This window comes from Rhineura floridana, chromosome 3 (genome assembly GCF_030035675.1).
Source record: "Rhineura floridana isolate rRhiFlo1 chromosome 3, rRhiFlo1.hap2, whole genome shotgun sequence".
NCBI classification, from domain to species: Eukaryota; Metazoa; Chordata; class Lepidosauria; order Squamata; family Rhineuridae; genus Rhineura; species Rhineura floridana.
In genome coordinates, this window is record NC_084482.1 from 218,016,449 (window position 1) to 218,147,646 (window position 131,198).

At 43.7% G+C, this 131,198-nt stretch overlaps 3 protein-coding genes across 3 annotated transcripts; all 3 read left to right on the forward strand.

Moving 5' to 3' along the window:
* The first annotated feature begins 39,610 nt into the window (after positions 1-39,610).
* LOC133378977 (vomeronasal type-2 receptor 26-like) lies at positions 39,611-48,553 on the forward strand. The gene is made up of 6 exons (XM_061613591.1): positions 39,611-39,757; positions 42,211-43,020; positions 43,843-44,070; positions 47,029-47,155; positions 47,643-48,213; positions 48,445-48,553. Exons 1-6 carry the CDS (start codon positions 39,611-39,613, stop codon positions 48,551-48,553), a joined length of 1,992 nt encoding a protein of 663 aa, XP_061469575.1.
* Positions 48,554-59,841: 11,288 nt separating this feature from the next.
* Positions 59,842-84,675, forward strand: LOC133378978 (vomeronasal type-2 receptor 26-like). The gene is made up of 8 exons (XM_061613592.1): positions 59,842-60,113; positions 61,353-61,547; positions 74,155-74,342; positions 75,589-75,880; positions 79,965-80,192; positions 83,151-83,277; positions 83,765-84,335; positions 84,567-84,675. Exons 3-8 carry the CDS (start codon positions 74,272-74,274, stop codon positions 84,673-84,675), a joined length of 1,398 nt encoding a protein of 465 aa, XP_061469576.1. The 5' UTR covers positions 59,842-60,113; positions 61,353-61,547; positions 74,155-74,271.
* Positions 84,676-95,567: 10,892 nt separating this feature from the next.
* LOC133378979 (vomeronasal type-2 receptor 26-like) lies at positions 95,568-120,416 on the forward strand. Its single transcript, XM_061613593.1, has 8 exons — positions 95,568-95,839; positions 97,080-97,271; positions 109,902-110,089; positions 111,336-111,627; positions 115,712-115,939; positions 118,892-119,018; positions 119,506-120,076; positions 120,308-120,416. Exons 2-8 carry the CDS (start codon positions 97,140-97,142, stop codon positions 120,414-120,416), a joined length of 1,647 nt encoding a protein of 548 aa, XP_061469577.1. The 5' UTR covers positions 95,568-95,839; positions 97,080-97,139.
* The last annotated feature ends 10,782 nt before the right edge of the window (positions 120,417-131,198 follow it).

Sequence of the window (131,198 nt, forward strand, 5' to 3'; positions counted from 1 at the left end):
TAGAATCCTAAACAAACACAACCCACAGAAATCTAAACATCTTTATGGTGCCAGTACTAAAAATCAGGGCTCGGAGATGCCTTTGTGAATAGATATGGTACAACCAGCTGGTGGAAAACCATTACTGTAGGTGCCATCAGGGCACACACAGTTCTACTCACAGCTAACATCAGCAAAGGAGCAGCACAAGGGACTGTGCTGAGTAGACCCTTTGCTTGGTTTAAACACCTGAAAGGAGGTGGTTCCAGATTGTTTGTTGTTGTTATGTGCCCCCAAGTCAATTACGACTAATGGCGACCCTATGAATCAGTGACCTCCAAGAGCAGCTGTCATGAACCACCCTGTTCAGATCTTGTAAGTTCAGGTCTGTGGCTTCCTTTATGGAGTCAATCCATCTCTTGTTTGGTCTTCCTCTTTTTCTACTCCCTTCCGTTTTTCCCAGCATTATGGTCTTTTCTAATGAATCAGGTCTTCTCATTATGTGTCCAAAGTATGATAACCTCAGTTTCATCATTTTAGCTTCTAGTGACAGTTCTGCTTTGATTTGTTCTAACACCCAATTATTTGTCTTTTTCGCAGTCCATGGTATGCGCAAAGCTCTCCTCCAACACCATATTTCAAATGAGTTGATTTTTCTCTTATCTGCTTGTTTCACTGTCCAACTTTCACATCCATACGTAGAGATTGGGAATACCATGGTCTGAATGATCCTGACTTTAGTGTTCAGTGATACATCTTTGCATTTGAGGACCTTTTCTAGTTCTCTCACAGCTGCCCTCCCCAGTCCTAGCCTTCTTCTGATTTCTTGACTATTGTCTCCATTTTGCTTAATGACTGTGCTGAGGTATTGATAATCCTTGACAAGATCAATGTCCTCACTGTCAACTGTAAAGTTACATAAATCTTCTGTTGTCATTACTTTAGTCTTTTTGATGTTCAGCTGTAGTCCTGCTTTTGTGCTTTCCTCTCCAGATGATGTGGAAACCTGCAAATGTGAAAGCTCACCCTTCCCTTCAGAGTCGAGTGGGACACTTACATTTCATCAAAAACAGTACACGGTTTTGCATAAAATTTGAATGTGCTAATTTATGGGTATAAATGCAAATTTAGAACCAGTCACTGTGATTCAAATAGAAATACAGGACATCTCATCACAGAAGGGAAGACTGTGACCAGGAGCCCTGTGTGCCTGCCCAATCTATGATCCAGGTGCTTACTATTGATGGGCAACTTCAAGAGCCAGCAGAAACAGAAGGGGAGGTGAAGAGAGTCCAGCTTCCAGCTTCAGCTAATGCTGGCTCTCTCTCAGACAGGATCAACGTATTGGTTCCACTTTGTATCGCATTCCATTGAATTGTCCATATTTATGTGTTTCCTAATATTTCTGATTTGATCAACAGCAATATTCAAAACAATACTTTTATTGTTAACATTGTTTTAATGTCCCCACAATGGCAGGAAGAGTGGCTGAAAGGAAAAGAGGTGTGTGCATGCGTGTCATTGCAGATAAGGTGAGTGAGGAGGGGAAAGGAATGAGATTCTTTAAAGGACAATCTTAACTTTGGGCATCTCTTCCTGGGCTTGCTGGGATGATGGAAGGACATTTAAAGGGCTAATACTGTAGACTAGATTAATGGGCAAGCCTAGAGAGCCTCCCCAACTTTGCCATTGACTCAATTCCCAGGTTAAGATGATATTTTAGCCTTGACTGTTAATCTCTGCTGTTAACCCTTTGAAGTTCTGAGCAGGCGTGTATAGGATTGCACACAATAATCTGGAGATTCATCTCAAAGCTTGGAAAAGTTACTATTTTGAACTACAATTCCCATCAGCCCAATCCAGTGGCCATGCTAGCTGGGGCTGATGGGAGTTGTAGTTCAAAAAAAGCAACTTTTCCAAGCTGTGATTCATCTGTAGTTCTCAGCATGGCAGAAACCAAAACCATTACCCTTCCTTTGCAGGCAATCTCTCTTTCTCCCTCTCTGCCTCCCTTGTTAACTAATACAATATGAGTTTCAAATCAATAAACCAATGTTTTTCCAGCCTTTCTTTTTCTCAGACTCAACAGAGCAAAGATCAACCCCTCCACACACCCCTTGCCTCCTCTCTGAATCCTATTTGGATTAGGGTTGCCAGGTTCTTGGCCTGAGACTGATCCTGTTACGCCAAAAGGCTCTTTACATCTGGAGGAAGCTTCAATAATCACCAGATGAGAAACCAGAGATATAAAACAACACCTTTATTGATTACCAAACATCTTTTGCAAAAGAGAGACGAAGTATTCGGCTAACGCCAGAATCCTGGTCTGAAAGCATAGCTACACAGATTACATTGATATATGGCTCCAAATCCTCCTCACACATAGCCCCTCCCTTATTGCTTGTTAGCAACACTTGTCAGCGACTCTATTGTCTTTGCATTTAGAGCGTTCTAATCTTGAGCGCTCCCTGTGCTGTTCCTACCTCCCCCAGGCACAGCATATTCTAGCTTAGTCCCTATCTTCTTGGAAGGTGTCCCGTTACATGAGAAAAGCAAGCTAACATTTTAAGTATCAAACAGCAACTGAGCATTTAGCCTTCACAGAGACTGTTAGAAATTTATTTTCTGCTTCTATGTGGATCAAGTTAACTCATTTTCTGCTGTGCCAAATCAACACTACATACTATAGTTCCCAAACTATATATCTCATTTATCACAATCCTGTATCTTTAGGAGAAGAGAAGATCAGCCAAGTGCAGGTGTTCTTGCAACCCTTTAATGGAAAAAACCACAAGGTGGAATTCTCCCTCCCCCCTCCACAACTTTTAAAGATACAGAAGACCTCTTTGAGGCTGGGCCTGGCAACCAAGAGGTCTTCTGTATCTTTAAAAGTTGTGCAGGGGGAAGGGAGAATTCCACCTTGTGGTTTTTCCCATTACAGGGTTACAAGAACACCTGCACTTGGCTGACCTTCTCTTCTCCTAAAGATACAGAATCAGTCTCAGGCCAAGAACCTGGCATCCCTAATTTGGATCCCTCTCCCCACACTAGCAAAGCAAAAACCTGGCACCTCTTGTCTTCTGATGCTGAATGGACTCTGGCTTTTTTCTTTCTCTCTTTTCCTCTCTGACTCGGCCCCCCATCCTGCCAGCTAATATTTGACTTCCCCCCCAAAAAACACGCTAGTCAGCTAAGCAAGACATTAGTTCAATTTTACATTCACGGTGGGATTTTTTTTTATTTAAAAAAAATCAGATCTCAGGGTTGAGGAACAGTCATGGAAACTCACAGCATAAAGATCAGCCACAATAGATGGCAAATGTGCAAACCTCCTGGGAATCTGGCACAAAATTCAACTTAAGAGAAATTTGCAGCCCACCATACGCTCAGGGTACCAGGGAGGAATCCCTGGAAGTGGAAGCCTTCTGACATAACCATAGTGGGCAAAATGGTTGACCTCTACCAACGTCCTTGCAAAATTGGTTTTGCCTCACAAATTAGCAACATTTTTGCCTCACTGCAATATTTGAGTCTGGACCCAGGATAATGACTCCTGAGTTAAAAAAATGAATTGCAGTTTGCAAAAGGGAAAGGAAATACCTGCCATGGCTGCAGCCTTTGAAGTTCCAGTCCTTCTCTTCCGTGCATCCACATCCGTTTTGATCTGGATGAATATGCAACGTTTAAGGCCTGAGCCACGAGTTGGACACTGTTGTAGGTGCTGTAGCTGTCCTGAGACAGCACTCTCTCAAGCTCTTCTTGGGACAGCGGCTCCAGTTTCTCCTTCTCTGTGCATCTTGTCCAACCTCTCACAGACAACACATGCTTTGAATATGAACAATTAAATGCTTCCTCCCAAAACCGTCTAAGAGCAGGTGAAATTGGACTATAATAATCATGTTTTGTTCTTATTTGGGCCTTCAGTACAAATGACAAAGAACCATGGATGTACTGGAAGCCCTTAGGAAGAATAGACAGATTCAAGTTGATCTCCTGAAAAGCTGTTGAGATCCAGACTTTGGCCTCAATTTCTTTCTCAAGCCTATGTTGTAGTGTGATGACTGGGCCCCATCCCATCTGAGCAATTTCGTAGTAAACAAATACATTAACTTGTCTCCATGTGACATTTGGTTTAATGGAGATGAGCATTTGGTACAGATTCTTTTCAGGTAATCTTATTGATAAGGCAATGCAAATGCCATTGTTGATCATCAGAGATGTCAAGGCATTAATGAACCTCTCTCCATTGTCATTGTCTGGAGCAATGAGACCAATCCACGTCCAACTAAAATGTAGGAGCAGTTTGACAATCCCCGGGTACTGAGATTCTTCTTTGGGGACCATCCGGTAGACAAAAGGGAAGTGAGTTTTATCATCAAGACCCTGAGTAATAAAGCCATAACTCATCTAGTGAGGAAAGTAAGAGATCTGTGTTTTGTTGTGCTTTCAAGGTAAAGCTCACATACCAGGATAAAGAACTTTTTGGTTGCACATTTACAGTGGATTAAATGGCTTTTTAACATCTAAGTTGAAAAAATGTTAGTTTTGCAATTTGCAAAGTGGAAGGGAAATACATCAAAAAGTTTGGGAATGAATGACTAATAGGAAGACTGTTCTGCAAGCGAACCAGGAACAAATGTGGACAAATGCTCATTGTCATATAACCGCCTTGTAAACAAATCAGAATGGATGCTTAATCAAGAGCAGTAATAGTCAAAACTCTCACTTTTGCAAGCGTCAAGCATGCTATAATAATAAATAATAAAAAATAATAAAATTTAATTTATGTGTCGCCTATCTGGCCGATGGCCACTCTAGGCGACGTACATGTAAACAGTTACAACACAATGGGATAAAATACATTAATACAATATATAAACAATACAGCAGCAACAACAATGCTAGTGCAGGATAAGAGGCATTTCAGTCATAGAAGTTAACCCTCCCCGGAAATCCCAAAGGCCTGTTGAAAGAGCCAGGTCTTTAAGGCTTTACGGAATACATTTAGGGAAGAGGCGTGCCGTAGATCTTGTGGGAGGGAGTTCCAGAGGGTGGGGGCCGCCACTGAGAATGCCCTCTCTCTAGTTCCCGCCAATGCTGAATAAACAGGTTGCCTGGAGGTGATGTTAAACATGTTTGTTTTTCTCTGCCCTCACCAATTGCAAAAAAGGGTCTCTCTTCTGTTATTTTTTTTCAAAATCCCAAACACCAAAGGAACAACAATAATAATATTAAGAATAGCTATTAAATCATTAATAGCTACATATTTATAAAGAAATAATTATCTCCTTGTAAAACTTTCAGGTACATATCAGGTGTACAGAATATTTATAAAGCCTTACCAATAGTCTAGTTTAAAAAATAATATCTGCATAGTAATTTGCTTAATTAATCTGAAAACATAGGTATGGTCTTTCAATGAGTTTAGAACAGTCTGTGGTAACATCTCACTAAATCATATTTAGAGTAGACCCATTGCAATAAGTGGATCTACTGAGAGAGTGATTAACTTTGGATATCACCCACTGATTTTTCTGATGTTCATAAATTTATCCAATTTTTGATGATGCCCCTAGTTCCTATGAATATGGACATTGCTACAAGGCCCCACATCTTTCACAAAGGTCTTTCATTATTAGCAGCTGTAACTATTTCATGTAAATCAGTTGTTGCTGTTGGACGGCCTTCAAGTCGATCCTGACTTTTGGCGACCCTTTGAATAGGTTTTTCATGGTAAATGGTATTCAGAGGGGGTTTCCCATTGCCTCCCTCTGAGGCTGAGAGGCAGTGACTGGCCCAAGGTCACCCAGTCAGCTTCATGGCTGTGTGGGGATTCGAACCCTGGTCTCCCAGGTCCTAGTCCAACACCTTAACCACTACACCACACTGGCTCTCTGCCAATTCTCTACATTCTTTTCTTAAGTCATTTGCATTAGTTAGAACAGCTTTTCCAGCCTGACACCCTCCAGATGTTTTGGACAACAGCTCTCATCAGCCCCAGTTGATGGGAGTTGTGCTCTGACACATCAGGAGGATGCCAGGTTGGCAGAGAGTGGGTTTATGAGAAAGAGAACCTGAATTCCAGTCTTATGACATAGTTCAGGATTTTCTCACTTTTTCTTGATTTCTCTTACTGACTCCCTCAGGAGAGAAACTGGAAGGTTATGCAGCTGAAGTTCTCCTTCGCCCCCTACACCCCCCTTCATACCTGTGGCATTTTGTAGATGCTCGAAATGGTTGAAATCTCTTTTGAGATCACAGAATCAGCTCCTTCAAGAACAGACAGCAATTTGTTCTGATTTCCACAGTTATAGTTTGGAATATTGCTTCCCCCGCCTGCAAGCAGGTCTATCATGGCATCAGAAGTCATCCTTGCATCAAAATCGTTCTCATAGAGGTTGTAGCCCAGAGTGATGTTGGGTAAGAGCCTGGGATCCCGGTTGATTTCCTGGATTGTGATCAAGAAGGACAAGATGTGCCAGTAGGTCCTAGATGAAAATCTAAAAAGGAAAAGGGGGGAATGTCATACTGCCATTCATCATTCAGTGGAAACAGAATGCCAGACTCTTTTATCAATCTAAGGGACTTTCCAAGCAATATAAATCTCACAAAAGCTGGTCCCCACCGGGGGGGGGGGGGGACAGGGAGGACATAACCTTGCTGCAAAGTCAAGATCCATTTGCCATGTAAAGAACAGAAACGGGGAGATGTATGCTCCATTGCCAGAGAGGAGAAGCACATGGCCTTCTAATACCAAAATCAAAGAAAAATATTTTTTCACAGTTTCATGAAATGCTGTGTTCTTTCCTTGAGATTCCATTCCATGAATGAAATCAGCTGAGGGGCCCAGCAGTGAGGAGGAGATGTTAGGGATGTGGTGAGCTTATGGGGGGGGGGATCTGAGAAAAAGTATCTGGAGCCAAATTGCCTCCCCCAATCCACCAGATGCATTGCACTTAGACAACTGCATGCATGATTTTGGACCTGGGAAATATTGAGCTGCAAAGTGCCTGTTGAAAAAATGTTCTCTACAACTGTCATTGCATCCAGCTATGAAGGAGATACATGCAGAAGAAGAGTTGCCTTGTCTTTATTTTTTCTCCCTGAGGGAATCACTCTCCTCAGACTCAAGGCAAGGACAGTGCCAGACCTGGGACATTAATTCTGCCAATCCCTTCTTAGGCTCCCCACCTCTAAAATAGGGGCTCCCCTGGTAACTAGGAACTAACCAAGATTCTATTCCCAGTTTCTATCTGATTTGAATTTGTTTTTATGTGTCTTTTCATGTATGTGATGTATTTATATTGATGCATTTATTATGTTTTCATTATTAATTGGTTTGGGATGTTTCAAAGGAAGCGAATGATAACAAAAATTGGGGTAAGAACATAAGGCCAATGGCCCATCTAGTCCAGCATCTTGTTCTCACAGTGGCCAACCAGATGTCTATGGAAAGCCCACAAGCAGCAGCTAAGAAAAGGAGTACTCACCTCTCCTGTGGTTTCTAGCAACTGGTATTCAGAAGCCTCCAACTGTGGAGCAAAGTCATCATGGCTAGTAGCCTGTGGAATTCCCTCCCCTTGAATATTAGGCAGGCGCCATCTCTGCTATCTTTTCGGCACCTTTTGAAGACTTTCCTCTTTCAACAAGCCTTTTAAGTAGAGACCTATCCCAGTCTGCATCTGTGTCAGAATTGCTTGTTAAGATGTTTTTTAATAACGTTTTAACCCTTTTTTAAAAGATGTTTTTAAAGCTTTTTAAAAATGTTTTTAACGTTGTTTTGTTTTTATGTAGCCAGAGTGGTGTAGTGGTTAAGGTGTTGGAGTAGGACCTGGGAGACCAGGGTTTGAATCCCCACACAGCCATGAAGCTCACTGGGTGACCTTGGGCCAATCACTGCCTCTCAGCCTCAGAGGAAAAATGTAAAGGTGTCCCCGCACTTGTAGTGCGAGTCATTTCCGACTCTTAGGGTGATGTCTTGCGACGTTTACTAGGCAGCCCGTATATATGGGGTAGGATTGCCAGTTCCTTCCCTGGCCTTTCTTTACCCCCCAGCATATGCCGGGTACTCATTTTACCGACCACGGATGGATGGAAGGCTGAGTGGACCTCAACCCCTTTTACCGGAGATTCGACTTCCTCCTTCCGTTGGAATCAAACTCCGGCCATGAGCAGAGCTTTGACTGAGTTACTGCCGCTTACCATTCTGCACCATGGAGGATCTTAGCCTCAGAGGAAGGCAATGGTGAACCACCTCTGAATACCGTTTACCATGAAAACCCTATTCATAGGGTTGCCATAAGTCAAAATTGACTTGAAGGCAGTCCATTTCATTTAAAAAGTGTTTTTAGTGCATCTGTTTGCAGCCCTGGGCTCCTGCTGGGAGGGTGGGATATAAATCAAATAATAAATAAATAAAATAAAATAAATAGCCATTAATAGCCTTATCCTCCATGTATTTGTCTAGTCCTCTTCTAAAGCCATTCAAGTTGGTGGCCATCACTGCCTCCTAGAGGAGCAAATTTCATAGTTTATACATTGAATGAAGTACTTTCTTTTGTCCTGAATCTTCCAACATTCAGCTTCATTGGATGTCCCCGAGTTCTAATGTTATGAGAGAGGAAGGGGGAAAAAAGTTCTGTATCTACTTTCTCTATGCCATGCATAATTTTATACAGTTCCATCATGTCACATCTTACCTTTTCTCTAGACCACTGTTCTTCAACCTTGGGTCCCCAGATGTGGACTACAACTCCCATCAACCCCAGATAGCATGGTCAATGGTCAGAGATGATGGGAGTTGTAATCCATCAACATCTGGAGACCCAAGGTTGAAGAACACTGCTCTAGACTAAAGAGCCCTGAATTCTGCAACCTTTTCTCACAGGGGATCGCTTCATCCCCTTTATCTTTTTGGCTGCCCTTTACTGAACCTTATCCAACTCTACAATCATTTTTGAGGTGAGGTGACCAGAACTGTGTTACTGTCTCTGGCATGGAGTTTGCCTTTTTCAGAGCTGCCACACAGACATCTTTGTTGACCTATCCACTATGAACCCAAGATATCATTCCTGTTCATTCACCGCCAGTTGAGTCCCCATGAGCATATGAATGAAATTAAGATATTTTGCTCCAATATGCATAACTTTACACTTGTTCACTGAATTGCATTTGTCATTTTACCACCCATTCACTCAAACTGGGAAGGTCCTTTCGGAGATCTTTACAATCCCTTTTTTGCTTTAATGACCCCGAACAATTAAGTATCATCAGTACAGGTGAAGAAATATAGCACTGATCTGCATATAATTACTCACTTCTCAACCCTGGTTAAAGGAGTCTTGGAAAAGACATATGGATCTTGTTGATCAAAGTATTTTGGAGATACAATCCCACTAATAAGGAAGTCTCCGGGTTGGTAGTATTTCTGTGCATCATTTTGGTCCCTGATCAGATTCAAGGGGCATTTTGCCTTCAGCATCCCACAGGCTCCATGAGACACTATCAGCAGCAGCAGCAAAAGCAGCAGGGAGATCATTCTGGTTCTTTCTGCTAGCATGAAACCTCTCTTGTGCCAGCTAATAAAGAGAAGCCAAAAACTCTTGCAAAATCAAATCTGCAGCAGCTTTAGGTGGTGGTGTCCCACTGTGGCTTCAGAGCCAGAGGGGATCCCATTAAACATCAGACAAACATATCCCACCCGCCCCTAGCCAACTTTCACCTGCTCTGAATCTTGGTGCAAACTATCTTTGGCACAGAAGATATTCTGTGAACTAATCCTTCCAAGGCACCGAGTGCAATAATTCTCTCATACTGCCCTTGATCCTGATGTTTAGGTTATAAGTCTCAAAGTTGATCTCCAGAAATATCTCTTGTGCTTTGACAAGAATAAATCACTATGATTTTGATAATGATATGGAGGAGAAAGTTCATCTGTGTCACCGGTTGGAGTCTCTGTGTGGTTTGAGGGGCAGGGGCAGAACTGGAGAAAAACATGTTTGTGACAAATCACAGATGCGACTCCAGAGTTTGACATGAGACACAAGGAGGGGGGAGAGGTTTGGCCTGAACTTTGCTGACAAGTGCGTTAGAGAAGCTGCACAGCTGGATCACGCCAAAGTCCCATCTAGTCCAGCATCATGGTCAATCAGACACCTCTGGGAAGCTCACAAGCAGCAGGGCATGTGGGCAATAGCCCTCCCTGAGAGTTCTTCCTCATCAGCTGGCATTCAGGGATGTACTGCCTCTGACATTGGAATTCTCTTTTATGGCAATCTAAATTGGTGGTGATCCCCACATCTTGTGGCAGCAAATTAATGCGTTCTGTGAAGTGATGCTTCCTTTTATCCATTGGAATTTCCCATCATTCAGCTTCAGTGGACGGCCTCTTTGGGTTCCAGTAATATGAAAAAAAAGCCTTTCCCTATCTACTTTCCCCACACTGCCCATAACGATGAAACGGAGGTTATCATATTTTGGACACATCCTGAGAAGACATGATTCACTCAAAAAGACAATAATGCTGGGAAAAACAGAAGCAAGTAGAAAAAGAGGAAGGCCAAACAAGAGATGGATTGATTCCATAAAGGAAGCCACAGACCTGAACTGAGCCACAGATCTGAACAGGGTGGTTCACAACAGATGCTACTGGAGGTCACTGATTCATAGGGCCACCAGCGGGGTTGGGTAAAATCCTTCTCGTCTTGGAAACTCTGGCAGTTCCTGTCTGTCAGAATAGGCAATATCAATCTTGGCAGTTCCATGTTCTGACTCAGTAAAAGGATGTTTCAGGTGCTTAGCCTCTGAATGTTCACAAGTAACTTTTCCAGGGATGGGAGAACTTTTCTGGCCCAGTGTGGGTTAGATCCTCATCTCCCCACCCCTACTGGTCCAAATTTGACCTGTCAGTCTCTGACATCACTATTGGATTGACTGTCAGGACTTCAAAGCACAGCCCTTTTACCAACAGGCCTATGCTGCTCTTTGGACCTTGAGTTTCCATGGAGGATAAAGCTTTCAGTGGCTACTAGACCTGATGGCTATGCTCCGCCTCCATCATTGAAGCTTCCGAATACCAGTTGTTGGACACCACAGGAAGGGAGAATGTTATTGTGCTTAGCTTCTTCTTGGGGGCTTCCCATTGGGGCACTGTGAGAACAGGATGTTGGACTAGATGGGCCACTGGTCTGATCCAGCAGAACTCTTCCTGTGTCAGTTCATAGAGCAGCACTGGGAGGTAGATGAGGTTTCCATTCCAAAATTGACACTGGTTTTTGTTGATGTTGTTCTTTTGCCTCCTGGAGCAAGTTGCACTGCCACAGCCACCATCAGCCTGTGGGAGGTGGGTGCATGCTTTGCTCCAGCAAGGGAAGCTCACTTTAAGCTCCCCATTGTCCCTTTGAAGCCCTACCCTTATCTGCCCCATCATGTATGGCAAGTGGGTGTGGTCTGCCTGAAATAACCTCACAGACCAAATTGCTTCCCAAGGCCTCCCCTTCCTTTTTCCATTGTGCATTGCAGGAGACTCTTTTCTGTTGCCTGCTACATTCATTCATCCAGCAATAACATTGCCTTGTCCTCCACTGACCTAAAATCCATGTGGCTGTTTGTTCTTCTGGTAGAAGCAGTCTTTCCCCAGCCTGGTGCCCGGCAGATGTGTTGGGCTACAACTTCCGTCAGGGGGTTTCTCACCCCTAAAATACTCCATGTTGTGTGCGTATCATCACATATATCCTAAAAGAATAGCTTGGTATTCCTGGGGCCATGAAGGTGCTTTATCAGTAAAAAACAGGCCAAGCTGACCTTTCCCCCCATGCTGACTTATGTCAAGACCAGGGAGCCACTTCCATGAGTTCTTGTAAACATGTTTTCCTATAGAGCTGTGTGATGTTCCTGCTTATATTGTAAATATGGTAAGTGCTGGTTATATAGAAGACATATGGTAAGTGGAGTGAAAGAGGAGGGGGAGTACATGAGCAGTAGAATGCTGGATGATTGGCTGAGCGTTTGAATGGCTGGGAGTATAAATGGAAGAATGACAGTTGAATCTGGGTGGTGAATTAAGGTGGTGAATTGTGAGGTGGATGTTGGAGAGAGGTGTTGTTGAGAGTGAGTCGGAGTTCTGAGGCAATTAGTAAGAAGTCAAGTACATAACAGAATATAGATGAAACCATAAGCTTGTCAACAAAGTAATTAAGTAATCTTGTTATTTCTAATTCTTAATAAATTTTTCTTGGTTTAATAAAAGCCTGATTCCTTCAGCTGGGATACACATACCAGGGGGAATAGCAAAGTAACCAAGGCTGAACAGTTTGTATCGAATGGTGACAGCAGCGGATCAGAGGAAAGTGTATCCAGTCCCACAGAGAAACCCAGGGCTGTATGCTTCAGAGCCAAGAGGCTGCAGGGGGGGGTTGGGAATTACCTATACCCATAGACACAAGGTATCGAGATAGCCAGGCAGAGACTAGGCACAGTCTAAAGGTTATAAGAGATACAGAGTGTTGGGTAATAAGGCCTAGCAGTGGGATTTGTTGAAATCTGTGCTAGAGCTGTATAGGGTAAGAAGAAAACCTGACGTTCCTGTCTTCTGGTAGCCACAAGTGAGAGCTTCACAGGTGGTGCTGGGGAAGGACATCACAAGCTGCACCTGCATGACACAGAGACTCCAGGATGTTGCAACAGGTGATGCTTCTCCCCTTAGAATAATTCTTGTTCTTGTGAAAGGTCCAGGGATTCACCCAAAGATTGTCTGTGAGAGCAATTGCCAAAACATCAGAATTATGTGTGTGGTGATTCTACAACAAAGGCTCTTACCATATATGGAGCGAGAAATGCCAGACGTCCAAGCTGGATTTACAAAGGGAAGTGGCACCAGAGATCATATTGCAAACATACGTTGGATAATGGAATGGAGCAAGGAATTTCAGAAGAAAATCACCCTGTGCTTTATAGACTACAGCAAAGCCGTTCACTGTGTAGATCATGAAAAACTATGGAATGCTTTAAAAGAAATGGGGGTGCCACAGCATCTGATTGTCCTGATGCACAACCTATACTCTGGACAAGAGGCTACTGTAAGGACAGAATATGGAGAAACCGATTGGTTCCCCATCGGAAAGGGTGTGAGACAGGGGTGTATTTTATCACCCTGTTTGCTTAATCTGTACGCAGAACATATCATACGGAAAGCAGGATTGGACCAAGATGAAGGAGGTGTGAAAATTGGAGGGAGAAACATCAATAATTTAAGATATGCAGACACTATACTCTTAGCAGAAGCCAGTAATGATTTGAAACGAATGCTGATGAAAGTTAAAGAGGAAAGCACAAAAACAGGACTACAGATGAATGTCAAGAAGACTAAAGTAATGACAACAGAAGATTTATGTAACTTTACAGTTGACAATGAGGACATTGAACTTGTCAAGGATTATCAATACCTCAGCACAGACCTTAACCAAAATGGAGGCAATAGTCAAGAAATCAGAAGGCTAGGACTGGGGAGGGCAGCTGTGAGAGAACTAGAAAAGATCCTCAAATGCAAAGATGTATCACTGAACACCAAAGTCAGGATCATTCAGACCGTGGTGTTCCCGATCTCTATGTATGGATGTGAAAGTTGGACAGTGAAAAAGGCAGATAAGAGAAAAATCAACCCATTTGAAATGTGGTGCTGGAGGAGAGCTTTGCGCATACCATGGACTGCAAAAAAGACAAATAATTGGGTGTTAGATCAAATTAAACCAGAACTATCACTTGAAACTAAAATGTTGAAACTAAGGTTATCATACTTTGGACACATAATGAGAAGACATGATTCACTAGAAAAGACAATAATGCTGGGAAAAACAGAAGGGAGTAGAAAAAGAGGAAGGCCAAACAAGAGATGGATTGATTCCATCAAGGAAGCCACAGACCTGAACTTACAAGATCTGAGCAGGGTGGTTCATGACAGATGCTCTTGGAGGTCGCTGATTCATAGGGTCGCCATAGTAATCGACTTGAAGGCACATAACAACAACAATTATGTAATTTATTGTCCAGTGCCTAAAAATCCCCCTTTGGCTCTGAAGCCACAGCTCGGGGCTGGGGAAGTGGATCTGCCTGGAGGGGAGGGCCCTCCACAGACCACTTATGTGGTGTCAGGGGATACAACTTTAAACCAGATGATGTTTGCTTAACCCTGCAGGCTTGTGATGAGGTATTTGTGTCATGTTTCTCTCTTTTCCATTCTCCAGAGCCGCCGCCACCCCAGATACCTGTAACTTCATCTGTGAACTGAAAGTTCCTGCCGTAATACAGGGGTTGCCACTGTGGTGACTGTCTCAATAAGTATCCCCTGAAAAAGCTGCACACATCCATGCACAAAACATGTATATATGCACAAAATCCATGCACAAGAGATTTTTGCTCTTTCTGCTCAATTCCTGTTTGCATTGGCTCAGCCTCTCCTACACTGAACATGCCCACATTGCATTGGATGCCGGGATTCAACACCCCCCAACCTCCCTCCTTTTCATTTGGAACAGAGGAGTTCCTCAATACAAGATTTTATGGGAAAAATTTAAAAAACGATAAAATAAACTCAAAACAAGGAGTGCAGACAAAAATGCCACTAGCATTAGGCAATCTAATATATGCATGTGCATTAGATTATAATTAACACTAGGTGATCTATGGGCAGAAACATGGGATTTCATGGAGATCTCTCCCACCCTGCACACTGTGATGTTGAAGTGGTTGCTGGGGGGCGGATAGGATTTTTTTAGTTCCCTATAACCCCAATAAATACATGCATTCATAGCCCCAGTCCATAGACCCATTCCACAGCTGTAGTGGTGTTTCAGGGCAGAAAAATATGCACAAAGACACAGAATAGAACACAAAGAGAAAAATCTGAGGCTAGAAAGAAAGTTGTTGAAAGCACAACATGGTGAATTAGGCTGTGATATTAAAAAAAAATGCATGTAAATACATTAAGCCCAAAAGGCCTGTGGCCATTCATTTGAAAAATTCATTTTCATCATCCGTCGAATGACATTTGCAGAGGATATTCATGTGATTGATTTTTTTTGAGCTCACACTCAAGTATTAATACACTAAACTGAAATTACACTTTTTATAAATGCTAGCGGTAGTCTTTCTGGTTGCACTTAATTCTTCAGGCTTAAGAACATAAGAAGAGCCTGCTGGGTCAGGCCAGGGGCCCGCCTAGTCCAGCATCCTGTTCACATATGGCCAACTAGATGCCAAACGGAAGCCTGCAAGCAGGACCTGAGTGCGAGAGCACTCCCCCTTCCTGTGCTTTCTGGTAACTAGTATTCAGAAGCATACTGCCTCTGACTATGGAATCAGAGCATAGCCATCACGACTACTAGTCATTAGGGATGGGTGAGAATTTTTATTCAGTTCACATTTCAAGCTGAATTTATCAAATTGCAATTTCTGAAACAATATGAGAATTGAAACACAGCCATCCTTCGAAATTCGCATTCATTAGAATTTTGGGATGCAGATTGCCAACTAAACAACATTTACAAAAATGCATATATTAGGGGAAAATGTGCATAAAAAGGAGTACACGAGTGAAAATAACATGCAAAAAGGCATGAAATGATGAGAAATTGTTTGCAAAAATGTGCACCTTTGTCAAAACTGCCTACAAAAATGTGTTTATTTGGAGAGATTCCCACTACAATGGTGGAGAATTTTCATCAGGATTTAAAAAAAAAATCACAGATTGCTATAGAAATGTAGAGAACTGAATTTAACATTGGAAAAACGAGAGACTGGGAGAAGCGAAACAGACAGATCTTTCCATTCCTAGTAGCCATTGATATCCTACTTGCATTTGTCTAATCCTGTTTTAAAGCCATCCTAGTTATTGGCCATCACTGCCTTTTCTGGGAGTAAATTCCATAGTTTAACTATGCACTATGTACGGAGGTACTTTCTTTTGTTTCCCCTGAATCTTCCAACATTCAGTTCACTGGATGTCCATGAGTTCTAGAATTATGAGAGAGACTGCATCCAATCAGTTTGACACCGCTTACATCTCACACCAGGTCCTGGGCTCCTCTTAAGATTAAGTCCAGGGTTGACACCCCTCTGGTTATTCCCATAGGTTTAGGCTAGTATATGTGCTGCCAAAGCAAGCTATGAGCTAGAACATCAAACTCTGGGACAGTCAGGCTGATGGTCACCTTGCTTCAGAGGTATACTGTCCATGGAGGTTTCCATGGAGATGCACTAGGTCTGAATGCAAATGCATAATTATGACATCATGCATGATGTCACAAGCAGTATAAGAGCAAAGTGAGAGACAGATAACAGTCAGGCCCAGGCTTAATGCTCCCAAGATGGTCCTTCATGACAGAAAAGGAAATGGTAAAAATTTGAGGCTATATTAACTTTTACCATAGAGGAAAGATTTTGGAATCATCTTCAGGGAGGGCTCATATGATCCTTGTCTGGATATCTTTTTAAGGAAAGTGCAGCCACCTCTACATTTGGGTGCCTTTCACATACCGTGTTAACTTTGTGTAATTTTGTAAATGAAACATCAGAGGCAAGCCATAGAAACTGCAAGGTAATGAAAGGAAGATGTAGTCATGACACAATGTATGGCACAAGCCATTTAGGACTCTTCTTACTAAGATCAGAACTTCAAAGGAAACATGTTGCCCTCTGGGGGGGGAGGACATGCACATTGGGGCAATATGGGTCTGATGACACAGCGCTGTCAGCAGGGGAGTCTCTCTATTTTGTACTAGTCATAACCTCTGAAGACTCCTCAGGAGCATTCCTTCCTGCCAAAAAGCCATTGCATCCATCAAGTCATGAGGTTCTTAAAACATGAGAGTATACCTGTAATGAAAGATGCTCCTGAAAATAGTCAGTCACTGATGAAACATTCAGAGCCAGGAGTGGGGAGATAAGCGTCTTGCCCATGGCCAGCAAGAAAAGGTCCTCCACCCCTGGAGTAGTTGCTTCTGAACATTCTGAGCACATGGAACTTCCTCTCACTGCATCAGAACATGGAACCGCCAAGATCAATATTGTGTGTTCTGACTCCGACAGACAGGAACTGCCTGAGATCTAAAGCTGAGGAGGATTTTCCCCAGCTTCACTCCCATGTCCTGACCTTCTCAATTGTACCTCTGTTGGAGGTGCAATTGGGAAAAATGATGCCAGAGAAGCAGAAATACTGCTGAACAAATCTCCGCCTAGTAGCATGACTGGTGGGCTTATCAAAATCTTTCTTGGGAAAGGGAAAGAAAAGCCCTGCTGGATCAGATGAAAGGCCACTCTAGATCCAGGATTCTGCTCTCACAGCAAGGCATGAGGACAATAACAAGCAACTTCCCAAGCAACTATTATTCAGAAGCCTGCTATCTCTGATTGAGGAGGCAGAACATATCCATCTTGGCTAGCAGCCATTGTTTTCAGTGAACTCCAAGAGCATCTGTCATGAACCACCCTGCTCAGATCTTGTAAGTTCAGGTCTGTGGCTTCCTTGATGGAATCAATCCATCTCTTGTTTGGCCTTCCTCTTTTTCTACTCCCTTCTGTTTTCCCAGCATTATTGTCTTTTCTAGTGAGTCATGTCTTCTCATTATGTGTCCAAAGCATGATAACCTCAGTTCCATCATTTTAGCTTCTAGTGACAGTTCTGGTTTAATTTGTTCTAACACCCAATTATTTGTCTTTTTTGCAGTCCATGGTATGCGCAAAGCTCTCCTCCAGCACCACATTTCAAATGAGTTTATTTTTCACTTATCTACTTTTTTCACTGTCCAACTTTCACATCCATACACAGAGATCGGGAACACCACGGTCTGAATGATCCTGACTTTGGTGTTCAGTGATACACCTTTGCACTTGAGGACCTTTTCTAGTTCTCTCACAGCTGCCCTCCCCAGTCCTAGCCTTCTTCTGATTTCTTGACTATTGTCTCCATTTTCATTGATGACTGTGCCGAGGTATTGATAATCCTTGACAAGTTCAATGTCCTCATTGTCAACTGTAAAGTTGCATAAAACTTCTTTTTAACGTTCAGCTGTAGTCCTGCTTTTGTGCTTTCCTCTTTAACTTTCATCAGCATTCTTTTCAAACCATTACTGGTTTCTGCTAATAGTATGGTATTGTCTGCATATCTTAAATTATTGATATTTCTCCCTCCAATTTTCACACCTCCTTCATCTTGGTCCAATCCCTCTTTCTGTATGATACGTTTTGCATACATATTAAAAAATAGGGTGATAAAATACACCCTTGTCTCATACCCTTTCCGATTGGGAACCAATCAGTTTCTCCATACTCTGTCCTTACAGTAGCCTCTTGTCCAGGTTGCACATCAGGGCAATCAGATACTGTGGCACCCTCATTTCTTTTAAAGCGTTCCATAGTTTTTCATGATCTGACAGCATTGGCTACTTAATTCTCTCTTTGTAGGGAGGTTAGATGATGTTGCATCAAGCATTATCCAGCACTTTGAAGTCCATATTCTCAGCACTTCTCTTACCACAAAAAGTCTGATATGTGTGTGTGGGGGGGCGGGGACACAGGTTTGCTATGTGTGCTTGAACCCCACCCCAAAATAGCAATAGTCTGGTATTGCACTTTGTTATACATTGATAATTTCAGGTTAATAACAACCCAATCTTAATCCTGAAAGCAAAACAAAACACTAGTCTCTTCCTTTCCTTGCAAGATCAGTTATGGCTTTACTTCTCAGGGTCTTGATGATAAGACCCAGTTCCCTTTTGTCTACCGGATGGTCCCCAAAGAAGAAACTCAGTATCTGGGGATTGTCAAACTGCTCCTACATTTCAGATGGACGTGGATCGGTCTCCTTGCTCCAGACAATGACAATGGAGAAAGGTTCATGAATGCCTTGACATTTCAGGTGAACAGGAGTGGAATTTGCATTGCCTTATCAAAAAGACTACCAGAAATGAATCTGTATGAAATGCTCATGTCAATCAAACCACATGTCATATGGAGACAACTCAATGTATTTGTTTACTATGAGCAGATTCAGCGTGGATGGGCTCCAGTCATGGCATTACAACAAACACTTGAGAAACAAATTGGGCCCAAAGTCTGGATCGCAACAGCTTTTCAGGACATCAACTTGAACCTGTGGTTTGATCCTAATCTCTTCCAGTACATTCATGGTTCTCTGTCCTTTGTCATGAAGTCCCAAATAAGAGCAAAGCATGAGTACTATGATCCAGAGACAGCTGCTCTCAAACAGTTTGGAGAGAAAACATTTAGTTGTTTATATTCAAAGCATGTGCTGTCTGTGAGAGGGTGGACAAGATGCACAGAGAAGGAGAAACTGGAGACTTTGCCCCAAGAGGAGCTTCAGAGAGTCCTGTCTCAAGACAGCTACAGTGCTTACTTCAGTGTCCAAGCCGTGGCACTTGCCATAAGTGCTGCATATTCATCCAGATCAAAGTGGATGTTGATGGTGGGTGAAGGAGACAGGCTGGAATCTCAAAGGCTGCAGCCATGGCCAGTATTTCCTTTTCCTCTTTGCAAACTGCAGTCCATTGTTCCAACTTTGGAATCATCATTATCCTGGATCCAAACTGAAATATTGTAATGAGGCAAATCCAATTTGTGAGGTTCCTGGTGGAGGTCAACAGTTTTGCCCTGCAGGGCTATGTCAGATGAGTCTTCAGCTTTCCAGTGCTTCCTCCCTCATGCCCTGAGACTTCAGCTTCTTAGCTGAAGTTGGACTCTCCTTCTCTCCCCTTCTGTCTCTGCCAGACTTCAAAGTTGCCCATCAACAGTTAAGCACCTGAGCAAGCAACAGGGCTCCTGTTCAGTCTTCCCCACTTCAGTGAGATGTACTACATTTCTATTTAAATCACAGTAGATGTTTCTAAATTGGCATTCTTACTCATCAATTAGTATATGGAAATTTAATGCCAATACATTATGTTTTGTCCCCCTTTTTGGTGAACTGTAAGTGGCAACCTTTGTCTGGGGGCAGGGAGAGACTTCACATTTCCATGTTTCCACACTGAAAGGTGGTGTATAAAATGTTTAATGACTACAACAGAATGCCTGAACAGGGCTTATGAGGCCAAATGAGATACGCACTGGTCCCAATTTGGAGGAGATTAATGCTCAACATGAAAAGGGCTGAGATATCCAACCTGGTTTCATGTTTCCTTAATGCTGGGGTTTTCCCTGTCATTTCAGCTTCACCCTTTCTTAAGAGAAAACCACTTTTCTAATACTTCAATCAGCGGACTGCATTGTGATGAGAATGGGGAGCTGCCATCCAACTATGATATTGAGAACTGGGTCATGTTTCCCAATGAGTCTCGTATTAGAGTGATAATTCGGCATATAGAGAGAGAGGCATCCACTGGCATAAAGCTCACCATTAACCTGGAGGCCACTGTCTGGCCCAAGTGGTTTAACAAGGTAAGGTAAAAGGTAAAGGTGTCCCCGCACTTATAGAGTGAGTCATTCCCGACTCTTAGGGTAACATCTTGCAACGTTTACAAGGCAGACCGTATATATGGGGTGGGATTGCCAGTTCCTCCCTCGGCCTTTCTTTACCCCCCAGCATATGCCGGGTACTCATTTTACCAACCACAGATGGATGGAAGGCTGAGTGGACCTCGACACCTTTTACTGGAGATTCGACTTCCTCCTTCCATTGAAATCTAACTCCAGCCGTGTGCAGAGCTTCGACTGCGTTACTGCCGCTTACCACTCTATATTCCACATGACATCTGTTAAGTTCTAATTATTTTGTTGAACAATTCAACTACAGTCTTTTGCATATTTAGGAGAGAGTAAGTCCTGTTGACTTTATTATTATTATTATTATTATTATTATTATTATTATCCCTCCCTTCCTCCCAGCAGGAGTCCATATAGTGCAGGGGTGGGAACTGGCAGTCTAGGGTGCCTCCTCCTCTACATGCTGAAGATGAATTTTGGAACCCTGGTTTGCAGCTGGCCAGGCTGCATGGTAGGCCATGGGCAGAAGGCTCAGAAGCTCAAAAGGGCTCCCCACTAGCCCTACGCAGCTTTATCACCCTCAATATCAACCTCGCTGATAGCTTTTTAGTGTTGCTTGGGCAGTGCTACTGAACGGGAGCCCAGTGTGGCTCCAATCCACAGCAGCTGTCTGCCATTTTAATTTACCCAACATGCAACACCCTGCCCCACAGAGGTATGATATTTTAGGCCACTGGTAAAATTGGGAGGGAGGATGCATGGTAACAATCAATTCATGTTTCACACATGTGCATCCCAGTTGGATTTTATTTTCAGCTTGAAAGCTGTGGAATGTTCTGGGTGTTGTGGTATCTGATATAAAAAGTCACTCTTCCAGTCCTCTGCCTACCCCCACTCTTATTAATAACATTCTGATGTTGACATCCCCTTGATGCTCCAAAAAGAGGTTTCCCTGCCATGATGTTCTCCATCAGAAGTGATTGACTGAAAAAAATAGAGTCTGGAGCAACTTGGGGTCCCTGGAACTAAAGATCCTATTCAGTCTTTTTGAAACTCTATGAACCATTTCCATAGGCACAAATGCTCTTAACAATTTCCCCTTCATGCACCTTCTTCTCTTTATGATTAGACTGTGCCTCAGTCCAGGTGTACCGAAAGCTGTCGCCCTGGATATGTCAAGGTGGCTAAAGAAGGAGAGCCAGTATGCTGCTATGCTTGCTCTCCATGTGCCAAAGGGACCGTCTCCACTCAGGAAGGTGGGTGACCCCAAGTCAAGGGGGATTCCATGGGAGAACAGAAATAGGACAAAGGTTTACTTTCTTGGCTACTGCGTATTTAATTCACAAGACCAAAAAGGGAGAGGGTTTGTTGGATGCTACCCATACCTTACACTGCTTGTGTGGTTTTAATCACAGCCTCCATACTCTGCTTTACATGTGACTGGGACATACTAATATTTAAATACCTACGTCTGATTCTACTCTGGTTATTCTGGACCATAAGCTTACATTCCTCAGTAATGAATTTGCTAGGCACTTCCAGGATAAAATTTCTAGCATCCACCAGGACTTAGACTCCAGTGTTATAGCAGGTGAATCAAGCGAGGTATCCAGAGCACAGCCTTGTCCCGATTTCTTGGATGAGTTTTGGTTGGTACAGCTTGAGGATGTTGACAAGGTTCTTGGACAGGTTCATGCAACCACTTCTGTGCTGGATCCTTGCCCTTCTTGGCTAATAAAAGCTAGCAGGGAAGGAAGAGCCGGCTGGGCCAGGGAAGTGATTAATGCCTCTCTGTGAGAGGGGGTGGTCCCTGGCTGCCTGAAAGAGGCAGTAGTGAGACCACTCCTGAAGAGGCCCTCCCTGAACCCAGAAAATCTTAATAACTATAGGCCGGTAGCAAATGTTCCATTCCTGGGCAAGGTCCTGGAACAAGTGGTGGCAGGCCAGCTCCAGACACTCTTGGATGAGACTGATTATCTGGATCCATTTCAGTCAGATTTCAGGCCTGGTTTTGGCACAGAAACAGCCTTGGTTGCCCTGTATGATGACCTTTGTCAGAAGAGAGACAGGGGGAGTGTGACTCTGTTGATTCTCCTTGATCTCTCAGCAGCTTTCGATACAATTGACCATGGTATCCTTCTGGGAAGACTGGCTGAGTTGGGAGTAGGAGGGACTGCATGGAGGTGGTTCCGCTCCTACTTGGCAGGTTGGCTCCAGAAGGTGGGATTTGAGAACATTACTCGGCACCCTGGACTCTCCAGTAAGGGGTTCCGCAGGGGTCAGTTCTGGCCCCCATGGTGTTCAACATCTACATGAAACTGTTGGGTGCAGTCATCCAGAGCTTTGGAGTGCAGTGCCATCAGTATGCTGATGACACACAGCTCTATTTCTCCTTTTCATCTTCTTCAGGAGAGGCTGTCAATGTGCTGAACTGGTGCCTGGCTGCAACAATGGACTGGATGAGGGCTAATAAACTGAGGCACAATCCAGACAAGACTGAGATGCTGCTAGTGGGTGGTTCTTCTGACCAGATGGTGGATGTTCAACCTGTCCTGGATGGGGTTGCACTCCCCGTGAAGGAGCAGGTTCGTAGCTTGGGGGTTCTCCTAGAACCATCTCTGTCACTTGAGGCTCAGGTAGCCTCGGTGGCATGGAGTGTCTTCTACCAACTTTGTTTGGTGGCCCAGCTATGCCCCTATCTGGACAGGGATAACCTGGCTTCAGTTGTTGATGCTCTGGTAACCTCCAAGTTAGATTACTGTAATGCGCTCTACGTGGGCGTGCCTTTGAAGATGGTTTGGAAACTGCAGCTTGTGCAAAATGCAGCAGGCAGATTGGTAATGGACCAGATGGTTCCAACATATAAAACCAATTCTGGACCACTTGCATTGGCTCCCTGTATGTTTCCAAGCTCTATTCAAGGTGCTGGTTTTAACCTATAAAGCCTTACACAGCTTGATGAGGTGCACCTGGCACCAAGCCTCTTATCTTTTTGGTGCCAGGTTAAGACTTTCCTCTTCTTCCAGACATTTTAGTATTTTAGCATGTGTTTTTAAAATTGTTTTTAAAAATGTGTTTTTAAATTTGTATATTTGTTTTTAATTGTTGTAAACCTCCCAGAGAGCTTTGGCTATGGGGCGGTATGCAAATGTAATAAATAAATAAATTCCTAAGCATCTCTTTTATGGAATGCAGCACAACACAGAATGTTATGGTTATCAGCTTGAAATTACTGAAGGCCTCTCCTCTTCTTTTCAGATGCAGACCACTGCACCAAATGCCCAGAAGATCAGCATCCAAACAAGGACCAAGGTCAATGTATCCCCAAGACTATCACCTTCCTGGCCTGTGAAGACTCTTTGGGGACCCTCCTGGCTTCCTTTGCCTTCTTCTTGTCCTTAGCCACAGGCTTTGTGTTAGGAATCTTCATTAAGTTCCTAGAAACTCCCATAGTCAAAGCCAACAACCAGTACCTCTCCTACATCTTCCTTGTCTGCCTCCTCCTTTCAATTTTGTCTTCATTCCTGTTCATTGGCCGGCCAAGGAAAGTGACCTGCCTTCTTCGACAAACAGCCTTCAGCATCATCTTCTCAGTTGCCATCTCTTCTGTGTTGGCAAAAATCATCACTGTGGTGCTTGCCTTCCTGGCCCCAAAGCCAGGGAGCAGAGTGAAAAGATGGCTGGGAAAGGGTCTGGCTAACTCCATTGTCATTTCCTGTTCCAGTGTCCAAGTTGTCATCTGCACCATTTGGCTGGATGTCTCTCCCCCATTCCCAGACTCTGACATGCATTCCCAGCCTGAAGAGATCATCCTCCAATGCAACGAAGGGTCCACTGCCATGTTTTATGTTTCCCTTGGCTACATGGGCTTCCTGGCTGCCATCTGCTTCACCGTGGCTTTCCGAGCCAGGAAGCTGCCTGGGGCCTTCAATGAAGCCAAGTTAATCACCTTCAGCATGCTGGTCTTCTGCAGTGTTTGGGTCTCCTTTGTGCCCACCTACCTGAGCACGAAGGGGAAATACATGGTAGTTGTGCAGGTCTTCTCCATCTTGGCCTCCAGTGCTGGGCTTCTGGGCTGCATCTTCATTCCCAAGTGCTATATCATTATACTCAGGCCTGATCTGAATACAAAGGAGCATTTAACAACAGAAAGTAAAGGTGGCATCTGATTCTTACAATATTCCGTTATGAAACCCACATACTTGTCTTGGGAATACAGCTCTTTACATATAAATCTCTCTGCATTTTGCATACATTATGAATGATGAAAATGCATAATAAGCTTGCCACGATCACAGCCTTTTGAGATGCAATGTTTTAGACGTGTTGCTTTATCACAGTCTTATCCCACTAGATATTTCATCAGCCACACTGGTGTCATGATGATAATGTTCATCCGGGGTCACCCTGACTGTATTTGGGCAGTCTTAACTTCTAGCAAATATTGTGCACTATCAGCATTGTGTTAACATCATCATCTTGTGTTCAGTTGCATGACACTTTTACACAAAATTGTGCCCAATGCGGATCATGGATGCAGAGAGTGGAAAAAGCGGCACAAAGTATCAAACTAAAGAGAACAGGCCCCAGTGCTTCCTGGTGAAAGGCTTTTATTTGAACTCAGAGTGAAATACTCCTTCTTCAGAAGCTATAAAAAGAGATCATAGACAACATAAATATAATGACCGGATAATATTCACTCGTGCAAAGATGTTTACATAACATGAATCCAAATAAAATAATAACACAAAGTGTAGGTCATCATAGACTGTGGCTGTGTTTTGTTGTTGTTATGTGCCTCCAAGTTGACTGTGACTTATGGCGACCCTATGAATCAGCGACCTCCAAGAGCATCTGTCATGAACCACCCTGCTCAGATCTTGTAAGTTCAGGTCTGTGGCTTCCTTGATGGAACCAATCCATCTCTTGTTTGGCCTTCCTCTTTTTCTACTCCCTTCTGTTTTTCCCAGCATGATTGTCTTTTTCTAGTTAATCATGTCTTCTCATGATGTGTCCAAAGTATGATAACCTCAGTTTCATCATTTTAGCTTCTAGTGATAGCTCTGGTTTAATTTGTTCTAACACCCAATTATCTGTCTTTTTCACAGTCCATGGTATGCGCAAAACTCTCCTCCAACACCACATTTCAAATGAGTTGATCTTTCCCTTATCCGCTTTTTTCACTGTCCAACTTTCACATCCATAAATGGAGATCGGGAATACCATGGACTGAATTAATGATCCTGACTTTAGTGTTCAGTGATACATCTTTACATTTGAGGACCTTTTCTAGTTCTCTCACAGCTGCCCTCCCAAGTCCTAGCCTTCTTCTGATTTCTTGACTATTGTCTCCATTTTGGTTAATGACTGTGCCGAGGTATTGATAATCCTTGACAAGTTCAATGTCCTCATTGTCAACTTTAAAGTTACATAAATCTTCTGTTGTCATTACTTTAGTCTTCTTGACATTCATCTGTAATCCCGGTTTTGTGCTTTCCTCTAACTTTCATCAGCATTCATTTCAAATCATTACTGGTTTCTGCTAGTAGTATCGTATCGTCTGCATATCTTAAATTAAAAGAATCCTGGGAACTGTAGTTTTCCCCTCACAGAGCTACAACCCTCAACACCTTTAACAAACTACAGTTCCCAGGATTCTTTTTTGAGGGGAGGGGATATACTTTAAATATATTCTATGTATGCGGCCTGTGTCAACACTTTTTATCAAATAAAAATGAAGGAATATTCAACCATTGCACTCGGTTTTGGACGTAATTGTGAGAACGCTACCGAGCGGCCTTGAAGATCATACTGCAGCTGGGGATTTGAGTTTCAACTTGCTCGCAAGCTTAGAGCTGTGTTTGCAACTGAAAAGCAATTGTAACTGGAAGCAACTTAAAAGGAGCATTACAAGGAGTATCTCAAGTGATAGGACAAGATTATTAGTCATAATGACAACTACAGTTATAGCATTTGAGAAATAAGACAATATAAGGTTGCTATTCACCTTTTGACTCTTGAACTATTCCTGTCCTCTGAAGTAAACATTTCTGTCCTCTGAAGTAAACACTGCCGGTGAATATCTGTGAGAAAATATATGTGAGAAACTTTTCAGTAAGCCTGTATTTTATCATCTATGACTCAGCAACTCTGAGTTGAAGAGGAAGCCAATTTAATATTACCCAACAAGAGAACTGACACAGGACAGCTGTGTTGCTTTACGGCGGCCATTGTTTGGCTGGGTTATATTAGTGAGATTCTGTGGAAAACCTGCTCTTCCTCTGCTTCAGCTGATACTGGCTCACCATTACAAATTCAGGCTTTAAGAGATATAACCATCTACAGATATTCGAGAACATCTGTAAGGAGAGATACCCATCAAATAACATCTATATATGAGAGATACAGCTAGTGGATATTAATCATCTAACTGGAACCACGAAATTGCCCTGTTTTTGGCATCTCCACGACTGGCCAGGCTACTATGAGGATTGTATTATCATATTTAGAGCAGCGCAGGCCCCTAAAGACAGCTGCCACACCATGAATTGAATCTGGTGGTGGCCAGGAAGAAGGTGACATCCCCAGCAGGTGAAACCCTTTCATTGGCTGCTAGTCAAAAAAACCGCTACACAGGAATTTCCATCTACTGCTCCGACCTACCAGCTGGAGAGAAGTGACTTGTAGCGGAGAATTGGATGCCTGTTGGACTTAAGATATTCTGGTGCTGTTTTGGGGTGGGGGGCTTGCCTGATTGGCGGATAAGGAAGGGGCATGTGCAGACCAGAGGGGGGTACCGTGGGGAGGGTGGGGAGCCACAATATTAAAAGGCTAGGTGGCAGATCCTGGAAAGGTGCGGGTGGCAGGCCGTGCCAGTTTAGGGGAACAAGGGATAGATGCATAATATCCATTCCGGGCCTGTCCATAACCAGAAGATAACTGGGGGACGCAGGACTCCATCTGACCTTCGACTGCTGTTATGTAACGCCAGGTCTGTGGCCCAAAAAACAACGCTCATCCATGATATGATTCTGGATGAGAACGCAGACCTGATGTGTATTACGGAGACCTGGCTGGATGAGGCCTCAGCTCCTACGCTTGAGGCCATGTGTCCAGCTGGTTTCCGATACGCATAGCAGCCGAGGGTTGGTAGGCGGGGAGGGGGAGTGGCAGTCATCTATCGGGGGTCCTTGGTTTTCGTCAGACCCCCTCTCCATGAGACCAAGTTTGTTGACTGCATGTACTTCCCTGAATGTATTCCGCCAAGCTTTGAAGACCTGGCTCTTCAGACAGGCCTTTGGGACTTACGGGGAGGGTTAAATTTTTACGACGAATAGCCTACTACTCTGTACTGGAACTGTTTTATTGTTTTATTGTTATATTGTATTTTATGATGTATTTTATTATGATGTAATGTATTGTTGTTAAATTGTACGTCGCCTAGAGTGGCCATTGGCCAGATAGGCGACCCACAAATTAAATTATTATTATTATTATTATTACTGGAGGTTGGGCCCAAAGGGCAGTTTAGGGATTCTACTTGTGTACCGCCCACCCCGCTGCACAGCAGACTCCCTGACCGAGGTGCTTGAGGTGATCTCGGGCGTGTGGATGCTCTCCCCCAGCCTACTGGTTTTGGGGGACTTTAATGTGCACGCCGAGGCCGTCCTCACTGGAGCCCCTCGAGATTTCATGGAAACCATGACTTCCTGGGAACTGCACCTCAGTAATACGGGGCCCACCCATGTAGCTGGTCATGCTCTTGACCTTGTGTTTGTCTTGGGAGGGGAGGGAAATGATCTGGAAATGGGGACTGTTGTTTCCAACCCCGTGTCATGGTCAGATCACTACCTGGTGAATATGGACCTCTTAATGCCACACACCCTCCGCAGGGGACAAGGATCTATTAGGATGGTCCGTCCCAGACGCCTGATGGATCCTAAAGGATTCCTGAATGCGCTGGGAGATTTGGAGCCAGCTGAAGGTGATGGAGTGGAATAGGGAGATCACTAGGGCAGTAGACCGGGTGGCTCCGAAACGTCCTCTCCCCCTGAATAGAACTCAGATAGCACCCTGGTATACACCACGGTTGCGGGGTCTGAGACAGGAGGTGAGACAACTAGAGCGCCGGTGGTGGAAATCTCGCTCTGAAGATGATCGGACACTGGTTAGAGCAGCAATAGCTGCCTACCAGGTGGCCACAAAGGCAACAAAGAGGGAATTATTTACTGCCTCTATTGCGTCCGCAGAGTGCTGCCCCAGGAGGTTGTTCCAAGTGGTCCGAAGCCTGGTCGGTCCAGTTGCTCAGGAACCCATGGAACACTCTAAAGCCTTCTGTGACACATTTGCTAAACACTTTGCCGATAAAATCGAGCGCCTGAAGAGCATGACTCCATATGCCGTGGATACAGGAAGTGAGCCAGAGTCGGCCAGTTGCATTCCGGTTAAATGGTGGGATCGCTTTCAGCCTCTTCCCTCTGAGGAAGTGGACAAGGTGCTCTCTACTGTGAAGCCAACCACCTGTCTGTTTGATCCTTGCCCTTCATGGCTCATTATGAGCTGTAAAGAGAAGCTGAGCGAAGGGATCAAGGCAGTGGTAAATGCATCCTTGGAAGAGGGTGCAATGCCATCAGCCCTCAAGGTGGCAGTAACAAAGCCTATCTTGAAAAAGCCCTCCTTGGATCCCCAAGAGTTGAATAACTTCCGCCCAGTCTCTAACCTACCATTCTTGGGCAATGTGATTGAGCGAGTGGTGGCCAAACAGTTACAGACACACTTGGATGAAGCAGATTATCTTGATCCATTCCAGTCGGGCTTCAGGACTGGACATGGAACTGAAACAGCCTTGGTCGCTCTGGTGGATGATATGAGGAAGGCGTTGGATAGGGGAGAATATACCTTCCTCGTCCTCCTGGACCTCTCAGCGGCGTTCAATACCGTTGACCACAGTATCCTTTTAGATCGCCTGGAGGGATTAGGAATAGGGGACATTGTTTTACGGTGGCTCCGTTCCTATCTTTCAGACAGGCACCAACGGGTGGCATTGGGGGATGAAGTTTCAGACCCTTGGCCTCTTAATTGTGGAGTCCCACAGGGTTCTATCCTCTCCCCCATGCTATTCAACATCTATGTAAAGCCACTGGGGGCCATCATCAGGAGATTTGGGCTGCAGTGTCACCAATATGCGGATGACACTCAGTTCTATCTCTCGTTTAAATCATCACCAGAGTTGGCTGTGAACACCGTGTCCAAGTGCCTGGAAGCCATAAGTGGATGGATGGGAAGGAATAGGCTGAAACTAAACCCCGATAAGACCGAGGTGTTACTCGTGGGAGACAAGAGAAGGTTAGGAGATATTGACCTGGTGTTCAATGGGGTAAGATTACCCCTGAAAGACCAGGTACGCAGCCTTGGGGTCATTCTTGACTCCCAGCTGTCCATGGAGGCTCAGATTTCGGCAGTGAGCCGGGCAGCTTGGTATCAATTACATCTAATACGGAGGCTGCAACCCTACCTTCCTATCCACCTGATCCCACGGGTGATACATGCCCTGGTCTCCTCCCGCTTAGACTACTGTAATGCGCTCTATGTGGGGTTACCCTTGAAAACGGTCCGGAAATTACAGCTGATACGGAATGCAGCTGCACGTTTGATTACAAACAGCCGTCACTGTGATCATATTACTCCAGTGTTAATAGATCTACACTGGCTGCCAGTTGTTTACCGGGCTCAATTCAAGGTGTTGGTGTTGACCTTTAAAGCCCTATACGGTTTCAGCCCAGTTTATCTGAAGGAGCGCCTCCAGCGTCACCAATTATGCCGCCCGACGAGATCAGCCATACAAGACCTTCTCTCGGTCCCACCAGTTAAAATAGCTAGGCTGGTGCGGACCAGAGAGAGGGCATTTTCGAATGTGGCCCCCACCCTCTGGAATTCCCTTCCTTTCGATCTTCGCCATGCCCCCTCCCTGATAGGTTTCCGCCGGGCCTTGAAGACCTGGCTGTTCAGGCAGGCCTACGGGATCTCTGGGGTGGATTAGTTTTTAATGCTGTTATTAACTGGAAGGGTGGTGTTTAGATTAATTATTGATTGTGGTCCTCATTTGTTTTTATATTGTATTTTACTGTGTTATGTACGTCGCCTAGAGTGGCCGTTCATTCGGCCAGATAGGCGACTCATAAATAAAATTTTATTATTATTATTATTAACAAGCACAGCAAAGCTTACTGAGCATGGCACATGTTACCAAATTCTTCCAAGCTACACAGGAAGTGGATTGGACTGTGAAAGACCAACCCAAATGGTGCTTGCATTTGTAGGGCAGTCCAATATCTCAGAGAGGGGGTCAGGTCTCCTGCTCCCCTGGTGCATTCACTACAGCTGCCCAATTTCCCTACTTTTTAAAGTTTGATAGAAATATCTGAGGGCTATAGGTACATTCTTAAACCGCAAGGTTTTTGCCTATTAGTGAATTGGGTTAAGTGTAGGATTAATTAGTCCAATATTCTGGTTGATTTCCATTTTGAGCTCCCTTTGCCCCCCCCCTTTTTTTTTTACCTATGCTCCTTTTGAAAAAAACAGCTTAACTTTGTTTCTGGGCTGGGCTGGTTTTTGAACACAATCCAGGGCTGGTTCACCTCCTATGTGGCTGAAGCTGATTGGAGCTACACTCCTGGTTGTTAAAGTGCCTGGGCTGACGTTGCCAAGCAGAAGAACTGGAGTTTACCTGGCTGTTCCCCTCCCCTCAAGGAGACCACCGTAAAGCACTGGGAGGCCAGTGCTCTTGCTGTAGATGACCTGTAATGGGTGGTGACAGCAGAGGGAAAGATCAGGACAGGTTTCCAGGAGCTATGATGCTTCCTACAGGGTTGATGCTGAAAAAGCAGACTGCCTTATTGCTAAACACGGTATAGGGGAAACAGCAGAAAATGTCTTTTTGGTCACCACCCTTTGATATTCTGTGGGGTGGGGTGCCAAGAGAAGAATTCCCCCGATGATCTAAGTAAAGGGTTCCCAAACTGTGGTCTGTGGATAGAAATGCAGAATTGGTTTGGGTTAGGTTATACAGATATGGAAAATATGAATACCAATAATGCAATAAATATATAAAAATGTCTTGATATGGGTCAGCATGGGTGGGTATGTGAGTTTGGCCTGGGCCTTTACTCACAGGAGGATCAAGATATTCTTTTAGGATGTAAGTTTAGCATTAGGGAACCTCTGGCCCATAGGCCAAACTTGGCCCACCCCGTGTATTGCCAAATGCCTAGCCTGGGCAGGTACCAAGCCAATTAGTTTGACATTTCAAAAGGCAATGAACGTACTGGTGTTGAAGAAGTGTAAGGAATCAAATATCGGGAAATTTTAATCTTTGATTCACCTCAGTGAACCAGAGTTTGGAAAACCTGCAACAGCAAAGATTCCTGGGAAACAGCCTCTCTGTGACCCCTGAGCAGAGCTTGGAAAAGTTACTTTTTTGAACTACAACTCCCATCAGCCCCAGCCAGCATGGCCACTGGATTGGACTGATGGGAGCTGTAGTTCAATAAAGTTACTTTTCCAAACTCTACCCCGAGAACATATCTTGAAAGCCTGAGGGTATAGACTTCCTGACTCCTATGGAAATTTGGAGAATGTTGCCCAGTAAGAATCAGGTGCTCCCTTCAAACAAAGAAATAGTTTGCATAAAGATTATGATAATCTTAACCTTTAGGAATCATCAGGGATTTACAGCAGGGAGATCACACCTATTATCTGGGAATTTATCAGGAAACGGGTTGGTCCACATCTTCCTTGTCACATTTACATTGGGGTCAGTTTCATTAGAAAAAGATATAACACATGAGGGGTTGGAAGGGGTCAGCAGTTCCTCCTTCTGGAGGGCTCAACAGCTGCCTTTCTTATCAATGCTCTCTAGCATCTTCAGGACAATTTTAGAGTTTCAGAGCTAAGGATTTTGGTTAGATCTTTCAAATCTAGCACTGGTTACAAAGGGTGGAGCTTTGGCTCATTGGGCTAGATACGAAAGTCTCTCTCTCAGTCTCCAGGAGAGGTATACACAACTTCTGGATTTCTTTCTTTCCTTTTCTTTCTGCGTGGGTGAGTTTGATGTGAAAGTGTGCATAAGTTTAGTCTCTTTGCTTTAGTCTATCTAGTGTTCTTGAATGAACGAATAATAGTTAGAAAGCTGCTCAGTTGTAATTGTACACTGCAATATTTTACCTTCTTTCTTCTCTTAATAAAACCACTCTTTATTTTACTTTCTGTGTGTGAGAGATTGGCTTAAGGGTAAATTTGTAAATGCTCTGGGGGTGACGTGTGGGTAACTCCAGCAAAAGATCCTGCTGCACTTTCTAGGGGAACTTGCATTTCTAGTGAGCTATGCTGATGAGGAAGTTCAAGGTCCATCCGTGACAGAACTTCAACGATTTATTGAAGCAAGCCTCTTTCAATGAGCTGTGATACAGCTGCTGGTGTTTGCTGGCAAGAAAATACTAAAATGAAACTAATGAGTCCCTTCCTCCCCCTTCCTTTGTTCTTATCTTACGTGATCCTAGCTGGCTGGAAGCCTCATGAACAGCCATGCTCGAGACTCTGCTTGAAGCTTGGTCTTTCCTGATGTTATCCTGTAGCTCTTGAGGTTCTTGAGACCTCTTGAGGCTAATCTTGTTGTTACTTTGAGGCTTAATCTCCCCAATCTAGGTGTCCTTTATTTATACCCAAAAGACCCCCTGGGAGGGGGCACCTTATACCTATGAGATCTTTATCTTCCCAGCACCCCATGTAAGAAAGCCTGTGCTGTGAGCTCTTCAGACTCCAATGCTGTGCAATGACAGTGTGCAAAGCAATAAGCACCCCAATAAAGCAGGGGTATGAGACATGAATTATGAGACAGGGGGAATGGGGCATGCCATACTATCCCCTCACAACTAGATTTCTTCTGGAGATATTTGGCATTACACCTGGCCTCCCCACTTGGCCTGCAAGTCTGTTTGGGGCAAGCAACATCCACCTGCCCTACACTGTGTCATACAGGTTATCAGGTAATACCAGGGCTTCAGATGAAGAATCGGGAGCTTAAAGTGAACTCCTGATTGTTCTTTTGCTAGAACAAAGCATGAACCCACTACCCACCAGCTGATGTGCAGTGGGAACGCAACTTTCTCCAGGATGGGGAATCAGTTTCCAATGAGACTGTTTGAATGGAAACCACTTCCGTTTTCATTCTTTGAACCTCTGAAAACCAGAGGTTCATAGAGCAGCATGGGCCTGTTGGCAAAAGAGTTCAGCTCTGAAGTCCTGGCAATCAATTCCATAGTGATGTGAGAGACTGACAGGTGGGTGGCTGTGCCCACGTCTCAAATTTGGTCCACCAGGGGTGAGGAGATAAGGGTCTGGCCCACAGCTGGCCAGAAAGGGTTCCCCCATCCCTGGAGGAACTGTGTCTGAACATTCTGAGTTCATGGAACTTCCATCTACTGAGTCAGAACATGGAACCACCAAGATCAATATTGTCTACCCTGATAAACAAAAGTTGCCAGAGATCTGAAACTGAGAAGGATTTTCCCCAGTCTTAGTCCCTTTGTCTAACCCTCCTATAGAGTCATCTAAGTTGGTGGCCATCACTACCTATAGTTTAACTCAGAGCTTGGAAGATTACTTTTTAAAAGTAATAAATTACAGTTACAGTTACATGGCCCAAAAAAGTAGTAATTACCGTTACAATTACAATTGCTCTGAAAATAACTGATTACTTTACTTTTCCTCCAAAGTAATCACCACAATTACATTTCAGTTACTTTTTAAAAAAAACTCCTACAAGGTACTGGCCTTGGTTGCTGCACATCTAAGTAGCCTAAAACAACATTAAAAATAAACAAACACATACATAGGTAGTAGAATAATTATTTTTATTCATAAGATAGCAATGGCGGTCTCTCCGCTGGTAAGGGTGGTGGGGAGGGAGGCAGAGGCCACTGCTCAAATCTTTGCACGTCAAACCAAGTGCAACCCTCCCCCACTCAGCCAGCCAGCATAATCTCTCTCACTAAACCACTTCCCTGGACCCTGCCCTGCCACCAACTAAGGGACACTCACTCAAGCAAACATTTTCCCTGAGATGCAAAAAAGTTAAAATACTGCAAATGCAACACAGTAGCCAGAGAGGGTGGGGGGCACTTTGTGTGCCAAATGCGAACACAGTATTCACACACACAAACACTTTGTCATCTTTCACCTCCACAGTTCTTCATCTCCATTCTGCTGCTGCCTCCTTCTCCTCCTTCATCCATGTTCTTGACTTCTGGATCCTTTCCCCCTCCACTCCATTCTTCACCACCACTGTCCTTTTTAAAAATAATTGTTTTCTCCACTCCATCCCATCTCACTCTCCGCCTCCTCCCTCATCGCCTCCTCCCCATGCACAGAGCATGAGGAAAGAGCGACACTGCACAGAAGCCCAGTTTGATGCACATGTTTTTCATCCACAAATCAGAGGAGCAGAAGACACACCCCCAAGTAATGCCCAAAAGTAATTCTGGAAATGTTACAATTACTCCACAAAGGTACTAAAATTACTCCTAGTTCTATTACAATCAAAATGTAAAGGAATTACCACTCGTTACTCAAAAATGTAATGAATTACAAGTAATTCGTTACTTGTAACTAGTTACTTCCAAGCTCTGGTTTAACTATGCATTGTGTGACAACGTACTTTCTTTTGTCTGTCCTGAAATCTTTCAACATTCAGCTTCCTTGGATGTCCCCAAGTTCTAGTATTAAAATGAGAAACTCAGAGAACTGAAAATGACACATCTATCCATCCTTAGCTTCCACACACAAGGTCAACATCTTCATTGAGCTCTCTGCTTTGACCCCAAAGGCTAGTTCTTGGTCAGTTACCACCAATTCAGATCCCATGAGCTTATATGATGCCTGTATATGAGCCACTGGACCAGAAAGGCACTGCGGGAGGCACTTTTTTTGGGGGGATCAAGGGAATGAAATCATGAAGGCCATGTTTCTGGCTCAAAAGGACCTAATGCTATGGGAGGTTATTCTGTGGACTCTTATCTGTCAGCCTCAGGCTTGGGGATCTCTTGATCTCCAGTAGCAGACTCAGAGTCCGGAAAGTGTAGAATCCAACACACTAGTGACCTTGTACACAATTTTACTTCCTCTCTGCATGTTCAATGTAATGTGGAAATAGGGCCACAGCTGACAGGGCCTGCTCCAGGAATGCGGGGGCCCTTAGGCGTTAGCCTGCCCCGGGCCCCTCTGCTTCCCTTCCGCGATCCCGCGGATCGCGAGACAAGCTTCTGAACCGCCCGCTATCCCCCGTCACCCCCAGTGCTTCACCTACCTTTCTCTGCTGTTCGCGCAGGGTTGCCATCAATAAAGATGGCGGCCAAGGTTTCCGTACGGGACTGAAGCCTTTGCCACCATCTTGGTTGATGGCATGCAGTGCGCGCATGCAGTGCAGGGGATGGAGTGTGGCTCAGAAGCTCATCTTGCGATTCGCAGGATTGTGGAAGGGGAGCAGAGGGCCCCTCAGGGGCCCCCCAGGGGCTCCTAGAGCTGCGGGGCCCTCAGGCCAGTGCCCAACCTGGCCGCCCTTTGGAACCGGCCCTGATAGCTGACTCCAGGTTTTTGTGGAGCTCTTGAGTGAACATAAAAGTATAAAAAGAGCTTGCAGAATCATGCCAGTCAGGACAAGGACAGCATAATCTGGTGGACCCCTCCTCTGTCAGCAGGCCCTGCTAGGACTACTTGGATGTGGCGGGAGCTCCAAAGAGCCCCGGGTGGCTGAATCTAGCTACTTTTCATTTCCCACAAGGGAACTAAAGGAACCTTTGCCAACCTGGGGCCCACCAGATGCTTAGAACTGCAACCCAGTCAAAATATCTGGAGCACATCAGGTTGGTAAAGGATGGTCTCGGGTGACGCTATGTCAGGGGCTTCATGAACAATTAAAGAGTAGCTAGATCCTGCTGGCTCAGACTGCTGGGCCAGGGGAAAAGTGAAAGGAAACCCAGAGCCAGCATCAGCAGTGATCCTTGCCAGGGAAGCTGCTTGGGGATGCTAGGTGTTTATGCCAGCCCTGGACAGGACCACTCTGATGACTGGGAAGGTCTAACATGGAAAGGTGTTATTCAACTGAGTTTAACAGTAGACCCTTCGAAATTAATGGACCTAACAATGTCATGTTTATTAATTTCAATGAGTCTGAGCAAAACTTCTTTGAATACCACCCATGATTTACTGCTCTTTCTCTTGGGGAATGCATTTTGAGGGGTCACCTAGATTTGGACCCGATCGCTCTCATGATAAGACAGTAAAATAAATTCATTTCCTTCTCTGCTATTTCTCCTGTGAAGTGTCCAGTTGTCCTTTTAATGGGAATAAAAGGGGCACCTTTACCGGTAGCCCAGTGCTCACCCTGGCAGAATCATTAGCTACCAAGTGAGGGGAGGAGGAAAGAGAGACTTCTTGTCCCCAATGGGGGCTGTTGCCCAATGAGACCAGTAGTGGAGAAGGCAGGGGAAGCAAGAGTAAATGGAGCCACAGTGATTGACAGGCAGAGTCACCTCCTGACTGGCTGAATGTAAGAAGGCAGATGGGTGTGGATTGGCTGAGAGGGGAGGCTGAGGTTGGCAGGGCAGTGTCCAGTTCACTGCCTGCCCCCTCTTCTCACTCATTTGCTTCCTTGTAATACTGGAAACCAAAAGGGCCATTCAGTGAAACTCAATGTTGGGAGATTCTGGACAGACAAAAGGAAGGATTTCTTCATGGTCAAATTGTGGAACTCACTGCCACATGATGTGGTGATGGCCACCAGCCTAGATGGTTTGAGAAGAGAATCCCAAGGTCAGAGGCAGGAGATCCCTGAATGCCAGTGACTGGGGAACAACACCAAGAGAAGGCTATTGCCCTCGTGCCCTGCTTCTGAACTTGCACAGAGGTGTCAGACTGGCCACTCTGGAGAACAGGATGCTGGTCTAGATGGGCCATTGGACCGATGCAGATGCATCTTAGGTGCTTGTCGGCAAACTCCCTCCCTCCTTGATCCATGACACACTTTGGAGCCGCATCTGTGATTTCTCACAAACATGTTTTTCTCCAGCCCTGCACCTGTCCCTTCAGCCATGCAGAGACTCCAAGATGTTAAAAAGGTGAACCTTCTTCTCCTTATAATTAACAAAATCACTGTGATTTATTTTTTCCAAAGCTCAAGGGTATTTCTGGAGATCACCTTTAGGCATATGACCTAAACCTCATGTGACAGGTATCAACAAGGTATTTCTTGCACTGCACCTGAAAAGGTTGGTGCACAGAGATTGCTTGGACCAAGATTTAGGGTGGGGGTGAATATACTTGCTTAAGTTTAATGAGTTTCCTGTTTGGCTGTAAGGTATAGCTGGATACCACCTGTATTTGCAAAGCCACTCCAGTTTTGGTCTTGCAACTGTTTTTGACTCCTTCTGTTTGGCTGGCACAAGAGAGTTTTGGAACTAGAAGGAAGAGACAGAATGATATACCTGCTGCTTCTACTTCTGCTTCTGCAGCTATTGCCCCGTGGAGTCTGTGGGATCCTGAAGGCAAAATGCCCCCTGAATCTGATCAAGGATGAAAATGATGCACAGAATTATTATCGGTCCGGAGACTTCCTCATTAGTGCCATCATGTCTCCAAAAGTTATTATTCAGCAACTTCCATACATCTTTTCCAAGCCTCCCTTAACAAGGCTTCAGGGGTAAGTATGGATGTTATGCTTCCTCACCTGTACTTCCATTCACTAATAGGCAAAAAACCTTGTGGTTTACGAACCTACCTATAACCAACAGATATTTCTATCAAACTTTAAAAAGCAGGGAAATTGAGCAGCTATAGTGAATGCACCAGGGGAGCAGGAGACCTGACCTCCTCTCTGAGATATTGTACTGCCCTATAAATTTGTCAAAATGCAAACACCATTTGGGTTGGTCTTTCACAGTCCAATCCACTTCCTATGTTTTCACAGTCCAATCCACTTCCTGTGTAGCTTGGAAGAATTTGGTAACATGTGCTACAGATCCTATTTCAGAGGAGCCTGTGGAAGGGATCAACACAAATAATGTCCCGGGTCTGGCATTGCACTTGCATTGAAACTGAGGAGATACTGATTCCCTCAGGGAGAAAAATTAAAGACAAGGCAATTCTCCTTTTGCACATCTCTCCTTCATAGATGGATGCAATGACAGTTTGAGAGAACTTTTTTTTTTCAACAGGAACTATGCAAGTATTTTCTTCCAGGTTCAAAATTATGTAGGCAATCACAAGCTTAGGCAAGTGCAATGCATCTGGGGACTCAATTTAACTCCAGGGACTTCCCCCCCCCCTCTGGTACCTAACAAAACTTCACTACATCCCTAAGATGACCTCATTGGTGCTGTGTCCGTCAGGTGATTTCACTCAAGAAAAGAGACTCAAAAGACATCCTTGTAGCCTCCTGATGGTTTGTTAAACTGAAGGGCTGGACTGCCCACAACTAGTCAGGCTCGAAGGGATGCATGTGGATTTATTCTTCTTCCTGTGTTTCTGCACAGGGGAATCTCTGTGTCAGTGTATTTTTGAAGCAGCAAAGACCAGCAAAGGTACTTCAGCTTTTGCAGAAATTTCCCAATGTCTCACAAACCTTTCAGGGAAAGATATAATGTGCACTTCTGGTCTCTAGCAATGGAGTGTACATCTCGAGGCAGCCGCCCTGGGCTCCTGCTGGGAAGAAGGGCGGGATATAAATCAAATAATAAATAAATAAAATGGATTTTGACCTTGCAACAAGGATATGTCCTCCCCATCATCCGTACAAACATATGAACCATTATTTGGGGATGAGCTCTTGTGAGATTTATATCGTGTGGAAAGGCTCCAAGATTTATAGAAGAATGGATGTACGTAACGTTTTGTTTTCCCTGAATGGTGAATAGCAGTGTGACACTACTTTTTTTTTCTTTTGAGTTTTTCAGGCAGGAAGGAGTGGCAAATCCTGTCCTTCATGTTCACCATCCAGGAGATCAACCGGGATCCCAGGCTCTTACCCAACATCACCCTGGGGTACAGCCTCTATGAAAATGATTCTGATGCAAGGACGACTTCTGATGCCATGCTAGACCTGCTTGCAGGTGGGAGAAGCAATATTCCAAACTTTAACTGTGGAAAACAGAATAAGCTGCTGGCTGTTCTTGAAGGAGCTGATTCTGTGATTGCAAAAGAGATTTCGACCATGTCCGACATCTACAAAATCCCACAAGTACGAATGAGGGTGGCTGCAGGGAAGTTCAGCTGCAAAAAAATCCCACTTTCATTATTGGGGAGTCAATAAAGGGACATGGGTAGCGATTTATGTCTGTTGAGTCCTGCATTCACCTAATGCAGAGCTGATTCCATTTTGCTGCAGGCTGGATCCTGCCAAATATAATCTTATTCATCTTGCTGTCCCCTGTAGGCAGAATTTTACATATTTTGACATGTTTACCGGGTGATTTGAAGGGTTTCCCGCCTTTACACTCTGTGTGCTTTGAAATTCTCTTTTCACAGTAATTAAAGTTGCTAACGACCCATCAAGATGCCCAGCAGGGTTGGGGGGAGGGGAGGGAGTGAATGAATCTTACATAGATAGGCTGCAACCCTAAATGGGTCTGTCTACTCAGAGGTAAGACCCACTGAACCCAATGGGTCTCACTTCCCAGTATGGCACTAGGATTGCAGCCTCCTGGCTACGTTCAGGAGATGAGTATTGGCTCTAATGGAGAGGAGTCTGGTCAATCTGTCAAACAATAGGATTTACTTCTGAGTAGATCTGCAAAGGTTTATGCTATCAGACTAGGGAACACGTCAGGAATCAGTTGTTGCAGGGTGGCTGGCTAGCAGGGTGGTCTCAAAAGCATAGGGTGGGTGGGGGGAATAGAATATAAGGGGAAGGGTCATAGCTCAGTGGTAGAACATCGGTTTTGCATGCAGAAGGTCCCTGATTCAATCCCTGGCATCTTCAGGTAGGGCTGGAAGAGAGAAGTCAGTGTATCTATTTATTTAATAAAATCAATATACCACATGTATCTCTGAACACTAAAGTCAGGATCATTCAGATCATGGTATTCCTGATCTCTATGTACGGACGTGAAAGTTGGACAGTGAATAAAGCAGATAAGAGAAAAATCAACTCATTTGAAATGTGGTGTTGGAGGAGAGCTTTGTAGATACCATGGACTGCAAAAAAGACCAATAATTGGGTGTTAGAACAAATTAAACCAGAACTATCACTAGAAGCTAAAATGATGAAAGGTTATCATACTTTGGACACATAATGAGAAGACATGATTCACTAGAAAAGACAATAATGCTGGGAAAAACAGCAGGGAGTAGAAAAAGAGGAAGGCCAAACAAGAGATGGATTCATTCCATAAAGGAAGCCACAGACCTGTACTTACAAGATCTGAACGGGGTGGTTCATGACAGATGCTCTTGGAGGTCACTGATTCATAGGGTCGCCATAAGTCAAAATTGACTTGAAAGCACATAACAACAAAAATATACCGCATGATTGTAAAGGCCTCTAAGCGATTTACAAAAAAATAAAATTATCAACAAAATGGTGAAAAACAAGTAATTACAAACATATTTAAAACAATTAAAACACTAGCCACTTGTTAAAAAGATTAAAACAGATCAGCATCTATTAGTAATGCTAATGGACTGCCTTCAAGTCGTTTCTGACTTATGGTGACCCTATGAATAGGGATTTTATGGTAAGCAGTATTCAGAGGGGGTTTACCATTGCCTTCCTCTGAGGCTGAGAGGCAGTGACTGGCCCAAAGTCACCCAGTGAGCTTTGTGGCTGTGTGGGGATTCGAACCCTGGTCTCTGGAAAGCCTGGCCTAAAAAGAAATGTTTCAAGAAGGTGTGAAAAGGAGCATAGCAAAGGGTTTAAAACTTAATTAAATAGTCTGGGCCAGATTCAGGTGGGGTGAGCCTCAGATCATATTAGGGGGTGTATACAGCCCTAGAAAATACTTTTCCCCATCAAGAAACTAAAAAAAAAATCATTTAATAATTCTTTGTTTGTAGATATATTTATAAGAACTCCCAGACACTGCTAGACTTTCAGCTAGTAATGAATAAAGTTAAAAACAAATTTAAAGTGTCATTAAAAAAAAACTATTATAAAAGATCTAGAGAACAAGTTTTATTGGTTTCTGACAGCTACAAAAAATATTATGGCTTTAAGCGGACATGAATTCAAAGGCACTTCTGAGTAGACATTCATAGACTTGCACTTTCAATAGTGCAAAAAGTTTGCTCCTTGCCCTTGCCTGAGCATCAGGCACATGGAGGCTTCCTCCACCCCATAAAGCTCCTGAGGGGATGAGGTGAATCTGCCTCTACAACCACAACTTTATTACATAAAGAACGGTCATTGGAAAAAGCCCCAAGTAAATTGTGCAAGTGGTAGCATGTGACATCCCTAGCCCAACCTTTCCAATGCATTTTCCATCACTTTCCTTTCTGCAAAAGTCCCATCTTTTGGACTAGTGGGTTTGTTGTGCAACAGCTCCAAATCACCTTTAATAGTAAACCTGAATTTGCTGATATGCGATTGAATCCCACCTGAAAATGGTGGCAGCTTGGAAATGCCTGTTGTAAGATATATCTGTACCCTGAAATCCTGAAAACAAAACAAAAGTATTCTCTTCCTTTCCTCACTAGATCAGTTATGGCTTTACTGCTCAGGGTCTTGATGATAACATCCAGTTCCCTTTTGTCTACCGGACAGTCCCCAAAGAAGAAACTCAGTACCCAGGGATTGTCAAACTGCTCCTACATTTTAGATGGACATGGATTGGTCTTACTGCTCCAGACAATGACAATGGAGAAAGGTTTGTGAATGCCTTGACACCTCTACTGATCAACAATGGAATTTGCATTGCCTTATCAAAAAGACTACCAGAAAAGAATCTGTACCAAAGGCTCAACTCTATTAAACCAAATGTCATATGGAGACAAGTCAATGTATTTATTTACTATGAGCATATTCAGGGGGGATGGGGTCCAATCATCATGCTACAAACAGCACTTGAGGAAAACATTGGGGCAAAAGTCTGGATCTCAACAGTTTTTCAGGACATCAACTTGAACCTGTGGTTTGATCCTAATCTCTTCCAGTACATTCATGGTTCTCTGGCCTTTGTAATGAAGTCCCAAATAAGAACAAAACATGACTACTATAGTCCATTCTCACCTGATCTTGACCAGTTCTGGAAGAAAGCATTTCATTGTTTATATTCAAAGCACTTGTTATCCATGAGAGGTTGGACAAGATGCACAGAGAAGGAGAATCTGGAGAAGCTGCCCCAAGAGGAGCTGGAGAGAGCCCTGTCTCAAGATAGCTACAGCACTTACTTCAGTGTCCAGGCTGTGGCTCAGGCCTTAAGCACTGCATATTCAACCAGAACAAAGCAGATGTGGATGGTGGGTAGACAAGGTGGGCTGGAACGTCAAAGGCTGCAGCCATGGCAGGTATTTCCTTTCCCTGTTTGCAAACTGTACTCCATTGTCCCAACTTTGGAATCATCATTATCTTGTAGCCAAACTCAAATACTGTAGTGTGGAAAAGTGTTAAACTGAGGCAAATCCAATTTGTGAGGTTCAAGGTGGAGGCCAACTCTCCCCCCCCCTACACACTATGCTTATGTCAGAAGAATCTTCTGCTTTCCACTGATGCCCTGGGACTTCATCTTTTTAGCTAAAGTTGGGATCTTTTCATCTCCCACTCTGCCTTTGCTGGGCCTTCTTTCCAAGCAGAGAGTCTATTCAGCTCAGCCCCTTGTCCTTCTCATTTGCTAATGTTAACTGTGTATAGAAGTGTGGGGACCTTCTCCGCAGGGGCCCTGAGACTTTGGAATAATCTTCCACTCTAGGATGCACACCTTAACATCTTAAGAAGCTGAGAGCAATGCTGTCAGGAGTCTAGACCAAGAGGCTAGACTCCTAGCAGGGGCACCCAAAGTGGAATGGTCAGAGCTGAGACACCAGACTAAGATGCATCCAGACTCAGAGGAAGGCAATGATAAACCACCTCTGAATACCTCTTACCACAAAAACCCTATGAACAGAGTATCCAAAATGCAACACAAGATAGTGCTGGAAGACAGGGAATTTCATGACAGAGGTTTATTCTCTAAAGGACATTTTATATGAATGGTGCTATATAAAATGTTTAATCAATAAAAGATGTGCACTGGTCCCAGTTCAGAGGAGATTAAAGCTCAATGTGAACAGGGCTGAGAAATCAGGCTTGGGTTCATGTTTTCTTAATGCTGGGGTTTTCCATCATTCCAGCTTCACCCTTTCTTAAGAGAAATCCAGTTTTTGAATGCTTCATTGGGTGGCCTGCATTTGGATGAGAATGGGGACCTGCCAGGCAACTATGATATTGAGAACTGGGTCATGTTTTCCAATGAGTCCCGTGTTCGAGTGAAAGTTGGGAGCATAGAGAGAGGAAAGTCTGCTGACATTAAACTCACCATTAACCCGGAAGCCATTGTGTGGCCCAAGCAGTTTAGCAAGGTAGGAGACACTTGATTCCAAGTGGCATCTGTTAAGCTCTAATACTTTGTTGAATAATTCACACAGAGCTTCAACTACAATCCTTTCAAACCTTACCGTGGACTAAGTCCTACTGAATATAGTGCAGGAGCTGGGAACTTGCAGGCCAAGACCTCACATTCTACACATCTCTGTTGAATTTTGGAGCCCTAGGAAATCAGTGTTTATAGCTGGCCTGGCACCATAGTTGGTCATGGGCCAAAGGCCCCAGAAGCTCAGAAGAGCTCCTTGTGATGTCCTTCCCCGCCTGTGACCACTAGTGATGTCTTACTACTGTCAGGCCCACCTTATGATGTGCAGCCCACCTCTGGTCACCCCCAGTCAGGAACGTCAGGTTTATTTTTACCTTTCACCACACTAGCACAGATCTCAAAAGATCCCCCTGCTAGGCCACACTACCCAACACTCTGTATCCCTTATAGCCTATAGACTGTCCCTTAGTCTCTGCCTGGCTATCTCGATACCTTGAGTCTATGGGTATAGGTAATTCCCAAACCCCCCTGCAGCCTCTTGCCTCTGAAGCTTACAGCTCTGGGTTTCTCTGTGGTACTGGATACAATATCTTTTCCTCCGCAGCAGCCACTATTTGATACAATTACTTTTCAGCCTTGGTTACTCTGCCATCCCCCCTGGTCTGTGTATCCCAGCTGAAGAATCAGGTTTTTAGTAAACCAAGAAATATTTATTAAGCATTAGAAATAACAAGATTACTTAAGACTTTGTTTACAAGCGTATGGTTTCATATATGTTCTCTTATGTACTTTACTTCCTAATAATTGCCTCAGAACTCCTGTTTCACTCTCTCAACAGCCACCTTATACTCTCCACACCAACCTCTCCAACACACCAACAACACACCACCAAAACAACACCACCACAAAACACCACCCCGATTCAACTGTCATCCTCTCATTTATACTTCCAGCCATTCAAACGCTCAGCCAATCACCCAGCATTCTACAGCCCAGGTACTGCCCCTCCTCACTCACTCCACTTACCATATGTCTTATACTAAACCAGCACTTACCATATTTACATTACAGTCAGGAACATCACACTCCTCTACAGTCCAGCCCAGCAGTGCTTCCTTTACCACTCTCCATGCCAGTCTCCCTGATAGCTGTTTTGATGTTGCATTGGCAGTGCTCTTGATTTTGAACAGAACCCAATCTGGGGTTCATACTGCAGCAGCTGCCTGCCATTTTAATTTGCCCAGCAAGAAATCCACTGCCCCACAGAGCAATGACATTTTAGGCAACTTCCAAAATGGAGTGGAAATGTACAAGGCTGGCACCAGGCATGACTGGGCACTTGGGCACCAGCCTGCCCTGAGTCCACAGTGCTGTATCCCAACGCGCACACACACCTAATAATAATCCCACCCACATGCCCACCTATTTCTCATGCCATGTGAATGATGTGCATGCTGTGTGTGCATGCCTGCCATTAACCAAGATGGCAGCTGTATCATCAGCTCTTAGGGAAGCCCCTGCTGCCATCTTGGGTGATGGCAGGCAGGCACACAGCACACATGGCAGTCACACTGGTGGAAGAGGTAGGGGGCATGCTGGCAGGCTTATTGAAGTCCACACTGTCTATGTGTGTGTGTGTGTGTGTGTGTGTGTGTAGAAGCTCCCTCTCTATGATCCAGGGTAAGGTTGGGTTGCAGGAGCTGACACTGCCGCAAATCATGGAACAGGGGAGCCACCTCCCCATCCTAAGGAGGGGCCCTTCAGGGGCCCCTTTGGGCCACAGGGCCCCTCAGCCAAGGCTCAACCGGGCCACCCTCTGGTGCTGTATAAATACTTAATAATTAATCCACCTTTCACAAATGTGCATCCCAGTTGAGTCTTATTTTCAGCATAAAACCTATGAAATAATGTAGGCTACATAGCACTCTGGACATTCTGGCATCTCATACAAAAAGTCATCCAGTGCCTACACATCCTTGGCACACCTCCACTCTTCTTAACAAGCCTTTCCTTTCCTAGATGTGACATCATAAATTTGGTTCTTTCCTGTGCTCTCTGTCCTCATGTTGACAACTGTGCGATGCACCCCAAAGAAGATTCCCTGCCATACCATTCTGCATTAAAAGGGATTCCCTGAAAATGGGGCCTGTGTTAATTTGGGGTCCCTGGAACTAAACACCTGTTTCAGCTTTTAAAAATTCTATAAACCATTTCCATAGATACAAATGATGGGGAATTTTATATATACATACATGTATAGCTAATGGGGAATTCAATATACATAAACAATAAGCAAAATGTATTCTTCTATAAATCTATAAAGGTTCATAACATTTTAATAGTTTAGTAGAAAACCAGATCTTTTTCTTTTTGGAGCTATCACCTCTGACCATGCTGGTTTGTTTGGAACTATTTGTACTCAAAATAATAGATAACACTGTGCTGAACATCTCATTGTCCCTAAGATGTAGAAAGAAAGATTTGCAGTAGTAAAATGCATAACTAAATTGCTTTGCTCACTAGCTGGAGTGCTTAGTTCACTGTGAAAATGTACTTTCAAGTGAAGTATTGAACATTGCCAAATTCACTAGAACACGATGCAGAGAAGTACAGTACCTACGCAATGCCTATGCAAATGCCTGTGTAATACTTGTGTAATACTGTCGTGTCTATGTCATTCTGATGTGTTAAATTCTGATTGGCAGATGCTAAAGTATTTGTCCTAAAATGTAGAAAAGCCAAAGTGCAGTTCTCCACTCACTCAGAGGGAGACTGACCAAGTGTACACTTGTCATCCAATAAAGGCCTACCTTTTTGCTGCAAGCCTGTGTCTTCAATTTTTATTCATGGACCCCCAGCAAAGAACCCACAGGAGAAATACAAAATTATCCATCACAAACACCGTTGACACTTTCACTTCAATGCACCTTCTTCTCTTTATGATTAGACCGTGCCTCAGTCCAGGTGTACAGAAAGCTGTCGCCCTGGATACAAGAAAGTGGCTAAAGAAGGAGAGCCGGTTTGCTGCTATGCTTGTGCTCCATGTGCAGAAGGGACCATCTCCACTCAAGAAGGTGGGTTGACTCCGAGGGAAAAAGGCATTCCTTGGGGAAAATAAATAGGGCAAAGATTCACCCAGAAAAAGTTTCTGTGAATATTCCAATGACACTTTTGATTGTGGATCCTTTATTGGCTAGCGTATTTTAATTGCCATAATTATTTGATAAGATCGGTTGACAGACATAAACTTGAGAAATAAATTGCAAGAGACCAAGTAGTGAGAGGGTTTGATAGATACTGCCTATACCATACAACCTTTTATGGTTTTTATCACAGCCTACATACTTATATCTGATTGGGACAGACATATGTTTTAATATCTTGGCCTGTATCCACTCTGGTTATTCTGGAGCGTAATCCTCCAAATGGAACACAGATTATGATGCATTTATGCTGAATGTACAGGTTAATGAAGTTGCTCCTCTTTTATGGAATGCAACAGAACAAAGAATGTGATGGTTATAAGCTTGAAATTACTGAAGCCTCTCTTCTTCTTTTCAGATGCAGAACATTGCAACAAATGCCCAGAACATCAGTATCCAAACAAGGACCTAGATCAATGTGTTCCCAAGATTGTCACATTCCTGTCCTTTAAAGAGTCTTTAGGGACCATCCTTGTTTCTTTTGCTTTATTCTTGTCATTAACTACGAGTTTTGTTTTAGGAATCTTCATTAAATATATTGACACTCCAGTAGTCAAAGCCAACAACCAGAATCTTTCATACATCCTCCTTATCTCCCTCCTGCTTTCCTTTTTGTCCTCCTTCCTGTTCACCAACCGGCCAAGGAAAACAACCTGCCTTCTCCGACAAACAGCCTTCAGCATCATTTTCTCAGTTTCCATCTCTTCTGTCTTGGCAAAAACCATCACTGTAGTGCTAGCCTTCCTGGCCACAAAGCCAGGGGACAGGGTGAGGAGGTGGCTGGGGAAGAGTCTGGCCAACTCCATTGTCATTTCCAGTTCTAGTATCCAAGTTGTCATCTGCACCATCTGGCTAGTGATCTCTCCCCCATTCCCAGACTCTGACATGCATTCCCAGCCTGGAGAAATCATCCTGCAATGCAACGAAGGGTCTGTGACCATGTTTTATGGTTCCCTTGGCTACATGGGCTTTCTGGCTGCCACCAGCTTTGCAGTGGCTTTCCTGGCCAGGAGGCTGCCTGGGGCCTTCAATGAAGCCAAGCTGATCACCTTCAGCATGCTGGTCTTCTGCAGTGTTTGGGTGTCCTTTGTGCCCACCTACCTGAGCACAAAGGGGAAATACATGGCAGCCGTGCAGGTCTTCTCTATCTTGGCCTCCAGTGCTGGGCTCCTGGGCTGCATCTTCCTTCCCAAATGCTACATCATTGTACTGAGGCCTGATCTGAATACAAAGGAGTGTCTGATAACAAAAACTAAAGATGGCATCTGATTGTTTAAAATATTCAGTTTTGATCACAGATGTCCATCAGAGAAATAAAGAATGGAGATATAGCAAGTTGTCAGCTTCCATCCTAAAATGTGTTAAAGGAAGGGGTTTCTTTTGTTTAAGTGCTCTTGAATTCAGCATAACAATTCACAATTTGATTTGAATTTCTTCCAACAATAGGTCATAACATAATTATTAATGCCTTCTTTTCTTATTGGGTCTAGAGGCAGATGCTCCCCACCCCCTTCAGAGTTTAAGGGGGTGGGAGGATGACTCTATCTAGCTGATGCTCAGGCATGGACAAGGAGCAAACCTCTTGTACTTTGGGGGGAAACTGGAATTGCAGTGTAATGGCATTTACTCCCAGGTAAAGAAGTATAGGATTACCATAGATCTAGGCTTTCCCTCTAGATCTTTTAAAAGAGTATTAAAAAAGTGACAACTTGAAAGTTTATACATCACCCTTCCCCCCAAAGGAGCCCAGTGTGGCGACCCCATTAACACTACATTAGAAAACAAAGAGGAGAGAAAAAGTTGTTGAACATATGCAGAGTGCCTTTCCCTTCCCTCACCATTTTTCTTGGGACTGGGGTAGTGACTCACAAAATGGGAGGAGAACAACAAGAGAGCCACAAAGCCCAAGAATGAGTCAAAATCATGATTAAAGTGATGTCTCCCTTCCCAATCAGCCCAAATCTTGTTAGACTGTTTCCAGCACTGGACCCTCCTTTTTGCCTCATCAGTCCAACGCGATCTGAGAATAGTGAGGTTCAGAAAGTCTAGACCAGCCTTTCCCAACCGGTGTGCCTCCAGATGTTGTTGGACCACAACTCCCATCAGCCTCAGCCATTGGCAATGCTAGCTGAAGCTGATGGGATTTGTGGTCCAACAGCATCTGGAGGCACACTGGTTGGGAAAGGCTGGTCTAGGTGCAACAATCGACATCCTGCTTACATGGGAATAAACTATTGAATTCAATAGGACTTCTGAGTAGTCATTCATTTATTCATTGGCCATCACTCGTGGCTGAGTAAGATTGTCTTCCAGGGTAAGGTCTTTAACGGTGGGTCCGTAAGTGACTGTGGAGGCCAATTCTGGATCCACACAGCCTCCCATAGGGAGGACATAGGTTTCCAGATGGAAGATGGTCGCAACGAGGATTTGCTTGACGTGCCTTTCCCTTAGCTCAGTTGTCACTTTTGCCCTGTACTCGTGCCTCTTCAAAGTCCATAGCACCATTGATAACGGCCAACCTCCACTTCCGGGAAGGGTTGCTTTGCCTGTGCTGCCTCTGAGTCAAGCTCTCGTCTCAGAAGAAGCTTTTTCAGCTTTAAAATCAGTCACAACGCTCTTTTTGACTGGTAAAGATTTTCTCCCGGGCAGGGAGAAACGTAGAGAGATTAACCACAAAGCCTGTTTTTGTGGGGAGGACTGGATTTCATTTATTTATGAGAGAAGGTTCAAACTGCAATGCCGGACGGACTTTCATCAAGCTCTAGCTGATTACAGCAACACGTTTATCTTTTCTTTAAAGAAAAACGAACTCTAACAGGCAGATAAGCATCCTTCTTTCTATTTTCTTTTTTTACTTGGTTTAAATTGGTGCAGCAAAAAAGAGATTTGTCAATGAATCAGCTGTGCAGAACTTCTAGGTGAGTTATGGCTTTTCTCTTTCACTAACGAAATTAAGGAGGAAAGAAATCAAAAAAGCTTATCTTTGTTTTTATCGCAAAAAGCTGTCCTGGAGGTGCATTCTAAAGATACCAACGGAAGAGGGATTTCTATTTTGAGGAGGGGGGGGGATTTTTTTGGTCTATTTCATTTTGACGAATCTGCTTGTTCACGACGCCACTAATTGTTTTGATGTTGGGAACTAAGTTTGTTTTGTATTCCTGAACACATAGAGATAAGGCAGGCTGTACTGTCTACACTGATATAAGCAAGCCTGGAATATTAACCCAATTGTGGCTGAAATAATTTTTGTTTCTGTGGTTTTAAGAATGACAACCAGGAAAGTGATTGAGACCATGGAAGAAATTATGTTTCAGAAAATAATGGGTGAGATTGAGATAACGAAACAAACCCTGAGACAGGGTAGACAGGAGATGAAAATTGAATTTAACAAAATGACGCAGGAGCTTAAAGAAATAGTGGATTCTGTGAGAGAGGAGTTTGATGGGATAGGGAAGCTACAAGCCCTGGAGATTGGAACAAATGTGAAATTGGAAAAAGATTTGGAGTTTATGGATGTTAGAAATAAAGTTGACTGTTTGGAATTCAACGTTGTCTCTGAAGAAATTAATGAAGATTTTGGTGGTAAAGTTATCAATGTCTTGGATAATTTTCTGGACTGGAATGATGTGATGGAGCTTGACATAGAAAAAATCTATGGAGTTGGCTACAGATATGTGACAGTGGAGAAACTCTTAAGAGATGAGCCAGTGCATTTTGTAAAAAAGAAGAACAGAGATATGACTTTGCAGCAATATTTCAGCAACATATTCAGAATTCTTGACTGGAATGATGTGATGGGGCTTGACATAGAAAATTTTTTTGGAATTAACTACAAATATGTGACAGAGCAGAGATGCACCCAGAGCAGAGATGTGACTTTACAACAATATTTCAACAACATATTCAGAATTGATGGCAAGGACATATCTGTGATGGGGGAAATTCCCATCAGACTCTTGTTATATGACTATGGCTATGACAGCAAGATCATCATGGGATACTGATAATGGATGAATGGATACTGAAACCACTGGATTTAACAGGACTATTGAAGATGGAAGATGGAATTAATATTGATAATGGAAGAATGGTTATGGAAATTATTGGACTTAACAGATTTGACGAGATGGATTAATTGATATGTTTACTTGGACTATGGCTATGATAACAAGATTATTATGGGATACTGATAACGGAAGAATGGCTACTGAAATTACTGGACTTAACAGGATTATTGAAGATGGAAGATGGAATTAATATAGATAATGGAAGAATGGCTATTGAAATTGTTGGGCCTAACAGATTTGAATCAGATGGATTAAGCGACATGTTTATTTGGAGAAAAATTGAAAGATATATCTCTCAAGGAATTGAAACCTCTCTTTGACTTTTTGTGGAAAGAATAAAATAATGTTTATGAGATTTGATGATTAATTAAGATAATTACTGGAGGAAAGTGATTTTATAATATAATTTTAGAGATAGGATTGTTATATATTGTAGACCTATAACTGATCTGCGACAAATCGGAAGTCAACATCTTATTTTATTGTTTAATTGTTTTTGTTTTGTTTTGTTTCTTGTCTTTGAAAATTTGAATAAAAATTAATGATAAAAAAAAAAAGATAACGGCCAACCTCCAATTGGGACGCTCATGGGCCAGAGCTTCCCAGTTCTCAATGTTCATGTTACATGTTTTTAGGTTAGCTTTAAGAACATCTTTAAACCTGTCCCTGGAAAACTGGTAGAAAGTATTATTAAAGCTAGATTAACTAAGCACATAGAAGAACAAGCCTTGCTGAAGCAGAGGCAGCATGGCTTCTGCAAGGGAAAGTCCTGTCTCAGTAACCTATTAGAATTCTTTGAGAGTGTCAATAAGCATATAGATAGAGGTGATCCAGTGGACATAGTGTACTTAGACTTTCAAAAAGCGTTTGACAACGTACCTCACCAAAGACTTCTGAGGAAGCTTAGCAGTCATGGAATAAGAGGAGAGGTCCGTGTGACGCCCTTCCCTGGCTCTCCCTGTCAGGTTCCTACCTGCTCGTGGTTACTGCCTGTCTCTAGGCACCACCAGGGACTCCACCAGTCCGGACTGTCCTTTTTTATGGTTTCTCTCCCCGCTCTAGCACAGATCTCAACAGATCCCCCTGCTAGGCAGCACCACCAGTCATGTCCTATAACCAGTAGTCCCAGAGACTCTGCCTGAGTCTCCCTCAACTACGTTACCTCTGTGACTGCGTGCTTAAGCTGTCCCAATCCCTTTGATTTACTCAGACTGCTTATAATTCTGGTTTGCTTTGAATACTTGTGGTGTTATATTCTTCCCTTCACCTTCTGCCACCATATGTCACTCTTCAGCCTTGGTATTTACCTTACCCTCCCTTCTGGTCTGTGAAACCCCAGCCAAGGATCAGGCCTTTGGTAAACCAAAAGTATTTATTAATAACAAAGATAACAAGGTTAACAAGATTACTCTAAAAGGCACTTAAGCATATGGTTACATCTATTCCTGAGGTACTGGTCTTAGTATTAATCCTAACTCCACACTCTCCTCTCATTCACCTCACAATCACCATCCACCAACTAACACCCACCCAGATTTAACTGACATCCTTCCATTTTATACTCACAGCCATTTTAAACATTCAGCCAATCATCAAGCATTCTACTCACCATGCATCTCCTATACAAACAGCACTTACCATATATACACAAATAGAGGATCATCACAGTCCTCTTGTGGATAAGGAATTGGTTAAGAAACAGAAAGCAGAGAGTAGGAATAAATGGACAGTTCTCCCAATGGAGGGCTGTAGAAAGTGGAGTCCCTCAAAGATCGGTATCGGGACCTGTACTTTTCAACTTGTTCATTAATGACCTAGAATAAGGAGTGAGCAGTGAAGTGACCAAGTTTGCTGACGACACTAAATTGTTCAGGGTTGTTAAAACAAAAAGGGATTGCGAAGAGCTCCAAAAAGACCTCTCCAAACTGAGTGAATGGGCGGAAAAATGGCAAATGCAATTCAATATAAACAAGTGTAAAATTATGCATATTGGAGCAAAAAATCTGAATTTCACATATACGCTCATGGGGTCTGAACTGGCAGTGACCAACCAGGAGAGAGTCCTCGAGGTTGTAGTGGACAGCACGATGAAAATGTCAACCCAGTGTGCGGCAGCTGTGAAAAAGGCAAATTCCATTCTAGCGATAATTAGGAAAGGTATTGAAAATAAAACAACTGATATCATAATGTCGTTGTATAAATCTATGGTGCGGCCGCATTTGGAATACTGTGTACAGTTCTGGTTGCCTCATCTCAAAAAGGATATTATAGAATTGGAAAAGGTTCAGAAGAGGGCAACCAGAATGATCAAGGGGATGGAGCGACTCCCTTACGAGGAAAGGTTGCAGCATTTGGGGCTTTTTAGTTTAGAGAAAAGGCGGGTCAGAGGAGACATGATAGAAGTGTATAAAATTATGCATAGCATTGAGAAAGTGGATAGAGAAAAGTTCTTCTCCCTCTCTCATAATACTAGAACTCGTGGACATTCAAAGAAGCTGAATGTTGGAAGATTCAGAACAGACAAAAGGAAGTACTTCTTTACTCAGCGCATAGTTAAACGATGGAATTTGCTCCCACAAGATGCAGTAATGGCCACCAGCTTGGATGGCTTTAAAAGAAGATTAGACAAATTCATGGAGGACAGGGCTATCAATGGCTACTAGCCGTGATGGCTGTGCTCTGCCACCCTAGTCATAGGCAGCATGCTTCTGAAAACCAGTTGCCGGAAGCCTCAGGAGGGGAGAGTGTTCTTGCACTCGAGTCCTGCTTGCGGGCTTCCCCCAGGCACCTGGTTGGCCACTGTGAGAACAGGATGCTGGACTAGATGGGCCACTGGCCTGATCCAGCAGGCTCTTCTTAATCCTGAGTAGTAGACATAGTTGGGGCTGCTCTGTAGACTTCTAATGCCAATGTGGAATATGCTCCCTAACCCCACAAATGCTAGCAGATAGCAGCAGACTGTATGAACATACAATTGGGTTCAAGAATCTTTGCACACTGTTGCAGAGTAGAACTGAGCAGAGGAGCCCCAGCAGGCACCATAAATTTAGAAAGGAGAATTCAAAACATAGGGACATTGGAAGCTGTTATATACTGAGTGAGACCCATTGGTCTATCCAGCTCAGTACTGTCTACACTGACTGGCAGTGGCTTTCCAAGGTTTCAGGCAGGATTCTCTCCTAGCCTTTCCTGGAGATGCTGGGGGTTGACCCTGGGACCTTCTGCACGCAAGGGAGATACTCTGTCACTGGGCTAAGAAGAAGCTTGGAGAAACTGCGGATTATAGGAGCTGTTGCTTTTTTAAAAAAAAAACTGCAGGAGCTCTAGAGAGAGCAAAACAGCAGCTGCCTCAAGGGAACACAGTCAAAACCCAATTTTGTATTATGAGATATAAAGGGTAATCCTATGCATGTTTACCCAGAGCTTGGAAAAGTTACTTTTTTGAACTACAACTCCCATCAGCCCAGTCTAGTGGCCATGCTGACTGGGGCTGATGGGAGTTTTAAAAAGTAACTTTTCCAAGCTCTGTGTTTACCTGGAAGTAGAGATGGAAGAGATATTCAAATCAGGCCTCATTTAAAGCCAAATTTATTGAATTCGTACATTCCAAAAGATTGCACAAACTGAAACACCACTATCCTTTGAAATCCTCATGTATCCAAATTTTGTTATGCAGATTGCCAACCAGGTAATGTTTTTAAAATGCATTTATTAGGAGAAAGCATGCATAAAAATGAATGCACTGGTTAAGATAACACTCAGGATGCAAAGGAGCGGGACACCGTTCATGACCCATTCCACTCATCCCCTCTGAGTAGATGGGAGTGTTTAAAATATCTCTTTCTTGAAACCTGTTGAGCTGTTTGGATGGAATACTTATGACTTCTAGGGGTAATGCTCCTGAACATGCAAGTTGCACAGTCACACTGAGTGCAACCTCCTCTTTTAGCTGTGATCATTTGTGATTTGGTATGAGCCACCTTTGCTTCTTGGGTGTCATTTCCTGGAGTGGGTATTTGTAGGGGTTGGATGAACTTCTGTGTGACTTGCATTTGGGCAGCTTTGAAAAATGCCAGCTTTGCACCCAAAAGCAGGAGAGGGGACATAGCTTGGTGGCTTCGCATGCAGAAGGTCCTCTCAGGTTCAGTCAGGGGCATCTCCAGTGAAATGGATCACGAGGCAGGACTAGGAAAAGACTCTCCCTGATACTCTGGAGAGGAGCTGCTAGTCAGAGGAGACAATACTGGGCTGGATAAGCCTACGGTCTTCTAGAAATTTGATTGTTTGCATTTCAAGCCTGAAATTGTGTTCCGGTAAGAAAGTGTCAATACATTAGTAGGGGCAGATGAGGTATGACTGACAGATGGGAGAGCAGGTGGAAGTGAGAATTCTGAGGGGAGTTTTAAAAAGAAAAAAATTGGGGCTTGGCAGTTGTTTTTCGGAGGAGTTAGCAGAAAAACCCTATTAATAGGGTCGCCATAAGTCGGAATCGATATGAAGGCAGTACACATACACATTTAGGATTAGGGATCAAGAAGAGAACATTATTTAGAAGGAATTGGGCTTGGGGGATTTCACTGGGATTAGTGGTGCAAGATAGTAGGTAAAATAGGGACACTAATAAGTTATTCATTTATTGTAACATTCAACATCGTATATATAAGCAAGTTCATTTGTTTGATTCAAAATCCCAACTTTCAGCTTGGTCAAAATTGCTACCAAACTAAGGTCCTATTCTATACCTTTTCCTATACCAGTTTTACAGACAGATTACACCAGTGGCCACCTTTTGGGGACAAGGTGGTGGGGCTGAAACTAATGGATCAGAGGGCATATCTGACCTAGGTGGAGGTGTACTTACTGGGGATTTCCTGATCCAGGCCCTTGGGAATTAGGAGTTGGTAATCCCAAAATACAGGAATCACAGTGCCCATTTCTGCAAAGAGATCCTTCCCCTGATACAGTCATGAGGATTCAAAACAGGGAATGACAGAGCCTATACTTCCTCGGATGCTTTCAAATGAGCTTGGGCAATTAGTAGAGTATTTTGGGATAGCCTCCATCATATTTTGAAACATAAAGGACAGTCATGGCAAATGAATTCTCATTTGCAGACACACATACTGATTCTTCTGTGCCTGGTTTCTTCTGTGTGACCTGACGGATGACTCGTATCAAGAGTGGGACAGGGTAAACGCATCTCTTCTGTTACCTGATGTTTCTGTGGCTTTTGATACTTTTGACATGATATGCTGCTGGACCAGATCTGTGGAGTGGATATTGGGGGCACTGTTTTATGTTGGTTCTGTTCCTACCTGCAGGGTCGTGACCAGAAAATAGCACTGGGGGATTCAGGGTAATGTCTTGGCCCTATGATCTTTGTGCTATGCTGTACAACAGGGCACAATCCTGTTGCCAGTGCTGTTTAACATCTGGGTGACACAATTGGGAATTCTCAGGAGGAGTTTGGGGGCAAAGTGTCATCACTGTCTGGAGTATGCACAGTTCTATTTCTCCATAAACTCTGAGTTAGAAAAGGGGCTGAGCATGCTCTCGAACTGTGGATGAAGGTGTGGAATGGATGAGGGCTAATAAACTGAATGTGCACCCTGGGAAGACGGAAGCACTGTGGGTGGGTTATGTCAGTGCCTGGGAGGTTGACCAGTTGCCTGTTCTGGATGAAGTTATTCTCCAGCTATGGCTGCTCTTAACTGGCTATGGTGATTCATGCATTTCTAACCTCAATTATTGCAATGTGCTCCATGTGGGGCTACCCTTGCACCTGCTCCAGAAGCTCCAGCTGGTGCAAAATGCTGCAGCTAGACTGTTGATGGAGACAGACTACCACCAGCACATAAATCCAGTGCTTAAAAGTTTGCGCTGGCTGCCAAAATGTTACGGTGCCAGGTTCAAGATTCTAGAATTAATTTACAAGGCCCTTAACAACTTGGATCCAGGATTTTTTTATTTTTTTTTACAATAATTTTTATTCAAATTTTCATAAAACATACAAAACAAAATCATAAAACATTCAAAGACAAAAAACAAAACAAAACAAAAATGATTAAACAAAAAAATAAAATGTTGACTTCCCATTTGTCGCAGATCAAATCAGTTGTAGGTCTACAATATATAACAATCCTGTCTCTTAAATTATATTATAAAATCACTTTCCTCCAGTAGTTATCTTAATTAATCATCAAATCTCATAAACATTACTTTATTCTTTCCACGAAAAGTCAAAGAGAGGTTTCAATTCTTTAAGAAATATATCTATCAATTTTTCTCCAAATAAACATGTCGATTAATCCATCTCGTTAATAATAATAACAATCTTATTGTCATAACCATAGTCCAAATAAACATATCGATTAATCCATCTCATCAAAATCTGTTAGGTCCAATAATTTCAATAGCCATTATTCCATTATCCATATTAATTCCATCTTCCATCTTCAATAGTCCTGTTAAGTCCAGTAATTTCAGTGTCCAATCTTCCATTATCAGTATTCCATAATAATCTTGCTGTCATAGCCATAGTCATATAATAAGAGTCTGATGGGAATTTCCTCTATCCCAAATATTTTCTTGCCATCAATTCTGAATAAGTTGCTGAAATATTGTTGTAAAGTCATATCTGTGTTCTTCTTTTTTACAAAATGCACTGGCTCATCTCTTGAGAGTTTTTCCATTGTCACATGGCTGCAGTTAATTCCATAGATTTTCTCTATATCAAGCTCCATCACGTCATTCCAGTCCAGAAGATTATCCAAGCCATTGATAACTTTATCTCTAATATCTTCATTAATTTCTTCAGAGATAACGTTAAATTCCAAACAGTAGATTTTATTTCTAATATCCATAAACTCCAGATCTTTTTCCAATTCCACATTTGTTCCAATCTCCAGGGCTTGTATCTTCCCTTTATTTTTTCTTTTCTCATCTCTGATCTCATTCTCCTCTCTCACAGGATCCCCTATTTCTTTAAGCTCCTGCGTCATTTTGCTCAGTTCAATTTTCAGCTCCTTACTGCCCTGTCGCAGGGTTTGTTTCGTTATCTCAATCTCATCCATTATTTTCTGAAACATAATTACTTCCAGATTCTCAGCCACTTTCTTGATTGCCATTTTTAAAACCACGAAAACAAAACAAAACAAAAATAAAGAAGAACCACTTCTTATTTCAACAACAATTGGGTTAATATTCCAGGCTTGATGACATCACAGTATAAACAGAGCAGCCTGCCTTATCTCTCTATGTTCAAGAACACAAAACAAATTTAGTTCCCAGCATCAAAACAGTTAGTGGCGTCGTGAAGCAGCAGATTCGTCAAAATAAAATAGACCAAAAAGAGAATAGTCCCAGACAATATAATGTTCCTCGGAATAGAAATCCCTCTTCTGTTTATATCTTTAGAATGCACTTCCAGGACAGCTTTTTGCAATAGAAACAGAGATAAGCTGTTAATTTCGTGAATAACAGAGAAGAGTTATAGCTCACCCAGAAGTTCTGGCCATGCAACGGTGGGAGAGGGGTTCCGATCAGGCAGTTACAGATGACAGCAACTGACACAGCCTGAGAGCAAAGGCTGTGTACACATCCCCACCCCACCCCGAATCCTGGAAACTGTAGTTTACCCCTCTCAGATCTACAATTCACAGCACCCTTATCGAAATTTAGTTCCCAGCATCAAAACAGTTAGTGGCGTCGTGAAGCAGCAGATTCGTCAAAATAAAATAGACCAAAAAGAGAATAGTCCCAGACAATATAATGTTCCTCGGAATAGAAATCCCTCTTCTGTTTATATCTTTAGAATGCACTTCCAGGACAGCTTTTTGCAATAGAAACAGAGATAAGCTGTTAATTTCGTGAATAACAGAGAAGAGTTATAGCTCAACCAGAAGTTCTGGCCATGCAACGGTGGGAGAGGGGTTCCGATCAGGCAGTTACAGATGACAGCAACTGACACAGCCTGAGAGCAAAGGCTGTGTACACATCCCCACCCCACCCCGAATCCTGGAAACTGTAGTTTACCCCTCTCAGATCTACAATTCACAGCACCCTTAGCGAATTGCAGTCCCCAGGATTGTTTTTTTCTGGGGATGGGTGGTTATGCTTTAAATGCATGCTGTGTACGCCACCAGACACCAAAGAGGCCTTGAGCCAGAGCAGCCCCACCCCCCAAATTGGGCATAGTAGATGACAGCATGCAAATGGAAACCTGAAGTAGAGTGCTGCTGAGCAGGAGATGGAGAGAGCAAAGAGTTAACTGCGGTTTTGTGGGGAGGGAAGGAAAATTTCCCGAAGGCCCCTTTCAGCCTCTGAGAGCTTCTCCATGCAGCCCAATGCAAAGGGGGCAGCCAGACTCCGCAGTCCCCGTTGCAGGAACCTCCACGAACCTCCTAGAGAGGGGGTTGGGGAGGAGGGGAGAAGTCGAACGGAACTCCTCTCCCACCCTAGCATGGCCGGGTTCGTTTGGGAACCTGAAGTGTCGGAAGTGTTAGCAAGAGGCCAAACCTCTCAACTCTGCTTAATGTTCCTTTTTGGCTCCGGCTCTGAGATCGAGGCAGGGAGAGAGGAGGGGTACTGCAGCCTGACTGTCTAGGAGTTAAAGCTAGATTCCTAGAGAGGAAGGGGGTGTCCTCCAGAAGAAGGAAAAAAACGCCTCCCTGCAAAGTGCTTTCCTTCCCGGCTTCTCACATGGGGGCAAAAGTGGCCTTTGACCCTCCCAAGCGCTGTATCGGTGGCCCTTTGGGGATCTGGTGAGTCTCCCCCCCAGCCCCCATTTTGTGCATTGGGGTTAAGGGGGAGAGTGCCACCTTGGGCTCCTGCTAGGAGGAACGGTGGGATATAAATCAATCGATTGATTGATAGATAGAGGGCTTGCTCAGCTGATCCATCTGGGATCAGCTCCAACAATGGTTCCTCCTCAAACTGGGGGGAGGTAAGGAGCGGGGTGCTGCAGGGCTCGGTCCTGGGTGCAGGGATCTTTAATATTTTTATTAATAACTTGGATAAAATAACTTTCAGTCAGGTAACTACAAAATATTTTAGGCAGGAAATGAGTAATTAAGCAGAAATGGGGTTGCTTCAATAGTGAAAAGTGATGTAGCAAAAACAATTACTTAAGTACTTGAAGAGTGCTATCATATCTCCCCTCAGTCTTCTCCAGGCTAAATGTGCCCAGTTTTTCAGTCTCTCCTCATAGAGCTTTGTTTCCAGTCCCCTCATCATCCTTGTTGCCCTTGAAGTGGAAAACCCCATTTTCAGGGGTCGTGGTATTAGGATGTAGATGAGATGGGTGGAGACAGATGCTGTGACAAGACAAGATAGACAAGAGATGAGTACTTGCATTTTTGCATGGCGAATCACACGGGCAGGTGGGAGCGGGAAACAGGTAAAGCCCCTAACTGGCTACCTTGGGACATGTGACTATGCCCTGTGCAGTCCTATAAAAACTTCTGATGTAGAGAAGGAAGGTAGTCTCCCACCACAGCACACTCTAGCAGGGTCTCCTTGCAATTGTAAGTATAATAAACTGCTGTAAGCTTCAACCTGCCTCTGTCGTTTCCTGGACAAGAACTCCATTGAGAAATTCCACTACACCCTCCTCTGAATTCATTCCTGTTTGTCTTCATCCTTCTTAAAATGTGGCATCCAGAACTGGATGCAGTACTCAGGACGAGGCCTAACCAGTGCCAAACAGAGGGGGGAAATGGAAATGGACTGCCTTCAAGTCGATTCCGACTTATGGCAACCCTCATGGTAAGTGGTATTCAGTGGGGATCTACCATTGCCTTCCTCTGAGGCTGAGAGGCAGTGACTGGCCCAAGGTCACCCAGTGAGCTTCATGGCTGTGTGGGGATTTGAACCCTGGTCTCCCAGGTTGCAGTCCAACACCTTAACCACTACGCCACACTGGCACTCACACTTAATATGATTTGGAAACTGTACTTCTGTTAATGCAGCCTAAAATAGCATTTGCCTTTTTTTTTTTGCAGCTACAATGCACTGTTGACTCATATTCAGCTTGCTATCAACAACAATTCCAAGATCTTTTTTACATGTACACTGCTGAGCCAAGTGATGTTGTTGCTGTTCTTGTTATGTGCCTTCAAGTCGATTACAACTTATGGTGACCCTATGAATCAGTGACCTCCACGAGCATCTGTCATGAACTACCCTGCTCAGATCTTGTAAGTTCAGGTCTGTGGCTTCCTTTATAGAATCAATCCATCTCTTGTTTGGCTTTCCTCTTTTTCTACTCCCTTCTGTTTTTCCCAGCATGATTGTCTTCTCTAGTGAATCATGTCTTCTCATGATGTGTCCAAAGTATGATAACCTCAGTTTCATCATTTTAGCTTCTAGTGATAGCTCTGGTTTAATTTGTTCTAACAACCAATTATCTGTCTTTTTCACAGTCCATGGTATGCGCAAAACTCTCCTCCAACACCACATTTCAAATGAGTTGATCTTTCTCTTATCCGCTTTTTTCACTGTCCAACTTTCACATCCATAAATGGAGATCGGGAATACCATGGACTGAATTAATGATCCTGACTTTAGCGTTCAGTGATACATCTTTACATTTGAGGACCTTTTCTAGTTCTCTCACAGCTGCCCTCCCAAGTCCTAGCCTTCTTCTGATTTCTTGACTATTGTCTCCATTTTGGTTAATGACTGTGCCGAGGTATTGATAATCCTTGACAAGTTCAATGTCCTCATTGTCAACTTTAAAGTTACATAAATCTTCTGTTGTCATTACTTTAGTCTTCTTGACATTCATCTGTAATCCCGGTTTTGTGCTTTCCTCTAACTTTCATCAGCATTCATTTCAAATCATTACTGGTTTCTGCTAGTAGTATCGTCTCGTCTGCATATCTTAAATTAAAAGAATCCTGGGAACTGTAGTTTTCCCCTCACAGAGCTACAACCCTCAACACCTTTAACAAACTACAGTTCCCAGGATTCTTTTTTGAGGGGAGGGGATATACTTTAAATATATTCTATGTATGCGGCCTGTGTCAACACTTTTTATCAAATAAAAATGAAGGAATATTCAACCATTGCACTCGGTTTTGGACGTAATTGTGAGAACGCTACCGAGCGGCCTTGAAGATCATACTGCAGCTGGGGATTTGAGTTTCAACTTGCTCGCAAGCTTAGAGCTGTGTTTGCAACTGAAAAGCAATTGTAACTGGAAGCAACTTACAAGGAGCATTACAAGGAGTATCTCAAGTGATAGGACAAGATTATTAGTCATAATGACAACTACAGTTATAGCATTTGAGAAATAAGGCAATATAAGGTTGCTATTCACCTTTTGACTCTTGAACTATTCCTGTCCTCTGAAGTAAACATTTCTGTCCTCTGAAGTAAACACTGCCGGTGAATATCTGTGAGAAAATATATGTGAGAAACTTTTCAGTAAGCCTGTATTTTATCATCTATGACTCAGCAACTCTGAGTTGAAGACGAAGCCAATTTAATATCACCCAACAAGAGAACTGACATAGGACAGCTGTGTTGCTTTACGGCGGCCATTGTTTGGCTGGGTTATATTAGTGAGATTCTGTGGAAAACCTGCTCTTCCTCTGCTTCAGCTGATACTGGCTCACCATTACAAATTCAGGCTTTAAGAGATATAACCATCTACAGATATTCGAGAACATCTGTAAGGAGAGATACCCATCAAATAACATCTATATATGAGAGATACAGCTAGCGGATATTAATCATCTAACTGGAACCACGAAATTGCCCTGTTTTTGGCATCTCCACGACTGGCCAGGCTACTATGAGGATTGTATTATCATATTTAGAGCAGCGCAGGCCCCTAAAGACAGCTGCCACACCATGAATTGAATCTGGTGGTGGCCAGGAAGAAGGTGACATCCCCAGCAGGCGAAACCCTTTCATCGGCTGCTAGTCAAAAAAACCGCTATACAGGAATTTCCATCTACTGCTCCGACCTACCAGCTGGAGACGAGTGACTTGTAGCGGAGAATTGGATGCCTGTTGGACTTAAGATATTCTGGTGCTGTTTTGGGGTGGGGGGCTTGCCTGATTGGCGGATAAGGAAGGGGCATGTGCAGACCAGAGGGGGGTACCGTGGGGAGGGTGGGGAGCCACAATATTAAAAGGCTAGGCAGCAGATCCTGGAAAGGTGCGGGTGGCAGGCCGTGCCAGTTTAGGGGAACAAGGGATAGATGCATAATATCCATTCTGGGCCTGTCCATAACCAGAAGATAACTGGGGGACGCAGGACTCCATCTGACCTTCGACTGCTGTTATGTAACGCCAGGTCTGTGGCCCAAAAAACAACGCTCATCCATGATATGATTCTGGATGAGAACGCAGACCTGATGTGTATTACGGAGACCTGGCTGGATGAGGCCTCAGCTCCTACGCTTGAGGCCATGTGTCCAGCTGGTTTCCGATACGCATAGCAGCCGAGGGTTGGTAGGCGGGGAGGGGGAGTGGCAGTCATCTATCGGGGGTCCTTGGTTTTCGTCAGACCCCCTCTCCATGAGACCAAGTTTGTTGACTGCATGTACTTCCCTGAATGTATTCCGCCAAGCTTTGAAGACCTGGCTCTTCAGACAGGCCTTTGGGACTTATGGGGAGGGTTAAATTTTTACGACGAATAGCCTACTACTCTGTACTGGAACTGTTTTATTGCTTTATTGTTATATTGTATTTTATGATGTATTTTATTATGATGTAATGTATTGTTGTTAAATTGTACGTCGCCTAGAGTGGCCATTGGCCAGATAGGCGACCCACAAATTAAATTATTATTATTATTATTATTATTACTGGAGGTTGGGCCCAAAGGGCAGTTTAGGGATTCTACTTGTGTACCGCCCACCCCGCTGCACAGCAGACTCCCTGACCGAGGTGCTTGAGGTGATCTCGGGCGTGTGGATGCTCTCCCCCAGCCTACTGGTTTTGGGGGACTTTAATGTGCACGCCGAGGCCGTCCTCACTGGAGCCCCTCGAGATTTCATGGACACCATGACTTCCTGGGAACTGCACCTCAGTAATACGGGGCCCACCCATGTAGCTGGTCATGCTCTTGACCTTGTGTTTGTCTTGGGAGGGGAGGGAAATGATCTGGAAATGGGGACTGTTGTTTCCAACCCCGTGTCATGGTCAGATCACTACCTGGTGAATATGGACCTCTTAATGCCACACACCCTCCGCAGGGGACAAGGATCTATTAGGATGGTCCGTCCCAGACGCCCGAATGCGCTGGGAGATTTGGAGCCAGCTGAAGGTGATGGAGTGGAATAGGGAGATCACTAGGGCAGTAGACCGGGTGGCTCCGAAACGTCCTCTCCCCCTGAATAGAACTCAGATAGCACCCTGGTATACACCACGGTTGCGGGGTCTGAGACAGGAGGTGAGACAACTAGAGTGCCGGTGGTGGAAATCTCGCTCTGAAGATGATCGGACACTGGTTAGAGCAGCAATAGCTGCCTACCAGGTGGCCACAAAGGCAACAAAGAGGGAATTATTTACTGCCTCTATTGCGTCCGCAGAGTGCTGCCCCAGGAGGTTGTTCCAAGTGGTCCGAAGCCTGGTCGGTCCAGTTGCTCAGGAACCCATGGAACACTCTAAAGCCTTCTGTGACACATTTGCTAAACACTTTGCCGATAAAATCGAGCGCCTGAAGAGCATGACTCCATATGCCGTGGATACAGGAAGTGAGCCAGAGTCGGCCAGTTGCATTCCGGTTAAATGGTGGGATCGCTTTCAGCCTCTTCCCTCTGAGGAAGTGGACAAGGTGCTCTCTACTGTGAAGCCAACCACCTGTCTGTTTGATCCTTGCCCTTCATGGCTCATTATGAGCTGTAAAGAGAAGCTGAGCGAAGGGATCAAGGCAGTGGTAAATGCATCCTTGGAAGAGGGTGCAATGCCATCAGCCCTCAAGGTGGCAGTAACAAAGCCTATCTTGAAAAAGCCCTCCTTGGATCCCCAAGAGTTGAATAACTTCCGCCCAGTCTCTAACCTACCATTCTTGGGCAATGTGATTGAGCGAGTGGTGGCCAAACAGTTACAGACACACTTGGATGAAGCAGATTATCTTGATCCATTCCAGTCGGGCTTCAGGACTGGACATGGAACTGAAACAGCCTTGGTCGCTCTGGTGGATGATATGAGGAAGGCGTTGGATAGGGGAGAATATACCTTCCTCGTCCTCCTGGACCTCTCAGCGGCGTTCAATACCGTTGACCACAGTATCCTTTTAGATCGCCTGGAGGGATTAGGAATAGGGGACATTGTTTTACGGTGGCTCCGTTCCTATCTTTCAGACAGGCACCAACGGGTGGCATTGGGGGATGAAGTTTCAGACCCTTGGCCTCTTAATTGTGGAGTCCCACAGGGTTCTATCCTCTCCCCCATGCTATTCAACATCTATGTAAAGCCACTGGGGGCCATCATCAGTAGATTTGGGCTGCAGTGTCACCAATATGCGGATGACACTCAGTTCTATCTCTCGTTTAAATCATCACCAGAGTTGGCTGTGAACACCGTGTCCAAGTGCCTGGAAGCCATAAGTGGATGGATGGGAAGGAATAGGCTGAAACTAAACCCCGATAAGACCGAGGTGTTACTCGTGGGAGACAAGAGAAGGTTAGGAGATATTGACCTGGTGTTCAATGGGGTAAGATTACCCCTGAAAGACCAGGTACGCAGCCTTGGGGTCATTCTTGACTCCCAGCTGTCCATGGAGGCTCAGATTTCGGCAGTGAGCTGGGCAGCTTGGTATCAATTACATCTAATACGGAGGCTGCAACCCTACCTTCCTATCCACCTGATCCCACGGGTGATACATGCCCTGGTCTCCTCCCGCTTAGACTACTGTAATGCGCTCTATGTGGGGTTACCCTTGAAAACGGTCCGGAAATTACAGCTGATACGGAATGCAGCTGCACGTTTGATTACAAACAGCCGTCACTGTGATCATATTACTCCAGTGTTAATAGATCTACACTGGCTGCCAGTTGTTTACCGGGCTCAATTCAAGGTGTTGGTGTTGACCTTTAAAGCCCTATACGGTTTCAGCCCAGTTTATCTGAAGGAGCGCCTCCAGCGTCACCAATTATGCCGCCCGACGAGATCAGCCATACAAGACCTTCTCTCGGTCCCACCAGTTAAAATAGCTAGGCTGGTGCGGACCAGAGAGAGGGCATTTTCGAATGTGGCCCCCACCCTCTGGAATTCCCTTCCTTTCGATCTTCGCCATGCCCCCTCCCTGATAGGTTTCCGCCGGGCCTTGAAGACCTGGCTGTTCAGGCAGGCCTACGGGATCTCTGGGGTGGATTAGTTTTTAATGCTGTTATTAACTGGAAGGGTGGTGTTTAGATTAATTATTGATTGTGGTCCTCATTTGTTTTTATATTGTATTTTACTGTGTTATGTACGTCGCCTAGAGTGGCCGTTCATTCGGCCAGATAGGCGACTCATAAATAAAATTTTATTATTATTATTATTAACAAGCACAGCAAAGCTTACTGAGCATGGCACATGTTACCAAATTCTTCCAAGCTACACAGGAAGTGGATTGGACTGTGAAAGACCAACCCAAATGGTGCTTGCATTTGTAGGGCAGTCCAATATCTCAGAGAGGGGGTCAGGTCTCCTGCTCCCCTGGTGCATTCACTACAGCTGCCCAATTTCCCTACTTTTTAAAGTTTGATAGAAATATCTGAGGGCTATAGGTACATTCTTAAACCGCAAGGTTTTTGCCTATTAGTGAATTGGGTTAAGTGTAGGATTAGTTAGTCCAATATTCTGGTTGATTTCCATTTTGAGCTCCCTTTGCCCCCCCCCTTTTTTTTTTTACCTATGCTCCTTTTGAAAAAAACAGCTTAACTTTGTTTCTGGGCTGGGCTGGTTTTTGAACACAATCCAGGGCTGGTTCACCTCCTATGTGGCTGAAGCTGATTGGAGCTACACTCCTGTTTGTTAAAGTGCCTGGGCTGACGTTGCCAAGCAGAAGAACTGGAGTTTACCTGGCTGTTGCCCTCCCCTCAAGGAGACCACCGTAAAGCACTGGGAGGCCAGTGCTCTTGCTGTAGATGACCTGTAATGGGTGGTGACAGCAGAGGGAAAGATCAGGACAGGTTTCCCGGAGCTATGATGCTTCCTACAGGGTTGATGCTGAAAAAGCAGACTGCCTTATTGCTAAACACAGTATAAGGGAAACAGCAGAAAATGTCTTTTTGGGTCACCACCCTTTGATATTCTGTGGGGTGGGGTGCCAAGAGAAGAATTCCCCCGATGATCTAAGTAAAGGGTTCCCAAACTGTGGTCTGTGGATAGAAATACAGAATTGGTTTGGGTTAGGTTATACAGATATGGAAAATATGAATACCAATAATGCAATAAATATATAAAAATGTCTTGATATGGGTCAGCATGGGTGGGTATGTGAGTTTGGCCTGGGCCTTTACTCACAGGAGGATCAAGATATTCTTTTAGGATGTAAGTTTAGCATTGGGGAACCTCTGGCCCATAGGCCAAACTTGGCCCACCCCGTGTATTGCCAAATGCCTAGCCTGGGCAGGTACCAAGCCAATTAGTTTGACATTTCAAAAGGCAATGAACGTACTGGTGTTGAAGAAGTGTAAGGAATCAAATATCGGGAAATTTTAATCTTTGATTCACCTCAGTGAACCAGAGTTTGGAAAACCTGCAACAGCAAAGATTCCTGGGAAACAGCCTCTCTGTGACCCCTGAGCAGAGCTTGGAAAAGTTACTTTTTTGAACTACAACTCCCATCAGCCCCAGCCAGCATGGCCACTGGATTGGACTGATGGGAGCTGTAGTTCAATAAAGTAACTTTTCCAAACTCTACCCCGAGAACATATCTTGAAAGCCTGAGGGTATAGACTTCCTGACTCCTATGGAAATTTGGAGAATGTTGCCCAGTAAGAATCAGGTGCTCCCTTCAAACAAAGAAATAGTTTGCATAAAGATTATGATAATCTTAACCTTTAGGAATCATCAGGGATTTACAGCAGGGAGATCACACCTATTATCTGGGAATTTATCAGGAAACGGGTTGGTCCACATCTTCCTTGTCACATTTACATTGGGGTCAGTTTCATTAGAAAAAGATATAACACATGAGGGGTTGGAAGGGGTCAGCAGTTCCTCCTTCTGGAGGGCTCAACAGCTGCCTTTCTTATCAATGCTCTCTAGCATCTTCAGGACAATTTTAGAGTTTCAGAGCTAAGGATTTTGGTTAGATCTTTCAAATCTAGCACTGGTTACAAAGGGTGGAGCTTTGGCTCATTGGGCTAGATATGAAAGTCTCTCTCTCAGTCTCCAGGAGAGGTATACACAACTTCTGGATTTCTTTCTTTCCTTTTCTTTCTGCGTGGGTGAGTTTGATGTGAAAGTGTGCATAAGTTTAGTCTCTTTGCTTTAGTCTATCTAGTGTTCTTGAATGAACGAATAATAGTTAGAAAGCTGCTCAGTTGTAATTGTACACTGCAATATTTTACCTTCTTTCTTCTCTTAATAAAACAACTCTTTATTTTACTTTCTGTGTGTGAGAGATTGGCTTAAGGGTAAATTTGTAAATGCTCTGGGGGTGACGTGTGGGTAACTCCAGCAAAAGATCCTGCTGCACTTTCTAGGGGAACTTGCATTTCTAGTGAGCTATGCTGATGAGGAAGTTCAAGGTCCATCTGTGACAGAAGTTCAACGATTTATTGAAGCAAGCCTCTTTCAATGAGCTGTGATACAGCTGCTGGTGTTTGCTGGCAAGAAAATACTAAAATGAAACTAATGAGTCCCTTCCTCCCCCTTCCTTTGTTCTTATCTTACGTGATCCTAGCTGGCTGGAAGCCTCATGAACAGCCATGCTCGAGACTCTGCTTGAAGCTTGGTCTTTCCTGATGTTATCCTGTAGCTCTTGAGGTTCTTGAGACCTCTTGAGGCTAATCTTGTTGTTACTTTGAGGCTTAATCTCCCCAATCTAGGTGTCCTTTATTTATACCCAAAAGACCCCCTGGGAGGGGGCACCTTATACCTATGAGATCTTTATCTTCCCAGCACCCCATGTAAGAAAGCCTGTGCTGTGAGCTCTTCAGACTCCAATGCTGTGCAATGACAGTGTGCAAAGCAATAAGCACCCCAATAAAGCAGGGGTATGAGACATGAATTATGAGACAGGGGGAATGGGGCATGCCATACTATCCCCTCACAACTAGATTTCTTCTGGAGATATTTGGCATTACACCCGGCCTCCCCACTTGGCCTGCAAGTCTGTTTGGGGCAAGCAACATCCACCTGCCCTACACTGTGTCATACAGGTTATCAGGTAATACCAGGGCTTCAGATGAAGAATCGGGAGCTTAAAGTGAACTCCTGATTGTTCTTTTGCTAGAACAAAGCATGAACCCACTACCCACCAGCTGATGTGCAGTGGGAACGCAACTTTCTCCAGGATGGGGAATCAGTTTCCAATGAGACTGTTTGAATGGAAACCACTTCCGTTTTCATTCTTTGAACCTCTGAAAACCAGAGGTTCATAGAGCAGCATGGGCCTGTTGGCAAAAGAGTTCAGCTCTGAAGTCCTGGCAATCAATTCCATAGTGATGTGAGAGACTGACAGGTGGGTGGCTGTGCCCACGTCTCAAATTTGGTCCACCAGGGGTGAGGAGATAAGGGTCTGGCCCACAGCTGGCCAGAAAGGGTTCCCCCATCCCTGGAGGAACTGTGTCTGAACATTCTGAGTTCATGGAACTTCCATCTACTGAGTCAGAACATGGAACCACCAAGATCAATATTGTCTACCCTGATAAACAAAAGTTGCCAGAGATCTGAAACTGAGAAGGATTTTCCCCAGTCTTAGTCCCTTTGTCTAACCCTCCTATAGAGTCATCTAAGTTGGTGGCCATCACTACCTATAGTTTAACTCAGAGCTTGGAAGATTACTTTTTAAAAGTAATAAATTACAGTTACAGTTACATGGCCCAAAAAAGTAGTAATTACCGTTACAATTACAATTGCTCTGAAAATAACTGATTACTTTACTTTTCCTCCAAAGTAATCACCACAATTACATTTCAGTTACTTAAAAAAAACACCTACAAGGTACTGGCCTTGGTTGCTGCACATCTAAGTAGCCTAAAACAACATTAAAAATAAACAAACACATACATAGGTAGTAGAATAATTATTTTTATTCATAAGATAGCAATGGCGGTCTCTCCGCTGGTAAGGGTGGTGGGGAGGGAGGCAGAGGCCACTGCTCAAATCTTTGCACGTCAAACCAAGTGCAACCCTCCCCCACTCAGCCAGCCAGCATAATCTCTCTCACTAAACCACTTCCCTGGACCCTGCCCTGCCACCAACTAAGGGACACTCACTCAAGCAAACATTTTCCCTGAGATGCAAAAAAGTTAAAATACTGCAAATGCAACACAGTAGCCAGAGAGGGTGGGGGGCACTTTGTGTGCCAAATGCGAACACAGTATTCACACACACGAACACTTTGTCATCTTTCACCTCCACAGTTCTTCATCTCCATTCTGCTGCTGCCTCCTTCTTTTCCTTCATCCATGTTCTTGACTTCTGGATCCTTTCCCCCTCCACTCCATTCTTCACCACCACTGTCCTTTTTAAAAATAATTGTTTTCTCCACTCCATCCCATCTCACTCTCCGCCTCCTCCCTCATCGCCTCCTCCCCATGCACAGAGCATGAGGAAAGAGCGACACTGCACAGAAGCCCAGTTTGATGCACATGTTTTTCATCCACAAATCAGAGGAGCAGAAGACACACCCCCAAGTAATGCCCAAAAGTAATTCTGGAAATGTTACAATTACTCCACAAAGGTACTAAAATTACTCCTAGTTCTATTACAATCAAAATGTAAAGGAATTACCACTCGTTACTCAAAAATGTAATGAATTACAAGTAATTCGTTACTTGTAACTAGTTACTTCCAAGCTCTGGTTTACTATGCATTGTGTGACAACGTACTTTCTTTTGTCTGTCCTGAGAAACTCAGAGAACTGAAAATGACACATCTATCCATCCTTAGCTTCCACACACAAGGTCAACATCTTCATTGAGCTCTCTGCTTTGACCCCAAAGGCTAGTTCTTGGTCAGTTACCACCAATTCAGATCCCATGAGCTTATATGATGCCTGTATATGAGCCACTGGACCAGAAAGGCACTGCGGGAGGCACTTTTTTGGGGGGGATCAAGGGAATGAAATCATGAAGGCCATGTTTCTGGCTCAACAGGCCCTAATGCTATGGGAGGTTATTCTGTGGACTCTTATCTGTCAACCTCAGGCTTGGGGATCTCTTGATCTCCAGTAGCAGACTCAGAGTCCGGAAAGTGTAGAATCCAACACACTAGTGACCTTGTACACAATTTTACTTCCTCTCTGCATGTTCAATGTAATGTGGAAATAGGGCCACAGCTGACAGGGCCTGCTCCAGGAATGCGGGGGCCCTTAGGCGTTAGCCTGCCCCGGGCCCCTCTGCTTCCCTTCCGCGATCCCGTGGATCGCAAGACAAGCTTCTGAACCGCCCGCTATCCCCCGTCACCCCCAGTGCTTCACCTACCTTTCTCTGCTGTTCGCGCAGGGTTGCCATCAATAAAGATGGCGGCCAAGGTTTCCGTAAGGGACTGAAGCCTTTGCCACCATCTTGGTTGATGGCATGCAGTGCGCGCATGCAGTGCAGGGGATGGAGTGTGGCTCAGAAGCTCATCTTGTGATTCGCAGGATTGTGGAAGGGGAGCAGAGGGCCCCTCAGGGGCCCCCCAGGGGCTCCTAGAGCTGCGGGGCCCTCAGGCCAGTGCCCAACCTGGCCACCCTTTGGAACCGGCCCTGATAGCTGACTCCAGGTTTTTGTGGAGCTCTTGAGTGAACATAAAAGTATAAAAAGAGCTTGCAGAATCATGCCAGTCAGGACAAGGACAGCATAATCTGGTGGACCCCTCCTCTGTCAGCAGGCCCTGCTAGGACTACTTGGATGTGGCGGGAGCTCCAAAGAGCCCCGGGTGGCTGAATCTAGCTACTTTTCATTTCCCACAAGGGAACTAAAGGAACCTTTGCCAACCTGGGGCCCACCAGATGCTTAGAACTGCAACCCAGTCAAAATATCTGGAGCACATCAGGTTGGTAAAGGATGGTCTCGGGTGACGCTATGTCAGGGGCTTCATGAACAATTAAAGAGTAGCTAGATCCTGCTGGCTCAGACTGCTGGGCCAGGGGAAAAGTGAAAGGAAACCCAGAGCCAGCATCAGCAGTGATCCTTGCCAGGGAAGCTGCTTGGGGATGCTAGGTGTTTATGCCAGCCCTGGACAGGACCACTCTGATGACTGGGAAGGTCTAACATGGAAAGGTGTTATTCAACTGAGTTTAACAGTAGACCCTTCGAAATTAATGGACCTAACAATGTCATGTTTATTAATTTCAATGAGTCTGAGCAAAACTTCTTTGAATACCACCCATGATTTACTGCTCTTTCTCTTGGGGAATGCATTTTGAGGGGTCACCTAGATTTGGACCCGATCGCTCTCATGATAAGACAGTAAAATAAATTCATTTCCTTCTCTGCTATTTCTCCTGTGAAGTGTCCAGTTGTCCTTTTAATGGGAATAAAAGGGGCACCTTTACCTGTAGCCCAGTGCTCACCCTGGCAGAATCATTAGCTACCAAGTGAGGGAAGGAGGAAAGAGAGACTTCTTGTCCCCAATGGGGGCTGTTGCCCAATGAGACCAGTAGTGGAGAAGGCAGGGGAAGCAAGAGTAAATGGAGCCACAGTGATTAACAGGCAGAGTCACCTCCTGACTGGCTGAATGTAAGAAGGCAGATGGGTGTGGATTGGCTGAGAGGGGAGGCTGAGGTTGGCAGGGCAGTGTCCAGTTCACTGCCTGCCCCCTCTTCTCACTCATTTGCTTCCTTGTAATACTGGAAACCAAAATGGCCATTCAGTGAAACTCAATGTTGGGAGATTCTGGACAGACGAAAGGAAGGATTTCTTCATGGTCAAATTGTGGAACTCACTGCCACATGATGTGGTGATGGCCACCAGCCTAGATGGTTTGAGAAGAGAATCCCAAGGTCAGAGGCAGGAGATCCCTGAATGCCAGTGACTGGGGAGCAACACCAAGAGAAGGCTATTGCCCTCGTGCCCTGCTTCTGAACTTGCACAGAGGTGTCAGACTGGCCACTCTGGAGAACAGGATGCTGGTCTAGATGGGCCATTGGACCGATGCAGATGCATCTTAGGTGCTTGTCGGCAAACTCCCTCCCTCCTTGATCCATGACACACTTTGGAGCCGCATCTGTGATTTCTTACAAACATGTTTTTCTCCAGCCCTGCACCTGTCCCTTCAGCCATGCAGAGACTCCAAGATGTTAAAAAGGTGAACCTTCTTCTCCTTATAATTAACAAAATCACTGTGATTTATTTTTTCCAAAGCTCAAGGGTATTTCTGCAGATCACCTTTAGGCATATGACCTAAACCTCATGTGACAGGTATCAACAAGGTATTTCTTGCACTGCACCTGAAAAGGTTGGTGCACAGAGATTGCTTGGACCAAGATTTAGGGTGGGGGTGAATATACTTGCTTAAGTTTAATGAGTTTCCTGTTTGGCTGTAAGGTATAGCTGGATACCACCTGTATTTGCAAAGCCACTCCAGTTTTGGTCTTGCAACTGTTTTTGACTCCTTCTGTTTGGCTGGCACAAGAGAGTTTTGGAACTAGAAGGAAGAGACAGAATGATATACCTGCTGCTTCTACTTCTGCTTCTGCAGCTATTGCCCCGTGGAGTCTGTGGGATCCTGAAGGCAAAATGCCCCCTGAATCTGATCAAGGATGAAAATGATGCACAGAATTATTATCGGTCCGGAGACTTCCTCATTAGTGCCATCATGTCTCCAAAAGTTATTATTCAGCAACTTCCATACATCTTTTCCAAGCCTCCCTTAACAAGGCTTCAGGGGTAAGTATGGATGTTATGCTTCCTCACCTGTACTTCCATTCACTAATAGGCAAAAAACCTTGTGGTTTACGAACCTACCTATAACCAACAGATATTTCTATCAAACTTTAAAAAGCAGGGAAATTGAGCAGCTATAGTGAATGCACCAGGGGAGCAGGAGACCTGACCTCCTCTCTGAGATATTGTACTGCCCTATAAATTTGTCAAAATGCAAACACCATTTGGGTTGGTCTTTCACAGTCCAATCCACTTCCTATGTTTTCACAGTCCAATCCACTTCCTGTGTAGCTTGGAAGAATTTGGTAACATGTGCTACAGATCCTATTTCAGAGGAGCCTGTGGAAGGGATCAACACAAATAATGTCCCGGGTCTGGCATTGCACTTGCATTGAAACTGAGGAGATACTGATTCCCTCAGGGAGAAAAATTAAAGACAAGGCAATTCTCCTTTTGCACATCTCTCCTTCATAGATGGATGCAATGACAGTTTGAGAGAACTTTTTTTTTTCAACAGGAACTATGCAAGTATTTTCTTCCAGGTTCAAAATTATGTAGGCAATCACAAGCTTAGGCAAGTGCAATGCATCTGGGGACTCAATTTAACTCCAGGGACTTCCCCCTCCCCCTCTGGTACCTAACAAAACTTCACTACATCCCTAAGATGACCTCATTGGTGCTGTGTCCGTCAGGTGATTTCACTCAAGAAAAGAGACTCAAAAGACATCCTTGTAGCCTCCTGATGGTTTGTTAAACTGAAGGGCTGGACTGCCCACAACTAGTCAGGCTCGAAGGGATGCATGTGGATTTATTCTTCTTCCTGTGTTTCTGCACAGGGGAATCTCTGTGTCAGTGTATTTTTGAAGCAGCAAAGACCAGCGAAGGTACTTCAGCTTTTGCAGAAATTTCCCAATGTCTCACAAACCTTTCAGGGAAAGATATAATGTGCACTTCTGGTCTCTAGCAATGGAGTGTACATCTCGAGGCAGCCGCCCTGGGCTCCTGCTGGGAAGAAGGGCGGGATATAAATCAAATAATAAATAAATAAAATGGATTTTGACCTTGCAACAAGGATATGTCCTCCCCATCATCCGTACAAACATATGAACCATTATTTGGGGATGAGCTCTTGTGAGATTTATATCGTGTGGAAAGGCTCCAAGATTTATAGAAGAATGGATGTACGTAACGTTTTGTTTTCCCTGAATGGTGAATAGCAGTGTGACACTACTTTTTTTTTTCTTTTGAGTTTTTCAGGCAGGAAGGAGTGGCAAATCCTGTCCTTCATGTTCACCATCCAGGAGATCAACCAGGATCCCAGGCTCTTACCCAACATCACCCTGGGGTACAGCCTCTATGAAAATGATTTTGATGCAAGGATGACTTCTGATGCCATGCTAGACCTGCTTGCAGGTGGGAGAAGCAATATTCCAAACTTTAACTGTGGAAAACAGAATAAGCTGCTGGCTGTTCTTGAAGGAGCTGATTCTGTGATTGCAAAAGAGATTTCGACCATGTCCGACATCTACAAAATCCCACAGGTACGAATGAGGGTGGCTGCAGGGAAGTTCAGCTGCAAAAAAATCCCACTTTCATTATTGGGGAGTCAATAAAGGGACATGGGTAGCGATTTATGTCTGTTGAGTCCTGCATTCACTTAATGCAGAGCTGATTCCATTCTGCTGCAGGCTGGATCCTGCCAAATATAATCTTATTCATCTTGCTGTCCCCTGTAGGCAGAATTTTACATATTTTGACATGTTTACCGGGTGATTTGAAGGGTTTCCCGCCTTTACACTCTGTGTGCTTTGAAATTCTCTTTTCACAGTAATTAAAGTTGCTAACGACTCATCAAGATGCCCAGCAGGGTTGGGGGAAGGGGAGGGAGTGAATGAATCTTACATAGATAGGCTGCAACCCTAAATGGGTCTGTCTACTCAGAGGTAAGACCCACTGAACCCAATGGGTCTCACTTCCCAGTATGGCACTAGGATTGCAGCCTCCTGGCTACGTTCAGGAGATGAGTATTGGCTCTAATGGAGAGGAGTCTGGTCAATCTGTCAAACAATAGGATTTACTTCTGAGTAGATCTGCAAAGGTTTATGCTATCAGACTAGGGAACACGTCAGGAATCAGTTGTTGCAGGGTGGCTGGCTAGCAGGGTGGTCTCAAAAGCATAGGGTGGGTGGGGGGAATAGAATATAAGGGGAAGGGTCATAGCTCAGTGGTAGAACATCGGTTTTGCATGCAGAAGGTCCCTGGTTCAATCCCTGGCATCTTCAGGTAGGGCTGGAAGAGAGAAGTCAGTGTATCTATTTATTTAATAAAATCTATATACCACATGTATCTCTGAACACTAAAGTCAGGATCATTCAGACCATGGTATTCCCGATCTCTATGTACGGACGTGAAAGTTGGACAGTGAATAAAGCAGATAAGAGAAAAATCAACTCATTTGAAATGTGGTGTTGGAGGAGAGCTTTGTAGATATCACGGACTGCAAAAAAGACCAATAATTGGGTGTTAGAACAAATTAAACCAGAACTATCACTAGAAGCTAAAATGATGAAAGGTTATCATACTTTGGACACATAATGAGAAGACATGATTCACTAGAAAAGACAATAATGCTGGGAAAAACAGCAGGGAGTAGAAAAAGAGGAAGGCCAAACAAGAGATGGATTCATTCCATAAAGGAAGCCACAGACCTGTACTTACAAGATCTGAACGGGGTGGTTCATGACAGATGCTCTTGGAGGTCGTTGATTCATAGGGTCGCCATAAGTCAAAATTGACTTGAAAGCACATAACAACAAAAATATACCGCATGATTGTAAAGGCCTCTAAGCGGTTTACAAAAAAATAAAATTATCAACAAAATGGTGAAAAACAAGTAATTACAAACATATTTAAAACAATTAAAACACTAGCCACTTGTTAAAAAGATTAAAACAGATCAGCATCTATTAGTAATGCTAATGGACTGCCTTCAAGTCGTTTCTGACTTATGGTGACCCTATGAATAGGGTTTTTATGGTAAGCAGTATTCAGAGGGGGTTTACCATTGCCTTCCTCTGTGGCTGAGAGGCAGTGACTGGCCCAAAGTCACCAAGTGAGCTTTGTGGCTGTGTGGGGATTCGAACCCTGGTCTCTGGAAAGCCTGGCCTAAAAAGAAATGTTTCAAGAAGGTGTGAAAAGGAGCATAGCAAAGGGTTTAAAACTTAATTAAATAGTCTGGGCCAGATTCAGGTGGGGTGAGCCTCAGATCATATTAGGGGGTGTATACAGCCCTAGAAAATACTTTTCCCCATCAAGAAACTAAAAAAAAATCATTTAATAATTCTTTGTTTGTAGATATATTTATAAGAACTCCCAGACACTGCTAGACTTTCAGCTAGTAATGAATAAAGTTAAAAACAAATTTAAAGTGTCATTAAAAAAAAACTATTATAAAAGATCTAGAGAACAAGTTTTATTGGTTTCTGACAGCTACAAAAAATATTATGGCTTTAAGCGGACATGAATTCAAAGGCACTTCTGAGTAGACATTCATAGACTTGCACTTTCAATAGTGCAAAAAGTTTGCTCCTTGCCCTTGCCTGAGCATCAGGCACATGGAGGCTTCCTCCACCCCATAAAGCTCCTGAGGGGATGAGGTGAATCTGCCTCTACAACCACAACTTTATTACATAAAGAACGGTCATTGGAAAAAGCCCCAAGTAAATTGTGCAAGTGGTAGCATGTGACATCCCTAGCCCAACCTTTCCAATGCATTTTCCATCACTTTCCTTTCTGCAAAAGTCCCATCTTTTGGACTAGTGGGTTTGTTGTGCAACAGCTCCAAATCACCTTTAATAGTAAACCTGAATTTGCTGATATGCGATTGAATCCCACCTGAAAATGGTGGCAGCTTGGAAATGCCTGTTGTAAGATATATCTGTACCCTGAAATCCTGAAAACAAAACAAAAGTATTCTCTTCCTTTCCTCACTAGATCAGTTATGGCTTTACTGCTCAGGGTCTTGATGATAACACCCAGTTCCCTTTTGTCTACCGGACAGTCCCCAAAGAAGAAACTCAGTACCCAGGGATTGTCAAACTGCTCCTACATTTTGGATGGACGTGGATTGGTCTTACTGCTCCAGACAATGACAATGGAGAAAGGTTTGTGAATGCCTTGACACCTCTACTGATCAACAATGGAATTTGCATTGCCTTATCAAAAAGACTACCAGAAAAGAATCTGTACCAAAGGCTCAACTCTATTAAACCAAATGTCATATGGAGACAAGTCAATGTATTTATTTACTATGAGCATATTCAGGGGGGATGGGGTCCAATCATCATGCTACAAACAGCACTTGAGGAAAACATTGGGGCAAAAGTCTGGATCTCAACAGCTTTTCAGGACATCAACTTGAACCTGTGGTTTGATCCTAATCTCTTCCAGTACATTCATGGTTCTCTGGCCTTTGTAATAAGGTCCCAAATAAGAACAAAACATGACTACTATAGTCCATTCTCACCTGATCTTGACCAGTTCTGGAAGAAAGCATTTCATTGTTTATATTCAAAGCACTTGTTATCCATGAGAGGTTGGACAAGATGCACAGAGAAGGAGAATCTGGAGAAGCTGCCCCAAGAGGAACTGGAGACAGCCCTGTCTCAAGATAGCTACAGCACTTACTTCAGTGTCCAGGCTGTGGCTCAGGCCTTAAGCACTGCATATTCAACCAGAACAAAGCAGATGTGGATGGTGGGTAGACAAGGTGGGCTGGAACGTCAAAGGCTGCAGCCATGGCAGGTATTTCCTTTCCCTGTTTGCAAACTGTACTCCATTGTCCCAACTTTGGAATCATCATTATCTTGTAGCCAAACTCAAATACTGTAGTGTGGAAAAGTGTTAAACTGAGGCAAATCCAATTTGTGAGGTTCAAGGTGGAGGCCAACTCTCCCCCCCCCTACACACTATGCTTATGTCAGAAGAATCTTCTGCTTTCCACTGATGCCCTGGGACTTCATCTTTTTAGCTAAAGTTGGGATCTTTTCATCTCCCACTCTGCCTTTGCTGGGCCTTCTTTCCAAGCAGAGAGTCTATTCAGCTCAGCCCCTTGTCCTTCTCATTTGCTAATGTTAACTGTGTATAGAAGTGTGGGGACCTTCTCCGCAGGGGCCCTGAGACTTTGGAATAATCTTCCACTCTAGGATGCACACCTTAACATCTTAAGAAGCTGAGAGCAATGCTGTCAGGAGTCTAGACCAAGAGGCTAGACTCCTAGCAGGGGCACCCAAAGTGGAATGGTCAGAGCTGAGACACCAGACTAAGATGCATCCAGACTCAGAGGAAGGCAATGATAAACCACCTCTGAATACCTCTTACCACAAAAACCCTATGAACAGAGTATCCAAAATGCAACACAAGATAGTGCTGGAAGACAGGGAATTTCATGACAGAGGTTTATTCTCTAAAGGACGTTTTATATGAATGGTGCTATATAAAATGTTTAATCAATAAAAGATGTGCACTGGTCCCAGTTCAGAGGAGATTAAAGCTCAATGTGAACAGGGCTGAGAAATCAGGCTTGGGTTCATGTTTTCTTAATGCTGGGGTTTTCCATCATTCCAGCTTCACCCTTTCTTAAGAGAAATCCAGTTTTTGAATGCTTCATTGGGTGGCCTGCATTTGGATGAGAATGGGGACCTGCCAGGCAACTATGATATTGAGAACTGGGTCATGTTTTCCAATGAGTCCCGTGTTCGAGTGAAAGTTGGGAGCATAGAGAGAGGAAAGTCTGCTGACATTAAACTCACCATTAACCCGGAAGCCATTGTGTGGCCCAAGCAGTTTAGCAAGGTAGGAGACACTTGATTCCAAGTGGCATCTGTTAAGCTCTAATACTTTGTTGAATAATTCACACAGAGCTTCAACTACAATCCTTTCAAACCTTACCGTGGACTAAGTCCTACTGAATATAGTGCAGGAGCTGGGAACTTGCAGGCCAAGACCTCACATTCTACACATCTCTGTTGAATTTTGGAGCCCTAGGAAATCAGTGTTTATAGCTGGCCTGGCACCATAGTTGGTCATGGGCCAAAGGCCCCAGAAGCTCAGAAGAGCTCCTTGTGATGTCCTTCCCCGCCTGTGACCACTAGTGATGTCTTACTACTGTCAGGCCCACCTTATGATGTGCAGCCCACCTCTGGTCACCCCCAGTCAGGAACGTCAGGTTTATTTTTACCTTTCACCACACTAGCACAGATCTCAAAAGATCCCCCTGCTAGGCCACACTACCCAACACTCTGTATCCCTTATAGCCTATAGACTGTCCCTTAGTCTCTGCCTGGCTATCTCGATACCTTGAGTCTATGGGTATAGGTAATTCCCAAACCCCCCTGCAGCCTCTTGCCTCTGAAGCTTACAGCTCTGGGTTTCTCTGTGGTACTGGATACAATATCTTTTCCTCCGCAGCAGCCACTATTTGATACAATTACTTTTCAGCCTTGGTTACTCTGCCATCCCCCCTGGTCTGTGTATCCCAGCTGAAGAATCAGGTTTTTAGTAAACCAAGAAATATTTATTAAGCATTAGAAATAACAAGATTACTTAAGACTTTGTTTACAAGCGTATGGTTTCATATATGTTCTCTTATGTACTTTACTTCCTAATAATTGCCTCAGAACTCCTGTTTCACTCTCTCAACAGCCACCTTATACTCTCCACACCAACCTCTCCAACACACCAACAACACACCACCAAAACAACACCACCACAAAACACCACCCCGATTCAACTGTCATCCTCTCATTTATACTTCCAGCCATTCAAACGCTCAGCCAATCACCCAGCATTCTACAGCCCAGGTACTCCCCCTCCTCACTCACTCCACTTACCATATGTCTTATACTAAACCAGCACTTACCATATTTACATTACAGTCAGGAACATCACACTCCTCTACAGTCCAGCCCAGCAGTGCTTCCTTTACCACTCTCCATGCCAGTCTCCCTGATAGCTGTTTTGATGTTGCATTGGCAGTGCTCTTGATTTTGAACAGAACCCAATCTGGGGTTCATACTGCAGCAGCTGCCTGCCATTTTAATTTGCCCAGCAAGAAATCCACTGCCCCACAGAGCAATGACATTTTAGGCAACTTCCAAAATGGAGTGGAAATGTACAAGGCTGGCACCAGGCATGACTGGGCACTTGGGCACCAGCCTGCCCTGAGTCCACAGTGCTGTATCCCAACGCGCACACACACCTAATAATAATCCCACCCACATGCCCACCTATTTCTCATGCCATGTGAATGATGTGCATGCTGTGTGTGCATGCCTGCCATTAACCAAGATGGCAGCTGTATCATCAGCTCTTAGGGAAGCCCCTGCTGCCATCTTGGGTGATGGCAGGCAGGCACACAGCACACATGGCAGTCACACTGGTGGAAGAGGTAGGGGGCATGCTGGCAGGCTTATTGAAGTCCACACTGTCTATGTGTGTGTGTGTGTGTGTGTGTGTGTGTAGAAGCTCCCTCTCTATGATCCAGGGTAAGGTTGGGTTGCAGGAGCTGACACTGCCGCAAATCATGGAACAGGGGAGCCACCTCCCCATCCTAAGGAGGGGCCCTTCAGGGGCCCCTTTGGGCCACAGGGCCCCTCAGCCAAGGCTCAACCGGGCCACCCTCTGGTGCTGTATAAATACTTAATAATTAATCCACCTTTCACAAATGTGCATCCCAGTTGAGTCTTATTTTCAGCATAAAACCTATGAAATAATGTAGGCTACATAGCACTCTGGACATTCTGGCATCTCATACAAAAAGTCATCCAGTGCCTACACATCCTTGGCACACCTCCACTCTTCTTAACAAGCCTTTCCTTTCCTAGATGTGACATCATAAATTTGGTTCTTTCCTGTGCTCTCTGTCCTCATGTTGACAACTGTGCGATGCACCCCAAAGAAGATTCCCTGCCATACCATTCTGCATTAAAAGGGATTCCCTGAAAATGGGGCCTGTGTTAATTTGGGGTCCCTGGAACTAAACACCTGTTTCAGCTTTTAAAAATTCTATAAACCATTTCCATAGATACAAATGATGGGGAATTTTATATATACATACATGTATAGCTAATGGGGAATTCAATATACATAAACAATAAGCAAAATGTATTCTTCTATAAATCTATAAAGGTTCATAACATTTTAATAGTTTAGTAGAAAACCAGATCTTTTTCTTTTTGGAGCTATCACCTCTGACCATGCTGGTTTGTTTGGAACTATTTGTACTCAAAATAATAGATAACACTGTGCTGAACATCTCATTGTCCCTAAGATGTAGAAAGAAAGATTTGCAGTAGTAAAATGCATAACTAAATTGCTTTGCTCACTAGCTGGAGTGCTTAGTTCACTGTGAAAATGTACTTTCAAGTGAAGTATTGAACATTGCCAAATTCACTAGAACACGATGCAGAGAAGTACAGTACCTACGCAATGCCTATGCAAATGCCTGTGTAATACTTGTGTAATACTGTCGTGTCTATGTCATTCTGATGTGTTAAATTCTGATTGGCAGATGCTAAAGTATTTGTCCTAAAATGTAGAAAAGCCAAAGTGCAGTTCTCCACTCACTCAGAGGGAGACTGACCAAGTGTACACTTGTCATCCAATAAAGGCCTACCTTTTTGCTGCAAGCCTGTGTCTTCAATTTTTATTCATGGACCCCCAGCAAAGAACCCACAGGAGAAATACAAAATTATCCATCACAAACACCGTTGACACTTTCACTTCAATGCACCTTCTTCTCTTTATGATTAGACCGTGCCTCAGTCCAGGTGTACAGAAAGCTGTCGCCCTGGATACAAGAAAGTGGCTAAAGAAGGAGAGCCGGTTTGCTGCTATGCTTGTGCTCCATGTGCAGAAGGGACCATCTCCACTCAAGAAGGTGGGTTGACTCCGAGGGAAAAAGGCATTCCTTGGGGAAAATAAATAGGGCAAAGATTCACCCAGAAAAAGTTTCTGTGAATATTCCAATGACACTTTTGATTGTGGATCCTTTATTGGCTAGCATATTTTAATTGCCATAATTATTTGATAAGATCGGTTGACAGACATAAACTTGAGAAATAAATTGCAAGAGACCAAGTAGTGAGAGGGTTTGATAGATACTGCCTATACCATACAACCTTTTATGGTTTTTATCACAGCCTACATACTTATATCTGATTGGGACAGACATATGTTTTAATATCTTGGCCTGTATCCACTCTGGTTATTCTGGAGCGTAATCCTCCAAATGGAACACAGATTATGATGCATTTATGCTGAATGTACAGGTTAATGAAGTTGCTCCTCTTTTATGGAATGCAACAGAACAAAGAATGTGATGGTTATAAGCTTGAAATTACTGAAGCCTCTCTTCTTCTTTTCAGATGCAGAACATTGCAACAAATGCCCAGAACATCAGTATCCAAACAAGGACCTAGATCAATGTGTTCCCAAGATTGTCACATTCCTGTCCTTTAAAGAGTCTTTAGGGACCATCCTTGTTTCTTTTGCTTTATTCTTGTCATTAACTACGAGTTTTGTTTTAGGAATCTTCATTAAATATATTGACACTCCAGTAGTCAAAGCCAACAACCAGAATCTTTCATACATCCTCCTTATCTCCCTCCTGCTTTCCTTTTTGTCCTCCTTCCTGTTCACCAACCGGCCAAGGAAAACAACCTGCCTTCTCCGACAAACAGCCTTCAGCATCATTTTCTCAGTTTCCATCTCTTCTGTCTTGGCAAAAACCATCACTGTAGTGCTAGCCTTCCTGGCCACAAAGCCAGGGGACAGGGTGAGGAGGTGGCTGGGGAAGAGTCTGGCCAACTCCATTGTCATTTCCAGTTCTAGTATCCAAGTTGTCATCTGCACCATCTGGCTAGTGATCTCTCCCCCATTCCCAGACTCTGACATGCATTCCCAGCCTGGAGAAATCATCCTGCAATGCAACGAAGGGTCTGTGACCATGTTTTATGGTTCCCTTGGCTACATGGGCTTTCTGGCTGCCACCAGCTTTGCAGTGGCTTTCCTGGCCAGGAGGCAGCCTGGGGCCTTCAATGAAGCCAAGCTGATCACCTTCAGCATGCTGGTCTTCTGCAGTGTTTGGGTGTCCTTTGTGCCCACCTACCTGAGCACGAAGGGGAAATACATGGCAGCCGTGCAGGTCTTCTCTATCTTGGCCTCCAGTGCTGGGCTCCTGGGCTGCATCTTCCTTCCCAAATGCTACATCATTGTACTGAGGCCTGATCTGAATACAAAGGAGTGTCTGATAACAAAAACTAAAGATGGCATCTGATTGTTTAAAATATTCAGTTTTGATCACAGATGTCCATCAGAGAAATAAAGAATGGAGATATAGCAAGTTGTCAGCTTCCATCCTAAAATGTGTTTGTTAAAGGAAGGGGTTTCTTTTGTTTAAGTGCTCTTGAATTCAGCATAACAATTCACAATTTGATTTGAATTTCTTCCAACAATAGGTCATAACATAATTATTAATGCCTTCTTTTCTTATTGGGTCTAGAGGCAGATGCTCCCCACCCCCTTCAGAGTTTAAGGGGGTGGGAGGATGACTCTATCTAGCTGATGCTCAGGCATGGACAAGGAGCAAACCTCTTGTACTTTGGGGGGAAACTGGAATTGCAGTGTAATGGCATTTACTCCCAGGTAAAGAAGTATAGGATTACCATAGATCTAGGCTTTCCCTCTAGATCTTTTAAAAGAGTATTAAAAAAGTGACAACTTGAAAGTTTATACATCACCCTTCCCCCCAAAGGAGCCCAGTGTGGCGACCCCATTAACACTACATTAGAAAACAAAGAGGAGAGAAAAAGTTGTTGAACATATGCAGAGTGCCTTTCCCTTCCCTCACCATTTTTCTTGGGACTGGGGTAGTGACTCACAAAATGGGAGGAGAACAACAAGAGAGCCACAAAGCCCAAGAATGAGTCAAAATCATGATTAAAGTGATGTCTCCCTTCCCAATCAGCCCAAATCTTGTTAGACTGTTTCCAGCACTGGACCCTCCTTTTTGCCTCATCAGTCCAACGCGATCTGAGAATAGTGAGGTTCAGAAAGTCTAGACCAGCCTTTCCCAACCGGTGTGCCTCCAGATGTTGTTGGACCACAACTCCCATCAGCCTCAGCCATTGGCAATGCTAGCTGAAGCTGATGGGATTTGTGGTCCAACAGCATCTGGAGGCACACTGGTTGGGAAAGGCTGGTCTAGGTGCAACAATCGACATCCTGCTTACATGGGAATAAACTATTGAATTCAATAGGACTTCTGAGTAGTCATTCATTTATTCATTGGCCATCACTCGTGGCTGAGTAAGATTGTCTTCCAGGGTAAGGTCTTTAACGGTGGGTCCGTAAGTGACTGTGGAGGCCAATTCTGGATCCACACAGCCTCCCATAGGGAGGACATAGGTTTCCAGATGGAAGATGGTCACAACGAGGATTTGCTTGACGTGCCTTTCCCTTAGCTCAGTTGTCACTTTTGCCCTGTACTCGTGCCTCTTCAAAGTCCATAGCACCATTGATAACGGCCAACCTCCACTTCCGGGAAGGGTTGCTTTGCCTGTGCTGCCTCTGAGTCAAGCTCTCGTCTCAGAAGAAGCTTTTTCAGCTTTAAAATCAGTCACAACGCTCTTTTTGACTGGTAAAGATTTTCTCCCGGGCAGGGAGAAACGTAGAGAGATTAACCACAAAGCCTGTTTTTGTGGGGAGGACTGGATTTCATTTATTTATGAGAGAAGGTTCAAACTGCAATGCCGGACGGACTTTCATCAAGCTCTAGCTGATTACAGCAACACGTTTATCTTTTCTTTAAAGAAAAACGAACTCTAACAGGCAGATAAGCATCCTTCTTTCTATTTTCTTTTTTTACTTGGTTTAAATTGGTGCAGCAAAAAAGAGATTTGTCAATGAATCAGCTGTGAAGAACTTCTAGGTGAGTTATGGCTTTTCTCTTTCACTAACGAAATTAAGGAGGAAAGAAATCAAAAAAGCTTATCTTTGTTTTTATCGCAAAAAGCTGTCCTGGAGGTGCATTCTAAAGATACCAACGGAAGAGGGATTTCTATTTTGAGGAGGGGGGGGATTTTTTTGGTCTATTTCATTTTGACGAATCTGCTTGTTCACGACGCCACTAATTGTTTTGATGTTGGGAACTAAGTTTGTTTTGTATTCCTGAACACATAGAGATAAGGCAGGCTGTACTGTCTACACTGATATAAGCAAGCCTGGAATATTAACCCAATTGTGGCTGAAATAATTTTTGTTTCTGTGGTTTTAAGAATGACAACCAGGAAAGTGATTGAGACCATGGAAGAAATTATGTTTCAGAAAATAATGGGTGAGATTGAGATAACGAAACAAACCCTGAGACAGGGTAGACAGGAGATGAAAATTGAATTTAACAAAATGACGCAGGAGCTTAAAGAAATAGTGGATTCTGTGAGAGAGGAGTTTGATGGGATAGGGAAGCTACAAGCCCTGGAGATTGGAACAAATGTGAAATTGGAAAAAGATTTGGAGTTTATGGATGTTAGAAATAAAGTTTACTGTTTGGAATTCAACGTTGTCTCTGAAGAAATTAATGAAGATTTTGGTGGTAAAGTTATCAATGTCTTGGATAATTTTCTGGACTGGAATGATGTGATGGAGCTTGACATAGAAAAAATCTATGGAGTTGGCTACAGATATGTGACAGTGGAGAAACTCTTAAGAGATGAGCCAGTGCATTTTGTAAAAAAGAAGAACAGAGATATGACTTTGCAGCAATATTTCAGCAACATATTCAGAATTCTTGACTGGAATGATGTGATGGGGCTTGACATAGAAAATTTTTTTGGAATTAACTACAAATATGTGACAGAGCAGAGATGCACCCAGAGCAGAGATGTGACTTTACAACAATATTTCAACAACATATTCAGAATTGATGGCAAGGACATATTTGTGATGGGGGAAATTCCCATCAGACTCTTGTTATATGACTATGGCTATGACAGCAAGATCATCATGGGATACTGATAATGGATGAATGGATACTGAAACCACTGGATTTAACAGGACTATTGAAGATGGAAGATGGAATTAATATTGATAATGGAAGAATGGTTATGGAAATTATTGGACTTAACAGATTTGACGAGATGGATTAATTGATATGTTTACTTGGACTATGGCTATGATAACAAGATTATTATGGGATACTGATAACGGAAGAATGGCTACTGAAATTACTGGACTTCACAGGATTATTGAAGATGGAAGATGGAATTAATATAGATAATGGAAGAATGGCTATTGAAATTGTTGGGCCTAACAGATTTGAATCAGATGGATTAAGCGACATGTTTATTTGGAGAAAAATTGAAAGATATATCTCTCAAGGAATTGAAACCTCTCTTTGACTTTTTGTGGAAAGAATAAAATAATGTTTATGAGATTTGATGATTAATTAAGATAATTACTGGAGGAAAGTGATTTTATAATATAATTTTAGAGATAGGATTGTTATATATTGTAGACCTATAACTGATCTGCGACAAATCGGAAGTCAACATCTTATTTTATTGTTTAATTGTTTTTGTTTTGTTTTGTTTCTTGTCTTTGAAAATTTGAATAAAAATTAATGATAAAAAAAAAAAGATAACGGCCAACCTCCAATTGGGACGCTCATGGGCCAGAGCTTCCCAGTTCTCAATGTTCATGTTACATGTTTTTAGGTTAGCTTTAAGAACATCTTTAAACCTGTCCCTGGAAAACTGGTAGAAAGTATTATTAAAGCTAGATTAACTAAGCACATAGAAGAACAAGCCTTGCTGAAGCAGAGCCAGCATGGCTTCTGCAAGGGAAAGTCCTGTCTCAGTAACCTATTAGAATTCTTTGAGAGTGTCAATAAGCATATAGATAGAGGTGATCCAGTGGACATAGTGTACTTAGACTTTCAAAAAGCGTTTGACAAGGTACCTCACCAAAGACTTCTGAGGAAGCTTAGCAGTCATGGAATAAGAGGAGAGGTCCGTGTGACGCCCTTCCCTGGCTCTCCCTGTCAGGTTCCTACCTGCTCGTGGTTACTGCCTGTCTCTAGGCACCACCAGGGACTCCACCAGTCCGGACTGTCCTTTTTTATGGTTTCTCTCCCCGCTCTAGCACAGATCTCAACAGATCCCCCTGCTAGGCAGCACCACCAGTCACGTCCTATAACCAGTAGTCCCAGAGACTCTGCCTGAGTCTCCCTCAACTACGTTACCTCTGTGACTGCGTGCTTAAGCTGTCCCAATCCCTTTGATTTACTCAGACTGCTTATAATTCTGGTTTGCTCTGAATACTTGTGGTGTTATATTCTTCCCTTCACCTGCTGCCACCATATGTCACTCTTCAGCCTTGGTATTTACTTTACCCTCCCTTCTGGTCTGTGAAACCCCAGCCAAGGATCAGGCCTTTGGTAAACCAAAAGTATTTATTAATAACAAAGATAACAAGGTTAACAAGATTACTCTAAAAGGCACTTAAGCATATGGTTACATCTATTCCTGAGGTACTGGTCTTAGTATTAATCCTAACTCCACACTCTCCTCTCATTCACCTCACAATCACCATCCACCAACTAACACCCACCCAGATTTAACTGAGATCCTTCCATTTTATACTCACAGCCATTTTAAACATTCAGCCAATCATCAAGCATTCTACTCACCATGCATCTCCTATACAAACAGCACTTACCATATATACACAAATAGAGGATCATCACAGTCCTCTTGTGGATAAGGAATTGGTTAAGAAACAGAAAGCAGAGAGTAGGAATAAATGGACATTTCTCCCAATGGAGGGCTGTAGAAAGTGGAGTCCCTCAAAGATCGGTATCGGGACCTGTACTTTTCAACTTGTTCATTAATGACCTAGAATAAGGAGTGAGCAGTGAAGTGACCAAGTTTGCTGACGACACTAAATTGTTCAGGGTTGTTAAAACAAAAAGGGATTGCGAAGAGCTCCAAAAAGACCTCTCCAAACTGAGTGAATGGGCGGAAAAATGGCAAATGCAATTCAATATAAACAAGTGTAAAATTATGCATATTGGAGCAAAAAATCTGAATTTCACATATACGCTCATGGGGTCTGAACTGGCAGTGACCAACCAGGAGAGAGTCCTCGAGGTTGTAGTGGACAGCACAATGAAAATGTCAACCCAGTGTGCGGCAGCTGTGAAAAAGGCAAATTCCATGCTAGCGATAATTAGGAAAGGTATTGAAAATAAAACAACTGATATCATAATGTCGTTGTATAAATCTATGGTGCGGCCGCATTTGGAATACTGTGTACAGTTCTGGTCGCCTCATCTCAAAAAGGATATTATAGAATTGGAAAAGGTTCAGAAGAGGGCAACCAGAATGATCAAGGGGATGGAGCGACTCCCTTACGAGGAAAGGTTGCAGCATTTGGGGCTTTTTAGTTTAGAGAAAAGGCGGGTCAGAGGAGACATGATAGAAGTGTATAAAATTATGCATAGCATTGAGAAAGTGGATAGAGAAAAGTTCTTCTCCCTCTCTCATAATACTAGAACTCGTGGACATTCAAAGAAGCTGAATGTTGGAAGATTCAGAACAGACAAAAGGAAGTACTTCTTTACTCAGCGCATAGTTAAACGATGGAATTTGCTCCCACAAGATGCAGTAATGGCCACCAGCTTGGACGGCTTTAAAAGAAGATTAGACAAATAAATGGAGGACAGGGCTATCAATGGCTACTAGCCGTGATGGCTGTGCTCTGCCACCCTAGTCAGAGGCAGCATGCTTCTGAAAACCAGTTGCCGGAAGCCTCAGGAGGGGAGAGTGTTCTTGCACTCGAGTCCTGCTTGCGGGCTTCCCCCAGGCACCTGGTTGGCCACTGTGAGAACAGGATGCTGGACTAGATGGGCCACTGGCCTGATCCAGCAGGCTCTTCTTAATCCTGAGTAGTAGACATAGTTGGGGCTGCTCTGTAGACTTCTAATGCCAATGTGGAATATGCTCCCTAACCCCACAAATGCTAGCAGATAGCAGCAGACTGTATGAACATACAATTGGGTTCAAGAATCTTTGCACACTGTTGCAGAGTAGAACTGAGCAGAGGAGCCCCAGCAGGCACCATAAATTTAGAAAGGAGAATTCAAAACATAGGGACATTGGAAGTTGTTATATACTGAGTGAGACCCATTGGTCTATCCAGGTCAGTACTGTCTACACTGACTGGCAGTGGCTTTCCAAGGTTTCAGGCAGGATTCTCTCCTAGCCTTTCCTGGAGATGCTGGGGGTTGACCCTGGGACCTTCTGCACGCAAGGGAGATACTCTGTCACTGGGCTAAGAAGAAGCTTGGAGAAACTGCGGATTATAGGAGCTGTTGCTTTTTTAAAAAAAAAACTGCAGGAGCTCTAGAGAGAGCAAAACAGCAGCTGCCTCAAGGGAACACAGTCAAAACCCAATTTTGTATTATGAGATATAAAGGGTAATCCTATGCATGTTTACCCAGAGCTTGGAAAAGTTACTTTTTTGAACTACAACTCCCATCAGCCCAGTCTAGTGGCCATGCTGACTGGGGCTGATGGGAGTTTTAAAAAGTAACTTTTCCAAGCTCTGTGTTTACCTGGAAGTAGAGATGGAAGAGATATTCAAATCAGGCCTCATTTAAAGCCAAATTTATTGAATTCGTACATTCCAAAAGATTGCACAAACTGAAACACCACTATCCTTTGAAATCCTCATGTATCCAAATTTTGTTATGCAGATTGCCAACCAGGTAATGTTTTTAAAATGCATTTATTAGGAGAAAGCATGCATAAAAATGAATGCACTGGTTAAGATAACACTCAGGATGCAAAGGAGCAGGACACCGTTCATGACCCATTCCACTCATCCCCTCTGAGTAGATGGGAGTGTTTAAAATATCTCTTTCTTGAAACCTGTTGAGCTGTTTGGATGGAATACTTATGACTTCTAGGGGTAATGCTCCTGAACATGCAAGTTGCACAGTCACACTGAGTGCAACCTCCTCTTTTAGCTGTGATCATTTGTGATTTGGTATGAGCCACCTTTGCTTCTTGGGTGTCATTTCCTGGAGTGGGTATTTGTAGGGGTTGGATGAACTTCTGTGTGACTTGCATTTGGGCAGCTTTGAAAAATGCCAGCTTTGCACCCAAAAGCAGGAGAGGGGACATAGCTTGGTGGCTTCGCATGCAGAAGGTCCTCTCAGGTTCAGTCAGGGGCATCTCCAGTGAAATGGATCACGAGGCAGGACTAGGAAAAGACTCTCCCTGATACTCTGGAGAGGAGCTGCTAGTCAGAGGAGACAATACTGGGCTGGATAAGCCTACGGTCTTCTAGAAATTTGATTGTTTGCATTTCAAGCCTGAAATTGTGTTCCGGTAAGAAAGTGTCAATACATTAGTAGGGGCAGATGAGGTATGACTGACAGATGGGAGAGCAGGTGGAAGTGAGAATTCTGAGGGGAGTTTTAAAAAGAAAAAAATTGGGGCTTGGCAGTTGTTTTTCGGAGGAGTTAGCAGGAAAACCCTATTAATAGGGTCGCCATAAGTCGGAATCGATATGAAGGCAGTACACATACACATTTAGGATTAGGGATCAAGAAGAGAACATTATTTAGAAGGGCTTGGGCTTGGGGGATTTCACTGGGATTAGTGGTGCAAGATAGTAGGTAAAATAGGGACACTAATAAGTTATTCATTTATTGTAACATTCAACATCGTATATATAATCAAGTTCATTTGTTTGATTCAAAATCCCAACTTTCAGCTTGGTCAAAATTGCTACCAAACTAAGGTCCTATTCTATACCTTTTCCTATACCAGTTTTACAGACAGATTACACCAGTGGCCACCTTTTGGGGACAAGGTGGTGGGGCTGAAACTAATGGATCAGAGGGCATATCTGACCTAGGTGGAGGTGTACTTACTGGGGATTTCCTGATCCAGGCCCTTGGGAATTAGGAGTTGGTAATCCCAAAATACAGGAATCACAGTGCCCATTTCTGCAAAGAGATCCTTCCCCTGATACAGTCATGAGGATTCAAAACAGGGAATGACAGAGCCTATACTTCCTCGGATGCTTTCAAATGAGCTTGGGCAATTAGTAGAGTATTTTGGGATAGCCTCCATCATATTTTGAAACATAAAGGACAGTCATGGCAAATGAATTCTCATTTGCAGACACACATACTGATTCTTCTGTGCCTGGTTTCTTCTGTGTGACCTGACGGATGACTCGTATCAAGAGTGGGACAGGGTAAACGCATCTCTTCTGTTACCTGATGTTTCTGTGGCTTTTGATACTTTTGACTATGATATGCTGCTGGACCAGATCTGTGGAGTGGATATTGGGGGCACTGTTTTATGTTGGTTCTGTTCCTACCTGCAGGGTCGTGACCATAAAATAGCACTGGGGGATTCAGGGTAATGTCTTGGCCCTATGATCTTTGTGCTATGCTGTACAACAGGGCACAATCCTGTTGCCAGTGCTGTTTAACATCTGGGTGACACAATTGGGAATTCTCAGGAGGAGTTTGGGGGCAAAGTGTCATCACTGTCTGGAGTATGCACAGTTCTATTTCTCCATAAACTCTGAGTTAGAAAAGGGGCTGAGCATACTATCGAACTGTGGATGAAGTTGTGGAATGGATGAGGGCTAATAAACTGAATGTGCACCCTGGGAAGATGGAAGCACTGTGGGTGGGTTATGTCAGTGCCTGGGAGGTTGACCAGTTGCCTGTTCTGGATGAAGTTATTCTTCAGCTATGGCTGCTCTTAACTGGCTATGGTGATTCATGCATTTCTAACCTCAATTATTGCAATGTGCTCCATGTGGGGCTACCCTTGCACCTGCTCCAGAAGCTCCAGCTGGTGCAAAATGCTGCAGCTAGACTGTTGATGGAGACAGACTACCACCAGCACATAAATCCAGTGCTTAAAAGTTTGCGCTGGCTGCCAAAATGTTACGGTGCCAGGTTCAAGATTCTAGAATTAATTTACAAGGCCCTTAACAACTTGGATCCAGGATTTTTTTTTTTTTTTACAATAATTTTTATTCAAATTTTCATAAAACATACAAAACAAAATCATAAAACATTCAAAGACAAAAAACAAAACAAAACAAAAATGATTAAACAAAAAAATAAAATGTTGACTTCCCATTTGTCGCAGATCAAATCAGTTGTAGGTCTACAATATATAACAATCCTGTCTCTTAAATTATATTATAAAATCACTTTCCTCCAGTAGTTATCTTAATTAATCATCAAATCTCATAAACATTACTTTATTCTTTCCACAAAAGTCAAAGAGAGGTTTCAATTCTTTAAGAAATATATCTATCAATTTTTCTCCAAATAAACATGTCGATTAATCCATCTCGTTAATAATAATAATAATCTTATTGTCATAACCATAGTCCAAATAAACATATCGATTAATCCATCTCATCAAAATCTGTTAGGTCCAATAATTTCAATAGCCATTATTCCATTATCCATATTAATTCCATCTTCCATCTTCAATAGTCCTGTTAAGTCCAGTAATTTCAGTGTCCAATCTTCCATTATCAGTATTCCATAATAATCTTGCTGTCATAGCCATAGTCATATAATAAGAGTCTGATGGGAATTTCCTCTATCCCAAATATTTTCTTGCCATCAATTCTGAATAAGTTGCTGAAATATTGTTGTAAAGTCATATCTGTGTTCTTCTTTTTTACAAAATGCACTGGCTCATCTCTTGAGAGTTTTTCCATTGTCACATGGCTGCAGTTAATTCCATAGATTTTCTCTATATCAAGCTCCATCACGTCATTCCAGTCCAGAAGATTATCCAAGCCATTGATAACTTTATCTCTAATATCTTCATTAATTTCTTCAGAGATAACGTTAAATTCCAAACAGTAGATTTTATTTCTAATATCCATAAACTCCAGATCTTTTTCCAATTCCACATTTGTTCCAATCTCCAGGGCTTGTATCTTCCCTTTATTTTTTCTTTTCTCATCTCTGATCTCATTCTCCTCTCTCACAGGATCCCCTATTTCTTTAAGCTCCTGCGTCATTTTGCTCAGTTCAATTTTCAGCTCCTTACTGCCCTGTCGCAGGGTTTGTTTCGTTATCTCAATCTCATCCATTATTTTCTGAAACATAATTACTTCCAGATTCTCAGCCACTTTCTTGATTGCCATTTTTAAAACCACGAAAACAAAACAAAACAAAAATAAAGAAGAACCACTTCTTATTTCAGCAACAATTGGGTTAATATTCCAGGCTTGATGACATCACAGTATAAACAGAGCAGCCTGCCTTATCTCTCTATGTTCAAGAACACAAAACAAATTTAGTTCCCAGCATCAAAACAGTTAGTGGCGTCGTGAAGCAGCAGATTCGTCAAAATAAAATAGACCAAAAAGAGAATAGTCCCAGACAATATAATGTTCCTCGGAATAGAAATCCCTCTTCTGTTTATATCTTTAGAATGCACTTCCAGGACAGCTTTTTGCAATAGAAACAGAGATAAGCTGTTAATTTCGTGAATAACAGAGAAGAGTTATAGCTCACCCAGAAGTTCTGGCCATGCAACGGTGGGAGAGGGGTTCCGATCAGGCAGTTACAGATGACAGCAACTGACACAGCCTGAGAGCAAAGGATGTGTACACATCCCCACCCCACCCCGAATCCTGGAAACTGTAGTTTACCCCTCTCAGATCTACAATTCACAGCACCCTTAGCGAATTGCAGTCCCCAGGATTGTTTTTTTCTGGGGATGGGTGGTTATGCTTTAAATGCATGCTGTGTACGCCACCAGACACCAAAGAGGCCTTGAGCCAGAGCAGCCCCACCCCCCAAATTGGGCATAGTAGATGACAGCATGCAAATGGAAACCTGAAGTAGAGTGCTGCTGAGCAGGAGATGGAGAGAGCAAAGAGTTAACTGCGGTTTTGTGGGGAGGGAAGGAAAATTTCCCGAAGGCCCCTTTCAGCCTCTGAGAGCTTCTCCATGCAGCCCAATGCAAAGGGGGCAGCCAGACTCCGCAGTCCCCGTTGCAGGAACCTCCACGAACCTCCTAGAGAGGGGGTTGGGGAGGAGGGGAGAAGTCGAACGGAACTCCTCTCCCACCCTAGCATGGCCGGGTTCGTTTGGGAACCTGAAGTGTCGGAAGTGTTAGCAAGAGGCCAAACCTCTCAACTCTGCTTAATGTTCCTTTTTGGCTCCGGCTCTGAGATCGAGGCAGGGAGAGAGGAGGGGTACTGCAGCCTGACTGTCTAGGAGTTAAAGCTAGATTCCTAGAGAGGAAGGGCGTGTCCTCCAGAAGAAGGAAAAAAACGCCTCCCTGCAAAGTGCTTTCCTTCCCGGCTTCTCACATGGGGGCAAAAGTGGCCTTTGACCCTCCCAAGCGCTGTATCGGTGGCCCTTTGGGGATCTGGTGAGTCTCCCCCCCAGCCCCCATTTTGTGCATTGGGGTTAAGGGGGAGAGTGCCACCTTGGGCTCCTGCTAGGAGGAACGGTGGGATATAAATCAATCGATTGATTGATAGATAGAGGGCTTGCTCAGCTGATCCATCTGGGATCAGCTCCAACAATGGTTCCTCCTCAAACTGGGGGGAGGTAAGGAGCGGGGTGCTGCAGGGCTCGGTCCTGGGTGCAGGGATCTTTAATATTTTTATTAATAACTTGGATAAAATAACTTTCAGTCAGGTAACTACAAAATATTTTAGGCAGGAAATGAGTAATTAAGCAGAAATGGGGTTGCTTCAATAGTGAAAAGTGATGTAGCAAAAACAATTACTTAAGTACTTGAAGAGTGCTATCATATCTCCCCTCAGTCTTCTCCAGGCTAAATGTGCCCAGTTCTTTCAGTCTCTCCTCATAGAGCTTTGTTTCCAGTCCCCTCATCATCCTCGTTGCCCTTGAAGTGGAAAACCCCATTTTCAGGGGTCGTGGTATTAGGATGTAGATGAGATGGGTGGAGACAGATGCTGTGACAAGACAAGATAGACAAGAGATGAGTACTTGCATTTTTGCATGGCGAATCACACGGGCAGGTGGGAGCGGGAAACAGGTAAAGCCCCTAACTGGCTACCTTGGGACATGTGACTATGCCCTGTGCAGTCCTATAAAAACTTCTGATGTAGAGAAGGAAGGTAGTCTCCCACCACAGCACACTCTAGCAGGGTCTCCTTGCAATTGTAAGTATAATAAACAGCTGTAAGCTTCAACCTGCCTCTGTCGTTTCCTGGACAAGAACTCCATTGAGAAATTCCACTACACCCTCCTCTGAATTCATTCCTGTTTGTCTTCATCCTTCTTAAAATGTGGCATCCAGAACTGGATGCAGTACTCAGGACGAGGCCTAACCAGTGCCAAACAGAGGGGGGAAATGGAAATGGACTGCCTTCAAGTCGATTCCGACTTATGGCAACCCTCATGGTAAGTGGTATTCAGTGGGGATCTACCATTGCCTTCCTCTGAGGCTGAGAGGCAGTGACTGGCCCAAGGTCACCCAGTGAGCTTCATGGCTGTGTGGGGATTTGAACCCTGGTCTCCCAGGTTGCAGTCCAACACCTTAACCACTACGCCACACTGGCACTCACACTTAATATGATTTGGAAACTGTACTTCTGTTAATGCAGCCTAAAATAGCATTTGCCTTTTTTTTTTTGCAGCTACAATGCACTGTTGACTCATATTCAGCTTGCTATCAACAATTCCAAGATCTTTTTTACATGTACACTGCTGAGCCAAGTGATGTTGTTGCTGTTCTTGTTATGTGCCTTCAAGTCGATTACAACTTATGGCGACCCTATGAATCAGTGACCTCCACAAGCATCTGTCATGAACTACCCTGCTCAGATCTTGTAAGTTCAGGTCTGTGGCTTCCTTTATAGAATCAATCCATCTCTTGTTTGGCCTTCCTCTTTTTCTACTCCCTTCTGTTTTTCCCAGCATGATTGTCTTCTCTAGTGAATCATGTCTTCTCATGATGTGTCCAAAGTATGATAACCTCAGTTTCATCATTTTAGCTTCTAGTGATAGCTCTGGTTTAATTTGTTCTAACAACCAATTATCTGTCTTTTTCACAGTCCATGGTATGCGCAAAACTCTCCTCCAACACCACATTTCAAATGAGTTGATCTTTCTCTTATCCGCTTTTTTCACTGTCCAACTTTCACATCCATAAATGGAGATCGGGAATACCATGGACTGAATTAATGATCCTGACTTTAGTGTTCAGTGATACATCTTTACATTTGAGGACCTTTTCTAGTTCTCTCACAGCTGCCCTCCCAAGTCCTTGCCTTCTTCTGATTTCTTGACTATTGTCTCCATTTTGGTTAATGACTGTGCCGAGGTATTGATAATCCTTGACAAGTTCAATGTCCTCATTGTCAACTTTAAAGTTACATAAATCTTCTGTTGTCATTACTTTAGTCTTCTTGACATTCATCTGTAATCCCGGTTTTGTGCTTTCCTCTAACTTTCATCAGCATTCATTTCAAATCATTACTGGTTTCTGCTAGTAGTATCGTCTCGTCTGCATATCTTAAATTAAAAGAATCCTGGGAACTGTAGTTTTCCCCTCACAGAGCTACAACCCTCAACACCTTTAACAAACTACAGTTCCCAGGATTCTTTTTTGAGGGGAGGGGATATACTTTAAATATATTCTATGTATGCGGCCTGTGTCAACACTTTTTATCAAATAAAAATGAAGGAATATTCAACCATTGCACTCGGTTTTGGACGTAATTGTGAGAACGCTACCGAGCGGCCTTGAAGATCATACTGCAGCTGGGGATTTGAGTTTCAACTTGCTCGCAAGCTTAGAGCTGTGTTTGCAACTGAAAAGCAATTGTAACTGGAAGCAACTTACAAGGAGCATTACAAGGAATATCTCAAGTGATAGGACAAGATTATTAGTCATAATGACAACTACAGTTATAGCATTTGAGAAATAAGGCAATATAAGGTTGCTATTCACCTTTTGACTCTTGAACTATTCCTGTCCTCTGAAGTAAACATTTCTGTCCTCTGAAGTAAACACTGCCGGTGAATATCTGTGAGAAAATATATGTGAGAAACTTTTCAGTAAGCCTGTATTTTATCATCTATGACTCAGCAACTCTGAGTTGAAGACGAAGCCAATTTAATATCACCCAACAAGAGAACTGACATAGGACAGCTGTGTTGCTTTACGGCGGCCATTGTTTGGCTGGGTTATATTAGTGAGATTCTGTGGAAAACCTGCTCTTCCTCTGCTTCAGCTGATACTGGCTCACCATTACAAATTCAGGCTTTAAGAGATATAACCATCTACAGATATTCGAGAACATCTGTAAGGAGAGATACCCATCAAATAACATCTATATATGAGAGATACAGCTAGCGGATATTAATCATCTAACTGGAACCACGAAATTGCCCTGTTTTTGGCATCTCCACGACTGGCCAGGCTACTATGAGGATTGTATTATCATATTTAGAGCAGCGCAGGCCCCTAAAGACAGCTGCCACACCATGAATTGAATCTGGTGGTGGCCAGGAAGAAGGTGACATCCCCAGCAGGCGAAACCCTTTCATCGGCTGCTAGTCAAAAAAACCGCTATACAGGAATTTCCATCTACTGCTCCGACCTACCAGCTGGAGACGAGTGACTTGTAGCGGAGAATTGGATGCCTGTTGGACTTAAGATATTCTGGTGCTGTTTTGGGGTGGGGGGCTTGCCTGATTGGCGGATAAGGAAGGGGCATGTGCAGACCAGAGGGGGGTACCGTGGGGAGGGTGGGGAGCCACAATATTAAAAGGCTAGGCAGCAGATCCTGGAAAGGTGCGGGTGGCAGGCCGTGCCAGTTTAGGGGAACAAGGGATAGATGCATAATATCCATTCTGGGCCTGTCCATAACCAGAAGATAACTGGGGGACGCAGGACTCCATCTGACCTTCGACTGCTGTTATGTAACGCCAGGTCTGTGGCCCAAAAAACAACGCTCATCCATGATATGATTCTGGATGAGAACGCAGACCTGATGTGTATTACGGAGACCTGGCTGGATGAGGCCTCAGCTCCTACGCTTGAGGCCATGTGTCCAGCTGGTTTCCGATACGCATAGCAGCCGAGGGTTGGTAGGCGGGGAGGGGGAGTGGCAGTCATCTATCGGGGGTCCTTGGTTTTCGTCAGACCCCCTCTCCATGAGACCAAGTTTGTTGACTGCATGTACTTCCCTGAATGTATTCCGCCAAGCTTTGAAGACCTGGCTCTTCAGACAGGTCTTTGGGACTTATGGGGAGGGTTAAATTTTTACGATGAATAGCCTACTACTCTGTACTGGAACTGTTTTATTGTTTTATTGTTATATTGTATTTTATGATGTATTTTATTATGATGTAATGTATTGTTGTTAAATTGTACGTCGCCTAGAGTGGCCATTGGCCAGATAGGCGACCCACAAATTAAATTATTATTATTATTATTATTATTATTATTATTATTATTATTATTATTACTGGAGGTTGGGCCCAAAGGGCAGTTTAGGGATTCTACTTGTGTACCGCCCACCCCGCTGCACAGCAGACTCCCTGACCGAGGTGCTTGAGGTGATCTCGGGCGTGTGGATGCTCTCCCCCAGCCTACTGGTTTTGGGGGACTTTAATGTGCACGCCGAGGCCGTCCTCACTGGAGCCCCTCGAGATTTCATGGAAACCATGACTTCCTGGGAACTGCACCTCAGTAATACGGGGCCCACCCATGTAGCTGGTCATGCTCTTGACCTTGTGTTTGTCTTGGGAGGGGAGGGAAATGATCTGGAAATGGGGACTGTTGTTTCCAACCCCGTGTCATGGTCAGATCACTACCTGGTGAGTATGGACCTCTTAATGCCACACACCCTCCGCAGGGGACAAGGATCTATTAGGATGGTCCGTCCCAGACGCCTGAATGCGCTGGGAGATTTGGAGCCAGCTGAAGGTGATGGAGTGGAATAGGGAGATCACTAGGGCAGTAGACCGGGTGGCTCCGAAACGTCCTCTCCCCCTGAATAGAACTCAGATAGCACCCTGGTATACACCACGGTTGCGGGGTCTGAGACAGGAGGTGAGACAACTAGAGCGCCGGTGGTGGAAATCTCGCTCTGAAGATGATCGGACACTGGTTAGAGCAGCACTAGCTGCCTACCAGGTGGCCACAAAGGCAACAAAGAGGGAATTATTTACTGCCTCTATTGCGTCCGCAGAGTGCTGCCCCAGGAGGTTGTTCCAAGTGGTCCGAAGCCTGGTCGGTCCAGTTGCTCAGGAACCCATGGAACACTCTAAAGCCTTCTGTGACACATTTGCTAAACACTTTGCCGATAAAATCGAGCGCCTGAAGAGCATGACTCCATATGCCGTGGATACAGGAAGTGAGCCAGAGTCGGCCAGTTGCATTCCGGTTAAATGGTGGGATCGGTTTCAGCCTCTTCCCTCTGAGGAAGTGGACAAGGTGCTCTCTACTGTGAAGCCAACCACCTGTCTGTTTGATCCTTGCCCTTCATGGCTCATTATGAGCTGTAAAGAGAAGCTGAGCGAAGGGATCAAGGCAGTGGTAAATGCATCCTTGGAAGAGGGTGCAATGCCATCAGCCCTCAAGGTGGCAGTAACAAAGCCTATCTTGAAAAAGCCCTCCTTGGATCCCCAAGAGTTGAATAACTTCCGCCCAGTCTCTAACCTACCATTCTTGGGCAATGTGATTGAGCGAGTGGTGGCCAAACAGTTACAGACACACTTGGATGAAGCAGATTATCTTGATCCATTCCAGTCGGGCTTCAGGACTGGACATGGAACTGAAACAGCCTTGGTCGCTCTGGTGGATGATATGAGGAAGGCGTTGGATAGGGGAGAATATACCTTCCTCGTCCTCCTGGACCTCTCAGCGGCGTTCAATACCGTTGACCACAGTATCCTTTTAGATCGCCTGGAGGGATTAGGAATAGGGGACATTGTTTTACGGTGGCTCCGTTCCTATCTTTCAGACAGGCACCAACGGGTGGCATTGGGGGATGAAGTTTCAGACCCTTGGCCTCTTAATTGTGGAGTCCCACAGGGTTCTATCCTCTCCCCCATGCTATTCAACATCTATGTAAAGCCACTGGGGGCCATCATCAGGAGATTTGGGCTGCAGTGTCACCAATATGCGGATGACACTCAGTTCTATCTCTCGTTTAAATCATCACCAGAGTTGGCTGTGAACACCGTGTCCAAGTGCCTGGAAGCCATAAGTGGATGGATGGGAAGGAATAGGCTGAAACTAAACCCCGATAAGACCGAGGTGTTACTCGTGGGAGACAAGAGAAGGTTAGGAGATATTGACCTGGTGTTCAATGGGGTAAGATTACCCCTGAAAGACCAGGTACGCAGCCTTGGGGTCATTCTTGACTCCCAGCTGTCCATGGAGGCTCAGATTTCGGCAGTGAGCCGGGCAGCTTGGTATCAATTACATCTAATACGGAGGCTGCAACCCTACCTTCCTATCCACCTGATCCCACGGGTGATACATGCCCTGGTCTCCTCCCGCTTAGACTACTGTAATGCGCTCTATGTGGGGTTACCCTTGAAAACGGTCCGGAAATTACAGCTGATACGGAATGCAGCTGCACGTTTGATTACAAACAGCCGTCACTGTGATCATATTACTCCAGTGTTAATAGATCTACACTGGCTGCCAGTTGTTTACCGGGCTCAATTCAAGGTGTTGGTGTTGACCTTTAAAGCCCTATACGGTTTCAGCCCAGTTTATCTGAAGGAGCGTCTCCAGCGTCACCAATTATGCCGCCCGACGAGATCAGCCATACAAGACCTTCTCTCGGTCCCACCAGTTAAAATAGCTAGGCTGGTGCGGACCAGAGAGAGGGCATTTTCGAATGTGGCCCCCACCCTCTGGAATTCCCTTCCTTTCGATCTTCGCCATGCCCCCTCCCTGATAGGTTTCCGCCGGGCCTTGAAGACCTGGCTGTTCAGGCAGGCCTACGGGATCTCTGGGGTGGATTAGTTTTTAATGCTGTTATTAACTGGAAGGGTGGTGTTTAGATTAATTATTGATTGTGGTCCTCATTTGTTTTTATATTGTATTTTACTGTGTTATGTACGTCGCCTAGAGTGGCCGTTCATTCGGCCAGATAGGCGACTCATAAATAAAATTTTATTATTATTATTATTAACAAGCACAGCAAAGCTTACTGAGCATGGCACATGTTACCAAATTCTTCCAAGCTACACAGGAAGTGGATTGGACTGTGAAAGACCAACCCAAATGGTGCTTGCATTTGTAGGGCAGTCCAATATCTCAGAGAGGGGGTCAGGTCTCCTGCTCCCCTGGTGCATTCACTACAGCTGCCCAATTTCCCTACTTTTTAAAGTTTGATAGAAATATCTGAGGGCTATAGGTACATTCTTAAACCGCAAGGTTTTTGCCTATTAGTGAATTGGGTTAAGTGTAGGATTAGTTAGTCCAATATTCTGGTTGATTTCCATTTTGAGCTCCCTTTGCCCCCCCCTTTTTTTTTTTACCTATGCTCCTTTTGAAAAAAACAGCTTAACTTTGTTTCTGGGCTGGGCTGGTTTTTGAACACAATCCAGGGCTGGTTCACCTCCTATGTGGCTGAAGCTGATTGGAGCTACACTCCTGTTTGTTAAAGTGCCTGGGCTGACGTTGCCAAGCAGAAGAACTGGAGTTTACCTGGCTGTTGCCCTCCCCTCAAGGAGACCACCGTAAAGCACTGGGAGGCCAGTGCTCTTGCTGTAGATGACCTGTAATGGGTGGTGACAGCAGAGGGAAAGATCAGGACAGGTTTCCCGGAGCTATGATGCTTCCTACAGGGTTGATGCTGAAAAAGCAGACTGCCTTATTGCTAAACACAGTATAAGGGAAACAGCAGAAAATGTCTTTTTGGGTCACCACCCTTTGATATTCTGTGGGGTGGGGTGCCAAGAGAAGAATTCCCCCGATGATCTAAGTAAAGGGTTCCCAAACTGTGGTCTGTGGATAGAAATACAGAATTGGTTTGGGTTAGGTTATACAGATATGGAAAATATGAATACCAATAATGCAATAAATATATAAAAATGTCTTGATATGGGTCAGCATGGGTGGGTATGTGAGTTTGGCCTGGGCCTTTACTCACAGGAGGATCAAGATATTCTTTTAGGATGTAAGTTTAGCATTGGGGAACCTCTGGCCCATAGGCCAAACTTGGCCCACCCCGTGTATTGCCAAATGCCTAGCCTGGGCAGGTACCAAGCCAATTAGTTTGACATTTCAAAAGGCAATGAACGTACTGGTGTTGAAGAAGTGTAAGGAATCAAATATCGGGAAATTTTAATCTTTGATTCACCTCAGTGAACCAGAGTTTGGAAAACCTGCAACAGCAAAGATTCCTGGGAAACAGCCTCTCTGTGACCCCTGAGCAGAGCTTGGAAAAGTTACTTTTTTGAACTACAACTCCCATCAGCCCCAGCCAGCATGGCCACTGGATTGGACTGATGGGAGCTGTAGTTCAATAAAGTAACTTTTCCAAACTCTACCCCGAGAACATATCTTGAAAGCCTGAGGGTATAGACTTCCTGACTCCTATGGAAATTTGGAGAATGTTGCCCAGTAAGAATCAGGTGCTCCCTTCAAACAAAGAAATAGTTTGCATAAAGATTATGATAATCTTAACCTTTAGGAATCATCAGGGATTTACAGCAGGGAGATCACACCTATTATCTGGGAATTTATCAGGAAACGGGTTGGTCCACATCTTCCTTGTCACATTTACATTGGGGTCAGTTTCATTAGAAAAAGATATAACACATGAGGGGTTGGAAGGGGTCAGCAGTTCCTCCTTCTGGAGGGCTCAACAGCTGCCTTTCTTATCAATGCTCTCTAGCATCTTCAGGACAATTTTAGAGTTTCAGAGCTAAGGATTTTGGTTAGATCTTTCAAATCTAGCACTGGTTACAAAGGGTGGAGCTTTGGCTCATTGGGCTAGATATGAAAGTCTCTCTCTCAGTCTCCAGGAGAGGTATACACAACTTCTGGATTTCTTTCTTTCCTTTTCTTTCTGCGTGGGTGAGTTTGATGTGAAAGTGTGCATAAGTTTAGTCTCTTTGCTTTAGTCTATCTAGTGTTCTTGAATGAACGAATAATAGTTAGAAAGCTGCTCAGTTGTAATTGTACACTGCAATATTTTACCTTCTTTCTTCTCTTAATAAAACAACTCTTTATTTTACTTTCTGTGTGTGAGAGATTGGCTTAAGGGTAAATTTGTAAATGCTCTGGGGGTGACGTGTGGGTAACTCCAGCAAAAGATCCTGCTGCACTTTCTAGGGGAACTTGCATTTCTAGTGAGCTATGCTGATGAGGAAGTTCAAGGTCCATCTGTGACAGAAGTTCAACGATTTATTGAAGCAAGCCTCTTTCAATGAGCTGTGATACAGCTGCTGGTGTTTGCTGGCAAGAAAATACTAAAATGAAACTAATGAGTCCCTTCCTCCCCCTTCCTTTGTTCTTATCTTACGTGATCCTAGCTGGCTGGAAGCCTCATGAACAGCCATGCTCGAGACTCTGCTTGAAGCTTGGTCTTTCCTGATGTTATCCTGTAGCTCTTGAGGTTCTTGAGACCTCTTGAGGCTAATCTTGTTGTTACTTTGAGGCTTAATCTCCCCAATCTAGGTGTCCTTTATTTATACCCAAAAGACCCCCTGGGAGGGGGCACCTTATACCTATGAGATCTTTATCTTCCCAGCACCCCATGTAAGAAAGCCTGTGCTGTGAGCTCTTCAGACTCCAATGCTGTGCAATGACAGTGTGCAAAGCAATAAGCACCCCAATAAAGCAGGGGTATGAGACATGAATTATGAGACAGGGGGAATGGGGCATGCCATACTATCCCCTCACAACTAGATTTCTTCTGGAGATATTTGGCATTACACCCGGCCTCCCCACTTGGCCTGCAAGTCTGTTTGGGGCAAGCAACATCCACCTGCCCTACACTGTGTCATACAGGTTATCAGGTAATACCAGGGCTTCAGATGAAGAATCGGGAGCTTAAAGTGAACTCCTGATTGTTCTTTTGCTAGAACAAAGCATGAACCCACTACCCACCAGCTGATGTGCAGTGGGAACGCAACTTTCTCCAGGATGGGGAATCAGTTTCCAATGAGACTGTTTGAATGGAAACCACTTCCGTTTTCATTCTTTGAACCTCTGAAAACCAGAGGTTCATAGAGCAGCATGGGCCTGTTGGCAAAAGAGTTCAGCTCTGAAGTCCTGGCAATCAATTCCATAGTGATGTGAGAGACTGACAGGTGGGTGGCTGTGCCCACGTCTCAAATTTGGTCCACCAGGGGTGAGGAGATAAGGGTCTGGCCCACAGCTGGCCAGAAAGGGTTCCCCCATCCCTGGAGGAACTGTGTCTGAACATTCTGAGTTCATGGAACTTCCATCTACTGAGTCAGAACATGGAACCACCAAGATCAATATTGTCTACCCTGATAAACAAAAGTTGCCAGAGATCTGAAACTGAGAAGGATTTTCCCCAGTCTTAGTCCCTTTGTCTAACCCTCCTATAGAGTCATCTAAGTTGGTGGCCATCACTACCTATAGTTTAACTCAGAGCTTGGAAGATTACTTTTTAAAAGTAATAAATTACAGTTACAGTTACATGGCCCAAAAAAGTAGTAATTACCGTTACAATTACAATTGCTCTGAAAATAACTGATTACTTTACTTTTCCTCCAAAGTAATCACCACAATTACATTTCAGTTACTTAAAAAAAACACCTACAAGGTACTGGCCTTGGTTGCTGCACATCTAAGTAGCCTAAAACAACATTAAAAATAAACAAACACATACATAGGTAGTAGAATAATTATTTTTATTCATAAGATAGCAATGGCGGTCTCTCCGCTGGTAAGGGTGGTGGGGAGGGAGGCAGAGGCCACTGCTCAAATCTTTGCACGTCAAACCAAGTGCAACCCTCCCCCACTCAGCCAGCCAGCATAATCTCTCTCACTAAACCACTTCCCTGGACCCTGCCCTGCCACCAACTAAGGGACACTCACTCAAGCAAACATTTTCCCTGAGATGCAAAAAAGTTAAAATACTGCAAATGCAACACAGTAGCCAGAGAGGGTGGGGGGCACTTTGTGTGCCAAATGCGAACACAGTATTCACACACACGAACACTTTGTCATCTTTCACCTCCACAGTTCTTCATCTCCATTCTGCTGCTGCCTCCTTCTTTTCCTTCATCCATGTTCTTGACTTCTGGATCCTTTCCCCCTCCACTCCATTCTTCACCACCACTGTCCTTTTTAAAAATAATTGTTTTCTCCACTCCATCCCATCTCACTCTCCGCCTCCTCCCTCATCGCCTCCTCCCCATGCACAGAGCATGAGGAAAGAGCGACACTGCACAGAAGCCCAGTTTGATGCACATGTTTTTCATCCACAAATCAGAGGAGCAGAAGACACACCCCCAAGTAATGCCCAAAAGTAATTCTGGAAATGTTACAATTACTCCACAAAGGTACTAAAATTACTCCTAGTTCTATTACAATCAAAATGTAAAGGAATTACCACTCGTTACTCAAAAATGTAATGAATTACAAGTAATTCGTTACTTGTAACTAGTTACTTCCAAGCTCTGGTTTACTATGCATTGTGTGACAACGTACTTTCTTTTGTCTGTCCTGAGAAACTCAGAGAACTGAAAATGACACATCTATCCATCCTTAGCTTCCACACACAAGGTCAACATCTTCATTGAGCTCTCTGCTTTGACCCCAAAGGCTAGTTCTTGGTCAGTTACCACCAATTCAGATCCCATGAGCTTATATGATGCCTGTATATGAGCCACTGGACCAGAAAGGCACTGCGGGAGGCACTTTTTTGGGGGGGATCAAGGGAATGAAATCATGAAGGCCATGTTTCTGGCTCAACAGGCCCTAATGCTATGGGAGGTTATTCTGTGGACTCTTATCTGTCAACCTCAGGCTTGGGGATCTCTTGATCTCCAGTAGCAGACTCAGAGTCCGGAAAGTGTAGAATCCAACACACTAGTGACCTTGTACACAATTTTACTTCCTCTCTGCATGTTCAATGTAATGTGGAAATAGGGCCACAGCTGACAGGGCCTGCTCCAGGAATGCGGGGGCCCTTAGGCGTTAGCCTGCCCCGGGCCCCTCTGCTTCCCTTCCGCGATCCCGTGGATCGCAAGACAAGCTTCTGAACCGCCCGCTATCCCCCGTCACCCCCAGTGCTTCACCTACCTTTCTCTGCTGTTCGCGCAGGGTTGCCATCAATAAAGATGGCGGCCAAGGTTTCCGTAAGGGACTGAAGCCTTTGCCACCATCTTGGTTGATGGCATGCAGTGCGCGCATGCAGTGCAGGGGATGGAGTGTGGCTCAGAAGCTCATCTTGTGATTCGCAGGATTGTGGAAGGGGAGCAGAGGGCCCCTCAGGGGCCCCCCAGGGGCTCCTAGAGCTGCGGGGCCCTCAGGCCAGTGCCCAACCTGGCCACCCTTTGGAACCGGCCCTGATAGCTGACTCCAGGTTTTTGTGGAGCTCTTGAGTGAACATAAAAGTATAAAAAGAGCTTGCAGAATCATGCCAGTCAGGACAAGGACAGCATAATCTGGTGGACCCCTCCTCTGTCAGCAGGCCCTGCTAGGACTACTTGGATGTGGCGGGAGCTCCAAAGAGCCCCGGGTGGCTGAATCTAGCTACTTTTCATTTCCCACAAGGGAACTAAAGGAACCTTTGCCAACCTGGGGCCCACCAGATGCTTAGAACTGCAACCCAGTCAAAATATCTGGAGCACATCAGGTTGGTAAAGGATGGTCTCGGGTGACGCTATGTCAGGGGCTTCATGAACAATTAAAGAGTAGCTAGATCCTGCTGGCTCAGACTGCTGGGCCAGGGGAAAAGTGAAAGGAAACCCAGAGCCAGCATCAGCAGTGATCCTTGCCAGGGAAGCTGCTTGGGGATGCTAGGTGTTTATGCCAGCCCTGGACAGGACCACTCTGATGACTGGGAAGGTCTAACATGGAAAGGTGTTATTCAACTGAGTTTAACAGTAGACCCTTCGAAATTAATGGACCTAACAATGTCATGTTTATTAATTTCAATGAGTCTGAGCAAAACTTCTTTGAATACCACCCATGATTTACTGCTCTTTCTCTTGGGGAATGCATTTTGAGGGGTCACCTAGATTTGGACCCGATCGCTCTCATGATAAGACAGTAAAATAAATTCATTTCCTTCTCTGCTATTTCTCCTGTGAAGTGTCCAGTTGTCCTTTTAATGGGAATAAAAGGGGCACCTTTACCGGTAGCCCAGTGCTCACCCTGGCAGAATCATTAGCTACCAAGTGAGGGGAGGAGGAAAGAGAGAATTCTTGTCCCCAATGGGGGCTGTTGCCCAATGAGACCAGTAGTGGAGAAGGCAGGGGAAGCAAGAGTAAATGGAGCCACAGTGATTGACAGGCAGAGTCACCTCCTGACTGGCTGAATGTAAGAAGGCAGATGGGTGTGGATTGGCTGAGAGGGGAGGCTGAGGTTGGCAGGGCAGTGTCCAGTTCACTGCCTGCCCCCTCTTCTCACTCATTTGCTTCCTTGTAATACTGGAAACCAAAATGGCCATTCAGTGAAACTCAATGTTGGGAGATTCTGGACAGACGAAAGGAAGGATTTCTTCATGGTCAAATTGTGGAACTCACTGCCACATGATGTGGTGATGGCCACCAGCCTAGATGGTTTGAGAAGAGAATCCCAAGGTCAGAGGCAGGAGATCCCTGAATGCCAGTGACTGGGGAGCAACACCAAGAGAAGGCTATTGCCCTCGTGCCCTGCTTCTGAACTTGCACAGAGGTGTCAGACTGGCCACTCTGGAGAACAGGATGCTGGTCTAGATGGGCCATTGGACCGATGCAGATGCATCTTAGGTGCTTGTCGGCAAACTCCCTCCCTCCTTGATCCATGACACACTTTGGAGCCGCATCTGTGATTTCTTACAAACATGTTTTTCTCCAGCCCTGCACCTGTCCCTTCAGCCATGCAGAGACTCCAAGATGTTAAAAAGGTGAACCTTCTTCTCCTTATAATTAACAAAATCACTGTGATTTATTTTTTCCAAAGCTCAAGGGTATTTCTGCAGATCACCTTTAGGCATATGACCTAAACCTCATGTGACAGGTATCAACAAGGTATTTCTTGCACTGCACCTGAAAAGGTTGGTGCACAGAGATTGCTTGGACCAAGATTTAGGGTGGGGGTGAATATACTTGCTTAAGTTTAATGAGTTTCCTGTTTGGCTGTAAGGTATAGCTGGATACCACCTGTATTTGCAAAGCCACTCCAGTTTTGGTCTTGCAACTGTTTTTGACTCCTTCTGTTTGGCTGGCACAAGAGAGTTTTGGAACTAGAAGGAAGAGACAGAATGATATACCTGCTGCTTCTACTTCTGCTTCTGCAGCTATTGCCCCGTGGAGTCTGTGGGATCCTGAAGGCAAAATGCCCCCTGAATCTGATCAAGGATGAAAATGATGCACAGAATTATTATCGGTCCGGAGACTTCCTCATTAGTGCCATCATGTCTCCAAAAGTTATTATTCAGCAACTTCCATACATCTTTTCCAAGCCTCCCTTAACAAGGCTTCAGGGGTAAGTATGGATGTTATGCTTCCTCACCTGTACTTCCATTCACTAATAGGCAAAAAACCTTGTGGTTTACGAACCTACCTATAACCAACAGATATTTCTATCAAACTTTAAAAAGCAGGGAAATTGAGCAGCTATAGTGAATGCACCAGGGGAGCAGGAGACCTGACCTCCTCTCTGAGATATTGTACTGCCCTATAAATTTGTCAAAATGCAAACACCATTTGGGTTGGTCTTTCACAGTCCAATCCACTTCCTATGTTTTCACAGTCCAATCCACTTCCTGTGTAGCTTGGAAGAATTTGGTAACATGTGCTACAGATCCTATTTCAGAGGAGCCTGTGGAAGGGATCAACACAAATAATGTCCCGGGTCTGGCATTGCACTTGCATTGAAACTGAGGAGATACTGATTCCCTCAGGGAGAAAAATTAAAGACAAGGCAATTCTCCTTTTGCACATCTCTCCTTCATAGATGGATGCAATGACAGTTTGAGAGAACTTTTTTTTTTCAACAGGAACTATGCAAGTATTTTCTTCCAGGTTCAAAATTATGTAGGCAATCACAAGCTTAGGCAAGTGCAATGCATCTGGGGACTCAATTTAACTCCAGGGACTTCCCCCCCCCCCTCTGGTACCTAACAAAACTTCACTACATCCCTAAGATGACCTCATTGGTGCTGTGTCCGTCAGGTGATTTCACTCAAGAAAAGAGACTCAAAAGACATCCTTGTAGCCTCCTGATGGTTTGTTAAACTGAAGGGCTGGACTGCCCACAACTAGTCAGGCTCGAAGGGATGCATGTGGATTTATTCTTCTTCCTGTGTTTCTGCACAGGGGAATCTCTGTGTCAGTGTATTTTTGAAGCAGCAAAGACCAGCAAAGGTACTTCAGCTTTTGCAGAAATTTCCCAATGTCTCACAAACCTTTCAGGGAAAGATATAATGTGCACTTCTGGTCTCTAGCAATGGAGTGTACATCTCGAGGCAGCCGCCCTGGGCTCCTGCTGGGAAGAAGGGCGGGATATAAATCAAATAATAAATAAATAAAATGGATTTTGACCTTGCAACAAGGATATGTCCTCCCCATCATCCGTACAAACATATGAACCATTATTTGGGGATGAGCTCTTGTGAGATTTATATCGTGTGGAAAGGCTCCAAGATTTATAGAAGAATGGATGTACGTAACGTTTTGTTTTCCCTGAATGGTGAATAGCAGTGTGACACTACTTTTTTTTTTCTTTTGAGTTTTTCAGGCAGGAAGGAGTGGCAAATCCTGTCCTTCATGTTCACCATCCAGGAGATCAACCAGGATCCCAGGCTCTTACCCAACATCACCCTGGGGTACAGCCTCTATGAAAATGATTTTGATGCAAGGATGACTTCTGATGCCATGCTAGACCTGCTTGCAGGTGGGAGAAGCAATATTCCAAACTTTAACTGTGGAAAACAGAATAAGCTGCTGGCTGTTCTTGAAGGAGCTGATTCTGTGATTGCAAAAGAGATTTCGACCATGTCCGACATCTACAAAATCCCACAGGTACGAATGAGGGTGGCTGCAGGGAAGTTCAGCTGCAAAAAAATCCCACTTTCATTATTGGGGAGTCAATAAAGGGACATGGGTAGCGATTTATGTCTGTTGAGTCCTGCATTCACTTAATGCAGAGCTGATTCCATTCTGCTGCAGGCTGGATCCTGCCAAATATAATCTTATTCATCTTGCTGTCCCCTGTAGGCAGAATTTTACATATTTTGACATGTTTACCGGGTGATTTGAAGGGTTTCCCGCCTTTACACTCTGTGTGCTTTGAAATTCTCTTTTCACAGTAATTAAAGTTGCTAACGACTCATCAAGATGCCCAGCAGGGTTGGGGGAAGGGGAGGGAGTGAATGAATCTTACATAGATAGGCTGCAACCCTAAATGGGTCTGTCTACTCAGAGGTAAGACCCACTGAACCCAATGGGTCTCACTTCCCAGTATGGCACTAGGATTGCAGCCTCCTGGCTACGTTCAGGAGATGAGTATTGGCTCTAATGGAGAGGAGTCTGGTCAATCTGTCAAACAATAGGATTTACTTCTGAGTAGATCTGCAAAGGTTTATGCTATCAGACTAGGGAACACGTCAGGAATCAGTTGTTGCAGGGTGGCTGGCTAGCAGGGTGGTCTCAAAAGCATAGGGTGGGTGGGGGGAATAGAATATAAGGGGAAGGGTCATAGCTCAGTGGTAGAACATCGGTTTTGCATGCAGAAGGTCCCTGGTTCAATCCCTGGCATCTTCAGGTAGGGCTGGAAGAGAGAAGTCAGTGTATCTATTTATTTAATAAAATCTATATACCACATGTATCTCTGAACACTAAAGTCAGGATCATTCAGACCATGGTATTCCCGATCTCTATGTACGGACGTGAAAGTTGGACAGTGAATAAAGCAGATAAGAGAAAAATCAACTCATTTGAAATGTGGTGTTGGAGGAGAGCTTTGTAGATATCACGGACTGCAAAAAAGACCAATAATTGGGTGTTAGAACAAATTAAACCAGAACTATCACTAGAAGCTAAAATGATGAAAGGTTATCATACTTTGGACACATAATGAGAAGACATGATTCACTAGAAAAGACAATAATGCTGGGAAAAACAGCAGGGAGTAGAAAAAGAGGAAGGCCAAACAAGAGATGGATTCATTCCATAAAGGAAGCCACAGACCTGTACTTACAAGATCTGAACGGGGTGGTTCATGACAGATGCTCTTGGAGGTCGTTGATTCATAGGGTCGCCATAAGTCAAAATTGACTTGAAAGCACATAACAACAAAAATATACCGCATGATTGTAAAGGCCTCTAAGCGGTTTACAAAAAAATAAAATTATCAACAAAATGGTGAAAAACAAGTAATTACAAACATATTTAAAACAATTAAAACACTAGCCACTTGTTAAAAAGATTAAAACAGATCAGCATCTATTAGTAATGCTAATGGACTGCCTTCAAGTCGTTTCTGACTTATGGTGACCCTATGAATAGGGTTTTTATGGTAAGCAGTATTCAGAGGGGGTTTACCATTGCCTTCCTCTGTGGCTGAGAGGCAGTGACTGGCCCAAAGTCACCAAGTGAGCTTTGTGGCTGTGTGGGGATTCGAACCCTGGTCTCTGGAAAGCCTGGCCTAAAAAGAAATGTTTCAAGAAGGTGTGAAAAGGAGCATAGCAAAGGGTTTAAAACTTAATTAAATAGTCTGGGCCAGATTCAGGTGGGGTGAGCCTCAGATCATATTAGGGGGTGTATACAGCCCTAGAAAATACTTTTCCCCATCAAGAAACTAAAAAAAAATCATTTAATAATTCTTTGTTTGTAGATATATTTATAAGAACTCCCAGACACTGCTAGACTTTCAGCTAGTAATGAATAAAGTTAAAAACAAATTTAAAGTGTCATTAAAAAAAAACTATTATAAAAGATCTAGAGAACAAGTTTTATTGGTTTCTGACAGCTACAAAAAATATTATGGCTTTAAGCGGACATGAATTCAAAGGCACTTCTGAGTAGACATTCATAGACTTGCACTTTCAATAGTGCAAAAAGTTTGCTCCTTGCCCTTGCCTGAGCATCAGGCACATGGAGGCTTCCTCCACCCCATAAAGCTCCTGAGGGGATGAGGTGAATCTGCCTCTACAACCACAACTTTATTACATAAAGAACGGTCATTGGAAAAAGCCCCAAGTAAATTGTGCAAGTGGTAGCATGTGACATCCCTAGCCCAACCTTTCCAATGCATTTTCCATCACTTTCCTTTCTGCAAAAGTCCCATCTTTTGGACTAGTGGGTTTGTTGTGCAACAGCTCCAAATCACCTTTAATAGTAAACCTGAATTTGCTGATATGCGATTGAATCCCACCTGAAAATGGTGGCAGCTTGGAAATGCCTGTTGTAAGATATATCTGTACCCTGAAATCCTGAAAACAAAACAAAAGTATTCTCTTCCTTTCCTCACTAGATCAGTTATGGCTTTACTGCTCAGGGTCTTGATGATAACACCCAGTTCCCTTTTGTCTACCGGACAGTCCCCAAAGAAGAAACTCAGTACCCAGGGATTGTCAAACTGCTCCTACATTTTAGATGGACATGGATTGGTCTTACTGCTCCAGACAATGACAATGGAGAAAGGTTTGTGAATGCCTTGACACCTCTACTGATCAACAATGGAATTTGCATTGCCTTATCAAAAAGACTACCAGAAAAGAATCTGTACCAAAGGCTCAACTCTATTAAACCAAATGTCATATGGAGACAAGTCAATGTATTTATTTACTATGAGCATATTCAGGGGGGATGGGGTCCAATCATCATGCTACAAACAGCACTTGAGGAAAACATTGGGGCAAAAGTCTGGATCTCAACAGTTTTTCAGGACATCAACTTGAACCTGTGGTTTGATCCTAATCTCTTCCAGTACATTCATGGTTCTCTGGCCTTTGTAATGAAGTCCCAAATAAGAACAAAACATGACTACTATAGTCCATTCTCACCTGATCTTGACCAGTTCTGGAAGAAAGCATTTCATTGTTTATATTCAAAGCACTTGTTATCCATGAGAGGTTGGACAAGATGCACAGAGAAGGAGAATCTGGAGAAGCTGCCCCAAGAGGAGCTGGAGAGAGCCCTGTCTCAAGATAGCTACAGCACTTACTTCAGTGTCCAGGCTGTGGCTCAGGCCTTAAGCACTGCATATTCAACCAGAACAAAGCAGATGTGGATGGTGGGTAGACAAGGTGGGCTGGAACGTCAAAGGCTGCAGCCATGGCAGGTATTTCCTTTCCCTGTTTGCAAACTGTACTCCATTGTCCCAACTTTGGAATCATCATTATCTTGTAGCCAAACTCAAATACTGTAGTGTGGAAAAGTGTTAAACTGAGGCAAATCCAATTTGTGAGGTTCAAGGTGGAGGCCAACTCTCCCCCCCCCTACACACTATGCTTATGTCAGAAGAATCTTCTGCTTTCCACTGATGCCCTGGGACTTCATCTTTTTAGCTAAAGTTGGGATCTTTTCATCTCCCACTCTGCCTTTGCTGGGCCTTCTTTCCAAGCAGAGAGTCTATTCAGCTCAGCCCCTTGTCCTTCTCATTTGCTAATGTTAACTGTGTATAGAAGTGTGGGGACCTTCTCCGCAGGGGCCCTGAGACTTTGGAATAATCTTCCACTCTAGGATGCACACCTTAACATCTTAAGAAGCTGAGAGCAATGCTGTCAGGAGTCTAGACCAAGAGGCTAGACTCCTAGCAGGGGCACCCAAAGTGGAATGGTCAGAGCTGAGACACCAGACTAAGATGCATCCAGACTCAGAGGAAGGCAATGATAAACCACCTCTGAATACCTCTTACCACAAAAACCCTATGAACAGAGTATCCAAAATGCAACACAAGATAGTGCTGGAAGACAGGGAATTTCATGACAGAGGTTTATTCTCTAAAGGACGTTTTATATGAATGGTGCTATATAAAATGTTTAATCAATAAAAGATGTGCACTGGTCCCAGTTCAGAGGAGATTAAAGCTCAATGTGAACAGGGCTGAGAAATCAGGCTTGGGTTCATGTTTTCTTAATGCTGGGGTTTTCCATCATTCCAGCTTCACCCTTTCTTAAGAGAAATCCAGTTTTTGAATGCTTCATTGGGTGGCCTGCATTTGGATGAGAATGGGGACCTGCCAGGCAACTATGATATTGAGAACTGGGTCATGTTTTCCAATGAGTCCCGTGTTCGAGTGAAAGTTGGGAGCATAGAGAGAGGAAAGTCTGCTGACATTAAACTCACCATTAACCCGGAAGCCATTGTGTGGCCCAAGCAGTTTAGCAAGGTAGGAGACACTTGATTCCAAGTGGCATCTGTTAAGCTCTAATACTTTGTTGAATAATTCACACAGAGCTTCAACTACAATCCTTTCAAACCTTACCGTGGACTAAGTCCTACTGAATATAGTGCAGGAGCTGGGAACTTGCAGGCCAAGACCTCACATTCTACACATCTCTGTTGAATTTTGGAGCCCTAGGAAATCAGTGTTTATAGCTGGCCTGGCACCATAGTTGGTCATGGGCCAAAGGCCCCAGAAGCTCAGAAGAGCTCCTTGTGATGTCCTTCCCCGCCTGTGACCACTAGTGATGTCTTACTACTGTCAGGCCCACCTTATGATGTGCAGCCCACCTCTGGTCACCCCCAGTCAGGAACGTCAGGTTTATTTTTACCTTTCACCACACTAGCACAGATCTCAAAAGATCCCCCTGCTAGGCCACACTACCCAACACTCTGTATCCCTTATAGCCTATAGACTGTCCCTTAGTCTCTGCCTGGCTATCTCGATACCTTGAGTCTATGGGTATAGGTAATTCCCAAACCCCCCTGCAGCCTCTTGCCTCTGAAGCTTACAGCTCTGGGTTTCTCTGTGGTACTGGATACAATATCTTTTCCTCCGCAGCAGCCACTATTTGATACAATTACTTTTCAGCCTTGGTTACTCTGCCATCCCCCCTGGTCTGTGTATCCCAGCTGAAGAATCAGGTTTTTAGTAAACCAAGAAATATTTATTAAGCATTAGAAATAACAAGATTACTTAAGACTTTGTTTACAAGCGTATGGTTTCATATATGTTCTCTTATGTACTTTACTTCCTAATAATTGCCTCAGAACTCCTGTTTCACTCTCTCAACAGCCACCTTATACTCTCCACACCAACCTCTCCAACACACCAACAACACACCACCAAAACAACACCACCACAAAACACCACCCCGATTCAACTGTCATCCTCTCATTTATACTTCCAGCCATTCAAACGCTCAGCCAATCATCCAGCATTCTACAGCCCAGGTACTCCCCCTCCTCACTCACTCCACTTACCATATGTCTTATACTAAACCAGCACTTACCATATTTACATTACAGTCAGGAACATCACACTCCTCTACAGTCCAGCCCAGCAGTGCTTCCTTTACCACTCTCCATGCCAGTCTCCCTGATAGCTGTTTTGATGTTGCATTGGCAGTGCTCTTGATTTTGAACAGAACCCAATCTGGGGTTCATACTGCAGCAGCTGCCTGCCATTTTAATTTGCCCAGCAAGAAATCCACTGCCCCACAGAGCAATGACATTTTAGGCAACTTCCAAAATGGAGTGGAAATGTACAAGGCTGGCACCAGGCATGACTGGGCACTTGGGCACCAGCCTGCCCTGAGTCCACAGTGCTGTATCCCAACGCGCACACACACCTAATAATAATCCCACCCACATGCCCACCTATTTCTCATGCCATGTGAATGATGTGCATGCTGTGTGTGCATGCCTGCCATTAACCAAGATGGCAGCTGTATCATCAGCTCTTAGGGAAGCCCCTGCTGCCATCTTGGGTGATGGCAGGCAGGCACACAGCACACATGGCAGTCACACTGGTGGAAGAGGTAGGGGGCATGCTGGCAGGCTTATTGAAGTCCACACTGTCTATGTGTGTGTGTGTGTGTGTGTGTAGAAGCTCCCTCTCTATGATCCAGGGTAAGGTTGGGTTGCAGGAGCTGACACTGCCGCAAATCATGGAACAGGGGAGCCACCTCCCCATCCTAAGGAGGGGCCCTTCAGGGGCCCCTTTGGGCCACAGGGCCCCTCAGCCAAGGCTCAACCGGGCCACCCTCTGGTGCTGTATAAATACTTAATAATTAATCCATCTTTCACAAATGTGCATCCCAGTTGAGTCTTATTTTCAGCATAAAACCTATGAAATAATGTAGGCTACATAGCACTCTGGACATTCTGGCATCTCATACAAAAAGTCATCCAGTGCCTACACATCCTTGGCACACCTCCACTCTTCTTAACAAGCCTTTCCTTTCCTAGATGTGACATCATAAATTTGGTTCTTTCCTGTGCTCTCTGTCCTCATGTTGACAACTGTGCGATGCACCCCAAAGAAGATTCCCTGCCATACCATTCTGCATTAAAAGGGATTCCCTGAAAATGGGGCCTGTGTTAATTTGGGGTCCCTGGAACTAAACACCTGTTTCAGCTTTTAAAAATTCTATAAACCATTTCCATAGATACAAATGATGGGGAATTTTATATATACATACATGTATAGCTAATGGGGAATTCAATATACATAAACAATAAGCAAAATGTATTCTTCTATAAATCTATAAAGGTTCATAACATTTTAATAGTTTAGTAGAAAACCAGATCTTTTTCTTTTTGGAGCTATCACCTCTGACCATGCTGGTTTGTTTGGAACTATTTGTACTCAAAATAATAGATAACACTGTGCTGAACATCTCATTGTCCCTAAGATGTAGAAAGAAAGATTTGCAGTAGTAAAATGCATAACTAAATTGCTTTGCTCACTAGCTGGAGTGCTTAGTTCACTGTGAAAATGTACTTTCAAGTGAAGTATTGAACATTGCCAAATTCACTAGAACACGATGCAGAGAAGTACAGTACCTACGCAATGCCTATGCAAATGCCTGTGTAATACTTGTGTAATACTGTCGTGTCTATGTCATTCTGATGTGTTAAATTCTGATTGGCAGATGCTAAAGTATTTGTCCTAAAATGTAGAAAAGCCAAAGTGCAGTTCTCCACTCACTCAGAGGGAGACTGACCAAGTGTACACTTGTCATCCAATAAAGGCCTACCTTTTTGCTGCAAGCCTGTGTCTTCAATTTTTATTCATGGACCCCCAGCAAAGAACCCACAGGAGAAATACAAAATTATCCATCACAAACACCGTTGACACTTTCACTTCAATGCACCTTCTTCTCTTTATGATTAGACCGTGCCTCAGTCCAGGTGTACAGAAAGCTGTCGCCCTGGATACAAGAAAGTGGCTAAAGAAGGAGAGCCGGTTTGCTGCTATGCTTGTGCTCCATGTGCAGAAGGGACCATCTCCACTCAAGAAGGTGGGTTGACTCCGAGGGAAAAAGGCATTCCTTGGGGAAAATAAATAGGGCAAAGATTCACCCAGAAAAAGTTTCTGTGAATATTCCAATGACACTTTTGATTGTGGATCCTTTATTGGCTAGCGTATTTTAATTGCCATAATTATTTGATAAGATCGGTTGACAGACATAAACTTGAGAAATAAATTGCAAGAGACCAAGTAGTGAGAGGGTTTGATAGATACTGCCTATACCATACAACCTTTTATGGTTTTTATCACAGCCTACATACTTATATCTGATTGGGACAGACATATGTTTTAATATCTTGGCCTGTATCCACTCTGGTTATTCTGGAGCGTAATCCTCCAAATGGAACACAGATTATGATGCATTTATGCTGAATGTACAGGTTAATGAAGTTGCTCCTCTTTTATGGAATGCAACAGAACAAAGAATGTGATGGTTATAAGCTTGAAATTACTGAAGCCTCTCTTCTTCTTTTCAGATGCAGAACATTGCAACAAATGCCCAGAACATCAGTATCCAAACAAGGACCTAGATCAATGTGTTCCCAAGATTGTCACATTCCTGTCCTTTAAAGAGTCTTTAGGGACCATCCTTGTTTCTTTTGCTTTATTCTTGTCATTAACTACGAGTTTTGTTTTAGGAATCTTCATTAAATATATTGACACTCCAGTAGTCAAAGCCAACAACCAGAATCTTTCATACATCCTCCTTATCTCCCTCCTGCTTTCCTTTTTGTCCTCCTTCCTGTTCACCAACCGGCCAAGGAAAACAACCTGCCTTCTCCGACAAACAGCCTTCAGCATCATTTTCTCAGTTTCCATCTCTTCTGTCTTGGCAAAAACCATCACTGTAGTGCTAGCCTTCCTGGCCACAAAGCCAGGGGACAGGGTGAGGAGGTGGCTGGGGAAGAGTCTGGCCAACTCCATTGTCATTTCCAGTTCTAGTATCCAAGTTGTCATCTGCACCATCTGGCTAGTGATCTCTCCCCCATTCCCAGACTCTGACATGCATTCCCAGCCTGGAGAAATCATCCTGCAATGCAACGAAGGGTCTGTGACCATGTTTTATGGTTCCCTTGGCTACATGGGCTTTCTGGCTGCCACCAGCTTTGCAGTGGCTTTCCTGGCCAGGAGGCTGCCTGGGGCCTTCAATGAAGCCAAGCTGATCACCTTCAGCATGCTGGTCTTCTGCAGTGTTTGGGTGTCCTTTGTGCCCACCTACCTGAGCACAAAGGGGAAATACATGGCAGCCGTGCAGGTCTTCTCTATCTTGGCCTCCAGTGCTGGGCTCCTGGGCTGCATCTTCCTTCCCAAATGCTACATCATTGTACTGAGGCCTGATCTGAATACAAAGGAGTGTCTGATAACAAAAACTAAAGATGGCATCTGATTGTTTAAAATATTCAGTTTTGATCACAGATGTCCATCAGAGAAATAAAGAATGGAGATATAGCAAGTTGTCAGCTTCCATCCTAAAATGTGTTTGTTAAAGGAAGGGGTTTCTTTTGTTTAAGTGCTCTTGAATTCAGCATAACAATTCACAATTTGATTTGAATTTCTTCCAACAATAGGTCATAACATAATTATTAATGCCTTCTTATTGGGTCTAGAGGCAGATGCTCCCCACCCCCTTCAGAGTTTAAGGGGGTGGGAGGATGACTCTATCTAGCTGATGCTCAGGCATGGACAAGGAGCAAACCTCTTGTACTTTGGGGGGAAACTGGAATTGCAGTGTAATGGCATTTACTCCCAGGTAAAGAAGTATAGGATTACCATAGATCTAGGCTTTCCCTCTAGATCTTTTAAAAGAGTATTAAAAAAGTGACAACTTGAAAGTTTATACATCACCCTTCCCCCCAAAGGAGCCCAGTGTAGCGACCCCATTAACACTACATTAGAAAACAAAGAGGAGAGAAAAAGTTGTTGAACATATGCAGAGTGCCTTTCCCTTCCCTCACCATTTTTCTTGGGACTGGGGTAGTGACTCACAAAATGGGAGGAGAACAACAAGAGAGCCACAAAGCCCAAGAATGAGTCAAAATCATGATTAAAGTGATGTCTCCCTTCCCAATCAGCCCAAATCTTGTTAGACTGTTTCCAGCACTGGACCCTCCTTTTTGCCTCATCAGTCCAACGCGATCTGAGAATAGTGAGGTTCAGAAAGTCTAGACCAGCCTTTCCCAACCGGTGTGCCTCCAGATGTTGTTGGACCACAACTCCCATCAGCCTCAGCCATTGGCAATGCTAGCTGAAGCTGATGGGATTTGTGGTCCAACAGCATCTGGAGGCACACTGGTTGGGAAAGGCTGGTCTAGGTGCAACAATCGACATCCTGCTTACATGGGAATAAACTATTGAATTCAATAGGACTTCTGAGTAGTCATTCATTTATTCATTGGCCATCACTCGTGGCTGAGTAAGATTGTCTTCCAGGGTAAGGTCTTTAACGGTGGGTCCGTAAGTGACTGTGGAGGCCAATTCTGGATCCACACAGCCTCCCATAGGGAGGACATAGGTTTCCAGATGGAAGATGGTCGCAACGAGGATTTGCTTGACGTGCCTTTCCCTTAGCTCAGTTGTCACTTTTGCCCTGTACTCGTGCCTCTTCAAAGTCCATAGCACCATTGATAACGGCCAACCTCCACTTCTGGGAAGGGTTGCTTTGCCTGTGCTGCCTCTGAGTCAAGCTCTCGTCTCAGAAGAAGCTTTTTCAGCTTTAAAATCAGTCACAATGCTCTTTTTGACTGGTAAAGATTTTCTCCCAGGCAGGGAGAAACGTAGAGAGATTAACCACAAAGCCTGTTTTTGTGGGGAGGACTGGATTTCATTTATTTATGAGAGAAGGTTCAAACTGCAATGCCGGACGGACTTTCATCAAGCTCTAGCTGATTACAGCAACACGTTTATCTTTTCTTTAAAGAAAAACGAACTCTAACAGGCAGATAAGCATCCTTCTTTCTATTTTCTTTTTTTACTTGGTTTAAATTGGTGCAGCAAAAAAGAGATTTGTCAATGAATCACCTGTGAAGAACTTCTAGGTGAGTTATGGCTTTTCTCTTTCACTAACGAAATTAAGGAGGAAAGAAATCGAAAAAGCTTATCTTTGTTTTTATCGCAAAAAGCTGTCCTGGAGGTGCATTCTAAAGATACCAACGGAAGAGGGATTTCTATTTCGAGGAGGGGGGGGGAATTTTTTTGGTCTATTTCATTTGGACGAATCTGCTTGTTCACGACGCCACTAATTGTTTTGATGTTGGGAACTAAGTTTGTTTTGTATTCCTGAACACATAGAGATAAGGCAGGCTGTACTGTCTACACTGATATAAGCAAGCCTGGAATATTAACCCAATTGTGGCTGAAATAATTTTTGTTTCTGTGGTTTTAAGAATGACAACCAGGAAAGTGATTGAGACCATGGAAGAAACTATGTTTCAGAAAATAATGGGTGAGATTGAGATAACGAAACAAACCCTGAGACAGGGTAGACAGGAGATGAAAATTGAATTTAACAAAATGACGCAGGAGCTTAAAGAAATAGTGGATTCTGTGAGAGAGGAGTTTGATGGGATAGGGAAGCTACAAGCCCTGGAGATTGGAACAAATGTGAAATTGGAAAAAGATTTGGAGTTTATGGATGTTAGAAATAAAGTTTACTGTTTGGAATTCAACGTTGTCTCTGAAGAAATTAATGAAGATTTTGGTGGTAAAGTTATCAATGTCTTGGATAATTTTCTGGACTGGAATGATGTGATGGAGCTTGACATAGAAAAAATCTATGGAGTTGGCTACAGATATGTGACAGTGGAGAAACTCTTAAGAGATGAGCCAGTGCATTTTGTAAAAAAGAAGAACAGAGATATGACTTTGCAGCAATATTTCAGCAACATATTCAGAATTCTTGACTGGAATGATGTGATGGGGCTTGACATAGAAAATTTTTTTGGAATTAACTACAAATATGTGACAGAGCAGAGATGCACCCAGAGCAGAGATGTGACTTTACAACAATATTTCAACAACATATTCAGAATTGATGGCAAGGACATATTTGTGATGGGGGAAATTCCCATCAGACTCTTGTTATATGACTATGGCTATGACAGCAAGATCATCATGGGATACTGATAATGGATGAATGGATACTGAAACCACTGGATTTAACAGGACTACTGAAGATGGAAGATGGAAATATTGATAATGGAAGAATGGTTATGGAAATTATTGGACTTAACAGATTTGACGAGATGGATTAATTGATATGTTTACTTGGAATATGGCTATGATAACAAGATTATTATGGGATACTGATAACGGAAGAATGGCTACTGAAATTACTGGACTTAACAGGATTATTGAAGATGGAAGATGGAATTAATATAGATAATGGAAGAATGGCTATTGAAATTATTGGGCCTAACAGATTTGAATCAGATGGATTAAGCGACATGTTTATTTGGAGAAAAATTGAAAGATATATCTCTCAAGGAATTGAAACCTCTCTTTGACTTTTTGTGGAAAGAATAAAATGTTTATGAGATTTGATGATTAATTAAGATAATTACTGGAGGAAAGTGATTTTATAATATAATTTTATAGATAGGATTGTTATATATTGTAGACCTATAACTGATCTGCGACAAATCGGAAGTCAACATCTTGTTTTATAGTTTAATTGTTTTTGTTTTGTTTTGTTTCTTGTCTTTGAAAATTTGAATAAAAATTAATGATAAAAAAAAAAGATAACGGCCAACCTCCAATTGGGACGCTCATGGGCCAGAGCTTCCCAGTTCTCAATGTTCATGTTACATGTTTTTAGGTTAGCTTTAAGAACATCTTTAAACCTGTCCCTGGAAAACTGGTAGAAAGTATTATTAAAGCTAGATTAACTAAGCACATAGAAGAACAAGCCTTGCTGAAGCAGAGCCAGCATGGCTTCTGCAAGGGAAAGTCCTGTCTCAGTAACCTATTAGAATTCTTTGAGAGTGTCAACAAGCATATAGATAGAGGTGATCCAGTGGACATAGTGTACTTAGACTTTCAAAAAGCGTTTGACAAGGTACCTCACCAAAGACTTCTGAGGAAGCTTAGCAGTCATGGAATAAGAGGAGAGGTCCGTGTGACGCCCTTCCCTGGCTCTCCCTGTCAGGTTCCTACCTGCTCGTGGTTACTGCCTGTCTCTAGGCACCACCAGGGACTCCACCAGTCCGGACTGTCCTTTTTTATGGTTTCTCTCCCTGCTCTAGCACAGATCTCAACAGATCCCCCTGCTAGGCAGCACCACCAGTCACGTCCTATAACCAGTAGTCCCAGAGACTCTGCCTGAGTCTCCCTCAACTACGTTACCTCTGTGACTGCGTGCTTAAGCTGTCCCAATCCCTTTGATTTACTCAGACTGCATATAATTCTGGTTTGCTCTGAATACTTGTGGTGTTATATTCTTCCCTTCACCTGCTGCCACCATATGTCACTCTTCAGCCTTGGTATTTACCTTACCCTCCCTTCTGGTCTGTGAAACCCCAGCCAAGGATCAGGCCTTTGGTAAACCAAAAGTATTTATTAATAACAAAGATAACAAGGTTAACAAGATTACTCTAAAAGGCACTTAAGCATATGGTTACATCTATTCCTGAGGTACTGGTCTTAGTATTAATTCTAACTCCACACTCTCCTCTCATTCACCTCACAATCACCATCCACCAACTAACACCCACCCAGATTTAACTGACATCCTTCCATTTTATACTCACAGCCATTTTAACATTCAGCCAATCATCAAGCATTCTACTCACCATGCATCTCCTATACAAACAGCACTTACCATATATACACAAATAGAGGATCATCACAGTCCTCTTGTGGATAAGGAATTGGTTAAGAAACAGAAAGCAGAGAGTAGGAATAAATGGACAGTTCTCCCAATGGAGGGCTGTAGAAAGTGGAGTCCCTCAAAGATCGGTATTGGGACCTGTACTTTTCAACTTGTTCATTAATGACCTGGAATTAGGAGTGAGCAGTGAAGTGGCCAAGTTTGCTGACGACACTAAATTGTTCAGGGTTGTTAAAACAAAAAGGGATTGCGAAGAGCTCCAAAAAGACCTCTCCAAACTGAGTGAATGGGCGGAAAAATGGCAAATGCAATTCAATATAAACAAGTGTAAAATTATGCATATTGGAGCAAAAAATCTGAATTTCACATATACGCTCATGGGGTCTGAACTGGCAGTGACCAACCAGGAGAGAGTCCTCGAGGTTGTAGTGGACAGCACGATGAAAATGTCAACCCAGTGTGCGGCAGCTGTGAAAAAGGCAAATTCCATGCTAGCGATAATTAGGAAAGGTATTGAAAATAAAACAACCGATATCATAATGTCGTTGTATAAATCTATGGTGCGGCCGCATTTGGAATACTGTGTACAGTTCTGGTCGCCTCATCTCAAAAAGGATATTATAGAGTTGGAAAAGGTTCAGAAGAGGGCAACCAGAATGATCAAGGGAATGGAGCGACTCCCTTACGAGGAAAGGTTGCAGCATTTGGGGCTTTTTAGTTTAGAGAAAAGGCGGGTCAGAGGAGACATGATAGAAGTGTATAAAATTATGCATGGCATTGAGAAAGTGGATAGAGAAAAGTTATTCTCCCTCTCTCATAATACTAGAACTCGTGGACATTCAAAGAAGCTGAATGTTGGAAGATTCAGAACAGACAAAAGGAAGTACTTCTTTACTCAGCGCATAGTTAAACGATGGAATTTGCTCCCACAAGATGCAGTAATGGCCACCAGCTTGGATGGCTTTAAAAGAAGATTAGACAAATTCATGGAGGACAGGGCTATCGATGGCTACTAGCCGTGATGGCTGTGCTCTGCCACCCTAGAGGCAGCATGCTTCTGAAAACCAGTTGCCGGAAGCCTCAGGAGGGGAGAGTGTTCTTGCACTCGAGTCCTGCTTGTGGGCTTCCCCCAGGCACCTGGTTGGCCACTGTGAGAACAGGATGCTGGACTAGATGGGCCACTGGCCTGATCCAGCAGGCTCTTCTTAATCCTGAGTAGTAGACATAGTTGGGGCTGCTCTGTAGACTTCTAATGCCAATGTGGAATATGCTCCCTAACCCCACAAATGCTAGCAGATAGCAGCAGACTGTATGAACATACAATTGGGTTCAAGAATCTTTGCACACTGTTGCAGAGTAGAACTGAGCAGAGGAGCCCCAGCAGGCACCATAAATTTAGAAAGGAGAATTCAAAACATAGGGACATTGGAAGCTGTTATATACTGAGTGAGACCCATTGGTCTATCCAGCTCAGTACTGTCTACACTGACTGGCAGTGGCTTTCCAAGGTTTCAGGCAGGATTCTCTCCTAGCCTTTCCTGGAGATGCTGGGGGTTGACCCTGGGACCTTCTGCACGCAAGGGAGATACTCTGTCACTGGGCTAAGAAGAAGCTTGGAGAAACTGCGGATTATAGGAGCTGTTGCTTTTTTAAAAAAAAAACTGCAGGAGCTCTAGAGAGAGCAAAACAGCAGCTGCCTCAAGGGAACACAGTCAAAACCCAATTTTGTATTATGAGATATAAAGGGTAATCCTATGCATGTTTACCCAGAGCTTGGAAAAGTTACTTTTTTGAACTACAACTCCCATCAGCCCAGTCTAGTGGCCATGCTGACTGGGGCTGATGGGAGTTTTAAAAAGTAACTTTTCCAAGCTCTGTGTTTACCTGGAAGTAGAGATGGAAGAGATATTCAAATCAGGCCTCATTTAAAGCCAAATTTATTGAATTCGTACATTCCAAAAGATTGCACAAACTGAAACACCACTATCCTTTGAAATCCTCATGTATCCAAATTTTGTTATGCAGATTGCCAACCAGATAATGTTTTTAAAATGCATTTATTAGGAGAAAGCATGCATAAAAATGAATGCACTGGTTAAGATAACACTCAGGATGCAAAGGAGCGGGACACCGTTCATGACCCATTCCACTCATCCCCTCTGAGTAGATGGGAGTGTTTAAAATATCTCTTTCTTGAAACCTGTTGAGCTGTTTGGATGGAATACTTATGACTTCTAGGGGTAATGCTCCTGAACATGCAAGTTGCACAGTCACACTGAGTGCAACCTCCTCTTTTAGCTGTGATCATTTGTGATTTGGTATGAGCCACCTTTGCTTCTTGGGTGTCATTTCCTGGAGTGGGTATTTGTAGGGGTTGGATGAACTTCTGTGTGACTTGCATTTGGGCAGCTTTGAAAAATGCCAGCTTTGCACCCAAAAGCAGGAGAGGGGACATAGCTTGGTGGCTTCGCATGCAGAAGGTCCTCTCAGGTTCAGTCAGGGGCATCTCCAGTGAAATGAATCACGAGGCAGGACTAGGAAAAGACTCTCCCTGATACTCTGGAGAGGAGCTGCTAGTCAGAGGAGACAATACTGGGCTGGATAAGCCTACGGTCTTCTAGAAATTTGATTGTTTGCATTTCAAGCCTGAAATTGTGTTCAGGTAAGAAAGTGTCAATACATTAGTAGGGGCAGATGAGGTATGACTGACAGGTGGGAGAGCAGGTGGAAGTGAGAATTCTGAGGGGAGTTTTAAAAAGAAAAAAATTGGGGCTTGGCAGTTGTTTTTCGGAGGAGTTAGCAGGAAAACCCTATTAATAGGGTCGCCATAAGTCGGAATCGATATGAAGGCAGTACACATACACATTTAGGATTAGGGATCAAGAAGAGAACATTATTTAGAAGGGATTGGGCTTGGGGGATTTCACTGGGATTAGTGGTGCAAGATAGTAGGTAAAATAGGGACACTAATAAGTTATTCATTTATTGTAACATTCAACATGTTGTAGTGGACAGCACAATGAAAATGTCGACCCAGTGTGCGGCAGCTGTGAAAAAGGCAAATTCCATGCTAGCGATAATTAGGAAAGATATTGAAAATAAAACAGCCGATATCATAATGCCATTGTATAAATCTATGGTGCGGCCGCATTTGGAATACTGTGTACAGTTCCGGTCGCCTCATCTCCAAAAGGATATTATAGAGTTGGAAAAGGTTCAGAAGAGGGCAACCAGAATGATCAAGGGGATGGAGCAATTCCCTTACGAGGAAAGGTTGCAGCATTTGGGGCTTTTTAGTTTAGAGAAAAGGCGGGTCAGAGGAGACATGATAGAAGTGTATAAAATTATGCATGGCATTGAGAAAGTGGATAGAGAAAAGTTCTTCTCCCTCTCTCATAATACTAGAACTCGTGGACATTCAAAGAAGCTGAATGTTGGAAGATTCAGGACAGACAAAAGTACTTCTTCACTCAGCGCATAGTTAAACTATGGAATTTGCTCCCACAAGATGCAGTAATGGCCACCAGCTTGGACGGCTTTAAAAGAAGATTAGACAAATTCATGGAGGACAGGGCTATCAATGGCTACTAGCCGTGATGGCTGTGCTGTGCCACCCTAGTCAGAGGCAGCATGCTTCTGAAAACCAGTTGCCGGAAGCCTCAGGAGGGGAGAGTGTTCTTGCACTCGGGTCCTGCTTGCGGGCTTCCCCCAGGCACCTGGTTGGCCACTGTGAGAACAGGATGCTGGACTAGATGGGCCACTGGCCTGATCCAGCAGGCTCTTCTTATGTTCTTATGTTCTTAACATATAATCAAGTTCATTTGTTTGATTCAAAATCCCAACTTTCAGCTTGGTCAAAATTGCTACCAAACTAAGGTCCTATTCTATACCTTTTCCTATACCAGCTTTACAGACAGATTACACCAGTGGCCACCTTTTGGGGACAAGATGGTGGGGCTGAAACTAATGGATCAGAGGGCATATCTGACCTAGGTGGAGGTGTACTTACTGGGGATTTCCTGATCCAGGCCCTCGGGAATTAGGAGTTGGTAATCCCAAAATACAGGAATCACAGTGCCCATTTCTGCAAAGAGATCCTTCCCCTGATACAGTCATGAGGATTCAAAACAGGGAATGACAGAGCCTACACTTCCTTGGATGCTTTCAAATGAGCTTGGGCAATTAGTAGAGTATTTTGGGATAGCCTCCATCATATTTTGAAACATAAAGGACAGTAATGGCAAATGAATTCTCATTTGCAGACACACATACTGATTCTTCTGTGCCTGGTTTCTTCTGTGTGACCTGACGGATGACTCGTATCAAGAGTGGGACAGGGTAAACGCATCTCTTCTGTTACCTGATGTTTCTGTGGCTTTTGATACTTTTGACTATGATATGCTGCTGGACCAGATCTGTGGAGTGGATATTGGGGGCACTGTTTTATGTTGGTTCTGTTCCTACCTGCAGGGTCGTGACCAGAAAATAGCACTGGGGGATTCAGGGTAATGTCTTGGCCCTATGATCTTTGTGCTATGCTGTACAACAGGGCACAATCCTGTTGCCAGTGCTGTTTAACATCTGGGTGACACAATTGGGAATTCTCAGGAGGAGTTTGGGGGCAAAGTGTCATCACTGTCTGGAGTATGCACAGTTCTATTTCTCCATAAACTCTGAGTTAGAAAAGGGGCTGAGCATGCTCTCGAACTGTGGATGAAGGTGTGGAATGGATGAGGGCTAATAAACTGAACGTGCACCCTGGGAAGACAGAAGCACTGTGGGTGGGTTATGTCAGTGCCTGGGAGGTTGACCAGTTGCCTGTTCTGGATGAAGTTATTCTTCAGCTATGGCTGCTCTTAACTGGCTATGGTGATTCATGCATTTCTAACCTCAATTATTGCAATGTGCTCCATGTGGGGCTACCCTTGCACCTGCTCCAGAAGCTCCAGCTGGTGCAAAATGCTGCAGCTAGACTGTTGATGGAGACAGACTACCACCAGCACATAAATCCAGTGCTTAAAAGTTTGTGCTGGCTGCCAAAATGTTACGGTGCCAGGTTCAAGATTCTAGAATTAATTTACAAGGCCCTTAACAACTTGGATCCAGGATTTCTTTTTTTTTTTTTTTTACAATAATTTTTATTCAAATTTTCATAAAACATACAAAACAAAATCATAAAACATTCAAAGACAAAAAACAAAACAAAACAAAAATGATTAAAAAAAAATGTTGACTTCCCATTTGTCGCAGATCAAATCAGTTGTAGGTCTACAATATATAACAATCCTGTCTCTTAAATTATATTATAAAATCACTTTCCTCCAGTAGTTATCTTAATTAATCATCAAATCTCATAAACTTTACTTTATTCTTTCCACAAAAAGTCAAAGAGAGGTTTCAATTCTTTAAGAAATATATCTATCAATTTTTCTCCAAATAAACATGTCGATTAATCCATCTCGTTAATAATAATAATAATCTTATTGTCATAACCATAGTCCAAATAAACATATCGATTAATCCATCTCATCAAAATCTGTTAGGTCCAATAATTTCAATAGCCATTATTCCATTATCCATATTAATTCCATCTTCCATCTTCAATAGTCCTGTTAAGTCCAGTAATTTCAGTGTCCAATCTTCCATTATCAGTATTCCATAATAATCTTGCTGTCATAGCCATAGTCATATAATAAGAGTCTGATGGGAATTTCCTCTATCCCAAATATTTTCTTGCCATCGATTCTGAATAAGTTGCTGAAATATTGTTGTAAAGTCATATCTCTGTTCTTCTTTTTTACAAAATGCACTGGCTCATCTCTTGAGAGTTTTTCCATTGTCACATGGCTGCAGTTAATTCCATAGATTTTCTCTATATCAAGCTCCATCACGTCATTCCAGTCCAGAAGATTATCCAAGCCATTGATAACTTTATCTCTAATATCTTCATTAATTTCTTCAGAGATAACGTTAAATTCCAAACAGTAGATTTTATTTCTAATATCCATAAACTCCAGATCTTTTTCCAATTCCACATTTGTTCCAATCTCCAGGGCTTGTATCTTCCCTTTATTTTTTCTTTTGTCATCTCTGATCTCATTCTCCTCTCTCACAGGATCCCCTATTTCTTTAAGCTCCTGCGTCATTTTGCTCAGTTCCATTTTCAGCTCCTTACTGCCCTGTCGCAGGGTTTGTTTCGTTATCTCAATCTCATCCATTATTTTCTGAAACATAATTACTTCCAGATTCTCAGCCACTTTCTTGATTGCCATTTTTAAAACCACAAAAACAAAACAAAACAAAAATAAAGAAGAACCACTTCTTATTTCAGCAACAATTGGGTTA

What these genes read in the sequence shown, in the direction of transcription:
- LOC133378977 (XM_061613591.1), top strand. Translation starts at nt 39,611, where the DNA reads ATGCTAGACCTGCTTGCAGGTGGGAGAAGCAATATTCCAAACTTTAAC. An exon ending in GGCCCAAGCAGTTTAGCAAG is followed by an intron (nt 44,071 to 47,028) that starts GTAGGAGACACT and finishes CTTTATGATTAG; the next exon opens with ACCGTGCCTCAGTCCAGGTG. An exon ending in ATCCTGCAATGCAACGAAGG is followed by an intron (nt 48,214 to 48,444) that starts GTCTGTGACCAT and finishes CTTGGCCTCCAG; the next exon opens with TGCTGGGCTCCTGGGCTGCA.
- LOC133378978 (XM_061613592.1), top strand. Translation starts at nt 74,272, where the DNA reads ATGTCTCCAAAAGTTATTATTCAGCAACTTCCATACATCTTTTCCAAG. An exon ending in CCCTTAACAAGGCTTCAGGG is followed by an intron (nt 74,343 to 75,588) that starts GTAAGTATGGAT and finishes TTTTCTTTTGAG; the next exon opens with TTTTTCAGGCAGGAAGGAGT. An exon ending in GACCATCTCCACTCAAGAAG is followed by an intron (nt 83,278 to 83,764) that starts GTGGGTTGACTC and finishes TCTTCTTTTCAG; the next exon opens with ATGCAGAACATTGCAACAAA.
- LOC133378979 (XM_061613593.1), top strand. Translation starts at nt 97,140, where the DNA reads ATGTACACTGCTGAGCCAAGTGATGTTGTTGCTGTTCTTGTTATGTGC. An exon ending in ACATCTACAAAATCCCACAG is followed by an intron (nt 111,628 to 115,711) that starts GTACGAATGAGG and finishes CCATCATTCCAG; the next exon opens with CTTCACCCTTTCTTAAGAGA. An exon ending in GACCATCTCCACTCAAGAAG is followed by an intron (nt 119,019 to 119,505) that starts GTGGGTTGACTC and finishes TCTTCTTTTCAG; the next exon opens with ATGCAGAACATTGCAACAAA.